Raw genomic sequence first — 138670 nt, 5'->3', positions numbered from 1 at the left:
GTAGTGCAAACTAAAGATTGATTCGATAAATATCTCGTTGGTTTTGAAGATCTTTGAGTCAATCTCAAACAATTCCCGTGTTTACTCGACTTGGTTACGCTCTAACTTGTATCATACAACCATATTATTCAGATTCAGTACTAATTTTAGCAGTTCATCACAAGATTCATAACATCTGTGTGCGTATTATTCATATCCTGTACTACTTTTAGCAGTTCTGAAATCGAGGTGGATGCACTTTGATCTAATTGTTGATTTTTTTTTACATTCACAATTTACATTTTATGATATATTTTTAAAAATCACTATTCCAGTTTTTTTCAACAATTTTTGTAATTCATTAAAAAAATCGTCAGTCTCTTTTTTGGATAGATGTTCCAAATAGAAATTTAATGGTATAATTTTAATCTTTTTCTCTCTCTATTATGAGATTTTAGATTTGAACTAGTCTATTGAAGAAAAGTATTTACCTTTTTATTAATTAATTTTGACTAATATTCAAATTCAAATTCTTACGAACTCGATAATAATTAATATCAATTAAACTACAGATCACTACCTAAATAATTGAATACTTTTTTCTATATAAAAAATTGAATACTTCAATTTGCTATAAGTTGACTCTAGAGATTGTTTCGAAAATTGAAGAGCTAAGTACGTAATTTTATAAATATACCTTGATTTTAAGATGAACTGGTGACATAAGATTGCATGCTACAGCTTAACTGGGCATGCGCAGTCCCTCGATAATCACATTAATTGCGATTAATTTATGTGAACTTAATTCACAATACAGAATTGTAATTTTTTTTATTTTATAATGCGGCATGCAGCGTTATAATTACTTAAATATATTTAATTGTAATTAAAATACCATTAATTGGTTATTTTTACACAATCAATGAAATAGTCACAATTATACATCTCAAGATTGTTTTGAATGATTCAATTGCAACTTGAGAAGCTAAACTTCAATAACTTATCAATCGAAAATTCCAATAGTCAATTTTTGAGATTCCTACCTATCCTATTGTACAACCTCCTCATTTTTCAAAATGTCAGCCTTAGAATCTCATCCGAATATTGACCAAATTCTAAAATGAAGATGTTAAATTAATCGAAGGCTCAATAGATCATGTGAGCTACAACTCATTCCTTTACACTCATCAGAAATTATGTTGATAAACTCTCATTAAACACAATGGATATATTGCCGGTGTGGAGAATCGAATTCTAGACCTCAACAATTATCACATAGTCGCATTACCATTAGAAATATTGGTGGGTGTAATTAATTATAAATTGATAAGAATGTGACAACCCCATATACTTATGAGAGTGTTTAGGTTCAACCATGAACTAATAACTAGAACTAGTTAATAGGTGGTTGAACATTTACACTTATAAACTCATTTATATCTGTTCTCATAAGCAATGTGAAATTATCTTTAACACTCCCCCTTCAAGTACAACCGGGACTGTACATCCGATTGTCACTTGAAATTGACTCCCCCTGAAATTGAAATTTTTTGATTTAACAAGCAGCGGCAACACCGGACCGGGCCGCTGGGAATGAACATCTAGACGGACAACCAGCAAATTAAGAATCCGGGCCAGACCCACTAAATCTTTTGATTTAATACGCAGCGACAACACCGGACCGGACCGCTAGGACTGGACATCCAGACGGACAACCGGCAAATTAAAAATCCGAGCCAGACCCGCTCTGATACCAAATTAGAAATATTGGTGGGAGTAAGTAATTATAAATTGGTGAGAATGTGACAATCCCACATACTTATGAGAGTGTTTAGGTTCAACCATTACCTAATAACTAGAACTAGTTAATAGGTGGTTAAACCTTTACACTTATAAACTCATTTATATTTGGGAGATTTACATATTTACCTAAAATAAAATAATATTTATAAAGTTTACCTCAACACGGAAAACTTATGAAAAATACATCACGATTCTAACCTTTTTATATTTTTACTCCCCGTGTCTAAAAGCTTATGAATTTACTCTGACATATAACACATACAATCTGACACATCTCTCCTTTTCTCTTTCTCTTTTCCTTTTCTCTCTTTCTTTATTCTCTGACACATCCTTCAACTAGCATGCACAAATTACTAAAAAAATTGACATTCTTTTTTATTTGCTCAAACATTTAATTTTCTTCATTCTTTTGATCTTTTCATTCTTTAATTAATTGCAAATGTGCAGATTTCAGTTACTAATAAATTTGACCTTTTTTTAATTGTCCAAAAATTTAATTTTTTCGTTCATATGTTTTTTATTCTTTTAAATTAATTATAAATATAATCATTTTAATTAAAATATCAAACTTTTCTATAAATTTTATAATATATGTTACTATTTACTTAATAATTTATGTTAATTTCAGCTTGCAATTAATTAAAAAAATGATTATTTTAGTTTCTGATTTAAAAATATGTAAAAAAAAAGATCAGTAAAAAACAATTTTTTCATAATATTATCATAAAAGCAGCAGTGACATTATCATCTCGGTATCATAATGTTTCTGTAAAAAATTATTTTTCGTACGTTATCATACTATTATCATTAACTTTGTCATACTATTATCATAACCTATTTTTATAAAAATTATCATTAACATTATCATAATATACTTTATCAGAACAGTATCATAAAATATTATCATAATATTATCATGACGTACTTTATCATAGGCCTAATGCCTTAAAAAACCCCGACCTTTTAGCCCCTTTTCAATCATACCCTGACGTTGAAAATTTGTCAATTTTACCCTATTTTGCATTTTTGTGTTTCAATTGTACCCTAAAATATTAAATTAATGCCTTTTTTATTTGAATTTTTTTTAAAACATTCTCCATGTCTAATATATATTAATTGCATGTTATTAAAATTTATTTAAATTTAGTTAAATTAATTAGAAATTTAAAGTAGTGTTAATTTGATTATGGTTTTTAATTAGTTTTTAAAAATAAAGGACTTATTTGTACTTTTTTGAATGCAAAAGAATTTAATTTCATCTTTATACTTAGTTAATTGAATGATTTCATCATTTAAGTAAAAAAATTAACAAAAATTAAAAAATTGGGGTACAATTGAAAACGGAAAATTCAAAAGTGGGTAAAATTGACAAATTTGCAACGTCAGGGTAGAATTGAAAAAAAAATTAAAGGTGAGGGATTTTTGAGTGATTAGGCCCTTTATCATAACTATATCGTAACCTTTTATCATAACCTTATCATACTATCATAATATTATCATAATATACTTTATCATGACAGTATCAAAAAATATTATCATAGCATTATCATGACGTACTTTATCATAACTATATCATAATCTTATCATACTATTATCATAACCTTATCATAAAACTTACTATACTATTATCATAACCGTATAATATTATGATACTGATATGATAATATTATGATACAAATATGCTAACGTTAATGATACCGATATGATAATCAAGTATTTTTTTTGCCAAAAAATCATTTTTCTCTACAGTGTTATGATACTGATATGATAATGTCATAGTGATACCGATATGATAATCAGACGATGTTTTCTGCAGAAAAACGTTTTTTTATGCAGAAAATTAATTTTTCATTATAAAATCGTTTTTATGCAAATTTTGAGATCTGAAACTGAAAAGATTAAAGAGCAATTTTTATAGATCTGAGAATTAAAATAAATCATAATAATCACCACGATCTAAGAAAAAAACGCAAAAATTAAATATTGAAGAACGGGCGGATTGACGGTGGCGTGATGGCGGATCGACGATGGTGTCATGGCAGAACAACGACGGATCGATGAAGTACGGAGGCTGATCCATGAAGGACGGAGGCGGAGCGATAACGAAGAAAAAAAAAGAAACGAGGAGGAAGAAAAAAATGGAGAAGAAGAAAAATGGAGAAGAAGAAGAAGAAGAAGAAGAAGAAGAAGAAGAAGAAGAAAAGAGAGAGAGAAGAGAAACAAGGAGAGAGAAAAAAGATACAGGTGTAGAGTAAAAAAGAAATATTTAGAGTAAAAAATAACAAAAATAAGTATTATTACAATAAAAAAGGATCTTAGAGTAAAAAAAATAAAAGTGCTGAAAAGATGATGTATTTTTTCTATCTTTTCCTTATTGAAGTAAAACTCACTATTATTTTAGAAAATAGAGTGTTTTTCCTAATTTTCTCTTTATATTTGTCCTTCTAAGAAACGTGGGATTATCTTTAACATTACCGATTAGCAACTTTCTGATTGACAACATTACATGATATTGATTATTCACGAGAGTGTATACATTCGCAATCAGTCACAAAACCAACCAAAAACAAATGAAGAGCCGAGAGAGGAGGAAATGGCCGATGACCGGTGTCTAAAGTACGATGGTGAAGTGAGATGATTAAAAATATTTATATTAAAATAAAAAGACAACCAAAAATAACCGACGATTTCCGCCCTTCTCACAATAATAGAAAAATATAACACTAGACATGAGAAGTAGATGGATATAAATATATATTAATACATGTATAGCACAGAATTTGTAATAATGTTGGGTAGTGAAGGGAAGCAAAATGTGGTCCAAAATGTGTTTAATTAACGTGGGATTCACGATACTTGCATATGAAGCACTCACTCATCAGTAGAAAACTAAAAATTAAATACCTAAAGCTTACGTATATGCATTTTTTATGCCATGCCTCTCCACGCCCCTCTTCTCATATCTTTCTGCCATTAATTTCTTGACTCGCACCTTCCATCCTCAACCCTAATTTCCCAATTATGATTGAATATGCAACGTTAATGTTAGGATTAACGAGCTAACACCATTATTAGAAAATTTCGTATTTACCGACATATAACGATAGAGTAGATTAACAGAGTTTACGACAAAATAAAGACAACCAAATTTTTTATATTTCCAGCGGATCCAATATTAAAAATTACGGCGGAATCTAATCAATGGTTAGCGGAGACACGTGTATGTGACTAGTTACTATTTTTTTGAAGGAATTATATATGGATTAGGCGGTCGCTAATCCATCAACTACTGGCTAGTGTTTATTTTTTTTCTTCTTATATAAATTGGAGGTCTAATGGATCGTATGAGCTACACAATAGAAGTAGCTCATTCTCTTATATTTATTATAAAGGTAATAAATCCTCATCTAATCATATGAATACGAAGATGTGGAGGTTCGAACTCGAAACCTCTCCCTCGAATAAGAATATCAATTATGTCACTTCCTAATTGGTGGTTAATGACTACTTTAAACTACTTGATTTAGGAGAGTTGAGCTTAACTCAACCTAAAATGTACAAGATATATATTCAGATTCCAAAAAACTTATCCTTGAAAGGACACTTTCTTGATCAAATCATTAGCCTTGAGATAATTAATAATAAAGTTCATATTCATGCATAATTTTATTCCCTCCACTAAATTAACAAATTCATATTTGTTTTATGTGGTCACTTCAACAAATTAAAGGTCATGCCACATAGGCAAATTAAAACAAAACAAAAATTAGAGCAAGTCAATGTTATAAACAACATATTTAAGCCACTTTGCTGAGATGGAGTTGTTGTGGGGTGCTATTAACTAATTTAATTATAGAAAAATTAAACATTAATAAAGGATGGGTTTGTCATTAGGTTGAGCTTAAACAAACTTATCCTAGAATTGCACATGCCCATGGTGAATGAATTTGCCCACAAATATAAATGAACAGCTCTGATCCATCCATTCAAAACCTTCCCAGCTAATATACACTTGATTTTGTATGTATGTGTTAGATAAAACAAAACAAATAAGTAAATTAATAAATTGAAATATCCAAAATAATTCAGCACATACTAATCAATTTCATTTTTTTTTTGGAAAAGTGAATTTAAATGTCCAAAAATTATAGTGAATTCATCAAATATGTTATGAATAAAAACATTAATAGTTTGACCCAATCGATTTATATCCAAACAATAAATACAAAAGATAAATGCTATAACTGATAAAAATAAAATATATTGTAATTAACTAACTTATTTAATGATGAAGAAGTTCATAAGTGGAGAAAAATATTATTTCTAATTTTATCAAAGTTGATATGTTGTTATTGATTTTGTTATTATTATAAAGAAAAAGTTATAGACTCTTTCTTTAAATATAGATTAGTTTATCATGAAAATAACTTAAAATGTATTTCTTTTATTAAATTACACAATTCATCCTTTTTATTTGCTTATTCAACGTAATTGATTTGAAATGTTAAATGGTTAGACCAAATTGTCAACATTTTGTATTCAGGATATATGCATATTCAATTTTACTATAATTGTAGATATATAATTTAATTTTGACATTTTTTATTTAATAGTCCAATATTCAGTTTTTAAATTAACACCGATTATTTGATTGTCAATTTTTTTTTAAAAAAATATGATAAACCAACTATGACCTTTGATCTATTCACAAGGTGGTATTTTTATTAATTTTTTCAGCTTCCATGATTTTCATTTGTAAATTATAATTACTGGCTAGAAAAAGAAACCCAGAAACATTTGGACACTTGTCGCCGTCCCATTGGCTATTCCAACAAAGTTGCTTAGAGCATAAATTTGTTTCATCCACCTAACCATTGTCTTAGCTAGATTCCGATGACTTTGTTTGATAGCACCACCATCAATTAATTAAGTTTGTCTAAATAATTAAACTAAGCAGCAGATAATGTTAACTATAATGACATAATTAATCATGTTTTGTGGTTTGTTTAATGTTAAAATAATCAAAAAGTGTATTTAGGTATTTGTATATTTTAATGAGTTAACTTGTATTGGTGGGAAGTCATGAGAAGATAATATTTTCTGATCTACCCGTCGAAAGAGTTTGCTGGAGGCCTACGTATTTTCATTTCTTTGTGGTTAGCTTATACTAAAAAGTTATGGAGCAATGCTTATTAAATAATATCTTTTTTTATGGTATTCTTTTTCTTTTTAAAAAAAATATTGAAGAATTGGATATCGTGATTTAATCGGTGCCACCTACCTTTCAAAACGATCTTAATATAAAACATTTGAGTCGACTCTGATACCATTTATAACAGTCTAGATTCAATTGGTAAAATTATTATTATATTAGATATTGATAACATTATAATTATATAGCATACACAATGCAATGTTAAAATAAAATGCTAATGCAATGCTATGTTCAATATTAAATTTTACATGTGCTATATATTATGATAAATTTAGCATCTAATTACAACATAAGCTAAATTCTTAGCATCAAATCAAAATTTATTATTTTCTACTATTAATTCCATTTTGCATTATTTATTTATATTTTGTTCTTGTAGTTTTTCATTTTAAGTTTCATGCGTTTTTTTATTTTTTATGATCTTGATTGAGTAATTTTTTTAATAATAGATCACATGCCAATAGATTAAAATAATTTACTTTTATATTGTCCATTGATTTTCTTATTATTATTGCAAATGAACTCGTTATTATATCAAATAGAAAATAAAACTAATATCAAAATTATAAAAAAATTAATAAATAATTACCATAGTAAGTAATTATAACACCTCCTTTTAACATTTTGCGTTATAGATAAAATTAAAAAAATATGCTAAATATAACATTTATTATTCTTTCATGCTAAAATTAGCATGAAAAATAGCACTGTGTTATGGATACTCTCATTAATATTAAATATGACATATGCTATATTAAGAGTCAAATTTAGCATCGAATATAGCATACGCCGAATTTGACACTAATTATAGCATTGCATTAGAGTTAAAATTTAATTTATTGCTAATTTTTAAATTATCATTCTATTATTTGGGATTGCACTGGATACTTTAAATCTCATTTTCAGTGAAATGAAAGCCAAATAAGACTACTTGCTTGAGGTTTTTCATACTATTGAATATAAAGATTCTAATTGTTGAAGATAGACTCCCTTCCTACAAGCTCTTCTATTTAAATTGGAAAATAAATTAAAAAGGATATAGTGAATGGGAGTAAAAACAAAAGGGAGGATATTTTTTTTCGGTTGCCATCCAATTTCTAGGACTTCTTTCTAACTAATTCGGATTCGACCCGCGTCACGCACCTGGCATGGAGGGTGAGTCTGCCAACGGAAATTTTATGCATTCACAAGACTCGAACCCGAGATTTTACTTATCACTTTGAACTAACCCCATTGGTAAAAGGGAGAATAATTTGTACAAGAATGATTCCTCTTTTTATGCAATTGTTCGTCTTTTACACTTAATTTTCATTTTTTTGTGTAATTTTCTTATCCAACTTTATGCATGTGGGTCTACTTTGGAATACAAATTGCATATCTATATGGGTAATAAAGCTAAACCAGTATTATGATTAAGGGATGAATTTTTTTTTTTGATAATTGCGGAGGGGGAGCGCTTGCGGAAGGATTTGAACCCACGACCTTGGCATTTGTTGCCCAGTGTTTATACCATTTGAGCTACAGCTCGTTGGTATTAAGGGATGAATTAATTCCAAGTAAAGAAAAAAAAGTTTCTTATTATTTGAATTAACTGAATCATGAGCTTGAAGATCCTACAATTCAGAAATAGAAATTATACTCTATTGAATATACTCACAACTGTTGGGTTAGATATTTTTGCACTATTTTTTTTTATAAAATAGTTATCGAATTATAAAAAAAATTAAAATACAGTTACTAGACTATAGTTTTTTACGAAACAATTACCAAATTATAAAAATATATATAACAATGGCCGAATGATACTTTTTTTTATAAAATAGTTATTCAACTATAATTATTTTATAAAATGATTACATTACTGGATAGTTGTATATTTTCGTTCACATCAACCAACTGATAATTATTTTATAAAAAAAATTATAATTTAATAATTATTTTATAAAAAAATTATAATTTGATAATTATTTTATAATAAAAATATCATGTGAAAATTATTTTATAATATTTTATAATTTTATAACCGTTTTATAAAAAATTATAGCTCAATAATTGCAAAAATATTTAACCCCACGTCTATCAAATAAATAAGAAAATATATCCCACCCATCCCATAATAATGGGTTACTTTCCTTGATTTGTCCTCATTTTTTCAAAAAAAAAGGTAATTCATCTATTGATTTTATATCTCATGTTTATTTATTTTGTATTGGCATTGACAGGATATTTAATCTTTTAAGTTTCTAAAAAGATGGGGTTTTAAAGAAAAATAGAATTAAAGTGAAACATGTACTATTGATTTGGAGTATTACATGAAAACACAACATTTCAAATACAGAAGTTACATTTTCTTAGTCTATATAAATTTAACGAGCAAAAGATTAACTCGGTTTTTAAACTTTTAATTTAGATTAAATAGCTCAATGTCAGTTGTCTTGATCAATTAAATCTTCAAAGTCTCTAAAATTATATCAATAACCTATTAAAGTAACAAACTAGTGCGTGATGCACAAAACGTATATATTGGAAGGGGTTGCTTAATTTGATTTTAAAAATTTTAGAAATCCGATTGAGCAAAGTAGTTGAAAGTGAATAATTTGACCCCAAATACTACTTTAGAAATCAGATTGGTCCTTTACTCTAAAATTACTAAAAGTAAATTAATGTGACTCAAGTCTAGTCGTTCTTCTTTGATTTCTTCTTCTTTCTTTAGTTTCTCCATTAAAATTTTAATCTGCCACCTAATTCTTGTTTTTTACTTGTTTAATATTATATTTATTTTGATTCAATAAATATAGATTTTATATCTTTTGCTGATTTTTTTTTCTACGTATGCCACATTCTTTAATGGAAGTTTTAATATTAAATTTGGGTTAATTGCAAATGCATACACGAACTTTACCCTAATTTGCAATTACAACATAAACTTTGAAACTTGGCAATGTCAGTAACCAACTTTCATTTTTTGGCAAATTGGTACATCGACCAATCACGTAATGACACATGGCGGTATATTACAATGTCCACGTTAGTGTTTTTCGTGTTTGGTGTATCGATTTGCCAAAAGTGTAAAGTTGGTTATTAACATTGTCAAGTTTCAAAATTTATGTTATAATTGCAAATTAGGGTAAAGTACGTGTATAAATTTGCAATTAACCCTATTAAATTTTATTATTAAAGGAGGAATGAAGCATGTTAATTTTTTATATAAGAAACCATAAAAAAGAAAAGTAGAAAGAACGATAGCAAACAAAAGAAAAGTTATTGAGTGAAGTTAATTAATGGTGACTTGGAGTAGTTGCACCAGACATTTACATGTTCTTAAATGGTTTGATGGACAGCTAAAGTACTTAAAACAACAATTTGTTTATTATAAATCCATAAGTTTTTTATTTTATTTTTTATATATATAGAGAGGTAGTTGGCAAATTAGTTAAAAAAAAATACTATAGAATTTGAAATTAATAAGGACAAAACACCTTATACTCATTCATCAGAAACATGTAGAATATTCATCAAAATGTAAGACTGGATCTGTTTGATTGCGCAATGAACATCAGTTGTTTATGCGCAGTAAGATAATAATTATCTAATAACTATGTTTATTTGTCTCCATAGCTTCAGGCTTCAGCATTAAAAAAGATGAAGCTAAAATGCTAAGTTTAGTTGGCATGTTCTTGCCATAAAACAAAGAGTATTTGGCTAAAACTCTTAATTTTTTGTTTTACATTTTAGCTAGATGCAAAACTCATGATGTAGATAGTATGGTTTGTGTATTTTTAGATAAATGGAAAAAATAAATCAATTATGGTGATTTGAGTGTGCTTACATTGTGGACGATCCGTGAGTCCATCTCAATGAATAACAAATTAAGATTTTTGGCCGAATTTCATCATTTAGATTTTCGAAACAAGATTTTTAATTTTAGAATATTTTGCTATATTTATAAAGGTTAGTCTTTTTTTAATACCGAGCCTTTGCAGGTTTTATTAGTTATAGCCAAATTTTTCAAAATCGTCAGGATTAGCTCTTTTTGGGATATTCAGAACATTTTCTAGCCATTTAAACTAATCTTGCATGTTATAACTTAAAGTTAAATTCAAAAAATGGCTACAAATGGTTCTAAATATCCCAAAATGGACCAATCTTACCGATTTTGAAAGGTTTGGCTACAACTGATAAAACTAACAAAAGTTTGATATTAAAAAAGGATTACCCCTATTTGTAATTGTTTTTTATTTTACAGAATAGTAACTTTAACTTTTAAAAAATTTAGAGCTTCAATATAGATAGTTAGCCTTCTATCCAATGAATACATGCTTTTGATTTATTACAATTTGCGAAAGATTGCTCCGTTTATTAATTATACCAATTTTGATGTTTTTAAAAATCAATGGATAGGTATATATGTTCCTGGTAATCTTTTGATTCAACAAATTATAAAATTTTACGGCTGAAAATCATATAATTTAAACAATTTATTTTTTTAATTGTAATTTTTGCTGCTTCCAAAAACATTAATGTACATTGAATTATTATTTTAATATAAGTAGCAAAATAGCTACAATGACTAATTCTTATGTTGCATCATCTATATTAATTTGCTGAACCGATGATGTGGTAGTACTAACTGTGGAAAAATCAGTCAATTTTCATGATAGATGAACATTATTTTGCCTTTTTGGCTACCATTTATTACATATAGGTCTTCTTCTGTTTTGCGCATGAAATTTCATTTGAATTCCAGCATTAGTTCATATAATTCCAGCTGCAATTGATGGAATTTCAGTTACAGTTGATGCTGAATGCTGGATTTCTAATGAAATTCCATGCTCAAAGCAGAAAAAGACCTATATGTAATACCATTTCAATACTTTTATGGGAAGTGACCTTAAATTAAAGAGCAAATTACTTTAAGTTTTCCGAAGTAACTATAATTAACAGTGTGGTATCTTTTATTTCAAAAGTCTATTTAATAGTCACTCCGTTTCATTTCTGTTAACTATTAGACTCCTCCGTTAATTTTGACATTTACTTTTAAACGATTTGGTATCCTATCCTTAATTTTGTGAACGGTTTAGTCTCTCACTTGTAATTTTATTAAACAATTTGATATCTCACTTTTAAACGATTTGGTTCTTCAGTTTTAGTTTCATTAAGCGATTTAGTCCCTCAAATTAACGGAAGGGTATTTTAGTTAACCGAATTACAATTGAGAAACTATTAAGTAGACTTTTAAAACATGAGATATCAAGCTGTAAATTATAATATATCTTAAAAACCTGAATGTAATTTACTCTAAATTAAATTGCAGAAAATATAAGTACATTAGTTGTGTCCACAACACCTATTCTTTAAAGAAAAAACAAATTACAAATTCTGAAGATCCCTCATAATTAGGTGCTCAATGCTACATGTTTGGTTTGTCATTCATTGGTTGGTCAAGTCTGTTCCACATGCCCAATCCTTTGTTTAAAAACCAAAAGTTTAAATAGAGACAAAGTGATGTATGTGTGCAAAGATGCACTCATCATTCTCATATTGTTATTAAGGTCCAAAATAGAGGAAGGCAATAAAGAATATAGATGTGCAAAAAGAAAAAGGAAAAAAAGGGGCAAAAGCAACATTGGAGAAACATGGCCTCATGTGTCTTTAACCTATCTATTACTTGCTCACCATCAACAAATTATTATAGTTTGCGTAAAAGTCGAACCAACCCGAATAACTGAATTAAACCGACAAATTTAATTTGGTCGATAATATATAAATATTTAATCTTTTAGTTCATTTCGGTTTTGAATATAAATTTTTTCGGTTGAATTTAATGTAAACCGCACTAAAACAACATAAATGTACCGAAAAATTACTAAGTCAACTAGGGTCAACTCGATCCAACTTCGAAAATATATATAGAATTTAGTTCAATTCGGTTTGGTTTGAACTGATGCGCATTCCTATATAGGGGTATGAAAATAGTATTTATGTTCGATTCGGAAATGAAAATATCAAAACATGTCGTTTTTTTAGAAACTAAAAGTCAAACCGTATTTTGGAATAAAATTCGGTTTTGTTTAGCTTTTGGTTTTACCAAAATAAAAAAAAAGATTTTTTTTTTCTAAATCTAAAGATAAAAAAAAATTAATGCTAAAAATTTAAAAGTGCTATATTTAATTATCAAATATAAGTCAAATTATTCATATAAAAAAGTATTAAGTCAAATTATAACGTATTATACATTTTAAAAGTGAAGAAAATAGTGTTATTTTTAAAATAATGATATGACTAAAAGAAACATAATATTTTAATAGTTTGTTTTTTTTTTAAAAAATCTAAAATTTAAAACCGAACCAAAATCAAACTTATAGAAAATAGTATTATTTAATAGTTTGTTTTTTTTTAAGATTTTCTAAAATTTAAAACCAAACCAAAGCCGAACCAAAATCAAACTCATAGAAAATAGTATTATTTTAATAGTTTGTTTTTTAAGTTTTTCTAAAATTTAAAACCAAACCAAAACCGAACTTATAAAAAGATTTCTAATTTATACAATTCGAGCTGCTCATTTTTTTGGTTTTTTAGTTAATTCGGTTGGGTGTATACCCTACTCCTACATATTATATATCTAGGGTTTGTATAGGCAATAGCCATGTGCTTCTACATAAAAATAATAAAACTGCACTATTGGAAGAGCTTTGCTAATTAGAATGATTTTATGAAAACAACTGAAAAGCTAAATTATAAGGTTCTTTGGAATCTCTTTATCTAATGGCTATTTGTTTTTCCTTCCTTAGAACAGTTACTCAGTACAAGTGTCATTGGCTCTAGGTGGTACCTTCAGATGACTGCAAACTAATACCACTCAATGGGAGATTCCTTAGAACTGTTACTAAACTTTTAAATTATAAAATCGTCCGATTTCAATGTTATTCTGTGAAAATTGTGAAAGTTTCGAGTTTTTTCCACCCGCAACATTCATCTGATTATATGAAAATTTATCATCAAGTGATCGTATAGTATGCAACTAGTTTCATTGCATAACTCGCACGGACTATTGAGCCTTCCATTTATTAAAAAAAAATTATATAACGAGATTCTATGAAGAAATTAGTTATTTAATTTGATATAAAAGCTCTATAATTTTATCTTTAACGACCCTGTAAAATGGATATATATTTATTTATGCTTTAAATCTAATAATTAATTATCGCATGAAAATGTATTAGAGATGTATTGAAGTTTAAACGAATTGATCATTGGACATTCCATATACTATTATATACTGGCCTTTACTTTTAGGTTTTAAATTCATTTATTCCTTTTAATTTTTTGCTTAATTAATCCATGAGGCGCTCTATAAATGGCTTTAAACACATCTCAAAAGACACCTGGCTGATGTTCAACAGAAGCCAAATAATATGGAATTGATGTGTTCTTTTATATTGGTTTTGCCAGAAACATTTAGAGTTTAAATAAGTCCATAATAGACATCCATTGCGAACCTCATTTAGACACTACTATTCATTAATTCAATTCAGAATCAATCCCCCAACTCTATAATATATAAAGAAATTCAAATATTAGACTCCAAACTTTAAATAACATATTTCTATTTTAAGAACAAATGCATGAACCATTTTTATTTTTTTTAGTTTGACCATAAGATGTCTTGAACGGATTCCAACTATATATGAAACGGTACCTTTAACATTTAGTTTAAAATCACTACAATTTTTTCATTTTAAGAAATTAAAGTTCAGTCACTGAATTGAACAAAATAAAACTTTACTATAAAAGATCAATGACTTCCAAATTGAAATAAAATAAATTAAAAAAATTTAAAGTTCCCCTAAAAACATTAATATTGTAGTTACAAAAAGGTCTATCTTTAGTTTGAAATTAATTCACCCAAGAAAGTGAAAAGGAATAAAATTACATGTGGGTGTTTGAGAAAATCACATGATCAATCAAAATAAAGGTTTTAGGTTCTTTTATATCACTTTCATGGAAGAATATCCAATTCCTAACATGAACCCTAATTTACTTGACAGGTAAGCCAAAGAAATCTGAGCTGGCATGTTTTGATTGGCTTTACATTGATAAAAAAACATTTGTGAATGGACCGCACGAATTGGAAGGTGGTGAGTTTATTCTGTTTGAACTTGTAGATCTGACTCAGACGATAACTTTCTTTTATTAACCACATAATAAAGTCTATACTTAATCAATTAATTAAATAATTGATTATTTAATTCTCATATTATAAGAAATAACTCTAATTAAAACCTTACTTTATGATAATATATATAGCATAGTGCATTCATATGCTAGCTATACTCTAATCTTTGTATTATGTTCTCTTTTCCTTCACCAAAATTATTAAATATGGAAGAAGAACAGTTTCCAAAAATGGAAAGCTTGGTGTACAAGGAATTAAAGTATTTTTCTGATCCAGTCATTTGGAATTCAGTAATCGGTCATCACGAGAGTATTCATCGCGAAAATTGCCCGAAATCGCCATCAACGTCTCCCGAAAGACGGTTTTCGAGCTCCGATTCGTGTTCTTCAGCTGAAGATCAAGCTTCAGGTACTAGTAATTTGATGAATAATAATATTCCTGGATTTGTTGATCACGATACTCTTTCCAAACAAAACCATGCAAGTTCCTTATTCCTTTCAGGCTTGAATAGTTATATTCCTGTAAATTTCTTAGAATCTTTTCCAAAAATAAACCAAGTTTCAAATATTCATCATCAACCGTCTGATAATTCTCCATCAGAATTTCCAAATTTGACTTTGTTTTTACAAGATCCTACCATATTATTAGATCCATCATCCAAACCAAATCTTGATTCAATCAGTACCGATTTTTCAATGCCTCATCTTAAAAAACTTAATCAAAACTTGACAAACACTCCACAGAAATTAGGGTTTAATGAATACACCTGGCTTAGCGCCACCAAGACACAACCCATGAAATACACAGGGAGAAAACCGGCCGGCAGCGTGTCGGCGGTGTCACCGGGAAAGCTGTTCAGAGGAGTGAGACAAAGGCATTGGGGAAAATGGGTGGCAGAAATAAGATTACCAAGGAACAGAACTAGGGTTTGGTTGGGAACATTTGATACAGCAGAAGAAGCTGCTATAGCTTATGATACAGCAGCTTATATGTTACGTGGGGATTACGCAAACTTGAATTTTCCAGATCTTAAACATGAATTGAAGGCGAATTCGTTGAATGGATCAACAGCAGCACTTCTTGAAGCAAAATTACAAGCAATTTCACAAGCTCAGAGTCAGAAAAACAATCTTGATCCATCAATATCATCATCATCATCATCAACAACAAAAAATGTAAAGCTTGAAAAAGGAACAAATTTAGGTCAAAACCCTTCAAGAAAAGTTGACCACCATCATCATGATCATCATATCGAAACTGTGGAAGCAACTAATCATGTGGATGCTGTTCAGTTGAGCAGAATGCCATCTTTGGATATGGACATGATTTGGGATGCTTTATTAGTCTCTGATTCATGAGTTAATAGATACACATGTTTTCATTTTTTTAAGGTAAAATGCATATTTAGGTTTCTGTATTTGTCGACTTTTTGACATTGAATCCATGCACTTTTATTTACTAGCATTGAGTAAATTTTTAATTTTGTAGATATTAGGTTCCTCTGTTGACGTAGAAATTAAATGTTTTACTTCATGCTTAGTGCAACATGGGATAAGTTTTTTAATTTTTTTTCTTTTAACTTTATTATTTAGTCTATGTATTTTTTTGTTGACATTAAATTTTGCAATTGTTTTTTTTTTTTGACAGAATGATTTAATGTTTGTAAAATTAGAAGTATAAAAATTTAATGTTGGCAAATAAAGATGTAAGAATTTAATGTAAAAAATAAGAAAAGTGCATAGATCCAAAATTGTGTTATGTTTTCTTTTTGTCAAGAGCCAATGTCACGACCCATTTTCATGAATCGCGACCGGCGCTAGGGTATGGGTAATGTAGTACCGAAACCCGTAGCTAGCCTCCCATATAAATCATAAACACATAAACCTGCAGAAAACCAATGCTCGGGGGCAACCGAGACTTCAGCCTAAACTAGCAGTTATAATAATCATCAATTAATATAATCATGCTTATTCAATTCTGATTATAAAATAGGTTTATCGTAAACCGATATAAATAATAAAACATGCCAAAACAATATAACCAGTCGAACCAATCCGACAAAATAAATAATAATAACAAGGACGTCTAGATTACTACTGCGGTCTAAGAATAAAACAGTTTTACAATTTTATTAAGATAAAAGGAACCTCCGAGGAAAAGTAAATGCGGAGATCACCAGACTCTCTCAGATAATAACCCTGGGGAAAATTGGGAAAACAACGGGGTCAGATATACTGAGATGAGTTCATACCACTATCTACATTTATTAAGTGGAAAACCTTTAAAACGTTTAAAACATTTAATAACGATATTACGGATAATAGTTGGAACCCTAATCCACAATTCTAAATAATAATCATAATCCAATAGGTCTGGTCCCGAGAGCTGAGCTACACCGAGTTACCACTGACCACACTTATACCAGAGTCCCGAGAGCTGAGCTACACCGAGTTACTCTACCTGGTCCCGAGAGCTATGCTCACACCGAGTTACCACATTTCCATAAATACCTTTCCCAGATCAATACCGGTGCGCACGCAGTCCTAATGATGCCCATTAGGTAGCACGTTCCAACTAAGAGCCATAATATAAAAACAGTTCGAAATATACGTACAGTATATATATTTAATATTAAAATAACAATTTACTTAATAAAGCGGTAAATAGTAAATATAAACTCACTGCTTGCTAATCCACGTGAAATACCGGCAAGCAACTAACTCTGGTTCGCCTCAGAAGCACGAACAGTAGACGAGTCTAGACAAATAAAATAATTATTAAAATCAGACCCTAACTCTAGAGAGTACTAGACACCACACAAGACTAGCACAAATAATCACGTAGTATTTAAACAATCCAAAATAACACAAATATATCCAAAAGGTAATAAAGCCCAAATAATATAAGTCTATTGAGTTCCCGCTTAAATCCAATTTATAAATATTATTTAATAACTTTAAATAATAAATAATTTACAAATAGTGGGTTTGCCGAGTTACCAAATAACTACCAAGCTAACCTCACTTGTCGGATGACCCAAGTCTAATCCGACTCAAAACGTTTACCAAATATAAACCCGAGTTTATATTTATAAAACAATTTAACAAAATAATAATCCAATTTAAAAGCGGAACTCAATAACTTCAATTTCAAGTAACTCAAGTTACAACCCCAAAAACTTAATCATATAAGTCAAATAAAGTTCAGGGACCAATTTGTACTTTAACCAATTAGGGACCAAATTGTACTTTTGCCAATTAGGGGCTAAATTGCACTTTAGCCAATTTGATTTCCAAAAATCAAATTAATTACTTTTATTTTATAATTAAAACCAACAATAAAGTTAATAACCAAAAATCCACTTAATTAAGTTATAAAATAAGTTTAGGGGCTAAATTGTAATTTAGCCAACTTTTGACAAAACGACATTTGAAACAATTATAATTACCCGAGTAATTATATTAACTTAATTTATAAATATCTATCATTTCCACTATTTAATTTATATACAAAATAAAACCCAAGTTATTAGTTAAAGTTTAACCTTAAGGATTAAGTTGATTAAAGTTAAAGTCTTTGGTGATTAAAGTGAATATTTGTCCATCTTTCTCATTTCAAAAAGAAACTCAGCCCGCCACCCCTGTATTTGCAATTCACATTCTTAAGTTTCTGAAACCAAAACCCTCTATCAATTCTCACCAAACCAAGCAATCTAATAGCCAAAAAAAAACCAAACCAAAACAACACAACACCATTGCTACATACCCATAATCAATTAACAAGGAGAACAAACACCAAAGTTATTGCCGAACCCAACCTTTAATCATGAACATGAAGAACAAAATGATAACTCCATGAAATCAAAAACTAACAATCACCCAAGAGATCTATAAGCCAAACAAACCAAATCCATGGCAAAAGGGAGACAAAACTGGTTCGGTAGAAATCAAAAGCCAAAACAGAATTGCACGGAAACCTTCAAGGAAACTCAACCACGGCCATAATTTAAATGATGGAACAAATACAAAACAAAAGCTATAACTATTTAACACTAATCATGCCAAGGGATTCAACATGAATGAAGCAAAAACAAAGCCAAAAGAGAAAGGAAAAGGTTCGGCAGAAACAGCAAACTGAAACAAGAAATTATAAAGCTTTAAAACGTAAACCGTACGGCGATTGAAACGAGGTCGACGGCGTACCGTTCAGCGAAAATGAGGTAGGGAAACGTAGGTACGTGAGTCTAGATCGTCTGGAATCGAACGGTTCTGATTTCGATCTAGAAACGAGCAAGAACGAACCAAATTACGCAATGACGTTCAAAAACGAAATCTGGAAATCAAAGAATTAAGAACACTTACTGAACAGCAACTTTGGAGGATGATTACGGATTCGATACTCAGCGAAATGACAAGCGGAAAACGGCTAGGGTTTCAGTGATGAGTGGTGAATATTTTCTGTTTAGAAGTCGACTTAAAAAGACGAATGGAAACGGGTCGAAAACGAGTGCGAACAGGGCCGGGCGAAGGGGTCAAGGGTCTGCTGCCATTCCCGAACGGAAAGGCCAAAATTTGGCCTGATCCCGTTCGGGAAAGGCCTGGTCCCGAACGGGACCAGTGCAAATTTTGCACAGTCCCGTACGGGACAGGCCCAGTCCCGTACGGGACCATACGGGATTTCATCAGGTCTCTTACGAGACCTGGTTTATCCCCTTGGTTCAACCATTTGGTTGAACCAAGACCCAAAGGAGAATATATTTTTTTTTAAAAACCGAACCGAGGATGAATCGAACCACAATAAATTTACGAAACTTCGAATACCCCATAAAATACATCCGGAACCACGTCGGAAATAAAAAAAATAAATTTAAAATTTTACGGGATATTACATTCTCCCCAACTAATTAAAAATTCGTCCTCGAATTTAACACGACAAGTAAATCACAACAGAACAACACGTAGCACAAGCAAAACTACACAAGTCACAGAAAATCAAGATATCGTACCTCACGGAAAAAGAAAAGGATAGCGATTCCGCATATCCAACTCGGTCTCCCAAGTACACTCCTCTACAGAATGATTGCGCCAGAGAACCTTGACCATCGGAATCTCCTTGTTCCGCAATTTACGCACCTGCGTATCAACAATCTCAACTGGCTGTTCCTCATAGGACAGCTCCTGGTCAATCTCAACACTCTGAGGCACAATCACGTGCGAAGGATCAGAAATGCACTTTCTCAACATAGAAACGTGAAACACAGGATGTACTAACGACATGTCTGGCGGTAGAACCAGACGATAAGCCACAGCTCCAATCCGTTCCGAAATCTCATAAGGACCAATATACCTCGGTGCTAACTTTCCCTTGACGCCAAAACGAACCACGCCTTTCATAGGCGAAACCCGAAGAAATACGAAATCACCAACCTGGAACTCAATGTCTTTCCTTTTCGGATCAGCATAACTCTTATGCCGACTAAAAGCAGTCTCTAACCTCCGCTTAATCAACGGTACCTTCTCAGAGGTAATCTGAATAATCTCCGCTCCCGAGAGTTTACGCTCTCCGACCTCCTCCCAACAGATAGGAGATCTACACTTGCGCCCGTACAAAGCCTCATACGGCGCCATCTCGATACTCGCATGATAACTGTTGTTATAGGAAAACTCAATCAACGGCAAATGAGTATCCCAGCTACCCTGAAAATCGAGAACACACATCCTGAGCATATCCTCCAACGTCTGAATAGTCCTCTCAGACTGACCGTCAGTCTGAGGATGAAAAGCTGTACTGAAATCCAACCGAGAACCCAAGGATTCCTGTAACGCCTTCCAAAACCTCGAAGTAAACACAGAACCTCTGTCTGAAACAATAGAAACCGGTACACCATGCAAACTGACAATCCTGTCGATGTACAACTGAGCCAACCTCGAAGCAGCATACGAAACCTTAATCGGAAGGAAATGAGCTGACTTGGTCATACGGTCAACTATCACCCAGATGGAGTCGTATCCCTGTCGAGTACGTGGTAACCCAACCACAAAATCCATAGCAATCCGCTCCCACTTCCATTCTGGAATAGGTAGTGGCTGCAGATAGCCAAAAGGTCTCTGATGCTCCAGCTTCACCTGCTGGCACGTCAGACACTTAGAAACATACTCAGCGACATCCTTCTTCATCCCGCTCCACCAGTAGGTACCCTTAAGATCATGGTACATCTTAGTAGAACCCGGATGAACACTATAAGCAGACTTGTGCGCTTCTTCCAGAATCTGGTCCCTCAAACCATCTGAATCCGGAACACACAGTCTCGAACCATGTCTCAGAACACCATCCACAAAAGTAAACTCAGAATTTCCATCCTGCTGAACTTCCTCAATAATCCGTTTCAATTGTGGATCCTCAGCTTGTAAAGCTTTGATCCGATCAATCAAAACGGGTTGCACTTGCAACTGTGCTAACAAACAACCAGTCTGAGGAATCTGAAACTCATAGCCTGAAGCTATCAAACTGTGCCACTCTCTAACCATGGGTCTACGCCCAATCTCAGAAATATGAGCCAAGCTGCCCGAAGACTTGCGACTCAACGCATCGGCTACCACATTAGCCTTACCAGGATGGTACTGGATAGTACAGTCGTAGTCTTTCAGTAACTCTAACCACCTCCTCTGTCTCAAGTTCAACTCTCTCTGATCAAAGATATATTTCAGACTCTTGTGATCAGTGAAAATCTCACAAGTAGCACCATACAAATAATGTCTCCAAATTTTCAGCGCAAAAACCACAGCTGCCAACTCTAAATCATGAGTAGGGTAATTCACCTCATGCTTCTTCAACTGTCTGGAAGCATAGGCAATCACCTGTCCATGTTGCATCAGAACGCAACCCAAACCAATCCGAGACGCATCACAATACACTGTGAAACCATCAATGCCAGAAGGCAATGCCAAAACCGGAGCTGTAGTCAAAATCTCCTTGAGCTTCTCAAAGCTCGCCTCGCACTTGTCAGTCCACTCAAACTTGACACCCTTCTGTGTCAGTTTAGTCAAAGGTGCAGATATTCTGGAGAAATCTTGCACGAACCGACGATAGTAGCCAGCTAAACCCAGAAAACTTCGGATCTCGGTAACTGACCTTGGCCTTTGCCAATCCATGACCGCCTCAATCTTCTTCGGATCAACCTTGATCCCATCTTTCGACACCACGTGTCCTAGAAAGGTAACCTGATCCAACCAGAACTCACATTTTGAGAACTTAGCATACAACTGATGCTCACGCAACGTCTGTAGTATGGTCCTCAAATGGTAAGCATGCTCCTCCTCACTCCGAGAATAGATCAAGATGTCATCAATGAAGACGATCACAAATTGATCCAAAAACGGCTTGAACACTCTGTTCATCATATCCATAAACGCTGCTGGTGCGTTCGTCAGACCGAAGGACATAACCAGAAACTCAAAATGCCCATAACGAGTCCGGAAAGCAGTCTTAGGCACATCTGCATCACGGATCCGTAGCTGATGATACCCAGACCTCAAATCAATCTTGGAAAAACACTTCGCACCCTGCAACTGGTCAAACAAATCATCGATGCGAGGAAGAGGATATCTGTTCTTGACAGTAACCTTGTTCAACTGTCTGTAGTCGATACAGAGTCGAAAGGAACCGTCTTTCTTCTTCACAAACAGAACTGGAGCACCCCACGGAGAAGTACTCGGTCTGATGAACCCGCCATCCAACAACTCTTGTAACTGGTCCTTCAACTCTTTCAGCTCTGCAGGAGCCATCCGATACGGCGGTATCGAAATCGGAGCTGTACCAGAAACCACATCAATGCAAAACTCAATATCACGATCAGGTGGTAATCCAGGCAATTCCTCTGGAAACACATCAGTGAACTCATTCACTATCGGCACACTATGCATATCACTACCATCAGCCTCCAAATCACGAACCACAGCAAGAAAACCCTGGCAACCCTTGCCTAACATCCGCTTCGCCTTGATGGCGGAAATCAGATTCTTAGGTGTCTCTGCCTTCTCTCCCTGAAAGGAAAAAGGTAGACCACCTGGAATCCTGAACTCGACTGACTTCTCTCGACAGTCAATAGAAGCATAATGGCGTGACAACCAGTCCATCCCCAAGATAACATCAAAAGAAAGAACGTCAAGTACAATCAAATCAGCATATAATTCTCTACCCTGAATAACCACCGGACACGAAGGATAAACAACGTCCACTACTACACCTTCAGACATAGGTGTAGACACAGCTAGAGGTTCATTCAAAACAGATGGTGCTCTACCCAATTTCCCAGCAAAACAAGTAGAAACAAACGAATGGGTCGCACCCGCATCAAATAATACCAAAGCATCGGTAAAAGAAATCGGAATGGTACCTTGCACCACCGCATTTGATGCACGCGCATCCTGAGGAGTAAGTGCGAACACTCTGGCCTGACCCTGCGGCTGCTGCTGCGAACTCTGTCCGGTACCATAACCGTTGGAACCTCTACCGCCGTTACCACGGCCACCAAAACCTCTGCCACCAGAACCACGGCCCCGCTGGCCACCAAAAGATGCTGCAGGTTGAGAGTACCCTACAGACTGTGTAAACGCAGGTCTCTGCTGCTGATAAGATGACTGCGCCACACTGGAGTTAGACATCTGCTGCCCAGATGTCGGACACTCCCTAGAAAAATGACCCGGCTGGCCACAAGTAAAACAACCTCCAGGAGCTAACTGACACTGACCATAGTGCCTGCGTCTGCAATTCTGGCAGAACGGAATGTTCGATCCACCACTGTACCCGCGTCCTGAACCACGGTTACTCCCACTGCTACTGGAACTGTACGGAGCACTCCTGGCACTATGCCTCCCTTTGTTGTGAGTCCGACGACTCCCCCTGTTGGCCTGAGAAGAGCCACTGTAGTAGTTCCCACTACCATGCTGTACTGGGGCCTGCTGCCCCCCACTAGGAACGTCACTCTTTCCCTTCTGATTCTGGAAAGGGTCAGAGATCGTCCCAAACTGAACCATCGAATTCTCCATCCGCCGCGCACTATCCACTAACCGGGCAAACTCCATGTTTGTCCCTATCAGTAAAGGAAGAAACTCCGAGCCTAAACCCCTAACATAACGGTCGTTCACTCGCTCTTGATCACCCTGAAGATCTGTAGCAAACCGCCCCAAACGTACAAACTCGGTAGTGTAGTCTGTCACTGATCTATCCCCCTTCTTCAAAGTGAGCAGCTTTTCTCTGAAACTCTCAGTAACAGAGAAGGGTAGATAATAACCTCTGAACCTGGTCACAAAATCGGCCCAAGGTAAAGTATCCATAACCGGCCTGATGTTATCGCGATACCAATCCTTGGCTGGACCCTTCAGTGACATTTCCACAAGCATCACTGATTGACGATCAGACGCTTGAATCCTCTGACTGTTGTACTCAAATTCCTCCAAAAAGTCAAGAGCATCCCCAGTACCATCAAAAGAAGTCGGATTCAACTTCAAGTAGGTCATCACCAACTCTCTGTCTGTTGGAACATGACCGACACCAGCAATTCCACCAATACCAGCTACCGCACCAACCTGAGGTTGCTGTTGCTGCGCTAACTGACCCAGTATATTACACTGATTCTGCAGTAGAGCCTGATTGTTCTGCATCTCGACAACGCCAGCCAAGAAAGTAGTGAAGTCGAACGCTTGCAAATTTGGTGCTTGCTGCACCCCTGGTGCCTGCTGCACATTTGGTGCCTGAACACCTGCCGCACCGCGCCCTCTAGCTCCACCTCTACCAGCACCAGCTCCTCTGCCTCTACCAGCACCTCTACCTCTGCCAGCACCTCCACCTCGACCACGTCCAGCATTAGCCTGAACAGGTGGTGGGTTCTGATCGACTTCCATAGAAATCGCATCATCAGCCACAGCTTCTTGCTCTGCCGCAGCACGAGCACGAGTACGAATAACGTTGTCCATACCCTAAGATTGAACAACAACAATTTAAATAACACATATTTCATACCCAAGTATGAACAAAACAAGCAACATATAGGATTTCCCAAGAAATCAACAGTAATAAAATGTTCACCCAAGTGAAATAGCATTAACAATTAAAAGCATCAAATCAACAAATAATGACTGACTCGACGCAATCCTATTGGTGTAGGCAGAATGTTTTGAAAATCAAAAGATGACGTTTTTAAAGACATGACAGAATCCTATATCCGCAGTAGTTCCTAAGACACAACCAAACTTAACAGAGTAAACACATAGCAAGCAATGGCCTTGGTTTGAAACCAAAGCTCTGATACCAAGTTTGTCACGACCCATTTTCATGAATCGCGACCGGCGCTAGGGTATGGGTAATGTAGTACCGAAACCCGTAGCTAGCCTCCCATATAAATCATAAACACATAAACCTGCAGAAAACCAATGCTCGGGGGCAACCGAGACTTCAGCCTAAACTAGCAGTTATAATAATCATCAATTAATATAATCATGCTTATTCAATTCTGATTATAAAATAGGTTTATCGTAAACCGATATAAATAATAAAACATGCCAAAACAATATAACCAGTCGAACCAATCCGACAAAATAAATAATAATAACAAGGACGTCTAGATTACTACTGCGGTCTAAGAATAAAACAGTTTTACAATTTTATTAAGATAAAAGGAACCTCCGAGGAAAAGTAAATGCGGAGATCACCAGACTCTCTCAGATAATAACCCTGGGGAAAATTGGGAAAACAACGGGGTCAGATATACTGAGATGAGTTCATACCACTATCTACATTTATTAAGTGGAAAACCTTTAAAACGTTTAAAACATTTAATAACGATATTACGGATAATAGTTGGAACCCTAATCCACAATTCTAAATAATAATCATAATCCAATAGGTCTGGTCCCGAGAGCTGAGCTACACCGAGTTACCACTGACCACACTTATACCAGAGTCCCGAGAGCTGAGCTACACCGAGTTACTCTACCTGGTCCCGAGAGCTATGCTCACACCGAGTTACCACATTTCCATAAATACCTTTCCCAGATCAATACCGGTGCGCACGCAGTCCTAATGATGCCCATTAGGTAGCACGTTCCAACTAAGAGCCATAATATAAAAACAGTTCGAAATATACGTACAGTATATATATTTAATATTAAAATAACAATTTACTTAATAAAGCGGTAAATAGTAAATATAAACTCACTGCTTGCTAATCCACGTGAAATACCGGCAAGCAACTAACTCTGGTTCGCCTCAGAAGCACGAACAGTAGACGAGTCTAGACAAATAAAATAATTATTAAAATCAGACCCTAACTCTAGAGAGTACTAGACACCACACAAGACTAGCACAAATAATCACGTAGTATTTAAACAATCCAAAATAACACAAATATATCCAAAAGGTAATAAAGCCCAAATAATATAAGTCTATTGAGTTCCCGCTTAAATCCAATTTATAAATATTATTTAATAACTTTAAATAATAAATAATTTACAAATAGTGGGTTTGCCGAGTTACCAAATAACTACCAAGCTAACCTCACTTGTCGGATGACCCAAGTCTAATCCGACTCAAAACGTTTACCAAATATAAACCCGAGTTTATATTTATAAAACAATTTAACAAAATAATAATCCAATTTAAAAGCGGAACTCAATAACTTCAATTTCAAGTAACTCAAGTTACAACCCCAAAAACTTAATCATATAAGTCAAATAAAGTTCAGGGACCAATTTGTACTTTAACCAATTAGGGACCAAATTGTACTTTTGCCAATTAGGGGCTAAATTGCACTTTAGCCAATTTGATTTCCAAAAATCAAATTAATTACTTTTATTTTATAATTAAAACCAACAATAAAGTTAATAACCAAAAATCCACTTAATTAAGTTATAAAATAAGTTTAGGGGCTAAATTGTAATTTAGCCAACTTTTGACAAAACGACATTTGAAACAATTATAATTACCCGAGTAATTATATTAACTTAATTTATAAATATCTATCATTTCCACTATTTAATTTATATACAAAATAAAACCCAAGTTATTAGTTAAAGTTTAACCTTAAGGATTAAGTTGATTAAAGTTAAAGTCTTTGGTGATTAAAGTGAATATTTGTCCATCTTTCTCATTTCAAAAAGAAACTCAGCCCGCCACCCCTGTATTTGCAATTCACATTCTTAAGTTTCTGAAACCAAAACCCTCTATCAATTCTCACCAAACCAAGCAATCTAATAGCCAAAAAAAAACCAAACCAAAACAACACAACACCATTGCTACATACCCATAATCAATTAACAAGGAGAACAAACACCAAAGTTATTGCCGAACCCAACCTTTAATCATGAACATGAAGAACAAAATGATAACTCCATGAAATCAAAAACTAACAATCACCCAAGAGATCTATAAGCCAAACAAACCAAATCCATGGCAAAAGGGAGACAAAACTGGTTCGGTAGAAATCAAAAGCCAAAACAGAATTGCACGGAAACCTTCAAGGAAACTCAACCACGGCCATAATTTAAATGATGGAACAAATACAAAACAAAAGCTATAACTATTTAACACTAATCATGCCAAGGGATTCAACATGAATGAAGCAAAAACAAAGCCAAAAGAGAAAGGAAAAGGTTCGGCAGAAACAGCAAACTGAAACAAGAAATTATAAAGCTTTAAAACGTAAACCGTACGGCGATTGAAACGAGGTCGACGGCGTACCGTTCAGCGAAAATGAGGTAGGGAAACGTAGGTACGTGAGTCTAGATCGTCTGGAATCGAACGGTTCTGATTTCGATCTAGAAACGAGCAAGAACGAACCAAATTACGCAATGACGTTCAAAAACGAAATCTGGAAATCAAAGAATTAAGAACACTTACTGAACAGCAACTTTGGAGGATGATTACGGATTCGATACTCAGCGAAATGACAAGCGGAAAACGGCTAGGGTTTCAGTGATGAGTGGTGAATATTTTCTGTTTAGAAGTCGACTTAAAAAGACGAATGGAAACGGGTCGAAAACGAGTGCGAACAGGGCCGGGCGAAGGGGTCAAGGGTCTGCTGCCATTCCCGAACGGAAAGGCCAAAATTTGGCCTGATCCCGTTCGGGAAAGGCCTGGTCCCGAACGGGACCAGTGCAAATTTTGCACAGTCCCGTACGGGACAGGCCCAGTCCCGTACGGGACCATACGGGATTTCATCAGGTCTCTTACGAGACCTGGTTTATCCCCTTGGTTCAACCATTTGGTTGAACCAAGACCCAAAGGAGAATATATTTTTTTTTAAAAACCGAACCGAGGATGAATCGAACCACAATAAATTTACGAAACTTCGAATACCCCATAAAATACATCCGGAACCACGTCGGAAATAAAAAAAATAAATTTAAAATTTTACGGGATATTACAGCCAAAGATCATGTTGTAGATACAATTCATGACTTCTCCCCCCTCTTAATAGCATTTAGTACAGTAATTATATTTTCTTAATTTTTAAATTATGATTAAGAGATTAATTTCAGATTTTTATTCAGTATGTAAGACAAATAATGCCTCCACACATTTATGTTATTTAATATATTTCGTTTTGGGTTTTCTGATGGTGAATAGCTTTCAGTGACATTTGAGGTCTATAAGCAAGATTAAGGAATCATGACTTTATTAATTATAAGTATATTTTTCTTTTTTGACTTCATTTTATTGGATTTTTATATAAGTAGCTAGCAGCCATTGCTAAATTTATAAATTAAAAAAAAAAGTGGGGAAGGGTCATTTTCCATAAATAAAGTCAAAAGGGCCAACAAAAAAATATTATTAATATTGGTTGCTGTGAGCCAAGAGATTTTGAAGTGACTGCTAATGGTGTTGTTTTTTTACGGCCTAATTACTCAAAAACCCCCCACCTTTCACTTTGTTTTCGTTTATACCCTGACCTAGGAAAAATGTCATAAATACTACTGACCTTGTCATTATGTTTCGCCCGTACCCTCGAGGTATTAAATTGATCTCTTTTCATTTGAAAAAGAGTTTAAAATAATCCTTCATTTTTAGCATATATTCTAATTACACGTCAATGTTATTAATTATACAAAAACACCTTCTTCTTTAAAAAATTCAACTAATAATAATAATTTAATTTATATTAATTATCAATAATTTGTTAAAAATAAAAAACCGTAAATTTTTTTACATCAGACTAATTAATTTCAACATAATACCGTACTTTAATTTTAAAATCTATTTTCAATTTTTTTAAAAAAAAAATTAAAAAAAATAGCTCCTCCTCCATGGGAGGAGGAGCTTCTCCTTCCTTCCATGGAGGAAGGAGCTCGCAGCTCCTTCCTCCATGAGGAAGGAGGACGCTGCTCCTTCCTCATGGAGGAAGGAGCTCGCAGCTCCTTCCTCCATGAGGAAGGAGCACGCTGCTCCTTCCTCCATGTGAGGAAGGAGCAGATCTGCTCCTTCCTCACATGGAGGAAGAAGCAGATCTGCTCCTTCCTCCATGTGAGGAAGGAGCAGTGCGAGCTCCTTCCTCACATGGAGGAAGGAGCTTATTTTCGTAAAAATAAAAAAAAAATGAAAAAAATAATATTAGCGGTTTTTTTAAATAGGAGTACGGTAATAAATAGGACTTAATAAAACTATATTATTTTATTTATTTATTTTATTTAAATTAAAAAATTAATTAATTTTGGGATTTATTTGAACGTTTTTAAAGATGAAGTATTAGTTTGTACATTTTTTAATAGAAAAAGGTATAAAATAACCCTTAAATTTAGTTGTTTTTAAGAAATCATCTTTTTTTTGAAATTTGGGGTACGGGCGAAACATAATGACAAGGTCAGTAGTATTTATGACATTTTTCCTAGGTCAGGGTATAAACGAAAACAAAGTGAAAGGTGGGGGGTTTTTGAGTAATTAAGCCTTTTTTTACTGGTCTAGAACAAGATTTTGTTTAAACCAAAAATAACCGATTAAATTGATATAACTTGAATGAATTTAGTTTAAATTCTTATAAATTTGATTTCAAATTATTTTATTTTAATTAGTGTTAGAGATAATAAAACTAGAATCGGAGGTTCGTATAATAATTTTAATTTTTGGGTTTATTGATTATTACATATGGTATTAGAGTTTTTTTTTCTTCAAAATCAGTATTTTAAAATTTGGACAGGTGACAAAATTGGTATGATTAATAATTTAAGGTTTAATTGGTTGAACCAAATAAAAATAAAAATTGTTGTAGTTTTCAATATATTTTCATATATATAACTCTCTTAATATTATAAATACAATTAGATCTTTTATATATAATTTTCAAAAAAAATGAAAAAGATAAACAAAACTTGTACCACTTTACAAAAAAATAGCTGATTTTTACAGTTCAATTGTTTGCCAGTACAGACAATTTTTTCCAATTCATTTTGGTTGCACCTATTTTTTAATTTTTAAATACAATTGTACGAGTTAAGCTGACTGATCCTATTTTAAGACCGTTCTTGAAATGTATAGTATTTTAGAATGAAATTCCACTTCTCGTCAATAAAAAATACATTTAATTAATTAAATATTTGACTATAATGATTAGAGTCCCAACTCAAATTTTAAATTAATTTGATAAATTATTTATAAATTATATTTTACTTATTTTTTGTTTTAGATCTCATCATGGCTAAACCTCATTATGATTCGGGTTTCCACAAACATAGAAGTAATTCAAGTGACATTGACTCTTTCAAGTTTAAATACGGCTTAAGCCAATTCATATTAATTATTTATTTGTTTAAGTCTGGCCATCAATTAAATTTATACCAATTCGGGACAATTTAAAACTGAAATTAAAAATTAGTCATAAAAATAAATTTAATATAAGTTGAGTTTGGGTTAGATTTGATATACATGTCAAGTCATGAATAGACATCCAGCCCCTTTAACACGTATAAAACAATAAAACTCAAGAAAATAAATTCAAAAGATTAAAAAAAAAAGATAATCTGTCAGACAACCGTGAGACCACCCCAGCCAGCAAGCTGCCTAAGAACGATCCTCTACAGCCTTGATGGTCACAAGGACCACCTCAGCCGTTAATCACGCTCTGATCCCACGGTCATGATTCATCAACCAGAGTTAGGTTCCTGTCTCCTTAGTGCTAAGGATACAGAAGTACGAGCCTATAGAACAGATCCTGTTCAAGTAAGGTCGTGACCGCAAGTTCTCTACTCTTCACTAATAAACGCCTTTAAATCTTCTTTCGGTACCGATGTGGGCTTTTGTGCACTAACGTTTTATTATTCCTCAAAAGACAAAAACTTGATACTTGTATAACAAAAACCTTCTGAATTCAAATTATATATCAAATCATTGTAATTTCTTAATAAAATTAAAATAAATGGATCTGAATATTCATTAGTTAACGTTTAGCATGAGCTAAAATATATTATCAATAGGAAATTATAACTTCTAACTATTAATTTTTATGTACTGTTAGAAATAATTTACTTACCTTTTGATTTTTTAGTTATTGTTTTTCGTCCTCCGTTAAATGAGGATATAATCAAAAAAATTAATTCATAAAAATAAAACTTAATTTAAATCCTTAATTTGTTTAATGAAATAATTTGAAATTATAAAAATTATATTCATGATGACAATTTTTATAAGTAATTTATCAATTTAAATAAAGAAAGAAATTATTATAATATTTTCAAAAGCAATCAATTTAATCGGTATTTAAGTATAAAAAAATATTTAAAAATTAACAATAAAAAAGTACATATAATAAAATCAAAATTATGAACTAAAGTAATTTTATAATAAATTAAAAATAAATAAAATTAAAATAAATTATTTAATGAATTATATTGAAAGTGAAATAAACAAATTCATCATAATTTCTCCTCACTACAAAACAGTCAGAAAGTTGGCCAAAACTTCTACCATTCCAGCCCATAACTACCTACTTTTCACATCAAGATGAACTAAAAGCTGGAAAAAAAAAAAAAGTTCAACACGAAAACATCGAAAAAGGATCGATTAATCCGAATACTTGCAGCCGTAATCTAGAAAATGCCTACAATAAACATAAACATTTAAAGCAAAAAAAGAAAAAAAATTCCTACTGCTTGATAGAAACTTCACTGTCCTTCAGGTATTTTCACTTTCTCAGACTCAACTAAAGTATTCTCCAAGTTGTTATCTCCTACATTGCCAACTTTTTCAGAATCCTGATCTCCGTTTTTCCGTTCTTTATTAGACGAATCAGACCCTTCCGCCTTCGCTAATGAGTCCATGCTCATGTAATCAGCAAGAAGACTCAGAGATGTTGGTGCATTATCAAGATTCTTATCTGTAGTAGATTTATCTTCACCTTCAGAATCAGTTTCACCAGAACTAGATTCGTTTTCTGGAGTCTGAAGAGAATCTTCTCCTTCAATTTCATCAGTTTTCACATCAGCATCTACCATATCAGAATCTTGTTCAGGTAACCATTGCTGCAATGGGATCGCGTTGCTAACAACTCGCTCGGTTTTCAAGTTTTCCCTGTAAACCTCCATTTCGATTCTGTATCTCTCTTTATCTTTGACAGCTTTCTCCTGATAGACCTGATATTACACAAAGTGCACGAAAATAGAAACATTTTAAATGGGGAACAGTTTCAGAGACCTTTTCAGAAATGGAAATGAAACGCCAAAATGTACGACTCAACAAGTTTCCATACAGGTTAGTTTTGAATGAAAATGTACATTACTTACAGCTTTATCAGGGTCTAATAGATTCATCCACAGATCACCAATCATCTTACTAATTTCTCTGTCCTTTCCGGGGTAAAGAGGCTTCAGTCGCGCGTGTTGCTCAGCAAAGAAGAAATTGTAGCCGCTTCGGTTGGGTTTTGGATGAGCAGGATCCCTTCTTTTTATCTCATTTTTCTTTCTGCGTCGACGGCGTTGAGTACCCGGCACAGGACGAGCATTGGCAGTGATATTGTTGGCAGGAACATTATATTGTGGCAGAAAATGGCCTGATTGGATCATCTGTGGTGCCTGATAGAGTACACCTTTGAGCTTCTCTGTCCCTATAGTGACTGTAACAAGATATCCACTCTCAAATTTGCCATCAATCACACCTATCACTTGAGAAGTCTCTGATGAAGCAACTTTTGCTGTAGTCATAACAAAAGAATCAGAGCCAGAAAAGATCAGAGTTATTTGCAAAAGTTATTTGCTATAATAAGTGAAATGTTGGGATTCCTTTTGCATTTCTTAAAAGTTGTGCTTAAATCGCTAAAACAACGAAAGTTTGAGCATTTTTTTTGCAAGTAACCCGTAAAGATTAGTACTAGCAAATCTGCAAATGGAAATATAAGGTTGAGGGGAAAAAAATGAGACCTCCACATAGCTCTGCAGTGTTTGTCCCTTGTTGCTGGGCTGTAGCTGCCTGATATTCAGGTGATGGCTGCACAGTTACTTGTGCTGGAAGCTTCGCTGCCAGCGGGCTCTGCACTGTAACTATAGAAAAGACTTATCATGTCAAAAATCCAAATGGACATATGCAGAACTTTTCGAGTCCTATATATTAGCATTTTGTTACTGTTTTCAGATAAACTTCTGAAACTCGGAAGAGTTATATTTGTAACCTTCTCTTGTGAAAAATCTTGTTTCGTTGTTTTGTATTTCAGCGTTTTCATTTCTGTGCAACATAGCATATATGTTATGAAGTAGGTAGAATTTTAGTGCACTCACCGGATGAGCCAGGCGCCCAGCCCCGTGCTTGAAAAAAGTATAGCTGTTCATAGTGGTGAAGCAAGGAACTGTAGTACTTGCGTAGCACGAAAGACGCGTTAGTTGCAGTGGAAGGAAAGTTAAAAATGGCAGTCACTTCCTTCCATCTTCGCTCTTTAATAATCTGCAACTCCAATCAAACAATTGAAATTAGTTGAGTAGTTATAGTATAAACAACAGTTGCATCTCTGCAGACAGTAAATTATGCACTATGCAGCATGTTCTAGGAGGGGATAGAGCAGAAGGCTCTCAAAAAGCAGAGTTATCAAACAAAAGTCATAATCAATCATGGATTTTGTGTTGCAACAAACAATAACGCTGAAACAGAAAATACTAAAAATGGAAAACGGGCGAAATGATATTTTTTTATGAGAATATGTTAGAAAAATAGAAGTTTTCAGGTGTCCAATGGGTATATGGAAACTAGAAATGAAACGTCAAAACGTATGATTCGACAAGTTTTCGTGCAACATAGAAGAACTAAACGCACCCACTCGTAAATGAATGGAATAGTATCAAGCATCAAGAGGAATGATAGACGAAACTTTGAACCAAACACACCTACTTATACAAAGATCACAGCATTAAATGATTAAAGAAAAGAAAATTCAACTAGTGAAAGTTTTATAATACCTTCTCAAGACCACCGCGGGATGTTACCTCGACAAAGAGCCGATGAAGGTCTAACTCCCTACCTCCTATAATGGGGATCCTAGCATCAGAAAGCATAATAAGTTAGAATGTCACACAAGTTAAAACACCACAAAGACATTTATGATTTTTGATATAAAAGGCCATTGTAGGAGAGTATTCTCTTTATGATCTCCTCTGCTAGAATAATAGATGAGTTTTCACCAAGAAACATTTAGCATTTAGTGTTGTATATTGTCTTAAGTTTAAAGTTAAGAATCAAATTCTACAGCAACCCCACTATCATCAAGAAGAAAATGCCAATTTAAGATGAAAAAACAACAAACTCATACTAATAAAGGAAGCTTTCTAATTTTGAAATTAGCTAAAAAACTCAATTCATATATAGCAACAATCTTATGAACAACATAGCATTTAACAAGCGAGTTCAGCCAAGTCCAAAAACAGCAACAAACAAGATACACTACAAACAGTAAGTTCAGTATTCAGATTTCAGACCCAAAAATCATGATATTTATTCAAAAACTTCAATAACATAACGAAGCTTACATAAACTTGGTTCTCATAGTCTCATGAAGCTCCTTCAAAGTAGACATAAAAAGCTTAGGATTGGATGCAACTTCCTCATATCTAGCCTTAGGTAAAGGATACTGAACATAGTTCATCACTGGTTCTACTTGTTTCATATGCACTACTGGACTCTGCTTGGCACAAGAAGTTGATGCCATTGCCTACTCCTTTTCACCAACCATCTCAAAAACCTCGCTATTATCACTGCACTACACAAATAAAATATGCAAGTACATCAACATTAAATATTCAAAATGGAAATAAAAGATTTTAGAATCAAGAAAACAAATAAAACTTGCAGATAAACAGGTAGAACTCGAACCCATCAAATATAAATAAACATAAGTTCAAGATAAGACATTTCTTTAATGGAGATTGGATAGTACACAAACTTAACAAAAAGGGCCAAAAATTTACAGTACATACTGACAAAAATACCCAAAAAAGTTGTAGATATTAAAATTATGAGACAATAACAGTTGAGAAAAAGATTAAAACTTTACTATCATTATATAACATCATTAAAAACTTGATGTTCATCAACAACAACCTCAGTTAATGTAATAAAACCCTTAAAAATTCTAAAAACGAATTCATCAAAAAATGAAAAAAAACTAAAAAACTTGGAAAAATTAAATGAAATTTCAATGTCCAAGAAACAGAAGAGATTTGGACCTATCAAAATCAAAAAAATGACAGCTTTTAGACTATAGAAATAAACACTCAGATGCTAAAAAAAGTGTCTATTTTCTCTTAGTTTACAGGCCTATACAATGCCATTTTTGCAGCTCTGACATTCTAAAGATTTTCTGACAATTATAGGGTCACTCCAAATATCAAATATTTGTACTATAAAATAAAATAAACCCCATTTTTTTAATGCAAGTCATCAAATTTTGTTTCATCTTATTATGATATATCTGACACTGTCATGGCTTTTTGGAGGTCCAAAAATGTCCATTAATGGAGAAATAATATAAAGGAAGAAATTTTTATGTACCTTGAATTTTCAAATCATAAATTTCTTTAATGGAAGACAATTAAAAAAAACAAACAAATGCAAACTGTTTGATTAATTTTTACTATTATAAACCAAAACCAACCATTTCATTAATGTGAATAAAATATGTAATTAGTGTATTAATCTTTGTTGTTATTTATATTTGTTTAATGGAAACCCAGATGCAGAAATGAGAGATACAAGAGCTTAAAATAAGCAAAAATAGAGTATTAAATTATTTAAAATGAATGGATGGATTAAAAATAAATTAAAGGACTTACCTTGAATGAGATCGAGAGAATTGAAATGAGAATATAGAAGCAGTTTTAAGAATAAGATTAAGGTTAAACAACTCTTATTAATAAACAACAAATATATACATAACGAAGAATAAGTATTTAAATGATTCACTTAATTTAATTTCTCTATCTTTGTATTTGATAATTCTTGTATGGTGATGAAAAATAGTAGTGAAATAAAAAAAACTAGCTTAAAATACATAACACTACAAAAAAAGTACATTTTCATCCACATTATATTGTGTTTTTATGCCTAAATGTTGAAGGGTAGTATTGTAATTTAATGAGAAATGAGTGTGCCCAAATGAAATGAACTAAAATTGGAAGATAGTAATAAATATGATATTAACTAAATTATTAAAATATTTATGAGATAAACAATGAATAATTTTATGTTCTTATCAAGAAAGAAAATTAAATCTCGATTAAATGCTAATGGAGATGGTTGTGGGTATAATTAAGGAAGTGGGTGAAAAATGGAGGTTTTGATTTTGAAGTTGGAGATGAATAATTACCCTAAAACGTGGCCTATTGACTTCCCGGTTGAAACGGCATTATCTTAATTTTTTTACTAATTACATTTACATTAAAGTGATAAGAACCTCAAAAAAAAAAATTGATGATAATAGTAAATAAAAACAATAGGGTAAAAATAAAAATAAATATGAAAAGGTGAGAAAATGAGATATATGTGCCGTAACACAAGCTTTCTTAATTTGTAATTAAGGTATATGATTTTAACACTTTAGAATAAGTCCCACAAATCCCATAATTATCTCTATCTTATTTTAGTATATTCTATGATTGTAAACCCTTATTATATGTATGCTTAATTATTAATGAATGAATCAATTAATTAATCATTATCAATACCAAACATTAACCAACTTTTTCTTACTTTTTTTAATGGACTATAGGAATATTAATGGTTCTCAAATATTCCTATTTATAGCAATTGATATACCAAATTATTTATGATATAATTCATAAAATTATATTTATATTATAGTAATTCATTGATGATTATAAAGTTCTGGATTTGTGATATTGATGATTATAATATATCTACTGTTTTATTCAATACAATCACGTTTTTTTCTTAGAGATAAGTATTCAATTTAAGATTCTTTATCCCTTTGTTTAAAAAAGGTGAAGCCTTTTTATCTAGAAAGGGCTCTTGTTAGATTTTTTTAACAAAACAATTTGGCGAATAATGAAAATTTCAAGGTTTGAATGAAGCATTACTTGATGATATTAAAATCAAATAAATTTTGGGTTTGAAGAAAATGAATTTGCATTTTTTGACTTTAGAATTAATAATACATTTTAATGAAAGAATTCGCAAAAAGCTCAATATTTAGATGAAATGAAATATGTGTGGTACAGGAAAATGGGCATATAAGAAATAGAGGAACCAATAAATTATTGGGCTGTCAACACAGTTACCCTAAAGGCTAATCCTCTGAAAAAACCTCCACCTTTTAGCCCCTTTTCGTTTGCACCCCGACGTTGTAAAATCTCCAATTTTACCCAAATTCACACCTTTCGTTTTCAATTCCACCCTTAAGCATTAAATCAACCTTTTTTCACTTGAAAAAGGTCCAAATCAATACTTAATATTTAAGCATATATACTAAATAGAGCTTAATGTTATATTTAAATAAAAGAATATTCTTTTCACAAATTAAAAAAACTTAATAATAAATTTTTATTGAATTCAATAAATATTATTATTTTGTACAAATTCAAATCCGATTTTATTCGACCTCTCTAATTTATTTGATATTATAATTAATTTTTTTTTAATGTATCATTAAAAAAATTAATTTAATTAACTAAATAATTAATAAAAATACTACATCCGTGTATTCCGACCCACTCTCGGTCGGCCGCCGTCGTCCTCCGCGTATTCCGACCCACCCCGGGTCAGCCGCCGTCGTCCTCCGCGTCTTCCTCCCATGGAAGCCGACCTCCTCGTCTTCCATGGGAGGAAGACGAGCTGGTTTGTCTTCCTCCCAAGGAAGACAAACCAGCAGCTGGTCGTCTTCCTTCTATGGAAGACGACCAGCAGCTGGTTGTCTTCCTTCCATGGAAGACGACCAGATCTGGTCGTCTTCCATGGAAGGAAGATGACCCAGGTCGTCTTCCTAAGGAGGAAGACGACCAGATCTGGTCGTCTTCCTCCTTAGGAAGACGACCAGCTCGTCTTCCTTGGGAGGAAGACGAGCTTGTCTTCCTCCCATGGAAGACGAGCTGTTCGTCTTCCATGGGAGGAAGACGAGCTGGTCTCGTCTTCCTCCAATGGAAGACGACCAGCTCTGGTTCGTCTTCCATGGAAGACGAACCAGAGCTGGTTCGGTTTGCCGGAGGACAAAAAAAAATTTTAAAAAAATTAAACTAAAAACGATATAAAATATAATTTAATTAGTTTAAATTTATTTTCAAAATAAAAGCAGCAAGTTTTAAATAAAAAGGTTTGTATAATATTTAAAATTAATTTTTAAAATTTTAGAAAGATGGTTTTTTTTGTTTTAATTATAATATTAGGGACTATTTTGAATATTTATTAAAATATGAAGTATTGGAAAAAAGATCAATTTAATGCTTGAGGGTGTAATTGAAAGTAAAAGTTGTGTATTTCAATAATTGAGGGTGGAATTGAAAACGAAAGGTGTGGATTTGGGTAAAATTGGTGATTTTGCAACGTGAGGGTGCAAACGAAAAGGGACTGAAAGGTGGAGGTTTTTTCAGGGGATTAGCCTACCCTAAAAGAGCATCTTTCTATTATTTTTACCTCACACAATAAAATTATGTAGAAATCACTCAAAACGAACAAATATTTTACACTACTCACCCTTAACCCAAAATAAGATGAATTTATAACAATATGGCAATTGTGACCCTACACATATCGACATCTTATTAGTTCTACAAATTTACAATTTGTTACACATAATCTTCTACGCTCAAATAACAAGTTCGTTTTGGCTGACTACCGACGGTTCAGCCACCGGCAGTCCATCGGAGATCCAGCAATGGTCCAGCCTAATGCCGATCAATTCGAGTAAGTCAACATTTAAAATAATTAAATAAAACAATATTTTGTTCATACAGAGTGTTGAATCCATAACCTCTAAATAACTCACTACATACTCTATAAGTTATATAAATCAAATATGGTCTATATTGATAATTCAGTTTATAATTATCCCAAAGAAAATCAACTATATTCATTTTTATATTTTTAGAGTGCATGAAAAGAAAATGTAAAAATGTATCAATTCAATTTATTTATTTAGTTTATTCAATATTTTATCTTAACTTTAACATTTTTATTGTAAATTAATTCACGTATGTTTGTTATGCGCTCTGAATATATTAAAGTGAATGTCATTAGCCTTATTTCGAAGAATAATAAACTAAATTATTAAAATAAATTAAGTTTGATTCATATAAACTCATTCCATAAACTTAGTGATCATAGGGTAGTGAGATAAAAGATGAGAAAAATGTGCGCTTGCCTTAGGAGGCCCATGATAATCATATATGTCCCATTTATTAACCGATGATATAAATATAATGATAAAAGGTGCAAATCAGTCCTCGAATTTTTTTATCATATAACATTTAGACCCTAAAATAAATTTTAAATCAATAAACTTTTAAAGTAGAAGAAAATTGATTATATAAATTTATTAACTAATAGAGACTACAAACATTAATTTTCATTAGTTATGCGTTTTTTAAAAATTAAAAATTAAAAACAACCGAATAATTATTCCGTCAGCCAAATTTAGAGAAACAGAATAATAAAACAGCTAGCTTCAATAATTAAAAAAACCATTAAAAAAAGAGCTAATCATATTTTTTATTCAACTGTAATCTAGCAATTGTTTGCAGGAGAAATTAACCTATCAGATGTACTTATTTGAACTTTTTTAGAACATGGGAATAGTCTCAGGTACCTACAGTGTTAATAGTTCATAAAAATGCACTTTTATGCAAAATGCAATTTCTCTGCTCCAATGCCATTCCTCCAATACGATCTGAAATCTCTGATTTAACATTCTGCACATAGATTTGGAGAAGCCGAGATAAATTGGTATGACATTGCTAGCTTAGTAATTCATATAGCAACTATTTAATTGCTTCTATGCACTTCCAAAGACACACTTCGGCACCGCCTTTTCTTCGACATTATCTGAAAATATAGAAGTTTTTCATCAGGAAAACAAATTAACTTGCATTACAAGCAACATCAACAATCATAGGAGGGCATCTTTGCATATTAAATGAATCATTGCTATACCTTGAATGATTGAGGGGGCAATGAGACCCGGCGAATAACATTTCCGCTTTCTGTCGTTTGACGTATTTCTTGAAGCTGACTCACAATATTCTCCAAAAGTTGCAGCTGAATGTTTTCTTTTTCCCTATGGTCCATTGAAATATTTAGCTTCTCTCTACCTTCTTGTATGATCCTTAACTTTTCTCTTAGCCACCCAACTTCATTGTCAATTTTGAACCTCTCATAATCAACTGCAGACATGGAGTTTCTCCTGAGATCAGAAAGCAATGGCTTTTTTTGCAAGAAACCTCTAGGTGGTAATCCACTAGTTATTTCGGAGCAGCTTCTGCTGATGTACTGCTCTGTTTTTGACCTACTCAGAACCGGACTATTACATGATCTCGGCATGTCTAAGCAAATATTTTCTGATTGTTTTCTACTTCCAACTTCATCACATGTATTTGATTTATTATCAACCATATGAATATCATGCACACATGAATCCATATTATTGGTTTCATCACAAGTACGGTTGAAGTACGATGACCCTCGGCTTGTATCGATGACATCAGTTTGCTGCTGTACTTCCTCAACAAGAGCAGCCAATTTCTTCTCTTGCAAAGAAAATCCTTCTGCAGTCGGTTCCTTAGTCACCTCTAGAAATTTCGCCTCTCTTGCTTGAGGAACCGGCATTTTTTCCGGCAATAACAGCTTAATTTTCTCATCCCCGTCATTGATCTCTTCATTGCCACTTGACAAATGCTGTTGATATTTGTTTGTAGTTATTTGTTTCAAGGAATGAACTTTATCAAACTCTGGAATTGACATCTCTTTCCCCAAGGCAAAACTGTGAGATTGTGATTCCATGGACAAAACTTCATATTCAGCAGATCTATTTGCATTTCCTGTCGAATCTGTCTCGCAATCAGGATCCAATTGATCACTGCCAAAAATCATTTGCCTATAAGCTTCATTTTCCTTCTCCAAGAAGTGTTTTTCCTTTTCCCTTCTTAGTAGGATCTCTTTAAGAATGTTCATTTCTTCAAAGTCGTAAGCAGACTTTTCTTCTATCATCCTCTGGTACTGCCTAGCTTCCATTTCTATCGATGCTTTCTCCTCTTGTAGACGCAGTATCATTGCCATGGCCTCATCTGCAGCACTAGCAGCGGCATTCTGCTCTTTCTCAAGCTCTATATACAAAGCAGAACGCGCTGCTTGCTCTTCCTCTAATGCATGTTCTAGGACTCTAATTGTATTCTTTTCATCATTACCGTCTGAAAGCTTCCCTTGGAGATTAAAGTCCAAATGCTCAACATGCGATCCGTCCTTCCCTGTCGGTTTCTTGTCTTTCGTACATTCATTTGATTCAGAACAAGTAGACTGTCTTCCTAGAAAATCCATGTCCATTGAGAAGTCCCTGCTATCTAAAATCACAATGATGCACGTTACAGGCAATATTCTGAAAAAGTATATATTCTTTATCAAATTCAAGTCAAACACTCAGGATTCAAATTCAAATCTAATATACCATCACCTAAGAACGTAAAATACAGGGAAAACAAATGATTTGACATATTAAAGCACGTAGAGTACTGCATTACAGAGTTGCGATGCACTATCTCTATTTGTCAAAATAATTTTGCAAAGTTATTTGAGTTAATCATATGTTTCTTACATTGGAACTTCTGCAAGCATCTGAATATATTTGAAATGTTCAATATATGGACCTCTTCATCGACATTTAAAGAAAAACATAATATGGAAACTAATTAAAACCATCCAAAACTATCCAAAAACACAATGCACACTAATAAGTAATAATAGATTCATCTCATAAAAAATTGATAATATGACAAGTCACAACCACAAGAATTAACTAGTACCACTGTACCTTCATTACTCTCGTTTGCCGTCTTATTAACGCTGGAAGGAGATCGAGGAAGAGCTTGTGTATCAGACTGAAAAGAATCAAATGAAACACCAGAAGAAAACCTTCCATTATCAGCAGCGCCTTTCTTACGACGCCTAATAGCATTTCTCACCTTCTGATGCCAAATCCCCTTCCCCTTAGCATCAAAATTCTCCTCTTTCACGAGACTCCTTTCACTCACCCTCTCCTGAAATGAGCTAGATGATGCTACATCATTCAATCCACCAAATGCATACTCACAATTTTTATCAGATTCGGGATTTAAGTTTTTGTCCCATATCGAATCAAACGGGAACTTGTTCTTAACAGAGAATTGCACAGATGATAACTTCTCAGATGGACAATTTACCAACACTCTTTGCCAGCATTTTCCACTATTAGGATCACCAAACAGTCCATTACAAGGGCATGGCAGAGACAATCGAAACAACCCCAGAAATTTCGAGACGAAAAACGCAAGAGTTGATGCACATAGAACAAGAAATACAATTGCAAGATCAAGAAATGCACCCACTAGACCAACAAATGTCCATGATTTCACCTCATGACAAGGCATTTTCTCAGAAAATAATTTCAACAGTCCAATTGACTAAGCAAAACAAAACCAGCTCCTGTTAAAAATAAGATTAAACATATCAGAATGAATAAAAATATTAAATTTAACTTCATTGCATTGAACCAATGAGTAATAGCTCAAACGGTATCAGCAAACTGATAGGTCGTGAGTTCAATTTATCCGACAAACGCTCCACTCGCCGGTTATCAATAAAAGAAATTCATTGCATTGAACAATTAAAACAAATTATAGCTTGATTGCCAAAAGAATGCAAAAATTTACACTAAACTTGAAACTTAGTCAATACACTAACTTCATTTTCCTTCATTTTCTAAGGCAACCAAACAGATAAATTATAACAACTCGGATTAAACTTCAAGAAAATAAGAAACTTACAAATTATCATAGACTCGCGAGTTTGCTACTGAGTGAACTCAGTTACCAGTAATGAAACAAAACTCTAACATCAACTGCTTAAACTAAGAAGTTTCAAAGAAATGGACAAATTTTTCTCTCTTTGGCTTGTTTTTTAAAATACTGTAATTCAAACGTTTGTACTCCAATTCCCAAGGTTAATGCGACGTCGTTAATGTGATCCCATTGAATATTCAGCGCTTTTAAGGATTGGGATCGACACGCGCATTTTATCTGATTGTTTTTCTTTTGTATTATTGGTTCGTGTTTGTCAAGCGCTTTGTGAGAGTGGGAGTAGCTATCAATTTGTTTTTGCTGCGGGCTTAATTAATTGAGAGATTAGCTGGGGAATCTGGTAGTTAATGCGTAATTATGTGAAATACTGCAAATTAACGACGTTATTTTACCGTTATCTAAAGTCATTCAATTTTTAATTTTGATGGACAAGATTTTGGATCTCTTTCAGACAAAAATTATTGCACACAACCGTTGCGCCATGTCATTCGTGCAACAAACCAATTGTGCGTTAGCCATGTGGAAAATTGAATGATAAAAAAAATAAATAATAATTAAAAGATTCCTTATCGCAAATGCTCATTGGCTTGATGTATAAATGACGTGGCGCAACGGTTGCATGGGATAAACACTCCTCTTTCAGATGGCTTTGATCGCAATGAGCAATTGTTAGTAGATTATTTTTGTTTTTTAAAATTATCTTCATTTTTTTTTTCAATCTGCCTTTTCAGTTTTCACCATTAAATAATTAATCCATTCTTTTCTTTAATTTCTCTCTTCCAATTTTTAAGTTTCATGACTGATATATAAATTTTGGACAATTTAAATAATAAAATATGGTCAAATTTAAAGAATTATTTGGTTATCTAAAAAAAATAATCTTATATTTATTATTTCCTCCGTCTCAAAATATTAGGTCGTTTGGATAAACATAAAAATTTAAAATAAATAATTAATTTTTTATATTAGAATATAAAATTATTATTCAATTTAGGGATAAGTATACATATTTATTAGAAATGAATTAAATCTTTAATGTTTTACTAAATACTAGTATAAAATATGGTGTATCAAATAGACGGGGGGTGAAATTAATAAAAAAAATCATGAAACTTTTGTAAAAAGGAAGATAGAATAAACAAAATTAAATGCATTAACTCAAATCTATATAGTCATGTGAAAAATCAAATTAATTTTTTTATAAAAATTAAAATATCAATCACATATTCTCAAAAAAAAGAGAAAAAAAAAATCAATCCCACTATTCCCTAATTGACAAAATGAAGACCAACTACATTCCAGTCTACGCTTGGAATGAAATGAAAGACCAACTACATCTCACAAATCCTTAACTTTCTTTACCAATAATTATACGCTTCCTTCAAGCAGCAAAGGACCACTCCGCCACCGCCTTTTCTTGGACATGACCTGAAAAGTTCAAGATATAAGTATTTTGATGTAGAAAATCAAAATTGTCCAGTTTTTTTTGACAAATTATCATAGATTCACGACTTTATCAAAATTAAATCAATTGACATCCTAATCTGGAATTGTCAAAATTAAGAACGTGATGTCTAATTCCAAATTAGGTGTAAAATGACTTAATTTTGACAAATAATGGGTTTATTTGTCAAAAAATACAAACTTAAACAGTTCTGATTTTTGTGTCAAGTTCATGGGCTAAAATAAAATTTTACTAAAATTTGGAAGCAAAAGTGAAATAAATAAGATGCGTACGTTAGAAGAAATCGGCGGCAATGAAGCGCGGCGGGCGGCTTTTCCCGGCTCCGTCAACTGGCGAATATCTTTCAGGTGACTGGTAATATCTTCCAATATTTGCAGCTGAGTATTCTCTCTCTCCTTATTCCCTTTACAAATCTTAATCTTCTCTCTTCCTTCTTGAACAGTTCTCAGTCTCTCCCTCAGCCAACTAATCTCACTCCCAATTTTAAACCGCTCCGAATCAAACGCCGACATCGATTTCCTCCGCATATCCGGCCGTAATCCGCCGTGCACGGATGTCGATCTGGTTCTCGAACTCGAACTCGGAATCGGCGGTAATCCGACGCTAGACTGACTGATTAATTTCGTCGGTAACTGCTTCGGCACGGTAGATTGATCATCAATTACATGAACATCATGAATCGAATCATCTTGATCTTGATTCGAATTCGAATTCTCCGGTGAAGAACTCGACGGCGATTCAATTAACTTCAACGTCGCGCTCGACGGTATAATCTCCTCATCGGAATATTCCGGTACAACATCGTCGCCGTTAATCGAAGCTTGCTTCGATTTTCCCGCCTTATAATCTTCGTCGCTAAAATTACAGTAACCGTACGTGTTCATATACGCCTCCTCGTTTCCGATGAGCATTTGCCGATAAGCTTCGACTTCCTTCTCCAAATAATATTTTTCTCGTTCTCTTCTGATTAAAATCTCTTTCAAAATATTCATTTCTTCAGCGTCGTAAGCGTATTTTTCTTCGATCATTCTCTGGCTTTGCATTGCTTCCATTTCTAACGACGCTTTTTCTTCTTGGAGGCGCTGGATCATCGCCATTGCCTCGTCGGCCGCCGTGGAGGCGGCGGTTCTCTCTTTTTCGAGTTCTATATACAGGACGGCTCGAGCGGCGTGTTCTTCTTCTAGTGCTAGTTCGAGAAGCTTGATCGTATTTCTTGAATTTCCGTGTAATTCTGAATTGTTTTCTTGATCTGTAATATCGTTTTCGTCGACTGATTCGTATAATTCGAAACCTTGTGAAATTTTTCTCTTTGATCCGATGTCCACCATTGAATTACCTTCGTTTCCATCTGAAATGAATAATTAGAGACTGTAATTATGCATATGAAATCATCAAAACCAATCATATATCGACCGCGAAATTTGTTGGAGTTCTACATTTACATCAAATAATATCAAAAGTATTGGTTTGAGAATGCGGAATGTCTAATGTTTTTTCATTCGGTGAAGGAATTGAATTGTTATGCGCGGAATGCACGAGACGTACTTCGAAAGAAGCCATCTCTTACCGAGCTAGATTATTCAAAATAACGAGAGCGATTTTGAAGTTGCAAGTCAATTTTTAATAAATTGTCTGTGTTTTAAAAGCTTCTAATTTCCGGACGATTGGAAACTTCTATAAAATTTTGAAATTTAATTTGTATAACATATTTTTGTAAAACTATAGTCATTTTATGTTTTTGGTTTTAAAATTTTCTTTTTCTGACCTGCATTTGGTCGTAATTTAATAATTAAAAAAAACTGAATATTGCATGCATAAGACATAACAAATGCACTTTTTCACATGAAATGCACGAATTAATATGTCAAATTAAGATTAAGATTTTCAAGCAACTAAGGGAAAAATATTACCTCTACAATTATTAAGATCCTGAGGATCAGATTGTGGAGATCCATCAGATGACCATATAGATTTAAACGACAAAGCGTGCAATAACTTTCTGTTATCGACAACGCCTTTTTTCCGACGTCTGAGGTTATTTTTTGATCTATGGCGGGGAAGACTTTTCCATTTAAATTCGAATTTCGGTTCTTTACCATGCCGAGAGCTGATTGCACCCATCACAAAACCGTGTTCTTTCATCTTAACCAAATCGTCGAGATCCGTACTATTTAATTCCACAATCTTTCCTGAAGATGTTGAGATACACGACGAGGACGACTCACCTTCGGATCCAACTCCGGCAATTTTAGCAATGTTACTCTTACATTTCCATTGCGAACGATTTCCGATTGAATCGAAAGGGAACTTGGCATTGACCGATGATTGAATGGACGAAATTTTGCGTAAAGGATAATCAATAAATTGTCTTTGCAAGCAGTTATTATCGGAATCAGGAATCGCGAAAAATCCCGTGCAAGGACACGGTAAGTGCAATCCAAACACGGCAAGAAATTTCGAGGCGAAATAAGCAAGAGTTGATGCACATAGAAGAAGAAATGTAATTGAAAGATCAAGAAATGCTCCTACTAAACCACTAAATGTCCATCTACGAATTGCAAGGCACGGCATTTTTTATTTGTTACTGTTTGATTGATTCAAGAGAATTAAACAAATGCTGTAATTCAGTTTTTATTTTGGTTATGTTATGAGATAGAGTGAAAATTTAAGGAATTAAAGTAAAAATTTATAAGTTTTGATTAGATTTGGGTAGTGAATTTGTCTAGTTAGTATCTGTCATCTCAACTCAACCTCTAGTTTTGGATGGTTTAAAATGGACTGACAATCCACAATTCTTGGAGAAAAGTAGGGAAAATATTGTTTCTTGTTAAAAGTTATATTTAATTATTAAGAAGAGAAAAAAGAAACTATGCATAAAGTTCTACAAATGTGACTGAATATATATTTTATTATAAATTTTTCAGATTTTGAGAATGTTTGTCATGAAACAGAAATTTCAAATGATTTGCAATCTAAATACATAACTATTAAATGAAATTAACTTAGTAAATGTATTTAAATTGATTAAAAAAAAAGGAATGGAGCCAAAAGCATAAATTACTATAAGCCAAATCGGTAATTTTTTATTTGTAGGATGGTCAAATTATTATTAATTTAAAACATTAAGAAATTTGTTTAAAGTATTAGGAACTTGTGCTTTATATTATTACAATGTTTTATCTTGAGGTCATGAGATGCCTAGAGATGATCATTGAGTCGAGTATCCGTCCAGGCCTGGCCGATTGGATCAGGTTTGGACAATTTTTTTTTATCGATTTTGATATATGTCTAAAATTATTTTAAATTCGCTTATTTAGAATGGGGTTATATTTTTATATAGGTTTGAAAAAAATAATAGAAAGCCACATAAATATAGTATACAGAGCGAGTTTTAATAGAAAACACTAGTCTTCAATTGACTCCAAATCAAACTTTAACTTATATTTTAAAAAATTAAATTTAATTAAATTGGACTCAAATTCGCTCTATGAATATGAATAGGATATTCCAGGGCCAGGCCTTGTCTAAGTGCATTCGTCAGGTAAGTACAGAAACTGCGTTGGAGGTTGTAAAAATAGAGGCCTCACTGATTTATGATCCATAACTTGCTTCTTGCCAGGCATTTCAGGTTCCTGAAATTCAAGAACTGAAATGGCCTGCAATTGTTTCTTTTAAAAACTGAACCGGTAACGTCAAAAAGAACATAAATATTCAATGTCGTATCTAGTAAATATTTATGATATATGTATACAGTGTACTCAATGTGTGTGCAATATCCCACCGATATATCATAAATGATATGCATAAATGAAATGAATCGCTTCTGCTCCAAAAATATTAGATTGTGAATCTGTTGTCCATAATTTTTTTTTTGAGTGTTCGAGTTTTTTTATGGCATAAAACAATCAAAATTATGAGTCTTGCTTATTGATACATTTAGTTGGAGTTACTAAGCTGTAGACTCGAGTCCCGTTAGTGACAATCGGTTTATAGTTCAACGTATATAAAATTTTCAAGATAAATTTATATATTTGAAATTTAAAGTTGAAAAATGAATATAAGTAATGAAAGAAAGAATAAGAATACTAAAGTCTTGGAAACTGTCTTGTTTCCTCTAGTCACGGCCAACTGATTTTGTTTTATAAGTCCAAGTCAAGAATAGCTATTGTTAACACATTTTTTACAGTTCCAAAATTTAACTTACTTGATTAACCTTATCAATCAACTTCTCAACCATAAGTAAATTCACTAATTAGAAACCTCACAAATTCATTCAAAACATATTGTCATATAAAAAAGAATCTATACCTTTCTTATAAATTTAAAGGTGCATATTAACTTAATTTAAAATTATCAAAAAAACTTAATTTAAATTAAACTATTTAATACATCTCGAAAAAGGTAAAAAAACATCGTCTACGTCTTTTTTAATATTTGAAATCCTATATTGAAAAATATAGTTGTCAAATAGTCAATTTTTAAACCTAATCAAAAGTGTCTACAACCTTAATTTCCACCAAATCAATAGTAGATAAGTGAGGTAGGAAGTGAGAAAAAAAGAAATTTTTAAATGTGTGCTTGGAGATGTTGTAGTTGTTGTTGAAGAAAGTGCTTAAAGCTTACTATGTGGAAAATAATGAAATCGTCATTTTGATTAAATTTCCATTGAATTTCAACAACACTTTGACATTCTTCAATTTTATAGTATATATATAATTTATAATTTAGATGGTATAAGCGTTAGACAATAATCTGCTAAATTGATTACTGCTAAAGTGTGGGTTGAATTTCTCTTACAAGCGGTCTTCTTTCATTAATTATGAAAACAAATATACTCTCTACATTGACAACATCAAGAAAAACAATTATATTATCTATCTTTAATAAAGATGTGTACATTTTAGTTTGTATAAAAATTTGAAAATAATAGTTAAATTAAGGCCAAACCTTCAAAAAATACCAAACCTTTACGATTTTTGTCAGTTATGACCAAACCTTTCAAAATTTGCAAACATAAATCTATTTTGACAAATTATGTTCTTTTTATAGTCAAATTCGAATCAAACTGATTTTCTCGCCAACATTACAACCACGTATATAAGATTTATTTACAATTAAATATCAAACATTTGTGTGTTGTGTCATAATAAAAGATTTAATCACAATATAAAAAAACCAAACTGATTCAAAAATGGCTATAAAAGAAGCAAAATTTGCCAAAACGGATTATAGTTGCAAAATTTGAAAGATTTGGTCATAACTGACAAAAATGGTAAAAGTTTGGTATTTTTTTAGAGTTTGCCTTAAATTAATTATTTTCAACTAACTTCTCATTTTATCTTTAATTTGTTTGAATACAAAACATTCTGAACATCATTAATTAGCGCTTACGGGAGGATTTGAACTCACGACCTGACAGTTTCCTGCTCAACACTTATATAAAAGATTTATGTTTGATCTTTAAAGATTCACGACGGAATTATAACATAAAATACTACTATAACAAAATTCTATAGTTGTAGTTTGTCACAAATCCTTAATAGAACTTTATGACAAAAAAATTGTCATAAACTAAAAATTATTTTTCAGAATCTAGAAAGAGGTATCGTCAATTTTTTTCTCATAATCAATACACTTAATCTCTCAAATTAAACCAATATTGATCTTATTCCTATTCCAATTCCCTTCTCTCCAAAGTCTTTCAAAATTCAAATTTATGGCACTTGTAGCCATAATTAAATTCAATAATGTATAGTCTAAATTTTAAGATTCAAAATTGAATCCAATATATAACATTTAGCAACCCAAAGAGTTAAAAAAAAAATTGGTTATCTTTTCCCTCCATCCATAAGAAAAAGTTGAATTCATGCAAATCCCCAAATGGAAAAGGACTCAACAATGAAGTAATGAACATTTATCATTTGCCACTAAAAATCAATACCAAATGGGACAAAACTAATAAATAAGTATCAAACAAAATTAGGCTACCCACAACACCCACCTCAAAACTAACTGCCATGTATATCTCTATGTATTAAACAATACCATCAACAAAAAATTAATTCATGTCAATCCAAACCACAACAATTCCCTTATTTAGGTTGTTTTAATATTTTATTTTGAGGAGATATCTTGCCTAAATTGAGTCTCTCACCTGGTATTTCAACGTCGGTTCAACCGATTCGACAATGAACTATAAATTGGTTTGAAAAAAACATGATTCAATCTCTTAGAAACTATTTTTCATTCACTTTATAATCAACTTTACATACTTAACCTACTTAGTGATAGGGTTATTGTAATTCAATTTGAGAGTCCCATATTTAATTCTCCATCCTTTAATTAAAATAAAAAAAGGTAAAAAAATGAGCGGATGTAAATGATTTTTATTTTGGAGAGTTAAAGATAAGATAATTAAAATAATTATAAAAAAATATAAAACCAGTCAATCTTTTAAAAAGTATGCTTTTCTAAAAAAAATTAGTATCTTATAAGTAACGTTTTTCATTTTATACGCTCTTGTCAAAAATATCTCAAAGATATAATTATATGATATGGATCTATAATTTATTTTTTATAGATAAAAATAAAATGTAAAAAATAATTTAAAATAAGAGCAAATTACTATAAAACCATTCATATTTGACATAATTCACACTTTAGTCCCTCATGTTTTAAAACTAAACTATGTGGCCCCTCACTTTTGCTTCCGTCAACATTTTAGTCCCTCCATTTATTTTTAGTGTTAGTCAACGAAGTCAAGAGACTTATGGGTAAATTAATTATCAAATCTGAGGTACTAAATCGTTGACAAAAACAAAAATAAGGGGTGAAATAGTTGAAAAAAATAAAAGTGAGGGACCATATAGTTTTATTGACTTCGTTGACTAGCATCCAAAATGGATGGAAGGATTAAGTCGTTGACACAACCAAAAGTGAGGGGTTATATAGTTCAATTTTCAAAAAAGAGGGACTTAACTGTGAATTATGTCAAATGTGAGGGGTGTCATAGTAATTTGCTCTAAAATAAAGAATTGGGCCACTTCTCTTATGACAGCTGTGCCAAAAATTGACTTTTGAACAATACCTATCCTTAGCAATTATACCTCAGATTGAGCTCAACTGATCCACACCTATTTTACCTTGATGGATTTCTGATTAAATGATTTGATCATCAACATTTTGCTGATTACACAGTATTTCAATTTTTTCTTAATTATGAATAAAACATGTTTAAACATGTTTTAATTTGATGCAATAAGTAATTATCTTTTAAGTTTTTTTTTTTGCTCTTAATCAAACATTAATTATGTAATTGCATTTGTGCTTTCAGTCAATCATAAAGCACTATATAAAGTAATCAGTAAGAGATAAAATGCTGTTGATCCAATTTAAGAGTTTCAATTTTTATTACTACTATATATTTCAAGTATTTTTTTTATCAATATATTTCAAGTATTTATTTGGCATTATTTGAAGAGATTCTAATTTAATTCCATGCTAATTATGAACTAGAACGAGCCGTGCTAGTTATCAAAACATCAAAATAGCAAACCAGCAAATTAATAGAGATGTACTTTCAATTTAGACGTTACATTAAATCGATTATAAGATAATATATTTTTTTGATAATTAGACAAATTTTATTTAGACTATGTTCATCGTGGACCACCACATAAATAAATTTACAGTTTAGGAGGAGTAATTTTTTTATGAGAAACCTTTCTAAATTTTGTTTTTGAAAATATATAACTTTTAAAATATTGTAGTTTTTTTTAACTACTAGTTCCGCATTACGTGCTATGCACGTGGCTCGTAACGTAACTCGTCAATAAACATATTAGTAAATTTATTATAATTATATCAATTTTTTATTTATACTTAATATTAAATTAGTTAAGAATTTTTGTAAAAGTAAATATAATATATTCGGTTATTAAATTTTTTTCCATACTTAATTTATTCTTCTTTTGGTTTTATAATAACCATAATTAATTAATATTATATTGACCAAATACAGTAGTTTAATTTTGTAGTTCAATCAAACTAAAAGATATGTATTCCTACTAATTTGGAGACAATTTAGTTATTTTTTACATACTAAAAACTAAATTGGAGATAATTTAGCTACCTATTCTAATTAGGACTTTAATTACAATAGTGTTAATTAAATAACTAGTTAATTAATGACTATAAAACTTTTATTTAATAGTGAACTGAAAAGGATTATTCAGTAAATTTGCCTGTCCCCCATCCGTGCTTTTATATATAGTAATTAATATTAAATTAATTAAGAATTTCTGTAAAAGTAAATATAATATATTCGGTTATTAAATTTTTTTCCATACTTAATTTATTCTTCTTTTGGTTTTATAATAACCATAATTAATTAATATTATATTGACCAAATACAGTATTTTAATTTTGTAGTTCAATCAAACTAAAAGATATGTATTCCTACTAATTTGGAGATAATTTAGTTATTTTTTACATACTAAAAACTAAATTGGAGATAATTAGCTACCTATTCTAATTAGGACTTTAATTATAATAGTGATTAATTAAATAACTAATTAATTAATGACTATAAAACCTTTATTTAATAGTGAACTGAAAAGGATTATTCAGTAAATTTGGCTGTCCCCAATCCGTGCTTTTATATATAGTAATTAATATTAAATTAATTAAGAATTTTTGTAAAAGTAAATATAATATATTCGGTTATTAAATTTTTTTCCGTACTTAATTTATTCTTCTTTTGGTTTTATAATAACCATAATTAATTAATATTATATTGACCAAATACAATATTTTAATTTTGTAGTTCAATCAAACTAAAAGATATGTATTCCTACTAATTTGGAAACAATTTAGTTATTTTTTACATACTAAAAACTAAATTGAAGATAATTTAGCTACCTATTCTAATTAGAACTTTAATTACAATAGTGATTACTTAAATAACTAATTAATTAATGACTATAAAACCTTTATTTAATAGTGAACTGGAAAGAATTATTCAGTAAATTTGCCTGTCCCCCCCACCCCATCCGTGCTTTTATATATAGTATAGATATAAATATAGATAACCGCTCAAAAGAGAGTTTTAGTAATCTAATACTTCCTCCATATTTTGTTAGTTGCCCCTTTAACATAAATTGCTCATATTAAAGAAATAATTCCTTTATCTCAAATTACAAATATTAAATATCTAATATAATTTTATTTATCAAGTCTATTCGTAAAGACTTTAACTTTATAAATATAATTATAAAAGACATTTTAAAAATTCTAAAACATCATCTATTTATGATAAATAAATTTGTTTATATGAATAATTAAAAAATCAAGAGAGTATCTATTTATGTGCAAGACAAAAATATATAATATTCATAATTGACTTTCTCTCATCTCTCTAAACTCTCTCTTTCTTTTCAGAAAGTCTAGCCGTAACAAGAGGGAGGTGATTTTGGCCATTATTTGGTTCAAACTCACCTCCCTACCTTCTTGTTTTCTCTTCAAATCTCGTATTTAATTTATTTTGCGTCAATAATCACAGATCTGTGATCTGTTGGTATTTTTCTTTCTTCCTTTATGGAGGTTTTGTCTTCCTTAGTGGAGTTCTGCCTCCTAATTTTTACGGGTTTTGCTATTTCCTTGATGGAATTATCTACAGAGCGTAGATCTGAAGTGTTATCAGTAGAAATCTTATTTCTAATATTCTCTCAATCGGACTCATTCAAAGACCAAAGAGTCGATTTGTGGTTTAAAATAACCTTCGAGTGGAGCGGACGGATCGCAGAGTTGCATATTCAAAGAACTCCGTCAATGCGATTGAAGAAATCAGATATGATTTTCTGTTATTTTACTGATGTTCTATTATTGTACCTCTCGAATGTATTGATATATTCAATATTTGATCAAGTTGTATTTTTATTTCTCTATTAATGAAATTTTTCATTATTCTAAAAAAAAGAGTATCTATTTATAAAAAAAAAAAGCAAATAAATTCACACGTGATAGCAATTTTGTGTATGAGATAGAATCTAAGTAGGTTAGTTGTTAGTTACTCCCTCCATTTTTTTAGTTGTCCATTTAGCAAAAATTGTACATATTAAGAAAGTGGGGTTTTTGTCTTAAATTATGAGAATAAATACTCATATAATCCTATTATGTAATAAATACTTTTCTAAATTGAGTCATATATAGAGTCATTTATTAGGTGAGGGATAAATTTGGAAGATACTAGCTAATGTTATCTTAAATTCCTAAAAAGACAACTATTGATGGAAAACACATTTGACTAAAGTGACAACTAAAAAAAATGGAGGGAGTAATAGTTTTAAAAACGGTCTTTAAATCGGCCTAATAATTAATTGTATGAGACTCGAAACTGAAATTTCAAAAATAAATTTGAAAATACGTAGCCACTCGGTCTAGGTCTCGCTGGCATAGGGGATAGTGATTAACCCTATCATCCTATACAAATTGACTTAAATTTGAAATCCTACAAATCTTGAAAAAAAAATCAATTTCAACTTGAATTTAATTCTGTGATACCATTAATGTTGATTTGCTGACAATGTTAATAAGGTGGGGACTGTTGTCCTATCAGATTATATTTGCTGAATAAAAAAGTGAGGCTCATCTCATCTCATCTCATCATCAACTTCTTATGGGACTTGTTTCCATTAAAGAAGTGATCACATTTTCATAACCATATCCCATTCATTTCACTTTCTTCTATATTTAATGCAATCCACCTAACCCATCCCAACCTTCAACTTCCTTTTACATTAATATTCTTCATCTTACCAAATTGATATCTACTCCCTCTGTTGTTTTACTATATTTTATTTTAAGAAAATTATTAATTTCAATTTCAATTTATTCTTTTTATCAATAAAAAAATATAATTTTTTTGAGATAATTTTTTGTTTTATCATTATCAATTGTCTTCTGATAACAACCTCGTCTTTTATATTTGCATATAAATACTCGTTCTTATAGAATTTTTAGATGATTTCAACAAGTTAAGACAAAATCAACATTTCCTTAATAAGTACTCCCTCCGTTCTAATAGAGTTGTCCACTTTACCTTTATCACATATTTTAAGAAAAAACAATTATTATTTATAGGTTTTATAAAATTTTCCTAACTTTTTTTGTTATACCCCTATTTAATATAGGGTCCACTTGTAATTTATTTTCAATTTACTCATTAGTGGATTTAAATAGGGGTAATAAAGGAAAATGGAGTATAAAAATTAGTTACTTTTTGAAAGTGGACAAGAATTTTGGGACAAAAAAATTTCTCAAAGTGGACAACTCTATTGGGACGGAGGGAGTATAATTTTAACTAAATGGATAAAAAAAAATAAAAGGTAGTATTTTTTTCCTTAAAAATATAGATATATAATATTAAGATGACATGTATATTTTTATTAATTGTAATAGAATGTATTTACAGAAACAAAAGTCACTAAAAACACAATTCCTTCCATCTCAAAGAGCTGTTCTTTAGGTTCAAAACTCTTGTCCATTTTTAATAAATGACAATTTTTAAAATTAATTTTTTATATTATCCTTCACTAAAATTCACTAATAAAAAGTAATGACTATTTTAAGTAAAAGTATATTAAGAAAATTAGAAAAGAACAGTAAAAATTTACAGCATTAAATATTAATAGTGTTTTATTAAACTTTGTGATAATTAAAAAAATGGCCAGCTCTATATAGTAAAATGTAAGATATATAAAATAAAAAATAGAACTTCTAAAATGAGAATTTTAATAGTGAAAAAGATAATCGTATGTTGACAGTATTTTCTACAATTTTTCAGCTGACAAACTATTCCTAACTATTGCTAGATTCCGAGTTCAAATCCTCCTACAAATGTTTCCTTTCTCTAAAGATTAAAAAACTCAAACCGGACCGCCCTTCAGCGAAAGAGATTAGGGACTATAAACTTGCTCATGAATCAGACTATGATATACATCTAAACTCATGAACTTATGTTAATAAAGTAATTTGTAAACTACCGGCAACATAGTTAATCTTTTAAAAAAATCAACCCTTCAACAAGCTGAATAGTACCACCCAGAAAAATCCTACACCTGAAAATTCCAAAAAATCATAGACTCTTCTGTTTACTACGCGTTTGAAGAGGTCATCAAATTTCAGGAATATTTCAGAACGTATACAACTTTTACAAGACTAGTAAAAAAAGTTTATCAGCAACTTACTGTTTCAGAAACTTCTTTTCTGATGACGAACGGCGACGGCGACGGCGATGGTGATGTGTTGTGTGTATGTATAATGTGGGCTAGTTAAGTAGGACCCTTGTTGGCTGTTCGACAGAAATACAATTCAAATCATGAAACCTAACTACGTTGAATTAATAGCACTCACATTCTCAAAAAGGCACCAATATTTCACATATATACACACACCCCTTCATCAGAACACGTACCTTTTCATTTTTTGACTTCTTCCATCTTCTAAATTTAATGCATTTCTTCTAGTTCTTCATTCTTATCTGAATTCCAATCTTTACAGCCGGGCACCGCCATGAAGCAGCTTAACCGCCTCTGCATCATCTTACCAGCTGACAGCTTGGGTGAACTTGCATCATATGACCTCAACCACCGCCGCCATCGCGGTCACCGTAAACCGAAACTCCCTCCTTCACCCATCAAAGAACAGAGGAAAACACACAAGAAGTTCCACAGCAGCGGTTGTGGAACTCGAGTTCTTGATTTTCTTGGCGATTCGTTACACCGATTGTATGACTCAAAATGGTTTAACTGTTATCACCGCCGAAGACCCGGAGAACAACAGTCTAGTTGTGTGTTTCAGGATTCGGAAGGAATACAGATATCTGAGAAAGTTGGTGGGGATAATCCGAGGATTTTCAGTTATGCTGAGATTTATATTGGTAGTAACGGTTTTAGTGAAGATGAGGTTCTTGGAAGTGGAGGTTTCGGCAAGGTTTATAGAGCAGTTTTACCTAGTGATGCTTCTGTAGTTGCTGTCAAATGCTTGGCTGAGAAAGGGGAGCAGTTTGAGAAAACTTTCGAAGCTGAATTGGTTGCGGTGGCTAATCTTCGACACAGGAATCTCGTCCGGTTACGAGGTTGGTGTGTTCATGAAGACCAGTTGTTTCTGGTTTATGACTATATGCCTAATCTTAGCCTTGACAGGGTGCTTTTTAGACGGCCAGAAAACCTGACAGCCGACCCTCTTAACTGGGATAGGAGAAAGAATATAATTGGAGGCCTTGCAGCCGCTCTTCATTATCTCCATGAACAGTTAGAGACTCAAATTATTCACCGAGATGTGAAGACGAGTAACGTGATGCTTGACACTCACTACAATGCGCGGCTTGGTGATTTTGGCCTGGCGCGATGGCTTGAACATGAACTTGAGTACCCAACCAGGACGCCTTCGGTGAGAAACCACCAGTTTCGTTTAGCAGATTCGACTAGAATCGGTGGGACAATTGGTTATTTGCCACCTGAGAGTTTCCAAAAAAGAAGTTTTGCTACCGCAAAATCTGATGTTTTCAGCTTTGGGATTGTTGTGTTGGAGGTGGTGTCTGGAAGACGGGCGCTTGATCTTACGTACCCAGATGATCAAATCATTTTGCTCGACTGGGTCAGGAGGCTATCAGATGATGGGAAGCTCTTACAAGCAGGGGATAATAGGCTCCAATATGGGTCTTATACACACTCTGATATGGAAAAGCTTATTCATCTCGGACTTCTCTGCACGCTTCACAATCCACAATTTCGGCCTAACATGAAATGGATTGTAGAAGCAACTTCAGGCAACATGTCAGGAAAATTGCCACCTCTTCCGTCATTTCGGTCACATCCTCGTTACATCTCGTTATCGTCCTCATCTGAAACTAGCACAAGCAACACCAGCACCAGCAGGTCCACTACCTCCACACCTAGCTCAAACACAACCACCGTATCCATCACTTCAACAATTTTTGTCACAGCCATTGGAGAAACTATTTATGCAACGGCAGAATTCGGAAACAATGATTTTAATTCTTCTGACAGCAGAAGTCAACGACGAAACACTCACTTCATGGTTGAAACTCCCAGGGAAATATCCTACAAGGAAATCATTTCTGCTACAAACAATTTCTCCGACTCTCATAGGGTAGCAGAAGTCGACTTCGGAACTGCATACTACGGAATCCTTGAAGATGGCCACCAAGTCCTGGTGAAGAGACTTGGCATGACAAAATGCCCTGCTATCCGAACCCGATTTTCATCTGAACTCCAAAATTTAGCCAGGCTCCGACATCGGAATCTAGTACAGCTTCGTGGATGGTGCACCGAGCAAGGAGAAATGCTTGTGGTTTATGACTATTCAGCAAGCCGCCTCCTAAGTAACCTCCTTTTCCATCACGACAACAGAATCGGTCACTCGATCCTGAAATGGCGTCACAGATACAACATTGTAAAATCACTTGCTTCTGCCATTCTTTATCTTCATGAGGAATGGGAAGAACAAGTTATCCACAGAAATATTACTTCTTCCTCTGTCATTCTCGATCCAGACATGAACCCGAGACTCGGTAATTTCGCCCTTGCAGAATTTTTGACAAGAAATGATCATGCCCACAAAGCAACAAATCAAGGAACTAAATCAGTTCGTGGGATTTTCGGTTACATGTCACCAGAATACATAGAAAATGGTGAAGCAACCACAATGGCTGATGTTTATAGTTTTGGTGTGGTATTGCTTGAGGTGGTCACAGGACATATGGCAGTGGACTTCCGCCGACCAGAGGTGCTATTGGTCGATAGAGTTCAAGAATTCGAGGCAAAGAAAAGACCATTAGAGGAACTGGTTGATATAAGGTTGAACTGTGAGTATGATCTTAAGGAATTAATGAGACTTCTCAAACTGGGAATTGCATGCACTAGGTCCAACCCAGAATTTAGACCAAACATGAGGCAGACCATAAGCATACTCGACGGAAACGACCAATTCTTCAAGAGAATAGAGCAGAAAACGGAAAGTAGAGAAGAATGGAAACATAAGAATGCCTCTTCTTTGTCATTGATAAAGAGAATTCAAGCTCTAGGAATACAATGAGTAACACTACTGCACAACAGTGACAAATAGATAAAGGACTGCGAGGTTCTGGCACAGTTAAGAGTTCTTTTGTTCTTTTCTTTTTTTGTTTATTGGCAGTTGTATACTATCTAATGTAGATGCTTTCTTCTGTAATAGATTTTCATGTTTTGAGATGCATCTCTCGCGAAAATGTAGAAAAGCTTTAGTTAACTCTAAGAAGAACATTACTCGATTTAAAATTTAAAAAAAAAACACTTTCTCTTCAAACATACTCCTTGCATGTGATTCTTCCAACATTAAGAGGCAGAACATAATCAATAATGAAAAAAAGACGAAAACGATTTATCTCCTCGTTAATTAAGGAAATGAAAAGATATCATAAGAGATCGAGATTAAGCAGAAGATGACTATAACTATTATCATTTGAAACGAAAAATCTTAGAGCACAGGTCGACAAAAGTAGCAACATATCTGAATGAGAGACTTAAAATTTTCAGGTACTTACATGTATCTTTTAATATAACCTCATTCTCTCTCTTGTGCTGTCTACTACTTGATTTAACTTTCAGTTTCTTCATCAGAATCAATCCCGACCCAGTTTATTAAAGCAAACAGGAACTCCCTGAAGCTGACCTTCCCATTCTTGTCCCAGTCCAATTCTTCTGCATTTATTTATAGAAATCACCAACAAGCTGATTAAAATGTAGCTTAAACTATAGGACAAGAAAAATTAATAAGCATGTGAAGAAGATTCATACGGAATCGAGACTTGGAGATACGCGCAGGTGATTTCTCCCCAGGAGAATCATCATTCAGTGCTTTGAGCACATCTTTCTTGTTCAGTTTGCCATCACCATTCTTATCAAGAAATAAGAATGCTTCTATTATAGTGTCAAAAGTGGCCTCAAGCTCCGGTGAAGAGGTCCTTGATGTCTGAAACAAATCCTCATGCCGTCAAATATATTTGATATGAATCTGATTTGTCAAATTCTTGAAAATCATAAAATTAGATGAAAATGAAGCTTACTGCGGATACACTGTGAGCAGACGATGGAGATTCAACTAGAAGATAAATGAGACACAGAAGAACAATGAACTCGTTGAATTGTATCCCCTGGCTTCCATCAATGTCACATGAATGAAAAAGATCCTCAACCTCCTGATCTTTTAGCTTAATTTGCAGTTTCTGTAAGCATCTCTTCAGCTCCTCACGGTCAATAGCACCATTTGCATCTTCGTCTGCAAAATAGAGCTGCAGAGAGTAAATGCACACTGTCATGAGGTTAGAGAAAACAAACCTAGTTGAATTGAAACTCACCATACTGTTCAAACACGCCACGAATGTCCTTCAATCCCTCTTTGATCTGAGGAAATCTCAAGATAATACTGTTAATGGATTTAAAATTCGTATTCTTAGCCGAATTTCTCTTGAACTCGATCATCTTCTTTTCAAGCTTTGCATCCAACCTCTTATATTTGTTTTGCGATCCACAATTGAAGAGCATGGCTCCTATTTTCGATGACAAGGACTTCAGAGGGCAAGATTGAGATGTGCCTTAAAAGCGACATAAGTGTAAATCAAACTGCAGGCGCAACACAGACAGACAGTTTCGGTATAGTTACACAGTCCTACAGCATTCTAAATGTTCTACAGTTAGTATCGACATATATGTTAAACATAAGACAGTTGAAATATCTACATTTCGAGTTTCTTCCTATCATTCGGAAAGAGTGTTGATTAATCAACCCACTGTAAGCTACCAAGAACCTCAACTATTACGTCTACTCCAGAATTAACATATAACTCAACTCAACCTAATATCAAACGGCAAAAGATTCTCAAAAGTGATGTAGAATAATCCTTAAAATCTAACTTGTAACTACAATTTTTCAATCCTTAGAAAAGCTAAGAGAAGGAAACTGAAGTTAAATGCCACAAAAACTAATACGAAAAATCTCACTGAACTCCTTTTGATTAATTCTCTTGTCTACCAACGAGCAATAGCTCAAATGGTATAAGCGGTAAGCAACATTCTGCTAGGTCGTGCGTCCAATTCCTCCCGCAAACGCTCCACTCCCCAGTTATCAAAAAAAAAAAATCTCTTGTCTAGCCAGATACAGATAACTATTAGGTTTTAACAGTCTATCAGTAAGATAATGTAGCAGTAGAGTTTTAATAGCAGTTTAATAACAAGGAATGGGAAAACAAAACAATGGGAAAATACAAACAGAACTTAACAAAATTGTACAGGAACCTTAATCCAGCTTGAAGTTATACACTAAGCAGTAAGCACTAACAATAGATAGTAAGTACCAACCAGCTATAGCTCGAATAATATAAACATCGGACAGCATTCCGCTAAGATCGTGAGTTCAATTCCTCCCACAAGCGTTGCGTTAATTCACATTTATTTAAAATTAATCTTTCGCATATTGAATTTTTAAACCAAAAAGCTAGAATAAAGCATACTATAAATTATACAGAATTATAAGATAAACTGTGGTGAAGAAAGAAATACCCAGTGAATGTTTCATAGCTGTTTAATGAGAGAAATAAAGCACCAAACTTCTTCTTGTTCCAAGAAACTTAAAAAGGCAAATGGAAATGGAAGATTTTAGTATTTAAAATTTAAATATCCATAAAGCAAAAAAAGGTGCCAACATTGAAGCACAAATTTAGGTTCTTTAAAGTGGAGATGTCATTATGGCATTTGAAAATAACTAACTAAATTTTTTCTCTCTCTATCCAATATTTAAAGAGTTATCTACATTATTAAATTCATCAACTATAAAGTTTTTTACATATAAATTCACCAGCTATATATAATTTCATAAAATTAATCAATGTTACAATAGCCGGTTTTGGTAGATCGATGAAATGACTAAAAATATTATATAAATTAATATCATTCACACATCAAAACACACTATTCTCCAGATTTTGTCGATGTATGAATTTATTAAAAAAGATATTTGTAAAACGTGATTAAATTGTAACAATTTATATATTTATAATGTAAGTAACTCGTATTTATTTTTATATTACTATAATCACTATTAGGGTGAGCATTCGGTTCGGTTTTGGTTGGTTCAGTCGAAACTAAACCGACAACTCCTTAACCGAATTCACCGTTCGACCTAATAGACAAAAACCGAACCGATTGCATGTGAAATTTTAACCAAAAATCGAATTGACCGAACAAGAGAGGAAAATATTTCTTAACAAAACCGACCAAATAGGTCGGTTAATTCAGTCGGTCCGGTTAAAACCGACAAAAATTATGAGGAAAATTAAAAATATTCAAAAAATCAAAGTTTTAATTAATTCGATAAATGTGGATAATTTAAAATTCAAACCAAACTGATAACCGAAAATACGAATTTTTTTATATAAAAATTGAACTGGCCGAATTAACCATTTTAACCATACCGAACCAACCAAAATTTATCAGTTCCGTCGATTAATTCGGCCGGGCAGTTTTTTTCTCATCCCTGATCACTATCTAGTGTCCTTAAATTAAATATGGAAAGGTAAAGAATAAAGCTTTTTGGCTTTGTACCAGAGTTTAGAATCTACTCATTTAGGTAACATGTGCAATTGTCAAAAGATTTCAAGCTATTAGATTCTTTATGTGATTCTTGATGGGATTTTTTTAAAGTTTTACTATTCATCTTTTTTCATCAAACACTACTGCAGTCTCATCCCAAGGATAAAAATGCAAACTAAATAGTGCGCTAGTCTTTTTGCAGAATCAGGGTCAAATTGCAGGTTTTTATGATAAAAGATATCATCTTTAACTTGAAAAGATCCGAACCTATACAGACCAATAATGATACAGTTGATTTCAGGATAAGATAAGAGATGAATCAGCTAAAAAAAGGGAAAAAGTAACCCGAATGGAGATACGATACAGTTTCTCTTTCTGTTTCCGGGACGGAAATGGAGATGCCTTTCCGTTCACGCTATATTACTCATCATCCATTCTACTTCTTGCCGCATGTTGCCTTCCATAGGCAATGGATCGCCATTGCCGAATATAGGCCTTGATCGTTTCTTAATTGAAGCATGTGAACCAATCCCGATTGGAGAAACAGGGCTGCTGGTTGAAGTCAAGCAGCTTTCAATGGAGCAATCGCCAATTCGAGCTGGCAAATTTGATGTATTTCGGTTCTCTAAAGCTACAGCAAGTTCAGATAATGAAGGCATTTTCAAGTTATCAAATGCTCCGAATCCCTGACATTCACTCGAAACCTTGATTGCGAGTTCGGATAGTTCTTCTCTTGCAGCTTCAAGCCCAGCAGAAGCAGCAGCCTGATCATTCAAAGCTTTACAAGCTTTCTCGAGAATTGATTGTAGGTATTTTCCCTGTGCTTCAATACGAAGTTGGAGACGACGCTGCACCTGCTTCAGTGTCATTGCTAAATTAGCAGTACTCTGCTTGAATTAAATAAACAATTCCGCAAACTAAAACTACAAATTAAAATTAAAATTTGCATTTCTTTTCATCGGTACTGAAATCAGCAAAAGTAGAAACTCTCTAGTAATTAATTAAAAGAAGATTCCATTATAACGGGATTCACATAAAATAATACTTTGCGACTTCCATATCTAAAAAAAAATAATGACTGCCTGGATAATTTGGCGTTATCTTGTTTCGAGCATAGTTATGTTCCACTCAGCAACACATGCATATGCTCAACTGCTAATAAAAGCCAACAGATTGCAAAAGCCGCCTTTTATTTACTAAAGGAAAGCAACACTAACCTCCAGCTGTTCATGCAGTCGTCTTTGTACTTCCATCTGTACACGCAAAGCCTCAGTAACCTGGAAACCACTGTTTGGAAGATAAAAACAACAATCTCAGAAAACACAAACACAGAGCGCGTGTTAGAGAGAAAAAGGGTACATATGACATACTCATTTACATCTTGTGTAATCACTCTAGACGATGTCGATGTAGATGAACCAGTATCTTGACTTTCTGCAACAGAAGCTAAAATCCAACTACACATCATCGATCTAAGCATTTCAGAATATGCGAATTTTAATAGGAAACAGTTCACATTTGGCCAATTTTGTATAATAAATGACACGTGATTTAGTTAATCTCTCTATATCAAACATACTAGGCACCCAGCTTTACCCTCCCAGCCCCATTATACCATTAATACCACCCCAAGACCGTTTCTAATCGCCTAGAAAGAACTTTCTATTCTAAAGTATGTAATCAAGTTCATATCGATTTAAAACGATAAAGGCTAATACCATCTTTGGAGTTATCATTTGATTCTTTGCAAGCTTGCCTTCCCAACCTGTATTTCTGCATGTATAAACATCAAGGAAAAGATATGAAAACCAAAGGAAATTTAACTTTTGAGAATAAATGCATTGAAGTGATATTTGTTTCAACATACCTGTAGGTGAGACTTCAAGTGATAAAGAGTGAGCCCCTTTACCCCCATTGTTCTCATTATCGTCTTCGGTGTTGCTTCTGCACCACAAATCAAGACAAACCACATTAATTTTGAACTCTAGAACACAGATTTTAAAATGTGGGCTAATGAAAACTGGTTTTGGAATATCAGATGTCCATATCCCAGACATGGTCTATAAAGAAACCAGCCAAGATGGTGTAGGAGCATAATTCATACGCTTGTAAGTTTAACTTTACATAGATTCAAGTCAACTTTTTTCCACTTAGAACTAGACATAGATTCAAGTCAACTTTTTCCACTTAGAACTAAATTAAGATTTGTAGTAGAAGGAAGTAAATCAATGGAAAATTTGAGAACATGTAGAAATAGAATGCGCTTGTAAAATCAATTACGTTGATAATATACATATTCCCAATACACATAGATCACAAAACCTTCATGTTTACTCTTCTATACAATATACATTCCAAATCCTAAAGCAGAAATCTTTTTTCAATGAGAGAAAAAACAGAAAATATTCCACAAAGGCAAAGACAAAGTTCAATAGTACATTTAATTTGTCCCTTTACTTGTCTTTTCCAGCAATAAAATAAGCTTAACAAGCACACAACAACAATAAGCACACTACATAAAGGAACAAACAATGGTGAGTCAGTCAATGAAGAACAACCAAAAATATTGCAGATAAAACTTCTTATAATGTTAAATATCATATCCAATTAAGAAGAGAATTATACTACAACAACGAGGTCATCTTCCTCAACTAGACAGAAAATCAAACACCGTCATGACGAATTAATTTATAACATTATCAACAACAATGACACAACACTAGTGAAAATTTCCAGTGGTAAAGATTGAACAAATATACATACAAAAGCTCTCTACCTTAATCACTCAAATCATCAACTACTAAAGCAGTCATCAACAAAATCATTAACTACTCACTCTAGTAGTCACCCAAAAAAGGAAAAATAACACAGTTAATTTAAGGATTAAATGCAAATAATATCATAAACTTTAGAGCGTTTTACAATTACAAAACAAACTTTAAAACTTGACAAAATCCGTCATCAACTTTCATATTTTGGTAAATTAGAACACCGAGCTATTTTTTGTTTTCTCAACCACTTAATTAAAGGGTTAAATAAGATAACAAACTTTAGCGTGTTCTGCAATTACAAAACAGACTTTAAAACTTGGCAAAATCCACCATCAACTTTCATATTTTGGTAAATTAGAACACCAAGCTATTTTCCATTTTTTCAACCCTTAAGTGAACACCACACTATTCCAGCAGCAACACGAACAAAAAATAGCTCAGTGTTCCGATTTTGCAAGTTTTAAAGTTCGTAAAATTACAAAACACTCTAAATATAAAAAGAATATTGCAATTAAACCCTTAATTAAAAGAACACACATTTTCAGCACCTCATTAATACAAAACGAATACAGAAAAAACACAGCATTTGTTAACTTAAAGTAAAATAAAATTGTAATTAATTAAGAGATAGAGCAAGATAAATAAATAAAAAAAACGCAACTGTCAGGGCCACCAAGTTGAGTAACAGCGTCAATAAATCTCTCATGGAGCTCCGCCGTCCACCGGAGCCGTGGCTTGGGATCCGTAGTAAGAACCAAGCAGGCATCTCCGGGCAAGTTTGTCCCGTCTAGTGACCCTTGAAAGTCCCCATCCAACGGCAACGAATGTATCGCCGAGTACATTCCGTCAATGTGCGGCGAAGATCCGAATGGGAGGCGGGTCGAGGCCGGTGGAGCCCCGCGGAAACAGAGTGGGGTGGGGAAGAGAGAGAGAGTAGGGGGGGTGTGTTTTAAGACATGCAGAGGTTAAGAGAGACAGCGATGGAGGTGATGTGTTTTTCTCTGTGTTTTGTCTCTGTCTTTCTTTTTTCTTTTACTTTTTCATACCTGTATTTATTTCTTTTTTCACTTTGGTACACTTTTTTTTTCAAAGGTTTAATTTTGGATCTTTCCAAATAAAAAATTATCTCGTTTTCTTTTTACTTTTAGTGGTATAATTAAAATATAAACAAATAAAATAAAAAATAAAAATGTCCAATTATTCGTTTGAATGAATATATTCACAATTTTAAATTGTAATCAAACCAAATGTTACTATTAATTAAAACCAACTAAATTGATTAAAATATTTATTTATATTAATAAAATCAATCGATTAATTTGTTTTGGTCAGATTTTTACTTACTCCTAATGAAAACAAAACATTATTGTTTTGCATAGAGAGTATATGTTCGATTTAAACCGAATCTAAATTTTGATTTACTTAAATTAAATTAAATTCACAATGACGATATAAAATTAAGTTATTATGAAAATTTCTTAGATATTTAAAAAGTGGAGTTGATGATATAAAAGAAACTATTTATTTTCAATACGTATAGAATATAAAAATTTAGTATAGTAGTAATAGTTTTCAAGTGTTAAAAATTTAGTTAGAAAAGTTATGTAACCCAGATTAAATTAATCAAATTAATACTAATGGTATCAATCAAGTATTATTTGGGCTATATAACACAAATCATACAGGTTGTCATCCTAATTTTATATTCATACTCCATTTCATACATAAAATTATTGAAACTAAGTCAATTACTTATCATATTTTAAATATATAATTTTATTAAAATTCTTGATTTGACTAAATTTGACACAAATTAATCAAGAAATTTTAATATTTTGAGACTAATGATCTGTCTATATAATACTAATAAGTTAATTTTATTTAAATAAAATAAGAATGATGAGTTCACATTCTTTGACTCATGTCTAGTGGGTGGATAAGGGAGGGGACAGACAAGGCCAGTCCAAAGGCATAGGAGGCCACTCAAACCAAACCAAGTCGGCCGGTTTGACCCCACTTTTTGTACAACTCAGTTGCTAATCATGCTTGCCAGTCATTTTGCTCTATTTTAATTTAATTAACTCAACAAATTAACTACGGTTAGGCCACCACTTTTGGTTCAACCGGTTCCATTGTGAGTTCAGTTGATTGAATACATTATACACAGGGGCGGACCTAGGAAGAGTTTATGGTGGGCAGTTGACCACCTTATTATTTCGAATCTTTGAAAAATATAAATATATACGTTAGTAGTATAGTTTTTCGGCCTTAAAATTTATAGCACTGACCACCTTAAATTTTTAAATTTTTCCTTCTTATAAATCTTTAGTATAATCTTACCCACCTTATAATAAATTTCTGGGTCCGCCACTGATTATACATAAAGATTAAATTTTATTTATAGTTTATCATCTAGGCAAACATCGATTTAATCGTCAGTTTAACTTGGATCAACTGATTTAATAAGACGTCCTTTTATTTTAAGTGAAGTCCGAAGGTTCAAATTGTATTTATATATACATATATTTAAAATATACTCCCTCCGTCCCAATAGAGTTGTCCACTTTGAGAATTTTTTTTGTCCCAAAACTCTTGTCCACTTTCAAAAAGTAACTAACTTTACACTTAATTTTCCTACATTACCCCTATTTAAAGTCCACTAATAAAAGTAAATTGCAAGTGGACCCTACATTAAATAGGGGTATGACAAGAAAAGTAAGGAAAATTTTTCAAAAACTATAAACAATGATTGCTTTTCTTAAACTATGTGATAAAGGCAAAGTGGACAACTCTATTGGGACGGAGGGAGTATTTTTTATTAAAAAAGTATCTAGCTAGATCGGTATTAGTCTAGACGTTGAATGCATAAAAGTGACATTTTACATAACATCTTGTGTACCTATACCATATAACAAATTAAAAGAAATTTTACATACGTCAATGAACATAATTGAGAAACTCTTGACCTTACAAAATTTCCCAAATTTAGTGAATTGTTTGTGAGAGTTGCATTGCTTATAGTTGTTGACAAGACCCTTTTTGACTTTGTTTTGTGCTTTAAATGTGCAAACCAATTGGTTTGGTTGCATGCTAGTTTCTTTCTTGTTACTGACAATGAGCCTTTATGGGTTAAATCAATACTGTAATAAGCTTAACCCGCCAAAAGGTACGATATTCTTTGTCTGCACTGTTTTAGATTCAATATATCTTCAGAGAAGGGTATACATGTCCACCATATTTTATTTTATTTTTTGTTGTTAAAAGACAATTATCTTATTGATATAAAATCACGAGTCTCAAATCTATCCGCTGTATCGGATTAGATAATTACAGTTGAAAAGAATATTCCGACTGTATAAAATGTCACCCTAAAACGTCGATTACATCAACTCGAAAAGAACTAAATTCGTACTTGGATCCAATCAAACGGGTACATAGCCTTATAAATTTTAAAAAATTACAACAAGAAATTAAAGATATATTACAAATCTATAACACAAGTCAAGCTGCAAAAAAAAATTAAATCAGTAAATAAATCTATATGAAAATGTAAAAATTCATTTGTCTTGAACGACCCATTTGTTACGGGCACCATTAAGCGATCTACAACTTTACATATCTCGTAAAAAATTATATTTAGAGAAAACATAACCCATATAGAGTATATAAACTAAAAACTAGTTAAAAAAATAACAATAGAACTGAACATACAAAAAAAAACTATTTATTTTATTACTTGATAGAAAGATTTAGAGATCGGGAGGTGATTTTTAGCCCAAAACCACATCCCACTATAAAATAATGGAAAAGAAAAGTTAGGGTTTGTTGAGAAGAAGAGGTAGAGGAGGGAGATAGAATATTCACATGTTGATAAGTTGATATCCACCATATTTTAACCGAAGATCAAATTAGCCTTCCATATATTAAAATGCGCTAAAACGTATTTAATAGCTTTGAAAACATTTCAAATTTTTTTTTTTTATAAATGGTCAGTTTAACTTATTTAGGATCTAGCGTGCACCAATGAACTTGAAATAGTTTAGATATGTCTTTAATAAAGAATCGAGTTCGAATTGAACTACTCGAGTTGATTATTTAATCAAAATTTTGGCATTAAAATACTCTATCGGATAAGCCTACGAGCCTAATTAAGCTTTACTATTTTTTAAAATTCTTTATAATTATATATATTTGTAATAAAAAATCTATTTGTATATAAGTTTAATTTGTAAATATTTATACGGATAATTGAGTTAGGTCGATCTTGAGTTTCAATTATTCTATTGAGTTTAAGTTCGAGCTTCTAAAGTAAAATTTGGTCGAGTTTGAAATTCTAAATTTTAAAATTAAGTCGACCTCAAACTAAATTTTGTTTCACATAAATTTTAATAGGATACATTGCTAATTACAAGTGACACTAATGTCCCTTAATACAGATAAAATTTTCGAGGCTTCAATATGCGGTCTCTTGCACAAGTAATAAAGTGAGTTCAAGGAGTCTCATAATTGGTTTGCATGATATCTGCTTTGATGCTTAAATTTGTAGGATGTTTTGATAAGCAAAATGAATGTAAGTTGGTATTTAAGTTTCATATGTAAATAACATATTTGGAATGTTTTATACATTAAAAACGTATTTGAACAATTTTACATAAAATTTGTATATTTGGACCACGAGTTAAACATTATGAGCGTATTTGAACTATATTATATTCAAGTCGCCACATCAGATTCTACATAAGTAAGAATTGAAGATTGTTGTTAAAGTGTTAAAAAGAAATATGTATTTATATTGTTTTTAATAACTTTAAGTGTGTTTCCACAACTTTTGTAAATATGGAAAGCTAATTTGATTCCCGTGACAAACATGAAGGCATATTTGCTTGCTTTCTCATATATCTTCATTTATAACCTTCAATTTGGAACAATTAATAAATTTGTGATTTAAAAAATAATAAACTTATCATTTTTGGATGGCTTAATCACTAAAACCCCCCACCTTTTAGCCCCTTTTCAGTTGCATCCTGACGTTGCAATTTTGTCAGCTGCACCCTAATTCGCACTTTTAGGTTTCAATTCCACCTTTAAAATCAAATTGGACTCCTTTTCATTTGGAAAAAATTCATAAAAACTCTTATAGAGTACTCATTTGAACTCTTTTTCACACAAAATGTTAAAAATGGATAACTTATATTAACTTCTTTCAAATGGAGAAGAGATCAATTTAGTACTTAAGGGTTGGAATTGAAAACCAAAGGTGCGAATTAGGGTGCAACTCACAAAATTGAAATATCAGGGTGCATTTGAAAAAGGGCTAAAGATGGAGTTTTTTTTGGTGATTAAGCCTTTTTGGATCATGTATCCTCTTTGATTGCCAAAACTAACGCCAAAGTGACGTCAAATTATGGTGCAACTGACTTAAACCGGTAAGCTGATTTTTCTTTTTTAAAAAGTGCAAGTTTTGTTATCATAAAATTTTGTTGGTTTTAGATTATTTGTTTGTGTTTTGATTATTTTACTTTCAGTTAGGGATGAACACTCGATCGGTTTGGTTAAACTTAAATTGAATTAGCTGATTGATCGAATGCCAAACCGATATGATCAAATATGAAATTCTAATCAACACTGACCTACAAAATAAAAAAGAAATATATATTAAAACCGAATCTAATTGAATAAGTCGGTACTTTGGTAGGTTTGGTTGAAATCGGCAAATGTACTAAATTAAAAAAATAAATTTAATTTTTTCAATCGATCTGGTTAATTTTGATAACCAAGCTGATTTTGTTGAGCTCATCCCAAGCGATAATCAAAAACTAATTTTATTCATTGAGCCAAGTTGACCGAATATATTTATAAGCCAACCAAATCTAAACTTAAAAAAAAAGTATATAATAAAAATTTACAATTCTATAAAATAAAGAATTACTAGTATTTCATATAAAATTACAATTCTATAAAATAAAGAATTATTGAAAATTACAATTCTTTAAAATTGAAACTAAAATAAAGAATTACTATTTCATATAAAATAATTAGTATTCTTATCAATATAAAAATATATAATATGAATATCATCACCCTCCTATTAAAATATCTCACTTTAAAATAATACATCTACATCAAAACTATTATTAATTAAAAAGGGTTTGAATTTAAAGTAGATTTAGTAGTTCATAAATTTATAATGCAAAGTTTGAAAAATAAATAAAATAATGCTATTGTGAGATAGTATAAAGAAACTCGTATGTTTAATTCCAAAAACTTTGGGTTCTATAAGTTTAATTGAAATTTTAAAAGTTTGAATCCAAGAATATGGAAATGGGGTGTGGATGTGGGTTGTTATGTCCATTTCTTAATTGCCCTATGCCACCAACCAGCTGAGGTGATGAATAATTCAGTCAGCAAATGATAAAGAGAAAAATAATGCCGTTTTTTTATTCAAACGGTTGACTTATTTATTTTTAGTTTTAACAACACTTTTTTAACACATTCAAAGCACTATGTTAATTTTAAAAAAAAAAAACACTATGTTAAAAAACACTATATTAAATATATGACATATTTTTATTGATGTAGACATCGAATATATATCATAAAGTTTACATCTTCCATTGTCGATACAAAGCACAAATATATCAAAATTTTATATTTGTTTAAAATGAAACAAAAATTGATATCTAAAATTGTTAAATAAAAGTTAATATTATAATAGCTGCTAACACAAATTTCTTTGCAAAAATAAATGAACAAATATTAATTTAATAAAACTAAATTAAAATACAAAAAATATAGTATTTTTATGACACTATATGTATAGAAATTTAATATTTATATGTTCTCCTTCGTAATTTATAGATTAATGATTTATGAAGTTTGTCTTGAATTTTTGTAATTCAATTTGATGAAGAAGATAGTAAAATCATAAAAAATGATGAACATGTCATATGAAAATTTATATGCTAAAAAAATTATTTGGTATCCTACGTACAAAGTTTATTTGATATTTTGTTTGTAATATTCGTACAACTTAATACTTTTTTTGGAAAGTATAAGCACTCCTATTTGGAACTGAAAATGCATTTATAGGCACATTTTGGTATATGAAAATAATTATTTTTAATTAGTTCAATGCAAATATTTTTTTATTTAATTAAAAAATAATTTATCTTATCAAAATTGTTTATTTAGTATTAATTAGGCTTTATTTAAAAATTAATTTTTGATTTACTATATAAATTTGAAAGTCCAATAATATATACTCAATTTATTTTTACATATCTTTTGTATGTTACATCGGAAATATATCATAAAACTTATACCCTCCCTCGTCGTTACAAGGAAATATATATGAAAAGATTAATGTGATTTAAATTATCAAAAAAATAAAAATTTAATTTGGATATTGATAGAATTAGAGATTTATATTTTAATTATAAAATAATATATATTTTATTATTTTTATTGTAATTAACAATAATTAAATCATTTTGACTATGACTAATATGAGTGTAGAAATCGATATTTAATCAATTTAACAACTCAGTTAAATATTAATATTTCAAACTACATATATGCCAACCACATAGCTAGATAGTTTAGTATGATGATAGATTAAAAAGCTAATAATTAGTAAGTGGATTAATTAATTTGATTTCATAATATATTTTGAATTTTGGACCCTCTTCTCTCCACCATCACTCTTTAGAATGGGACATTTGTGAAGGAGGATACTCTCATGTTCTTTATCAAAGCCCTCATTTTTTATTTTAATTATATATTATTCTCTTACATGGTGACTTTGCTTGAAAATTTAGAAAGATGTAGTTTTCTTAAGGTTATAAAGCCAGCAATTCAAGTCAACCCATCAATGGGAAAGGACCACAATTTTTAAAATCATAGACCGCCTCAATCCCCACCAAATCAAGGACATTATTGATGATTATTTTAATGAGAAAAGGGTCAGATACACCCCTAATATTTAGTCTATAGATCAAATAGACCCCAACATTCGGAAAGGTGCAATTGAACCCGTCACGTTTTGAAAACGTTTCAATTTACCCTTTCGACGCTAACACTGTTTTCGCTTGCCTTATCTTTTTGCCAGCATGTATTAGGAGTGTAATCGAGTTGAGTCGAGTCGAAACACTGCCAATCTCGAGCTCAACTCTAAAATACGAAGCTCGAAACTCGACTCGAACTCGATCGAGTTTTATTTTAGAAGCTCGAACTCGATAAAATAATTGAGACTCGAACTCGACTCAACTCGATTATCTATTTAAATATTTAAAAATTATATTTTAATATTAAAATAAAGGTATTATTATATTATATAAATATAAAGGGTAAAAAGGTAAATTTACCAAAACTCGATTAGGCTCGCAAGCTCATCGCGAGTCAAGTATTTTGCAGCTTGAACTCGACTCGATAATTAACTAGAGTAGCTCGAACTCGAGCTCGACTCGATATGAGTCGAGTCGATTTCGAGTATTTTTCGAATCAATCCCGAGTAGCTCGCGAGTTAGTTCGACTCGGTTACACCCCTAGCGTGTATGCTTGCATGCTGATATAGATTTATTTCTCTGGCCAAACGACTGCTGACATGGAATTAAACCCATAAATTAATTGATACATGTTTAAAGCAAAAGCTATCCGGAAATAACATATTTTTCTTATTGTAGTAATTTAATTGTCCATCCAATGCGGATTAAACAAACAAATTTATACCAACAACAACATATCTATTGCCCTTACAAACTAAGAGACAACCATCAAAAATCTAAACTTAATTCTCGGTTCAAATTATTACTAGTCTAGCAGTTTTCAACTAATGATTCACATTTTTTTAAAAAAAAAATTATTTATATACCAATAAAATGTAACTCAAATAATTTATTTTTTCAGTTTTCAGTTTATTTTGATATAAACATTTTCTTAATAATAATTGTCTGATTAAATTTTTCAATCTGTATGAAAAATTAGAATTATAAAATATGCTTAACGACGTTATTCTCTAAACATCTTTCATTCTCGTTTCCCTTTTATGGTGAAAATGAATAATTATAATATCATAAGTAATATCTATTTTAGAATTGTCATTTTTTAAAGTTTTTTTTCCGATTATATAGAGGTCTCTCAGGTACTCTGTACTTTTTTCAATTTGGTTGGACAACTCCGCCGCTAGCATAATTGCCATACTAGAAAGTTTTCGATTAAGCAAATGAATAAACAGGTAACGGTTAAAACATTTTAGAAATTGTTAAAAGGATGTGCTTCTGTGATTTTAATTTGAATTGTTTATACTTGTTACCGTTCGTTTAATAAAATTACTCTTTTTTTATCTTATTCAAATTTGTTAAACGAATGTGTAATTGAATGATTCATATAGTGGCCATTGAATCCATACCTGATATTGGTTCTCATGGAAACGACTAATTATCTTCAGGAAATTGTCATTTTTTGGTTAAATATTTATATATTGTTATCGCGGGAAAAAAATTGAAGTACCCCATTCGGAAATGGTGGCCAATAGAAGAGAAGCACGCCAATAAACGACATGTCGACTCTGTCAAGCTTATCCAACGACAAGTCGTTCTCTCTGCGAAAGCTGAACAAGGGTTTAAGAACTCTGTCAACAGAAACCTCCAGGCCCAAAAAAAAATGAACACTCACCTCTCAATTTCTCGAAAGCTTTGCTTTCTCTTCCATGGAACTAAAGGTAAACACATTAAAAAGTCTCTATAAAAAAATTACAATTTTTTAAAATTTTATTTTATTTAAATCTTAAATTTTCCTGTGGCAGTGATTTCATATGAATCCAAAATTTATCCAGTTCGTGCCTTTTATTCCACTGACATTGTGGGTGATAAACCAATCCTGGTAATTTCCTGTGAGTTATTGATGGATTTGTTGTAATTTCTGTGTGCTGTGTTTGATTTTTCATTTTCTATGTATTTTGTTACTGAATTGTATCAGGTAAGGGATTTTATTCATTCCGCATTGTACCATCCAATTCATGGATATTTTTCGCAAAGGTCGAAGTCCGTTGGTGTTCTTGAGAACACCATAAAGTTTAATCAGCTTCAAGGTTCTTACTTTTTAAGCTTGATTTTGCATTTTGTTAATCTTAAATTAGTTGGAATTGTATTTTCTTGTGATTCCGCGACGCGGTTTATTTGGAAGTAATGCTGAAGTTAAATATATTTGATTAGTGATGTGTCTTGTTCCTTATGAACCGGGCAAGAAGCGGTAGTTTGACTTTTGGTTTAGGATTGACGTTTTAGAGACGGTTTATTTGATCTGATTTGCGGTTCTGTTGCTAGACGGTCAAATTAATAAAAGTCTAGCTAAATATATAAGAGCTCAATGGACTTGCATTGCTTAAACGAGTTTTATTTTTTGATAATATGTAGGAGATACACTTTTTGTTGGATGAGTAATTCATCTGGCTGTTCTTTTGCGTAAACTGCCTATTTTGTTGTGAATTGTTCGGTATTGTGTTTGTACTATGATAAAAAAAGTGTTATTACCTGCTAAATTTGTATGCCTGAAAAGATTTTTGGCTATATCACAGCTTACTAGTTCTTTTGTAGCTGTATTGGAACTTATTGCTTCTTTTGTGTGTTTTAGGCAGAAAATCTTATATAAGCCACTTGGATAAAATCTACAAGCAGAGTGATATATCATGGTTTACTCCAGTGGAGCTCTTTAAGGTAATTCTCTCTCTCTCCACTTGATTTCCATAATTAGAGCCTTCAATTTTACGTATAAGTTACAGAAAATTGAGGCTCGAGCTTTCATTTTTGTATTTTTTGGTTTATATAGAAAGCAAACACTCTCTTGTGGGGATGTAATCTTACTGCTGAGTGCTTTTGAAAATTCTCTTCATGAGGCCTTTCTGTATAGTATCTAGCTCTTGGTATCTCTTATACTCCTAGTAGCAGTCCGCATACCTTTTCAATATTCTTGTTTTGCTTGGTCTGGTGTTTGATCGTTTGGAATTACAGAACATGACTTTAGCATATACTGTCATTTTTAATCAGGAAGTTGTATATAATGCATGCTGGTGACACTATGACAGCAAATGATGTATTTACAAATTAAATATATAAAAAGGAGGTTTTGTTCTTATTGCCTTTGTTTAGTTTGCTTTTCAGCTCTTTGACGTTATTCATGTCTTCTTCCTTGTAGCCTTGGTATGCTCACGGCATTGCTGAAGCCATAATGCGTACGGCCAACCTTTCCATTCCACTAAAAGTAAGCACCATCTTTCTCAATCAACCAATTGGCGTATCAGCTATGGCTCTACTTTTCATGCCTGAATCTAAAATTCTCAATTGATTTATAAATCATGCAAGCCAATCATTTACATGAAATCATTTATGTTTATCCATTTGGACATGGTGTATAACTCGAGTCTGAAAATTGATTCTGCTGCTATACATTGACACTCAGATATATGAAATTGGCGGTGGATCTGGAACTTGTGCGAAGGGCATAATGGATTACATATTGTTGAATGCACCTTCAAGAGTGTACAACAGTATGACTTACACGTATGTGCACTATGATCTCTTTTAACTACCAAAAATAATTGAGACTTCAAATATATATAAAAAAGGAAGCTGTTGCATGTGCATGTGTGCGATATCCATCCAATTTAGATGGTTTCTTGGAAGCACGGCGATTTATTGCATATCTGGATTTGCAGGTTAACCAGTATGTTCTACTCTTAGCTTGTCTTTCAATTGGTGCAGCTCAGTGGAAATCAGTCCATCACTTGCTGAAATACAGAAAGAAACAGTTGGAGAAATTCGTAGTCACTTGTCAAAATTTAGAGTTGAATGCCGTGATGCAGCTGATAAGAGTGGATGGGGTATGACTCCATAAATTTTGGACCTGTATTTTTTTCCTCATTAATGCTGATGCAATAATTAAAGTCACCTTGCATACTCAAAAACCAAACTGGGATGGAACTAAAAGAACTGTAGGCCCATCTTGTTATTAAATTGTTCAAACTCATTGGACGTGTTTAACAATAATACCTATGGCTTCTCTTCTGGAACCCCTTTAACTGTGACAATATCAAGTACAGATTGGCTAAGTACCACATCACCCATAAAGTTTGAGGGTTTTTTAAAGTGGCTTCTAGAGATATTATACTTCATACTTCATATCATACTAATTCTATGAAGTTGACAACTTTATAATATGCACAAGTAGAGAACTGGTTTATTCTATTTTCTTCACATTATCATTGCTCTTTTAAGGCGTGCCTTGCGGATAAAAGTATGAGCACGAGATCATCTGCTTCTCAGTTACATGTTTTATTCCTTATGATTATCAAATGTTCTAAAAGTAAGAATTCAAACTTCTTGGCTTTTCTAACAGGGGAGGGGGAGCAACAGCCATGTTGGGTAATTATGCTTGAGGTATGTTCTTTCTTCCATTATTAGAACTCTAGGTAGAGATCATGATTGATATTCTTCTATTGCTTCCAACCCATTCGACGTATGGTAAATCATGCCATAAAACTGTGGATAATGAAGGAGTACAGCAACACCTAAGATATTCCATTTCATTTTTTGCAGGTTCTTGATAATCTTCCTCACGACCTTGTCTATTCTGAAAATCAAGTTTTGCCATGGAAGGAAGTATGGGTTGAAAAGCAAGATGATAGGTATGAAGCAGCGCTAGTGTAAAATCAGCTTTCCCCATTTCTTTCTTGTTCGTAGGGAATTGCTTTTATTTATACCTTTTTACACCAGGATTATAAACCCATTGGAGGATTACTGATAAATTCTTGTTAAGAACTTATCTATCATGCGTTACTGACTAGTTTTGACTTCCTCATAGTATATGTCTTGCTGGAAAATCGAGTGAGATATTGTTTGCAATGCATCAGTATTACCAGTGTCATCATTGTGCGACCTTCACCTAATTTTTAAGAAGTAACCTTTCAGTTTCATATGCATGTGCTGTGCATTCTTACATCTTATCTTATCTTATATCTACTTAAAATGTTAAACCTCCTGTGCGAAATTTCTGCTATATTGCTGGCTAATTTTTCTTACCTACGGCAAGTTGTGGTGCTTATTGCTTAATTAATCATCTTTGTTAAAGTTCCTACCCGTCTCTTGAACTATTTAATTCTAGTTGATGGAGTAACTCAGAAGGTTTCCATAGTCTCCTACTTTATGAAATTTTCGTTGTATATGTCTATCGTTGGACAAGTTGCATGCGAGCCTTGATTAGTATGGTGTTACACATTTCCAGGAAAACACTCTCTGAATTGTACAAGCCGCTGCAAGACCCATTAATTAAGCGTTGTCTGGAGATCACTGAATTAAGCAGTGATAAATCAATATCAACAGCAAGAAGTGTTTGGTCTAAGGTCTTCCCAAAACCCCGAAGACGTTGGTTACCAACAGGTTGCTTGGTAAGGAAGAAATGTCTCTTGTTGCTTTTATATAACCGTACATCTCGTACTAATACTTCCTTGGTCATGCAGAATTTACTAGAAGTGTTGCATGGAGCATTACCAAAGATGTCATTGATTGCTTCAGACTTTAGTTACCTTCCTGATGTAAGCATACCTGGGGAGAGTGCTCCTTTGGTTTCAACTAAGGTAATTATATCACCATTATAATTGCTTTGTTGTTGTTTATATCACATCTTTTTTTACCAAACAAATTACGGACATAGGATTCTAAAGTGGTTTAAATCTCTAAACAGAAGCGATTTAAAATAGATTTTAAATCGATGGATGTTCAAAGTTTGATGTTAATCTAGCCCTCTTGTCTGGACATCAGATGCTTATAGTATCAGGTGTACAGAATGTGTAAAATTTGGATTAATAATCTTAACAGCGTATGCTTGGCTGGATCAGGGTTAATATTTATTGGTAATTATAGGCATTTTACAGAAGGGTTATCATCGTTTTATTTGTTATATTTTGGTAACTGAACTTTCATTTTTATACCAATGTTTACTAACGCAATTCATGTCAAATATTGCATATGTAGCAACTAAAATTTATATGGTTATCCAACGTGATAGACACGTAAGTAATTTTTGGCCTTAATAGATCATTACAAATCAGAACAGTAATGCTTACAAGATCATTACGAATCAACTTCAAAGAACAAAAGGAGTTTTTTCAATTGAAAGAAATTGGATTTTTCTTTTCTCTATCCGACTATTGCAAGCATGCTGCAGATAAATCAATGATATTAATTTTTTTTCCACAGAAAGATGGCCGAAGCTCTGATTACAAAACCTATCTGGAAGCAAAGGTGTTTTCTCTCTTACGATCACACATTTTCGATTCTTTTAATATCAGTTAATTTGTACTCATCTTTTAAGCATACTGATTATAGGGCGATGCTGATATATTTTTCCCTACGGATTTCTTGCTTTTGGAACAAATGGACCATTACTGTTCTGGGTGGCTGAAACCGCAGGGAGACGAACCTTCTAAACTTGGGAAGAAGAGACGAACACTTGCAGTAAGTTCTTTCTAACAGCGTAGTATTGTTTTTGCCTCGGGTCTTATAATTTGTTTCATTTAAAAGAGACGAGCCATTTTAAGTAAAATCATTCTCACATCTTATATAGCTTGACACGTCATCATTCATGGAAGAATTCGGTTTGCCCACAAAGACAAGAACCAAGGACGGATACAATCCACTTCTCGACGATTTCAAAAACACTAAAATTTATATTAGTGTTCCTACACACAACATAAAGTAGAGAATCTACAGAAAGAATGCACATTTCCGCAACTTAAAATTCCCAAGCGAGGATGCATCAGATTGGGAGAATCTCCGAGGTGCTAACATAGAGCACCGGTCAAGTCGCCGAAGAGAGGTATGCTATAGAAATAAAGAAATACAGATAATATGCACATTATTTGAAGGACAATAGCAGTTTATTTGTTACTGATGGAAATTTAAATTTCTATCATGGAATTTTTTGAACCATGTAACAAAAACCATAGAAAAGAAAATGAGAGGCAGCTAAAAGGGTTGTTGTTGAATCCAATTTTCAGTATCAATGAAAGACATGCTAGTTAACAAATTTAAGGTTTGCTGACTCAGTTTCTTCGCCCATCTCACTCTCTTTGTTGTGTCAGCTCCAGGTCCATAGTTACCATACTCTGCAAATGTTATCTGCTCCCTGTGCATTTATACAACCACCATTATAAACATGAGTGAGCTTTTAATATTTAAGAATTGAGAACTGTCCATTTATTGAATGAAACGCGGAAATAAACCGATCACTCAAAAATATTGATGCTTTTTATGGTTATTTTATTTTTACCATAAGAAATTTCCTATAAATCTATGCTATATATAAAAGCACGGATGGGGGACAGGCAAATTTACCGAATAATCCTTTTCAATTTACTACTAAATGAAGGTTTTATAGTCATTAACTAATTAGTTATTTAATTAATCACTATTGTAATTAAAGTCCTAATTAGAATAGGTAGCTAAATTATCTCCAATTTAATTGTTAGTATGTAAAAAATAACTAAATTGTCTCCAAATTAGTAGGAATACATATCTTTTAGTTTGATTGAACTACACAATTAAAATACTGTATTTGAGAATATATTATATTTATTTTTACTATTAATTATAAATAAAAAATTGATATAATTATAATAAATTTACTAATATATCCATTGAGGAGTTACATTACGAGCCACGTGCATAGCACGTAATGCGAAATTAGTATATTAAAAATACTCCTTTTCTTCACTAATTTTTGGCAATAATGTATTTCTGGATCCCTGCACTTGTCTTGTTTATCATTGGATATGTACTTTTATTCATCAACGTTAAGTTCTTTCATTTTGATATTATAGACATTGAGTCCATCATTCACAAAAAGTTTGTGTCAATTTCAGACCGGAAAAAAAAAATCAAATTTATGGACTTAATAGAAACTAAATTTTAAGAAACGTGAAGTACATACACTTCATTTTTGTGATGGAGGGACTTAATATATACTAAAATACAAAGTGCATGGACTCAACATTGACAACTAAAATTATAATGGTTCAATGTGAAAAATTGATAAGGGCAGGGACTCGATTGTGTTTTGCCCTAATTTTTACCAAACTACCTCTTCTATTTACATTGGTTAAATGCTTGCTTAAATAATTGCAAATAACATAAAAAAATTGAAGGGACTTACTCATGGTCAAAAAAATTCCAAGCATCCCATCCTTGAGGATGGATAATATTGGAAAAGTTTGATTGATAGAATAGAACCCTTGAAAAACCTCTCCATGGTCTTCCTAAATAGGATACACCTTTCCCAAACACATTGCACCCTTTGAACACAAAACCATTTGCATCATTTAGGTTAGTCCTTCCTTGTGCAGTTATATACCCATCTCCTATTGCTTGTATGGCACAGCCCTGCAAATAAACATAAAATAAATAAATTACCCACCTATTGATTCGGTAAAAGGAAGTGAGGAAGAGCGTATTTTTGCAAATAGTTTGCCGAAAATAGATATTATTATAAAAAGCCGTAAAAGATAAGTGTTCAAGCCTGGCGAAATTATCATGTTTATATTTACATATACTAAAGAAATTGAATCTAAAAAATAAGTACCTCGTAAATAGATTGGCCACTACCAAAGATGAAATCAACAGCACCCTGAATGGTGCATTTTTTGAAGTAATGTCTACCTTGATCATCCCACAATGTATCTTGTACTCCGGCAAAACCGCATCGATAAAATGCTGACTTATCTCCGGTGATCATGGCCGCAACTGCCGGAACTCTGGGGTTGTTTCTGTTAAATAAATTGTATGAATTCTGTTCAACAAAATACGAAAATGTTAGGAATACAAAGATCTAGCTAGGAATTTTTTTTTGAGTTGATTGGGTCGGACGGGTCAAGAATATCAATGATCTTACCACAAATCTAATGCTTTTGACTATAATATTATCTGCCAAAGACGTGAAAGTAGGGCTTTGGGCAGTTGAATCATGATCATCCCAAATAATTTGAGTTCTTCTTTTTGCTTCTCCTTTTAGTATTATGTATGGCTTGTCATATGGGATCTTCACCTTCTCCCTATTTCAAACATTTAGCTAAATCAAAATCTTAATATAAAAAATGTAACACAGACAACATTTCCCGATGGGCAGAAAATCCGTAACAATGTTAACAATGCCGGCGAATAAGAGATTTAACGACGGATTTGGGCAACTAGTAAGGCATATCAAAATTTTACCAATGATTTTAGCAACGGATCAACCGAAACATGGCGCGCGTTATGTGCCAAAAGTGTAAAGGATGTAATTACCGACAGATTTAAAAGAGAGATAATGTTGAATGGCGGTCGTAAATGTCTGCCTATCCTACCTTTCGTTCCGCCTCTGACCCGACACTAATGCATCTATAGAATAAAAACTTGAAAAATAAAATGAAAAAATATATACCTATAAATACCAGCCTTGATGTAGATGCATACCCAATGTTTATTATTTGATGGAACAAAATCTATAGCAGACTGTATAGTAGAAAAATTGGCATGCCCTGATTTATCAACATAAAATGACACAAACCCCAATTTCTTATCATTTCTATACCATTTTCCATTTGCTAACTGAGTGGTGCTTAGCAATAATAAAACTAAGTACAAAAATGAACTCCATTGAACCATTTTCTTCATGCCTAAATTAAACAGAGAAATGGTAAAGTAATTTAAAAGAAACAATAAATGAAAATTTGTAATGGAGAAGAGAAAAAAATGGAATGATATATTGTTTAGGTAGTAATAATTAATTCTTGAATGTCAAGCAAAAAAACTCTTCAGATTTTTTTATGAAGTCTACTACTAGTGTACTTTTAAATGATTCAGAATCAAATCTAAGCAAATCGTGTGAGATTATATTATGAAAATTTTTATTTCTTGACATTATAGGATTGATTTATTTTCTTTTGTGAATATATATTTCTCTTTTCTTTTGTAATTTTATTTGGGTACTTGGGTGCTAAGATTTTGTACATAATTATTTCTGAAATAATAAGGAAAGAAAAATGTCAAATGATGGAACATCTTTTTGGAAATATGTTTCTTTACTTGTAAGAAAATAATACCATCTTTCTAAAAAATAAATAAAATTCAAATAAGTAAAGTTTTCTAATAATAAAGATCAACGAGTATCATTTGTGACAAATAAATAGATTTATGTGTGTTCCAAAAATATCTATAAACCATACTATAAAGATGAATTTTTTTTAATTATTATCAGCCGTGTTGAATGAACAATTGTATTTAACATACTATCTGTGATTGAAATATCGATGTGTAAATTAATATTTTATTTAATGACTAGAATCAGCTACATATTGACTTCATTATCATTGACGAGTCTTTGAACGAGTCTTGTGTCTTGTAAATCAACTCTTTTTCACTTCCACAAAGAGAGACGAAATAATTTCCAAAAAATGGGACAAAAACTTTTTTTAAAGAAAGATATTATAAAAAATTTATGATAATTAATTAAAATAAAATTTCTTCCATTCCATTCAAATGGATAACAATATTTATGCATATATTTTAAAATAATTAATTAAATATAATAAAATATTATTTTTATTCTACTTTTGTCAAATTATAAACTTTTTGCTAATAATGAATAAACAAATTTACTTGAACTACATAAATTATCAATTATCAATTAGAATGAGACTTAAAAACAATTATCAATTAGAATGAGGCGTAAAAACAATTATCAACTACAATGAAACATTCTAAAACTTATCAATTGAATGAGACAAATAAAGCGTTACTAAAGATAAAAATATTTTTATTTCAATTTTAACAAAAAATGATAATAAAAATAATAAAATATAAAATACAAATTAAAATTTTGTCTAACTACCATTAATAAAAAAAAGACCAAACATTTCATGAAAATTTTACAAAAATCCATACCTTTCAATTTTATCCAATTTGTCCTGAAACGTATGATTTCATTTCAATTTTATCCAATTATATAATTTTGCTCATGTGGTGCCTACGTGGTGCTGATGTGACATGCCACATATCACACCACATAAGTAAAATTGTATAGTTGGAAAAAATTCAAACGAAATCATACGTTTCAAGATAAATTGGATAAAAGTGAAAGATTTGGACTTTTATAAAACTTTCATGGAACGTTTTAACCTTTTTTTGATCATTTGGCATAAAAAAATGTCAAAATTGCTAATAAGAGCTAAGGATGTAACCGAGCCAAGCCAAATTCGAGTATATTATACAAGCTTGAGCTTAAGAAGAAGAGCTAAATAAAAATAAAAACGATTATTAGAAAATAAGCACATTTGCTGTATTTTAGCAAAATTAGCTATAAAAGCTTGTTTAGGCTAGAGAACACACTAGCCTCAATAATTAATATTCAAGCACAATTTGAATAGCTCAAGCTCAAGCTCAAGGTCTACTCAAATTGTTGAACTAATCTCACAAATAGACCAACTAGTTTATAAAACTACAAAAAACCGTAAGACATTTTATAAGGGTGATTTAGATTTCTTTCGTCAATTATGATTACGGAATGATATTATCCCTCTACGATTATGGAGCGTACTCCATCTTCCAAGACTATTTACCCTTCGGACTTGCTACATAACTACAGAATTGTTAATTTTAAGATATTTAAAAAAGAAATTACGCAGGAGAAATAGGTAGACTCGCCCGAACGAAAAATGATATATAATAGAGTGATATATGGAATGACAATAATTAATGTAAAAACTACCACAAAATTAATCCAACTCAAAAACAGAATGATTCTTAATAAAGAAACAGAATTTAGCTGCAAACAACACTTGAAAAAAGAAACCTTCTTTTAAAATCAATATTTGATAGGTGCAATAACGTCTAGCTGAGCACCAAGCTTCTCCTCTGCACTCTTCTCGGCTTTAATCCTTAGCTTTGTCAATTGCTTCTTCCTCTCATAGGCCACTTGAGACCTCTCTTTTCTCTTTGCCTCAAGTTCCTACACAAAATCACAACAGTTAAATATTTTGTATGAACATTTACGATTTGATCGTTTTCCTACTCATATGCCAAGTGAGAATGAAGAAACTCATTCAGCGTGGAGCAGCCGTGCAGAAATGAATATCCAAAAGGGAAATAATTATACTATTACAGCGTGGACATGCACAGACATCATAGCTGCTACAAAATGAAACTATAACAAGATAGACGCAGACACACAAGGAAAGCTAAATAAACATATACATAGTATTATTGACAAGAGCTCAGAACTCATGAAAACTAGCACATTATAAATGGTCCCATGCAATTTTGTCTTCGGAAAAATAAAATAAAGAACTTATCAAATTTAATCACCAAAATGTGCTCTATAAGAGATACCAGAATTCACACAAGCGATTAAATTCAGACGTGAATTATATAATATATCATGTTATAAAAAACACACAAAATACAAGATTGTTAGAATATTTGTATGTATAATTGGTGAATAATGTGGAAGGTTAAAGAAAGCCAAAAAAAGTTAAGCCCCATACCTTGATGGTCTCATAATGGTTCCATCCGACCTCAGAAGATAGTCTGCCCAACAAACAGTATTTGTGTCCCGCTTGAAGCCTCAATACCCTAAGTTTAACAAAATCCAGCAATAACAAACATCAATAACTATCAACAGAAAACCAAAGATTGAATTTCATGGAAGTACTCAAAAGTAATACACTCACTTGAGAGCATCAGGGATAACCATTCTCTTGATTTTATCATATGGAGGTGGAACACCCTCATACACCTTCAATCGAGCAAGAGCAGCCTCTCCCCGCTTGGTCTTGTGGGGAATCATCCTTCAAAACAAAACCGAAATCATAACAAATTCAGGATACTGAAAAAGGACAACAAATGAAAAGAAGAACAAAAATTTTACATTTTAGAAATACACATCTCTCTTGCTCAAACATATAGCAACATAACATTCAAATTTACAAAAATATAGCCTATCGTGTACTTAGTCCAATAAGCAACATGGAAAATAGCAAGAAACTAAGCATCTTCCACTGACTATACAGGTCTAAAAATTGTCACTGAAGTATCTTATCGATAATAAGTATTACATTTTTATGTAAATAAAGCAAAACTCATTCATGAATTACCTAATCTTCGCCATTACAAAAAAATCCACCATCTTAACTATACTACTAAATCACTTCTAGAGTTCATTCATTCTATCCAAACTTCAAAATCGTCAGAACTCAAATTACATTCGGATATTTCAGTTGTTTCTCCACAAACCAACACCAGCGAATATAACTCGATCCACGGATAAAACAAGACATTATGCACATCTTTTAAACACATACTGATTCACCACAGAACATTCAACACCTATCTATTACTACTAACCCTAATCAAATCTTAACCAACAACAACAAAACAAAACAAAACTCATCTTAACCTAAACAAAATCAACTCACCAACCACACTAGCATATGTAAAATACTTTAATCTGAGAAAAAGAAAAATCTAAAATCATACCCACGGATAGTGCGCCACAAGATCTTAGCAGGAGCACGGAAATGAATAGGGCCATGAGAAGGCTTAGTATTCATACGCTTCCGCAAGAATCTCAAGTACTTCATCTTCTGCCTAACCAAACCACCGGAGAGGCAAATCTCCTCGCACCGGACCACCACAACCTTCTGGCCATTCAAAAGCTCCTTAGCTATGATCGACGATAGCCGACCGAGCATGTGGTGCCTTGCGTCCACGACTATTCGCTTAGCGCAAATTCCTGAGCCTGACACCATTGTTGGTTCTTAGTCTTGTTCTGCTAGCGGCTGGCTGATGATATAGAGAAATGGGAGAGATTAGGGTTTTGGTGAGGTCGGTTTGTGAGGGTTTATATGGGTTATTGGTTAGGGTTTTGGGCTTTATGTTTTATGGTTTTTGTTGGTTTGGACTTCAATCTCTTCTTTAGTTGGATGGGCCTTCGAGAAAGTAATTCTCTACTTTTATTAGTAGGGTTTATTTTTCTAATTTTTTACTCCGTAATTAAAATTGAAGAAATTACACCTTATACCATAAAACTACAAAATAATTACATATGTACAATACTTAATTTGTATTTAATTTTTAACTTTTCAATATTACAATTATACAATTTTTTCTTTTTTATTTACACAAACATGGTATGAAATAAGTAACTATTTTCATCGTGCTTTAAGGTGTGAAGCCTAGGGATGAGCAACGGTCGGTTCGGTCATCGAACCGCCCAAAAATTAAAAACCGTTCGGTTTTTTAAAATTTCGGTCACCGAACCGTATTAACCAAATTATATTAAAACCGTATTAACCAAGCCGAAATATTACGGTTCGGTTCGGTTCGGTCGAAAACCGTAATATTTTTTGTATGGTTTTTAGAAAGAAAAAAAAACAGTTTTTTAAAAAATAAATAAAAAAATGGAAAAATTTAACCTAGAGAATACATGTGCTTTAAATTAAATCTATATTTATCGTTTTTTATTATAAAATTATAAAATTAAACAAATTTAATATATAAATGTGTGTATATGAAAGTTTAAAACAACGTAATTTTCAAATACGGTCGGTTCGGTTATTACGGTTATTTTTTTGTAAAAACCGTAAACCGAACCGAATAGTCAAAATTTTAAAAATACGGACCGTAATCGAACCATATTTTCAAATTATATTTCGGTTTGATTAATTCGGTTCGGTTCGGTTCGATTATTCGGTTTTGACCGTTTAATGTTCACCCCTAGTGAAGCCCAGAAACTTTTCTCACAAAAATTGGAATAGTAATTTCTATTGGATTGTTAACAGCCGCCACCCGTTAACTTCGTATGCTCTCCTTCTTTCCTGTCGCATTTCTCATTCCACCACCGTTACTATGCTATTTTACCGTTTTTGCCGGTTTATCTTCTTTTCGTCACCGTTGAAGCTTCCATTTTTCGAGATAAAAAAATCTGGGTTTTGGTTTAGAGGGATGATGAAGAAGAGGATTGGTGAGAGATTTGTGAAAGATTATATTTTTATTTAAGCAGGATTGATAAATTGGGTTTAGATGGTGAAAGAGTAATAATAAGCAAAAGATTATGCAGAAGAAGAATTGCTTCATCAATCTCGTTGGATGAAACACAGCTCTATCATTGCCAGAAGAAAAAACAAAGATTTAGCACAAAAGGAATTGTGATCATCATTAAGAATTTGGGTTTTTGCAATCAACCCATATTTATTAGAAAGCAATAAAAGATTAGTTTAATTCACAATTATAATATCCAATTGTCTAAATATTTACAGAATTAAGTATTTAAAACATAGGAGATTAATAATATTATTTTTTGCAATTTGATAAATAAGATGAGAATTTGGTTGCGTAATCTGAAATTTGGGATTTAGGAGATAAACAGTTTTATTTTCTTTTATTTCTAAAATAAACATCTATACATTTGTAAATATTGTTTACAAATATTATAATTTTGTAATTAAGTTTAGAAGGATAGTATTTGTTGTAAAGTGAAACTTCTGGTTGTATATTTGGAAATATTTTAAATATTTTCTCTATTCGTGTAAAAAACTAACATCTTTTGATGGAAAATTGCTTGGTGTTTTTTATTGTAAAAAATATAATAGTTCTTATATTAAAATGATATCATTAAAAATTTGTATTCAAATTGTAATATATATTAAAGTTCGTGATTTTTAGAGCAATTAGGTTTAAGGTAACATATCTGATGAATTTATAAATAAATTAGGCTTAAAAGCTCTTTGACATTAGGTTAAATTTCTTTGACTTTTAAAAGTCAATTATTTCTCACTATGACTTCTTTGATCAATTAATTGTGTCGTCTCTTTTTGGATCGGATCCATTTTTAGAAAGTCTCCGGAAACACCTGCTTATCCCGATAGTTCATAATATTATGATTCCTATTTCATATCGTATATAGTTTAAGTATGATTTTTTGTTCATCTTCTAAACGGTTTAGAAGTCTTCAAGATAATTCAAGAACTCTTTAAATTCATGAGTTGTCATATAAGGTGTGTCCCTAGTTAGATAAGACATGCATCCGAATTATATTGGTTATTCAGAGTGATACTCTTTCGAACCATATAAGACTCGATTTTAATAGACGAATCTTAAGGGGTTTGCCTTCGGTAGGCAAATCCTTAGGAAATTGGTTGTTCATTTGATCATTAAATTAATCTACTACACTAGATAGGATTCAAATGCATAGGCCTAGTATTGCATCGATAAGTTAGATTTTCATCAATAATTAATAAAAATAAGATACAAATAGTATTTTATATTAGTTTTTACGAGATATTATATCAGATTTGAAGTAATTTTTCATAAAATTTTAACCTATTCGGCTGTACCAAATATTAGGCTCTCGACCAATATCTCAAGAGACAATAGTGAATTTTTAAACTTGTTACATGCAAAAAATTACCAACGGAGAGGCCCTTTTACTATAGAAAACCCAGATGGAAAAGATGCATGGAATGGAAGCAAACTTGTTATCTTTTTCTCACACTAATATGAAATAGTGTTGTCTCCTATACATTTTTAAGCATAACAAGTATAATTAGGTTTATTTATAAACAAATACTAAAATAAAATTGTGATTTTTTTTTAATCAGACAAAATCATCATAAATTAATTAGCTTACAATATGCATTTTCTAGTTTACATAACAATTGGGAGCAAGGATGATCATCTCTAATAACCAAAAAATGCTTCCATTCTCATAATTAATGCCCCTACCTCTTCATAATTACAAAATAATATTACAGTAGATGTCCACAAGAATCACAATGTTGTGAACTTTATTTTAAAGAAACTCTATCATTTTCAGATCTTATAATTTAGCCATCCCCCATTTATAGATTTTGTAAGTATGTGCAACCCATTATGCTCCACACCCTTTATTGCAAATGCAAAGTCTCGAGTCTCGTTGACCCCTTAGAGAGACCAAAGTCTAAGCATATAATAGACGAATGATTATTATAACCTCATCAGTTTATGTTCAAATTATTGTAGTTATTTTTAGTTTTAAAAAATATTTATTTTTTATTGGATGTTATATTATACATTTAAAATCCCTTTTAAAGGTGGTTTCAATAAAAAAAATATTAGCAAAAAATGATAATTTATCAAAATCTTTTTGAAAAACAATAATTCATACGATAAATACATGAAGTAATACAGTTAACCATATAATATAGACTTAATGGCAAAAAAAAACCAAACCTTTACGAGTTGTTGCAATTATATCCAAACCTTTTAATTTTTGCAATAATATCCAAATTGTACTTTTTATGTGAATTTTTTTTGAGTTTTTTGCCATTTTTTGAGACGTTTACTATATTATCATACATCAAAACATAATAATAGCCTAATATCTTAATTGAAAACAACAAGTTTATCCATCAATTTGACTATTATTGCTACAAAAAATGCAATTTGGATATTATTGCAATAAAAAAAATGCAATTTGGATATTATTGCAAAAATTAAAAGGTTTGGATATAATTGCAACAAATCGTAAAGGTTTGGGTTTTTTTTACCATTAGGCCTATAATATATGACAAGAATATAAACAATTACAAATAAAATTACAATACCAACGGGGTTGGTTCAAGTGCTAAGCGGTTTTATACCACTTAAGCAAGATTTTGGGTTCGAATCTTGTGAATGCAGAAAATCACGGATGGCAGACTCACCTATCATTCCAGATGCGCGACGCTGGTCGGATTCAGATTAGTTAGGGCGAAGTCCTGGATAACGGATGGGTAACCAATAAAAAAATTAGAGAAAAACACTTCATTTTTTTTGAATAATAGTAATTTTTTATTCTAACATGTATATGTCTCTTTTTTTATCAGATTTCTCTCTTTCCTCCCTCCCTGCCTCCCTCCCTCCTTCTCCCTCCCTCCCTCCTTCTTCATCTTCATTTTCTTCTTCCTCTTCATTTATTATTCTTCTTCTTTATCACTCTGTCACCGTTCCTTTAACGATTTGCCATCTCTCCCGCCTCGTCTTCACTCCACTGTCGATTTGCCGTTCTTCCATATTTAATTTTAGCAATTTTTTCTTAACTCATGGTGATTATTACGATTTATTTTAACTATCAAATCTAAAAAAATTGTTCTTGAATTTTTCAGTTTAAGATCTAAAAATCTGCATAACAAAACGATTTTCTGCACAAAACAGCACCCGATTATCATATCGGTATCATTATGACATTATTATATCAGTATCATAACACTGTAGAGAAAAACAATTTTCTGTCAAGAAAAGTGCTTAATTATAATTTTGGTATCATTAATGTTTGTAGGTCTGTATGATAATAATTATATCAATATCATAACATTATACTATTATGATAATAGTGTGATACACTTGTGATAATAGTGTGATACAGTTATTATAACAGATAAGCAACACTATGATAATAGTATATGATATATTTTATGGTAATAATATGATACCGTTTGATAATAATATGATAAGGTTATTATGATAAAATGTTATGATATAGCTATGATAAAGTACGTTATGATAATATACTGTTATAATAAAATACGTCATGATAATGTTATGATAATATTTTATGATACTATTTATATAATGATAATGTTGTGATAATGTTTATAACAACATGTTATGATAATAATATGATAATGTTAAAGATAATAGTATGATAAAGTACAAAAAATAATTTTTGCTGAAAAATTATGATACTAAGACGATAACGTCACTGACAGTTATATTATAATAGAGTAAAATCATTATTATTTTAATATTCAGAGTAAAAACATAAATCTGGAAAAAATATGAAATATTTTTTTTGTAACTTTTCTTTAAAAAGTGTAATTATTTTTATTTTTTAGGTAAATATATAAATCTCCCAAAAAATACATTAAAAGGCGTGAGGTGATTCCGGGACTGATCAAATTTTGCAAAGAGATTGGTTATCGTCGGAAAATAATATTTGTCCGTCTTTCTATCAATTCAATTAAAAAACATTAAAATTGCAATATACACTTTCTATTAATTTTTAAAAGTTAATAAAAAATATCAAAACTAGATTTGATAATTTTTTATAAATGATTGTCAATTTAATCTTAATTATAGCATACATATCACGATACAATAGAAAGGTAAATTTATGCAATTTTACAACTAAGATATGGAAATTTTCTTTGATCTGTAAAAACTTTTATGTAATTTATGCATCACAATGCATAATTAAAGTAACTTGATAAAGAAATGGTATGGTCAAATCTTATGAACTAATCCAATACTTAAAAAGATAAATAGAAAAAGAAGGTGAATGAACCATTTGAGGAATCGAAAATGAGTCAAGGGCGGACCTACAAGCATATGGCAACAATGGCTGGGTGCAGCCTAATACAACCAAATCTTGAGTCCTGACATGTCAACTTTAGCCCAACAAGGTACGGGACTCGTTGACTTTGCACTACATCATCATTATTATTTCAATCATATATATTTCAATTCAAATCATTGTATTTCAATCAAAAAATATAAACATGCACGTCTACTTGTGTAAATATTATAATTCAATTTCAAAATTTCAAGTTCAATTTCTCTAATTGTTAGAAGGATTAATCCGACTTTTAAACTTGTGTTTCAGAGTTAAATAGACTTGTTTTAATTTTTTTAATCAACTAGATCTCAAGTTTGTGTTTCTAAATCAAATAAGTTTTTTTTAACTTTTTCATCAATTAGATCTCTATATTATTAATGTCTCTGGATCAAATAAGCCATGTGTTTTTATTCCGAAAGACAAGTTTTGAGATCTAATTTTAAAAATCACTCAATTAACCTCGAGAGCCGAATTGACCCATTGCTCATAGATAAATATTAGGTTAAATTGAATTAATCTATCTATTTTAGTTATAAATTTGGTTAAAATTAGTTTTCGCTAGTTTAATTAGTTTTGTCGGTTCTTTTAAAATTTCTTTCATTTATGTTAATAAATTTAAAATTTAATTAATTAATTCTTTTTAATGGTTTTCAACCAATTTAACAGAATTAACTAATTAATTTGATCGATTCAATAATTTAGTCGATTTGATTAGAGAAATAAAATATTTTAATAATTTTTTTTTGGTGATGAGGGAACCCCTGGCGGAGTCCGACCACCCTTTAAGGCGGAGCCCGACCACCTGGATAAACCCTTGGGGAGGCTAGTTTCGACATCCCACTGCCCGAACCCCCCACTTAATATAGGCTTTTAACAACTCATCCACAAATGCTTCTAATAAGTCCCATTTGTGGGATATGGAATTTGAACTTTGATTCTTTTAAGGGCTTTTTACCCAATATATTGAAAATTGGCCCAAGTTTACTTTTATACAGTCCAAAGTCAAAGTTTACATTTCATACCATCCAAAATTAAAATTGTAACCTAATTTTTTTAAATTCTTACTTTTCTACTGTTTCTTCTTTTTCTCTTGAATTTTGGCGGCTCCTTCTTCTTCTCTATGAGTCCAGCAGAGTTTCTCTACGTTCTTATTCCTTCGCTTCCGCCGTTCCGCTTCCGCCATTCCGCCTCCGCCGTTCCGTTTTTGCTGTTCCATCTCCGTCGTTTCGCCTCCGTCGTTCCACCTTTGTCGCCGCGCCATCTTTCTTTTCTCTTTTTGATTTTAGATCTGAAATTTTTTGTTCTTTATGTTTTCATTTTCAGATCTGTAATTTGTTTATCTTTTACTGTTTATTCACCATTAAACATGTATAAAGAGTATTTTTAAAGAATTTCATACTTATTTCATGATATGTAGAATAATTTTGTGATTTTATGTAGTAAAATTCTGTTAACTCTGCATTTTTTTGTATTTTGTTGTATTTCTGCGTTTTTTTATTCTGCAGAACGATTTGTAGATGATGATTGATTGCTGAATTACTGTAATGTTACAGTGTTGTTGATTTTATGTTGATATTATGTCGATATCAACTAATTTTTTTTATTTTAACATTAACAAACAAGATAATATTGTCTATGAAATAAATGCCTTCTGTAAGTTTGCGGAATAGATGTTTATTTGAAAAGCAGCAGGATGGAATGTGGAGTGCACATATTTGTTTGAATGATTGATCTCTTTGTGTTTTTTTCTCGATAAACGTTCTGAAATTCCCTACATAAACATATGTTATTGGTATTCAGCCATTTTTATATAACTTTCATTTTCTAGAGTGTTATTTTATTAGAATATACTAAATTCATTTCGGCATTTTTGAAATTTGGTTGATTTTTTTTCTCCTTATATTATGTTCTACGTACAAACTTTATTATAAAATCAATGTTAAATTTTATTGATGTACAATTATTTAAGCTATATTAACAACGCAAAATCGACTCGATGTCAACCTAAAATCAACCTAAAATTAACATGCACATATCCTTAAAATTAATTGAAGATCATCACAAAATCAACATAAAATCAACATGTGTATACTATTTGTCATTAAAATTAATCAAATATCAACTCAAAATCAACACAAAATCAATATAAAATCAACATGTGTACATTATTTATTGTTGACATTTTTGTCAGTTTTAATATCAACACAATATCAACATAATATCAACAACATTTAATAAACTGGATAGTATTAATTTTGTAAATCTTTTTTAACACTAATTTTTATTTTAATATTTATTTACCTTTATTTTTGCTAATAATTAATCAAAATTTATTATTTATCATATATTTTATTTTTTATATATATCAATATAAAATCAACATTAAATTAATCAAAGATTAATAAATTATTTTTTCAATCTAAAATACCAACACAAAATCAACAAAATATCAACATAAATTAAAATTTGTAATATTATAATAATTCAGAATCATTATTTATATTTTTTACCTATACCAAAATCAACAGCATGTCAACAATATATCAACATACGATCAACATTGTAACATTACAATAATTTAATATCATTATTGTCTTCTTCACCGATGCTAAAATCAACAAAATATCAACCGAAAATCAACACCATATCAACATTGTAACATTACAATAATGCAACATCATCATATGTCTTCTTCCCCGATGCTACCATATCATTATCTAGTCTCAATTTAATTTAATTTAATTTTTTTAGTTTATTTTACAGACAATGTTATCTTAGTTGTCAATGTAAAAATAAAAAAAAATCAGTTGATATCAACATAAAGTCAACAAAACTGTAATATTACAATAATTCAGCAATCAATAATCATCAATAAATCGTTCTGCAGAATAAAAAAAACGCAGAAACACAAGAAAAATGCAGAAATAACAGAATTTTATTCCATAAAATCACAAAATTATTCTACATTACATGAAATGAGTATTAGATTCTTTAAAGATAATCTTTATACATGTTTGATGGTGAAAACAACAGTAAAAATAAGCAAATTATAGATCTGAAAATGAAAAAAAAAGAATTAAAAACTTCAGATCTGAAATCAAAATGATAAAAGAAAGATGGTGGAACGGCGGAGGCAAAACGACGGAGGAAAAACGGCAAAAATGAAACGGCGGAGGCGGATTGGTGCGAAGAACAAATCTGAAATTTGTGTGAAAGATGAATTGAAAGAGAAAGAAGAGAGAAATTTGAGGAGAGAGAAAATAATTGTAATTATGAAGATTTGTGTTATTAGGGTTCTATTTATATGGATGGTATAAAAGTAATAATTTCTCCCTTGCATGGTAGTTTTGAAACGTCAAATATGTGTTGGTATAAAAGTAAATCAAATATGAATGTTGGTTATTTGAGTAAGAAGCCCTTCTTTTAAGTTCTATGTTTATTGTCCACATTTGTGACCAATTGAGCCAATCCATGGTGGGGTTTAATAAATTTAATTTTGATTGAAATTGACAATTTGCTCAATATAGTCCATAAAGCATCTTTGATCTTCATCTTCCCCACATGCATATAGAGATTGGACGTGGCTTCATAAAAGTCAATTTGCTGTACTATTTTGTTGCTATGGTATCCTTCATTAATTCTTGAAAGGGAAATAGTCAACCCTAAAACTAACAAACAATCTTCAAGAGACCCAAAATTTAATTTGGATATTTTCAATTAATTTTCCTCAGACATTTTCGAAAAGGATAAAGCTGTGTAAATGTAAGGTACCTCAAGGCATGCACTAAGCAAATGGGGATAAAATCATTTAATTAATTATTTGTTTCTAAAAATAACTGCACCAACAGTATCAAAATACTTCCTAATTCCAATCATGGTTATAGATCGAATCTGAAATAATCCGCGGCTTTAATAGGATGATCGATTGTTAACCAAAAATTATTGCTTCGATTCGGGGTGTGTATTGATTGGTACGGCTTGATTTGAAATCAGATAACATCGGCCAAAACCGAGCAAATTAAAATTTGTTAAATGTTCAAATCGAACTAAACCGCAATACAAGTACATAATGATACTGAAATGAAACTATTTGATAGGCTCGGTCTTTTTAACTGCAATGTAAGGTGCAGACCAGAGCGATGAAGAATTGAAGTCTCAAAATACTTAGTACCTCAATTTTTCTTGGTTCCTCAATAGGGGCGTGAGATGCATATATTTAGGGTGCATTTTTTTGAGTTATTTGCTTGTTAACAGGATTTTCAGACTATTTACTCATGCAAAATTAGAATACAACACACACCAGCTAACAACAACAAAATTATTAGCATTTTAAATTATCATGATTTCGGGTTCGAGTCTTCACATCGCCACATTATCTGGTTAGATAGAGAGTTTATCATCACTATTGTGAATTAGAGAAAAAGAGTTGGTCTAGTTATGTAGCTCATACAACTGAGTGCAGTGGCGGAACCATGACTCCAACTTAGGAGGGTCGAGATTTTTACATCCGGCTATTTAAAAAAAATCAAACAGCTGTAATATACTCCAAATATATAAATTTGTAGTGGTAGAAACCGCCCCCAATAGAAAAAACCCAAAAAATTTGTTTTTTTTTTTCAAAAAATTCCGGCGAGGAGGATCGGCCGACCCTCCTCGACCCTCCCTAGTTCCGCCACGGACTGAGTGAACCTCCAATCTATGAAAAAAATGAATGCAGTATGAATATGTTTGACATATGTTTCTAGACTCTAGTGTTTTCAACGATAAGTATGGAAAAAATTATATATCCATCTTTCTAAATTGTATTCTTTATTTTTGTGTTTTACATGTATAATTTTCATAAGTTAATCATATCGGGTACTAAACTTTCAGAATTATTATGTTATTTTATTTTAGTCGTGAAACTTTGATTTATTTTTAGACACTAAACTTTTATTACAAGAAACATGAAGTTGTATATGTGACAATCGAATCTAACATCAATAATGAGTAAATTTTCACAGTCATTAAATTTCTTATATTATTTTATTTTGTTGGGAGAAAAAAAATTATTGCTGACGTAACAAGATCCAATAGCCACATATACTAAATTTGACTGGAATCATACTGCTTGTAATATTAAAATTCTGTAAATCAAATTAACTTTTAAAAAACAAAATGAAATATTAACAAAAAAAGTTTAGTGACTCTGAAAATTTAAAACACCTCGCATATCAAATATCAATTAAATAATATTTTAATTTTAAAACTATATATAGATTAAAATTGCCGAAATAAAGTTTTAGTTAGATTCATAATAAATACAATGATGATCGAACAATGAGCTAGACTAATTTGCCACATGCTAATGAACTACAATTCGTTAATTACAAGAAAGGTTTATTCAGTAAAATAGAAACAGATTATGAGTAAAAGAAGAATATGCAGAATTATATGTTTACGTGGTTTATATATAATACTACTACCTACACTATCAAACAAACTAATTTTAGTATTGGTTTCTAAAGCAAAAATAAGGAATCCAATAGAAGCAAAGTACTGAAAAAATCCATATAGGGATTAATGAAAAAACAAACAAAATAAATTTGCATAACAGCTCAGCTTTTTTGTCTATTTCATATTACTATCACATGCTGCTGTTTGCATGAATGAAACTGAATATTTCTTGAACTGAGCTCGCTATTTCTTCTGCTGTAAATCTACATTCACTTGCTATCTGCACACAATTTAGCATTTCAATTCAATATCTAACCAAGATTTCATGCATATATACACACACACCAAGGGTTAAATATATTAATTATTACCTTGACATTGAATGAATAGAGAACAGTTTGTTCGATGGTAGTGATGTTGGTATGAAGTATATTAAGCTGCAAATCTTCCAAAGCTGCAATGGTTTTAATAAGTTGAGCTGGCCTTCTCCTTGAAAGAATCTTGATCATAGCATCAAACCCTAAAACCTTTACTTCAACATCAGCTAAGAAGGATTTGCTCTCAGCCGTTTCTTCGCGTAGTCCCGTTTCGAACTCCATTAGTTTCATTTCGTCGTTCGGAAGTTGTAATGGCGGAAAGAATGGCGATTCATCGGGTTGTTGCATTGTCACGGTTGAATCTCCGATCGGTTTTGTAGCTACCGCCGCCTCTCCGTAGATTCTTCTCCTCTTTTGAGATTCTAAACATTGTAGTAGTTGCTCCAATTCTCTCACAAACTCAATTGCTCCACCTATAATAGATGCTTGATCTCCCTGAAAATTAAAATTAGTCCACGCATAAATTTCGGTTAGATGTTTTTACGATCACTGAACTATATCTTTTTTTACATTCATTGTCGTTTGTTTTTTATATTTTGGTAATCCAACTTTCAATTTCTCAACAAATGAAGGTTACTCTTCCAAATTATACGAGTTTACGCTTATGTGGTCGAAAGAAAATTATACGACACTCAACTTCTTCGTAGCTACATAAGCAACCCTCCTATTTGAAAAATCAAAGTTGACTTATTAAAATATATAAAAAAATAATGGTGATCGAATTTTAAAAAAATTTAACCCTCCGTTTTAAATTTTTGATGAAGAAAATAAAATTTATACATACCCTTTGTACATAAGAGCCCGGCATGAGAGACCTCAAGACTCGAAGATGTTCATTCATTTGTTTCCTCCGATTTCTCTCAACCGCAATATGAGTCATTCTTTGGCTCTCTACTTCCTCACTCGTCTTAATACTTCTCGGTCTCTTCCTCTTGTTCTTCACTTCCGGTACCGGAATATTCTTGTTTTCGACATTTTCTTGATTTTGCACCGATGCGTTATCGTCGGAAAACCTAACTTCTTCTTGTTCCATCAGAGACTGCTCCTCTTTCTTATCATTCAAAACCGGAAACTTCAAGAAATAAACCGGATCGATACCGGTTTCTTGATCCTCATTAATCTTAGTTTGATTTAACGCTAATTTCGGGCCGAAATCTGCGAACTGCATAACATCTGCAAAGCTTAATTTATCGAGAGGAGAAGAAGAATTACAAAATGTAGAAGATGGTATAATTTGTTGGTGCTGATTTGGATTATTGAGCTGGTGTTCTTGTTCTTGTTGCTGATATAAAGAGTAATCTAGACCGTTAAAAGCTGCCTGCAAAAATAAGTTGAGCTCAGACCAATATAGCATGATTGTGAAATGATAAATATGTAGATATATAATAATTATTATAAGGTTTGAGCTGAAAATATATATACCGAGTAGTGCTCTTCTTTATCCATTGCTATATATATGGGAAATGGAGATGGCTAAATATGTCAAAAACCCTAAGTAAAATTGCTTAATTCATGCAAGGACAAACCCTAGTGAAATGATGGGTCCTCCTCCTGAAAAAACAAAGAAAAAAAATTACCCGATTAAACTTACAGCTATACAGTAAATGAAAAAATTGGTAGTAGTCATAGGTTTTGAAGCAAATATTACAAATTTTAAGACTAATTTTTTTGGTAATCGGTTTTTGCTGATTTTTGCATACATCGCAAATTTTCAAGTAAAAATCAGCAAAATTGATTGTCGTGTATGCATTTTAAGCAAACACCTATTGACACTCATAATTTTTTTTCATTTGAAATAGAATTAAAGTTTAATAATCATTAAAATGATAATTTAGTAACTCTAAAAATCAATGACCCTTAGATTATGAGTTAAAAATGCAAAGTAAATAAAAGAAAAGAGAAAGAAAAAAACGTGTAGGGCAATGAAATGGAAGTTGCATGGGAGTTAGGGGAAAACAGATAGAGCCAACAAGAATCTGAGTGAAGAAATAGAAAGAGAAAAAAATGGTGCAGTAAGACAAATTTTAGAAAGAAGAAAATGTTAAAAAGGATGAAATTGCAAAAAAGAAAAGATTAGAGAGAAAGACAGAAGGATGGGGTACCAACCGAAACTGAAAATTATTGTTGAAAAGAGAGATGGTGGGTTATGTCTTTATATATGAAGTATAACATAGGCAACAAGACATGGGTTTGACTCGAGAAAGAGATGAGATTAGAGAAAAATACTTTTTTTTTATAATTTAAACACTTAATTTCAAAATTAGAATTGGTTATAGATAGAAACCTATCTTTTTAATGATTTAAACACGACTTATAAAAAATGATAACTAATAGTCTAATATATTTTTGAAAATTAATATCTTAGCAATTTTTTCATCGCCAAAACGATACGATTTTTGAAAGTTTTTAATAAATAAGACGTCAGATAATGATGTTGGACTTCAAAATGACAATGTAATTTTTTGTTTTCTTTTAAAGATGTGTGTAATTTGGTAAAGAGTTCTCCCGACTTAAGTGGGAATATTGCAGATTCAAACTATATTTTATACATACAACTATTTAAAATTTAGAATTAAAATTTTATCTCTCGCAAAATCCCTACATGTCGAGTGAGGATTAATCTGGATGTGAAAAATTTAAAAGTACCTTGGGATTCATTTAGAACACCTCGCATTTATAACTAAAATAATATTGTGAATTGTTAAATTTTACTATCATACTTAAATTGCTAGACATATATATTAAAAGAATTTATTTGCATATAACCTTAAAATTAAAAGCAACATAAAATTTGTCGTGATACAGATCTAATTGAGTTTATATAGCAACCGAGTATTTTCACGTCATATTTTTTTTACATTAATAATAAATAATAAATTATTTCATTTCTTGGTGTTAGAGGAAAATTGTATCTTTATGATTTGGCACGATTTTTTTTTTTTTTTTTTTTTCCAAATATTTGGCACGATTTAGTTGTACATGAGATAATTGAAGTGTATAAATTAAAATAAATTAAAGTTCTGTGATGAAAATGAAACAATAAAAAATTTAGTAAACCAAAAAATTTAAATCGAAGGAGCCTTGTAGATAATTATGGTAGACCTCAAAGTTTCACCTCTGATTTAAATATTAATGTATGTCACAGGCAAACAACGCTCTTACCATACTTTTACCACCACTTTTCATGAACCTAATTAATTAGATCGATCCATTTGATCATTTTCATTGTTTGAAAATTTAGATTATTTCACATTTGTATACATGTGACATTCCTGCTAATTGGTAACCTTTTCTCACGTGACAATTTTGATATTGATTTAAAGTAAAGGCTTCCAGAAATTAATTATAAGTATTTATATATGCTACAAAAATGGACATGTTCCTTTAATTAATAACTTCTTCTCATATATATATATATATATATATATATATATATATATATATATATATATATATATATATATATATATATATATATATATATATATATATATATATATATATATATATATATATATATATATATATATATATATATATATATACATATATATATATATTATTTTTATATGAGCTTGGATCCAGTTGAATCCATCTTTTATCTAGCTGGTTTTTGAGTTGATATTGATGTATATATTTTGTTTGCTCCGAATTTATAAGCAGCTAAGAATAAATATAAATTTTAAAAAAATTAACTTATCTAGATAGTAAAATAAGTTAATTTATGAAAAAACATATATCACTTGCTGTATTAAATTCAATGGAAAATCTCTATATTTTCAGTACTTTTAGTTTTCTTTTTTTTTTGATCTGATCATGAGGTGTCCTGAACGGGTTCCAACTATGAAACGGCACCTTTAAGCCTTCCACATTCAGACTAATCCCCACTCGAGCCGGGTAGGTCCCTTGCGGGAGGCAAAGCTCTGGCCCCAAATTTTAAACGGCTGCATACATGAGTACGGTTCGAACCCGCGACCTCACATATATATAACATTAATTATTTAAGTAATAAATAACTGTCTATAATTTGAGATAAAAATGAAAATATTGTCTACTAATTTGGAATGGAGAAAGCATTTTGTAGGACATTATATATTTATGTAATATGGATATATATATATATATAATTATTAAATTGATGAAAAATATATATGTTTAACTGTCTATACTTGTATCTGATATATAACGTTTTTCATAAGAGTTAATTAGTAGTTTATTATAACAAAATTGTATAATATCAAGAAATTATTTCAAATGGTTAAGTTAATACAATTTAATAATCAATGTATTTTAAATTTATTTATGATTGGTTGGTAATTTTTATTACTCATATAATAATGTGAGATATGTAACAATCATATGCATCAACCTTTACTTGTACAATTAAATGGAATTTTTAGTTATTTGTACATTCAAATATAAATTATTTCAAGAGAGTTTAAATGACAAAATTAATATCCTTAATATTTAGTAAATCGATTTTAAAATTGCGGAAAACACGCGACAATTTTTGTTAACATCAAGTTACTCAGAAGAAGACTCGTATTTTATCCGTAAAGAATACAACAAAATTAAAAAATGTTCATGGCAATCATTTGTATTCATAAGTCGTACGAGAAAATAAAATCCGATGTTAATATTCAAATCTAGAATTGTAAAATTGAAGATCACATGATGCAAGTGAGTTTCACCTCCATATGCCTATCACCAAATTTACTTTAGGTAGTTTTAAAGAACATAAACACCTTTTGATGATAAGAAAAAACAAAAAGCAACAAGGACCCTGAGCTGAGCTTATATATCATGATCAATTAACTCATATTTAACTATTTTAATCGACTAACAACAATAATTCTATTTTTAAATAACTAAAAATTGATACTCTATTTTAAGCCGGCTAAAAAAAATATTAATCATCCCAGTCCACAAATTTGTTCATTTGATAATTTTATAGAGTATCATTACTAATTAATTAAAATAACTAAGTGTCAATTAATTAATCCGGACCAATTAACTCATATTTAGTTTTTTTACTGATTAACAACAGTATATTCCAATTTTAAATCGCTAAAAATTGATACTCTATTTTAAGTTGGCTCAAAAAAAAATCATCCCAGTCCACGAATTTGTTCATTTGATAATTTTACAGAGTATTATTATTAATTAATTAAAATACCTAAGTGTCAATTAATTAATCCTGACACAAATTCATAACGAGAATGACCCTTTGTTCGAAAAAGAAACAGCTACAATTGTCCTTGATGAAAGAAATGCAGAGAAAATGGAACTAGCAAAAGAATCAGAAAGGAAAAGACTGTCGATGAGAACATTCGAAAAACACAGTTATGATAACAAATTGAAATGTATAATCACTACTAAATTAACATCTACAAACTCCAATTTTATGTAAATCAAAGTACCTAATAAAGTTGTTCCCCTCAACAAGGGTGGCTGCAGATTGGCTCAAACTGGACTTCCGCTGGATCGTTACTATCCAGCAACTGAAGTCGTTGCTGAAGCACAGTTCACTTTTTTTCACCCAAGCGAAAAGCGCCCGAATTATAAATTCCATAATCACGAGGAATACTCAAAAGGCTGAGGTGGTTGGGGTTCCTCATCAACAGCCATTGTTGATGCTGACCCCTGCTGTGGTGCAGCTGAACCACCAGCCGGTGACGGTGTTGATGAAGGTGCATCTGTAAGGGAAAGCACTTCTGGTTCAGATGGTTGCAAGTCTTTCAGAAGGACAAACCCTGAAGGTGCTGACTTAATAGGTTCATATCTGCTATCTTCCTTGAATTTAATAAACTTCTCCTGGCCCGGTACAACTCTAGCCGGGTTAGTCAAAATCTCAAATGAAGGTTCGGGCTCTGCTTTTTTCTCAGGCTGGCCATCAACCTACAAACAGATGCAACCAACAGTAAGCAACAAAGAGTGCGCCAAACAAATGGTCATTGTGGTATACAGTACAGATACAAACAAATGGCCATTGCGGTATACAGTACAGAAACAAACAAATGGTCATTGCGGTCCTTGAACTTGTGTATCAAGGTAAATAACACTTGGTCATTTTACTCAGTTAAGGACAATACTTTCTATTTTTAGGTCAATTAACCTCCAAATTGGGTAATCGCAGCCCCTGAACGCGTTCAATTTGGGAGAGAATAAAAATAGAGTGTTGTACTAAACTGATTAAAATGGCCAAGTGTGAGTTAGTTGATCCTGACACACAAGTTCAGAGACCGCAATAACCCTATGCTCATAGAGAAACCACGGTAAGTGATAATACCTGCATAGAATCTCCATCCTTTTCACCAGTCGGTTTCTCTTTTCCCATATTATTTGCAGCAGATGAAGACTCTGCCCCAGCTGCTGCCTTCTCTGCATTAGCTTTCTGTTCTGCATCTTTCTTGGCTCTAGTTTTGGCCTTCGCCGATGTTGACAGAACTGCAGTAGGAAGCTTCACAGCAGATGCGGTGGTGGGCACTGTAGTTGGCTTTGGATACTCGAATAGAGATGGTTTTGCATTTGATATGAACTCGAATTTTGGAACATTCAAGTCATAATTAAGCCCAATTAAAGCTGTGGGTGAGAATGCTAAGCTTATGAAGTAAATGAGAGGATACCAGTACCAAAACTGGCTAAAAACGGCTAGTCCGACAACCGCAGTCACTTTATCGTGCTTAGACTTGGAAAGCAATTTAATTGTCACATTCCTTCCACCAGCGTCAATTATTCCCGAAGCAAGGATGGCTCCCATCTTGCTCATGGTATCTTCATGCTTATCAAGGATTATCTTTTCCAATTGTCGCCTAAAACAAGAAGAAAACAACATTAACTTTCTGTAAACTAGGGTAATTTCATGTGCTTTAATCTTGCTAGTGTTTTTAAGTAAAACATAATACAAACTGCAAAAAAAAAAAAAAACTACCTGAATGTTCCAACACGAGAATCACAAGCCTCGTTCATTTGCACCATAACCATAGCCATTGCAATAAGGGCACCTTGACGAACAAAATCAACGACATCTGATGTTAAAGGTTCTAGCAATGATATAGCCTCACTCAAGCCAGTGCCTGCACAGGAAATGCCAACGGCAAGAGCTGCTCCATAACGTACATGTGGGTTGTAGGATTCTGACAACAGAGAGACAATTCGTGGAGTCTGCAGTAGGATTGCGCAGTGAGATTTATCACAATTCACAAGAAAATTGTTGAACAGAAAACATAAAGCAGAGTATGAATATTGATAACATAGAAGGTGAAACCTGAAAAGCAACAGATAATTAACAATGAAACAGCTGTAACTAATCCTAGGCAAGGACTCCCATGAACCAGTAATGCAGTATCATAATAAACCAAGATTAGCAAATATATGATGATGGCTCACAACAGGAAGATGGAAGAGACAAGAGCCTACCTGCTCTGGGTCATTGTACAGAACAAATCCAAGTGCAAGAACAGCAGTCCTCCTGACGTCATCACTGACATCTGAAACAGCAAAGTGCAGCAACTGGCGGATGGCCTTATTGTTTGCAGTTCCCCTGTAGGCCAATGCTAATGCATACATACCACCATAACGAAGTATAGGATCCTGATCCCGAGTCATCTGCTCAATCAGTGTGTCTGCTTCCTCTTCTCTTCCATAGACAGTCAATGCTATCCCCAATGCCAGTCCCCTGCAGCACAAAACGAAAATTTAGAAAAACAAAGCTTAGAGCTGAGCTGAACGCTGAGCAGGATGTACAGAATGAGAAAACCCAAAGTTACCTAATAATCTTCTCATGCTGTGTTTCATGAGCATAAGTAAGCATCTCACTGGCTTTTTCACTTGCAGTTCCAACCATAAGTAATCCCATACTAATACCAGCAGCTTCACCGGCGACAGCACTATCAGTATATAAAGCACTTTTGATGTCATCGTAGATATCTTCATCAGCAGTTCCTAAAGCTGCCAAACCGAGACCTAGGCATGCACCATGTTGAATAACCTGCATAAAAAAGACTCCAATATGTGAATCCCAGAAACGTCAACATCCTCATGGATTAAAACAGTTGACTGGGAAAGTAAGTATACCTCTACATTCGTGCTGCGTAAGCTGTCACGGAGGAATTTTTTGATGCCCTCACCATGGTTTGCATGGATGAGACCCAGAGCATAAAGAGCACCACCTTCTGAGTATGGACTACCTCCACCAGTTCCACCCTGGGGCAAATAAGGTCTCATTAATGATCTTCCCTGCTGTAAGTGACCCCTGTGGATGACACCAAGGCCTGCTGTAGCACTAAATTTGGCCCAATTAGTGGCTCTGCTCAACCAATCCTGATAGAGGATCCACAATAAAAGAATTTAAGTCAACCTAACAAACAAATAGACCCGACAGATAGAAATGCAAAAATAATTTGAGATGAAAATAAGAAGATGATCAAGATCCACTTGTTACCAGATTGTCCCTGAGGAATGTATCTACGGTTGTTCCAGCATGCATAATTGCATTAGCGTAAATAGTAGCACTGTGACAAACACTATTCCTCATTTCAACAGACTGTTTGATTGTCTTCAAAATAAGAAGATCCGATCTACAAGCAAAACACATTCATTATTTCAAGTATATTCCCAAGAGAGACAACAAATTATTTTATGCATCCCAATAGGTTTTGCAATTCAAAGAATTCGCAACACTGACAAAGAAACATATCCCTTACTTGTTATGACTGTATAGAAATTGCAGAGTCAACTTAATTGATGTCTCGCCAGACAAAATTCCCTTGATTTTTGTCAAATTCTCAGCATACATTGCTTCCTTTGGATCTGTTTCATGAACAGCACTTGAAGCTGAAGTTCCTTCAGTCATTTGAACATCCTCCACAGAAGTATTTTCATTTTGAGGGGGGTCTGGATTGGAAGATTTCGGCTGTACTGACTCCAAATTAGAAGGCTTTGGAGCTGGGAGGCGATCTATGACATTTAACAGAAAAGCCTGGTGCTCATTCTCGACGAGATCAAAAGCTATTTGAAATGCATTCAAAACATCATTCTTATTTTCCGAACGTAGAAGTTTTTCAAAGATGCTTGCTACACGCTCAGGCTCGCCCAAGAACATGAGACATTGGCAAATGTTCAAATAATCTGGAGAAGGCGATGTTTCATAAACATTGACAAGAAGATGGAAAACCTACATTATAACCAAAATATTATACATTGAAATTGTCATAATACTCCATGCAGTACATGGCCCAAGAAATATAACTAGACAATAAACCGCTTATGGTCGGCATATAACCTCCTTACCTCACGTCGATATTCTCTACTATTGACAAAAGCATTGGACACATTGATGCAATAAGACAATGTTGACTGAACATTAGGACTCTCTATTATTGCTTGCTTAAGTTTATCCAATCTTCTACATTCAATAGCCATTCCAATAGCTTGTTGGGTTTTGCCTTCCTCAATGCACCTATATAAAGGAATGGTAAGAAACTAAAAACTATTGAAGAAAATAAAAGTAAGAATAAATTATAAAAACAATTGGCTTTGACATACTTATCCAGCATTCTCTCCACAATTTCCTCAAGCCTGGGGTCCACATTTGTAGACACGACATTTGATTCAGCTGCTTTTGTCTTACGTGCAGCATACTCATTTATAGCCTTAGCTGAGAGCAGGAACAAAGACAGTAAAATAGAGTCAAGTTGAGAAAAACAGGTAAGCATCATCAATCATTAATATACTTAGATGCTCAATATTTCTAGAATCTACTAAATAGACTAATCAACTGAAAGTAGATGATATGCCCCATCAAACTAATAATTACTGTTCACTTTTAATAAGGTAAATGTAACCCAATATATTTTAACTTGTGTTCCATGATCAAAGAAATCGCAAGCTGGTGAATATGCTTACCACGAAGAGTATGAACATAGTCTGAGTCTTCAGTAACATCAAAAAGACGACCAGCTCCAAGAGCATATGACAGGGAATCATCTAGGTCACCTAGATAACAGAAAACCTATGGAGAGAAGGCACATATAAGGACTAAAATTGATGACATTACATGTCTAAGATCAGTGAAATAATTAAAGCAACTAAATTTTGACACAGATAAAAGCAGTTCATTTAAGCTGTATCTGACCTTTGAAACAACCAAAGCAGCAAGTTGTCTCTGGTCCTGATCAAACTGCTCATCTTCGTACATACTCTCACTGAACAAAAAAGAACAAGTGTTCATATTCAAAGAATACAATTTATTCAACCGTAAAGCGCATTAATTTACACAACCTAGCTATCAAGCCAAATAAACACAGGTGGAAATTCTCATCATCGAGAATCAGGTGAGTCTGGAAACAGAGAAAGAATAAGAAAACTGTAAAAACAATACATGAACTTCCTCGTCAACAACTAATCTAAAATTATTGAAAGAATTAAGACAACAGGAAAAACAAACAATTCATCACATATACAATGCCCACCGGCGCCTATATCCTGAACAAAACAGATGGACATGGTTCGCAATTTCCGCCATCTATCACAAGCATCCAATGTACTTGCACAATTGAGTGAACAAAACAATACTGATTTAAAGCTGTACAATTTATCAGCATATGCAAGGTATTCCTAATCTATTAAAGCTAGTAATAGACAGATTAATATTAAATTTCTAAGTGCTCTTGAAAACCTAATTTAACACTAATCATGACAATTGAGTAGCCAGCGGAATGTGCTGATACAAATAAAATTGCAGCCCAATCAAAAACTAACCAAAATTTTCAACAACATAAAAATTGATTACTTCTGTTTCAGATTAAACCCTAACTTATCAGATCAAAATAAAGAAAAAACCCTAAACCTAAACAAAACCCTAATTGAAAGTACAAGTAAAGAATTTATACATTTGTGGGACACTTGTAGAGATCTCAGGCCAGAACTGATCCACGAATCGGTTCAGATTGTTAAGCGCGTGCTTTTTGAGTTGAGGAAGATCCTCATTAAGCATTGCTATTAAAGCTCCGGCGGAGCTCACCATCGTCGCCGTCGTCGCAGCCGCTGCAGCCATTTAGCTGGCGGGTTGTTATTATTGTGAATTAAAAGATAAAAAAACTGAGTGAACGGAGCGATTGTAACTCTGAAATTTTGAGTTCGGAAGGAAGAACAGGGAAAAGGGGTCGATTTTTGATGTATATATTTTTATAATATTAATTTTTTTATTTCAATTAGACTTACCGCACAAGTCAAGAAAATTCTCTAAAACCTAAGAATATTTTTTCTTTATTTTAAAATTACTTTTACTATCAATCTATCAAAGCAATTAATTTCAGCCTTGTTTAATTTTATTATAATAATTGTTGTATTTCTTTATTTTATTTAATAATAATTTGTCCTTTAATTGATAAAATGTCATTAATATAAATCAAAGGAACATAATTGTATACAAATAGAAGTCTTAACTTCAGCCAACAATTTGCTACTAATAAAAGAGGATTTTTTTAATTATGTTTGATTTATTGCATTATTATAATATTAATAAGACAAAATTATTTTATAAATTCAAATTTTTACGTCTATTATGAATAATGAGTAAAGTTTTTAATTTATACCATTATGTTTAGAATTGAAATGTATGTTGTATTTAACTTTAAACATTTACGTCTCACTTTTTAAATCTAAACATTTGCATCACTATCAATTGCGATTAAATTTTTAATAAAAGACACAACTTAAAAAACTATCTAGACAAAAATTAATTGTAATTGCAATTTGGTTGCAATTGGTAAAGAACGTGAAGTTTTAAAAATGGCATGCAAAGGTTTGAACACAATTACGGTAAGTCTTTTAATTGGAACATAATTGCAACATTTAAAAAATTAACTATAATTGATTAAGAATTCCGCCGCAGTGATTCCCGAAGCGATCTTCTTCAAGTTAAATTTTTAAAATTGTTTGATCTATTGAAAAATCATTACAACCATAGTTTTTATTTGATGGTTGTTTGACGGTTATCTAAATTTCGATTATAGTTTATTCACAAGTTTAGGTTACCAATTCATTCGGTTTCATTAGCATTTGATATGTATTGTTCTTTTTATATATATAATTAGGGAGGGGGGAGTGAGGTCCGAACATGAGACCTCTTATCAAGATGTTTGTGGCGATTATTGGTTTTTTCTTTGTCAAAATTAAATGTATTATATAATTCTAAGTTTCAAGATCAAAATTTTTATATTATAAAAATAATAAAAATCGCTTGTACCTTTAAATTTTCTATCTACTGGGAAAAGATAAAGAAAAAAGAAAGATTACATTGTATACATTTTCTAAAGAAAAAAATTTGTGAAAATACATTATCTTATGTCTTGCAAACCTTTTTTAAAAAAATTATGAAAATACATTTTTTTAATCTGTCAAAAACTTATGAAAAGATTTAAAAGAAAAATGAAAAGAGAATGTATTTTTATAAAAAAAATAATTAAAAATCAATATTCGTAAGAAATCCTAACAAAAGAATCAAGAAAAATTGTAAAAAAATAAAAAAATATCTAAAAATGCGCTCTTTCAAAAAAAAATTAATACTTAAAAAGTTTTCATTAAATATCTCAAAGTTTTCGCTTTATATATTTCTATATAAGAGATGTATCGGTAATGTATCTTTTGAGGTATTAAATATGTATAAAAGAAATAAACACATAAAATGTGGAACTATTTTTATTTGTTAGGTAACATTAAAATGTTTTGACTTGAAACATATTTTTAAAAATTAAGTGATTTTTAAGATAATTTACGGGTTAAGCCAAAAAAAAAATCACAATACAGTATTGTCCTAGTGTCAGTGGTACAATTATTGACCCAATAACTTAAATATGGGCTTTGCAATTGATCGTGAAGCTCACTCAAGCTAATGGGTTAGGCCCAAATTTAATATAAATCATTGACTCATTATCACATTTTTTATAGTAGCTTCTAGAAATAGATTAAATTTGTTATACGACGAGAGAAAACTACTTTAATGCACAGGAAACATTAGCACTAACAAATAGCTCATCTCAATATATGATCGAATAATGGTTCATTTCGGTATCTGAATTTATAATTTAAAATTAGATAATTTACCTTCAATTATTTGTGTAATTTAAAAATAATGTTCTTTATCTTCAAGTCAATAAAACACAATTTTTTCTATTTTTATGTCAATTAAAACCAAAATTAAATCATTCTGGTCTAGAGACCTATTAATGTTATATAAATTTATGTTCAATTGGTATAAAAGTATTTAAATATTGTCATTAATTAGTCAAAATAGTTGAGATGAATAAATCACAAGTTTAAGACCATATTAACCATTGTCAAAAAAAGGAGACCATATTAACCCTTTGTATTCTTGACTTTATTTATTTTTTCATGAACAGTCTGAAAAATTATTATGCAATTTGGTGTTTTAACACTTAGAGATAAATGGAATTTTTCGTATTTGAAAGTATTTTGTGTTTCATTTTTTAATACTTTACCTGTAAATTAATTAATGGTTTAAATTTCATGTATTATAACATAAAAGATTCAGTTATTTTTTTAAATGATACAAGTATGTAATGAATAGTTTAGACCAGATACTTTAGATTTGTTAAAAATCATGAATATTAATGATAAGGCGGTTTCTTTGCTATCAATGTATCTCTGTTTCACAATGCCAATAGGTGAAATATCATGATAATTTTTTTGAACCTTTTCTCTTTTTTCAGCTAGGTATACCAAGCAGCAGCTGCAACCTTCTTTTTTCATGGGAGGTGATTTTTGGTCTCCGTAGGCCAAAAATCACCTCCCCACCCTCCAAATATTCATATCCTTAGTTTTTTTAACATAGTTTTATATCTGTTTTTAGTCTTCTCTAGTTAATCTCTTGATCTTTTTTGGTCTAATTCTAGTTCGAGTTCTAGTTCAATAACTAGTTTGCGTAGTGGGTGTTTGGTTCAGCTTTTCGATGGAGCTTTTAGCTTTTGCTTTTCAAAAAACTCCATAAAAGTGTTTGGTGAGATTTTCTTAAGAGTTTTTTGGAGCTTTTTGAACCTCTAACAGCCGCTGTTTGAAAAACTCAATTTTGGAGTTTTTTGCCAACAGCTGATAGCTGTTTCAACATTTTTATTTATTTTGACAAAATTATCCCCATTATAATATACCATTTTTTTAATATATAAAATTATTTAAATTATTTTTAAATACTCTAATCATTTATAAATTATACAAAATTATTTTATTTATATTAAAACAACTATATTTTAATACTTTTTTTAAATAAATCATAAATTTATCAAAAAAATCTAAATAAATTTAAACTAAATATTGGCTTTTTATATACAAATAAATATTAATATTTTTATTAAATATTATATAAAATAATATATTTATAGTTTAATAAATAAAAACAAAAATTATGCCTTTTACGGTCATTTTACATATAAACAGCAACAATTAATCAAATCTCACCAAACACGTATGGTCTATCAGCTATCAGCTACCAGCCAACAACTATCAGCAACAGCTACCAGCTACCAGCTATAAGAAACATCTGAACCAAACAGGCCCTGTTAGATTAAATATAATCTAATCTAATTTAAGATTTGTATTTTTTCACTTATCGGAGTTGAGATGCTAGTTTTGTGGTTAAGAGAGCCGGATCTACGCAATCAAAGTTATCATCCTCATCAAAGATCCCCTCAGGCAGTTAAATCTCGGTGAACCGCCGGTTTTTCTACCCCTCAGTGGATGCTTATTTCAATTCAAAACGAGTATAGTTTATTTGATACCTCTCAATTGTTTGTTTTACTGGGTTATAAAATTTCAGTTGTTCTTCATGTATAATCTATCTATGTAATTTCTATATCTCGTATTTTTTTTCTTTGGGGAGTGTATTGTACGTTTTACCCAGTAAAAATGAAATCTTCATTTCTGTTATAAAAAAAAGGTAGGTATGAGTTATTTTTAGCAAAGATATACCTATTCTAATTGCTATTGCCTACTCGAGCCGTGTAGTTCCTTTGCGGGAAGTAAATTCTAGCTTTAAATTTTGTAACGCTGCATATATAAGTACAGTACAAACTCAAGACCTCACTTAAATTCGAAAAGCGACTTATCAATTCACCTGTATCTTAAATTTTTGTTTTTTTAATTCTCTGCTGTAATAAAAGAAAGTGCTTTTTTTTACTGAAAATGAGCATTAGTAATTTTTTTTAATGAATAGGAGCATTACAAAGTTGGTACTGTATCAATTACTACAATCCAAAAAATGATTTGTACCGTGCAATTAATAAAAACTTCAACACATCAAGACACAGTCGGAAAAATCAGGTATGCTATGATTGAACAATGGACCCATATGATTAAATTGTCACATTTTACAAAAGTTATGTAATGACCATATTTCATTTATGGATTTTGCATTTATCAAATTTCTGACTTTTAAGAAATAATTCATCTGATTAAAATGTCATAAAATCAATCAGCTAATGCAGAAATATTTTATAGGACCACAGGGTAAGTGTAGTACCATTGTTAAAGATAGATTATAAAAAACACATGTTAGTAATATCCAGAAAATTCTTGCATAAACTTTGTATATTACGTCATATCAAATTTTTTGGTAATATTATACTACTATATTAAATATATGTATATTTTATTTTTTGATAATTGAAGAGAATTTTTTTTAATTAACTAAATTATATTGTTGTCATTATTTTTAATGATGCGGTGAATTATTATTAGTTTTGACCATTTCTAAAAGAAAAAAATAACATCTTTGATATTTATAACGATTTAATTACGTTTGCAAAATTATGACTAAAAGGCCAAATTTTTCATTTTTGACATTTATAGTTCAAAAGCACTACCAAGTATCATTTCGCTCATTGAAAAAGAAAACTATAAATGACATTGTTTATTAAAACATTAAATTACACAGAGCAAAATTTAATAAAAATATAATATTAGGAGGAGTACTACATTTTAATTGCTATGCTTAAATTTTCTACAAACAGAAAATTAGAGATTTTAAATGTAAATAATTCTTAAAAATTCTCAATGTACACAATTTAATTTTCTCATTTTTACATAGATATTTTGATACCACATCATATCATATGTAGTTAGAGTCAATGAAATTTCATCACATGATTCAAATGGCAATAATTTAAATATTTAATAATGTGGTTAAATCTTAAAACAAATTGTGATGGTGGTGAACATAATTTATCTGAATAGTGAGTGTTTACAAAATAAAAGTCAAAACCCACAAAAGCAGGTGGATGGATAGTTTCTTGATTGTGGGTCTAATATTGGCAAACAAGGAATTGAATGTCCACTTACAAAATTGGTAAAAATTCTTCATTCCAAGATTTGTAGAAAAAAAAAACTTCATTGGAAATTGAAGATTCTTCAATTTTCAACTAATCTAGTTTTAACCACCATAATTACTTGCTTGACTAGATTGTCTCATGTAAATCTGAAAATGAAATCACAATATCACCATTTTTCACCCAAAAACATCATATTAACTCTGACCCATGATTCACCATTTTTTATCAGATTTTCCACTACTTCATCTCTCTTTCATTAATTGTTCAAAACTAATAAATCAAACCAAACCACATCTAACAGACAAACTGAATTCAGTTTGATTTAATTGTAAAATAATTTAAATCTTCAGTTTGTTTTGATTTAGGACACAAATAAAAAAAACCAACCCAATCAAGCATTTCAATTAGTTCGATTTAGAGAACGTTAGTTCCTTAAAAAGTCGAGTCCTGTGTTTTTTTTTTAAAAGAGTATAATGAATATCTTAAATTTTTATTCTTGTCAAGTTTCAGATATTGGATCGCGCCATTTTTAAATGTAAACATTCATCCTCATAATTTTATTTGTACATATTGTCACAAAAAATATTAACCGTGTCAATTTAGACTAAAAAAACTAATTTAGTGAGTTTATATCAACAAAGATAAAAGTATATAAACTAAATTAAGCTAAAATATAAAAATGAATACAAAATTTATCTCCATCGCAGTAACGCACTTCATTTCCCTAAAGAAGGGACCCGGTAATTTATAAAACTAAATTAGAGGTCTTCGATACCAAAAAGTAGACAAATATAGGGATGCAAATATACATTTTGCCAAAAAGAAAAGTAAATTCAAACACATTACACACCCCATTGGCAAACCAAAATAAGGATACCCTGCCCTGCCGCAACTACCACCACCAGCCAGGGCCATTGTTTCTCAGAAGCATATATAATAAGGTTAAACTTAAACCAACCAGTCGGCACCTTAAAGTTAATGAAAGCTAGATACATTGTCTCACACGGAACAAAAAACCAAAATTTACCAGTGAATATAACAGAAGATAAGACAAAACTTAGAAGAGAGGGAAATGGGTCAATCTTTATTTATTCCAAATACTTCCATTACTACAACTATTAACAGCAGAAGGGGGAGGAAAATACAGTACAAAAATAAAATCTAGAAAATTTCTGTACCTGAACCCTAACCCTAACCCTAACCCTAATTTTTAACTTACTACCCAATTTTCCCTTCCCCTCCGAGTCTAACATGTTAGACAAAGGAGGACTTTGATTTTGTATCTGTTGTGTAACTCTAACCCCTGTTATATGTTACAGAACATTAGTCCTACACAATTTTCACAATCCTACTTTTTTTACAGGTGGGTGGTGACGGAAAATGGAAATAACACCATCACCGTTAGACGAACTATAACTAAATTCCTGCTACTCCGAACCGGAAAAAAAACCCGAGGTTCAAGATCCATCGAGAATTTGCAGGGACTGTTAGTGTCTTCTAAGGATCCATTTTTTCCCATTCGTACCGTCCTGGGAGTGGCTTGTCTTTAACAGGGTCAAAGTTATACCTGCTCATAACAAAAACAAAAACATTAATATTGGCCAAGTAAAGGCAGTATTTCTCGATTTTTTCTGCAAGCAACTAATGGTATACAAGAAGCGTATTTACTTGTCGATAAATCGTCTCTGCTGCTGTTCTTCAGCGCCAGTAAAGAATTCATCCATTTCATGTGATGTCGGGATGTGCCTAGGCGTGGAGTTCTGTAATCTCCTGTTAGTTTCAGTTGCGCTGGGTCTAGTAGTTGAACCAGGGGTTCGTATGCTTTCTGGGTCCCTAATCAAACTACAAGGAGTTGATTCTCTAGTGCTCCTGTCAAAAAAAAAAACCAAAAAAAAACTAAGGAGTAGACACACAAGGTAAGCCAAGTATTTGACAATAAAATATAACATATGATGGCACACCTTTCATAGCCCATAGCTGTATTTTGCAGCAAGAATCACATTCACATGTAGTGAATAGTGTCTAAAAAATTTCAAAAATTTAAATGAAAATTCACAGGGAACTTGCATTGCTATTTTTCACTATGGTTGGATAGAAAACAACCCACATATATCTATCGCAAAGGCGTGAGGAGTCTAACAATCACAGAAAAACTACTTGCTAACACATAATACCACAAAAAGCAGTCAGATCATTTTTCATTTTAACCACAGTAGTACGAGGGGAAAAAGAGCGTTAATTATGCATCAAATGAAGATTATCTTTCACTTTGGCAAGCTTCCACAAAAAACATCCGTTCCTTCTCAAAAACAGAGGGAAAATACAGTGGCAACATAACAGAATTGCAGTCTACTACCATATCTACAGCACAAGCACATGATTAATTGCAAAAAAGAGCTTTCCTGTCAAAGTATCCCATGTTTGTACTCAAAAGAAACAGGAACCAACCAAATAAACAAACCCTAAAATAACCACGATTCAATCATATTAGTATTCAAAAGAAACCAAATAATTTATTATGTTAAAGAAAACACTCTTGCATCCAGTGGGGGGAAAATCATCAGAACCTGAATTTCTAGTTATTAAACAATGCAATGGCATTCCTCAACAGTTTCCGAACATAAAATGCACCAAAAGCAATTAAGGGATAAAATCATATTGCCGCCGACATGGAACAAGAGTAGAGGCTAATTAAAAGACTTAAACAAACATTTCCAATTGCAGAACTACTACATAAGCAAACAAAGAGCTCAAGCATACAAATCAAGGTGAATCAACCACAAAATTTCCAAGGAAGTGAAGATAAGTTCTGAACAAACAGCAAAATCAAACATTTTACTCAAGCAACTAAAAGAGAAAAAAAATGGTTGAAATTGCAGTTAGCTCAAGACCAACATCAATGATTTTATTCCACATCCGTAGAGTGAAAAAATCTCAGTCTAAAATGTGCATAGAGTTCAAACTAACTTCAATTCGCAACTTTCTCCAGAAAAAGAAAAACCCAAAAGCCAAAGGAAAAAAAATCACAATGAAAGACAAAAGGCAAAGCTTTCACTTTTATGAAGATGATAATTATGCAGAGAATTTTTAAATTGGTGTCAGAAAACTTTATTATAAACATAAATAGAATAAATTCACAAAGTGATGTGATCTTTCACAAAAACAAAGCCTAAACAAAAGAAAATTAAAAAGACAACTTATTCTTCCATTTTCTCAGCAAACAAACGCACCAAAAACAGAGTAATGATAAAACAAAACCCTAATCAAACAGAGACCCAGAAATTAAAATTGAAATTTAAAAATACCCACCTCTCTCTACCTTCAAAATCCAAAACATTTTCACCAAAAGAAGCCTCTTCAATGCCCTTATAATTATTATTATCATCAATATCACCCGCAGAATCGGGCGGGCTGACCCGGACTTTTGAGCTGGATTTAGAGGAATTAGAGCTGAAGTTACTGTTAAAATTAGGGTTAAGACCTATTTTACTACTATTGTGGCTATGGCCAGGCTTCTGGCGCTTAGTTACATGTACAAGAACAGGCGGTTTCTTGAGACGGCGGCTACGGAGCTGGAGATAACCGAAGGAGCTAGGCGGAGACGGCGGAAGAGACGAAGGAGGTGGCGGTGGAGGAGGAGGTTGGCGTTGTTGGCGCTGGAGAGCGAGGGTTTTGGCGCGGGTACGGACACCGAAAGAGAGGTCCATAACGGCAAGTTCGGATGTCGTTTTGGACTTCCTTATGTATCTACCCATTTGATCTAATGGTTTTAACTGGACATGGATTTTTAGAGAGAGAAAACAGGGGACTTTTAGAGAAAGAAAACAGGGTTTTTTAGAGAGAGAAAGAGGTGGTTTAAGCAGTTGGTGGTGGTTAGAGAGAGAAAGTAAAAGGAAAATGAGAGGGGCGGGTTTGTATTTTGTACTTGTGAAAAAGAAGATGGTTTCATTTTAATTTTTATTTTTATTAGGATGCGTCAGGACTCAGGGGGTCCTTACTGTACTTTGCTATTATTATTATTTCTTCTCCGCTTTCATTTTCTCCTCATTTCTCTTCTTTTTTGGTAAAATTCTTCCAAATGTTCCTCTATTTTACATTTTTTATTTAAATAGTCTTTGACACTATTTGATTTTAAATTTGTTTTTTTTTTGTAAAGCTATAGTTACATTAATTTCACCAAAGAATTAAAATCTGTATATGTAAATAAAAATTCGACTCGGTTTTGGTGATTTGATTGGGCTCAAACAATTAATTTTGCGTAATGTCAATGTTTAAAAGAAAAAAAATCGTTTTATTTTATCAAATACTGTACGCATGTGTATTTCATACATTCATAATTTATATATATAATTTTATTTACTCTATGTTGTCAAATAACATCAATTGAGAGGTATTTTTCTATTTAGTTGATTAAAGGATGTTGATATAACAATAAATTATAGCTCAAATAGTATAAAGGACGAACAAATTTATGTTAAAATTTTGGATTCAATATCTCTACAAGTACTCACTTTTTCCAAATAATATATTTAAAAGAAGATAGTATAGAAAGAAAATTAGATGTATAGAACTAGTATAATCAAAATGAATTATCAAGGACTAATTAAATACAAAATGTAAAGGATATGAATGTTAGCATGAACTGTTTCTTTTATTTATTAAAAGAACTTTTACCATTTGATGAAATTTTATTGGGTGTTTGATTTATTTTTCCATTACTATATTTTATTAATTATGTTTCTTTAAATGGGTTAATGTCTTTTCTTTTGAAAGATAAATACTAAATAATATCTTAGTATAGAAAGTTAGATAGTACCAAATACTACCGTAATTTCTAAAAATAATTATTGTGAAATAAGATATTTTATATTTACATTGATATCGTAATAAATAAACTTAATAAATGTACATACTATGTTCAGCTATCTAATTTTATACTAGTAAATTTTAAAATTTATTGTAGTTATATTTAATTTTCTTATATATAATTGGGAACAGGAGAGCGCTTGTGGAATAAATTGAACACACAAACTAGTGAATGCCGCTTAGTGTTTATACCATTGGAGCTACTATTATTTATTGGTAGTTATATTTGAATTTAATATCTAAATAAGATAAACCTGTCAATCAATAATTTAAACGTATGAAAATTGACATAAAATTTGTAAGATTTCATGATTGAGAAAATTTTGATTTAGAGTAATAGAAACTTGGAGGTGGCAATTTATAATTTATGAAACATTAAGGAGGAAAAAGTACTGAAAACTATTTTAGTAGAAGAAAAAGAAATTTTATGAAATTGATGTGATGATAATATTGGCGAGATAATGAGATTATCAACAACTGAAAAGGACGGCCCAGTCATTGGATTCCCTTTACAAGTGGCCAGGTGGAAAGTCGATTTTGATTTTGATTTAATTTTAATTAGTTTCTTACACGATAAGATAAATTAAAAAAACTTGGCAATCCCTGCCCATTCTCTACAGTATCTGTTTGACACGCGCCTTCATTCTACTCTTTTGTTGACAGCACTGCTCTTCTTCGTCGGAATTTATTTTCATAATTCATAAAATAAAATAAAAAACAGAGGCACCGCCACTTAAAACAATTTCAAATGGATATTCTTACAAGAATCTCTTTGGTTACATAATATTCCATAAAATTCTCTATAATTTATATATCTATACATAATTCTCTATATAATGAAAAAGTTTGATGATTTTTTTTAGTTTTTCTTAATATATATATATATATATATATATATATATATATATATATATATATATATATATATTAATATAAATTTTATTTTTATAATAAAAATCACAATTAACTCATATGAATTTATTTTGAAAAAGAACTCATGAATCAACCATAATTAATAAATTTTTAGTTTTGACCATTTTTTATATTTTATTTTTTGGAGACAAAAAGAGTATTATTAATCTAATATGTCAATGATTGATATTCCTTAAGTTTATAATAACTAGTATTTTCATTTTTTATTCTTTTTTTATTTATTTATGATGTTACGCTCTCATTCTATTTAAGATTGAACACATTTGTTCAAACTTCAAATTTAAATTTATTGGTAAATTAAGATTATGGTTGTTTTGTTGAAATATATTTAGAATAAAGCGTGTTGACGATAAAATTTATAAGAATGTTATTGGTGTTTGAAAATTCTTATATTTTGAATTTTATTGATTAACAGCGACTTTAAAATTCCATTTACGAACTTCTGTTTGTTTCGCGATTTTAAATGTAATTTATTTACAATGTAAATTAATTGTTTTGCAATTTTAATGTAATTTATTACGATGTTTTTCAATATACTTTAATCAAAACTACCTTTTGCTAAAAAGGATATTAACCTTGTTAACCAAATTTAATTTGTTCTTATACATAGTATCAAATTCAAGTTCATCCTTTACTCCTTTTTTGGAGTAAAATATTACTAGTAGCAAGGATTATTCTTATAAAATTGTTTTTAAATGCTGAATTTAAATTGGCTGTATTAAAAAAATACTCTAGTACATACTAAGAATTTCCAATGTAATTTGGGCGCAAATTTCTCTATCCCTGTTTTAATAATAATAATAATAATAATAATAATAATCAAGTTGTTTTTTTTATTCAAATGCTAAAACTCCTATCAATAATAGTAAAAATTACATAAATAAATAATTTCTCAATAAACTGAAATAAATATTTTAAAATAATGATAAAAACTATCTGATACATTTATTGAATAAGACTTTTACAACCATCAAAAGACTATCTAAAAACACAATAGTTCAAATATTAAAATTACGATTGTACAATTATTTGATTGTTGAAAGTTCAAACTTTTCAAGTTTCATCTTCAATATAGATCTAAAAGTTATCTTCAACCTTTTATATCCGTTGAAGTTTCATTTTTTTCCGATTTTTATCTTTAACAGAATTATAAAAAGATAGATTTTAACAACTTTGATTACCAAGAAAATTCAACAAAAACTATAACAAAACTTAATAAAATTATAGATCTAATAAAATTTATATATTAAAGATATAAAAAGACATAAATAAAATACCATAGAGATAAGTAATAATTTGGGCAAAGAGAAGATGATTTTTTGGTTAGATTAAAATCTCATCTTCAAATTGTTATTTGTTTAAGGTATTTACGAACATGGGGATAATTTTATAACCAATAGAAGAATGACAAACAATCGATTCAGTCAATCATCGATCGATTTATTTAAAATCATATTAATTAAATTATTTTATCTATGTAACTAATTTGTTTAATCTCTTTAATAAATTGGACCAAAAAAATTGAATTGACCAAATTGTTATCTATAGAATAAGTTAATCAGATTAACCCATTAAAATATCTTATTAATTTAGCTAATACTTTTTAAATTTTTTAACTATAACTAAAACAATTAAATTATTCAAAATTTTAATAATGTTTGATTATAATAATTTGATAAATTTAATTTAACCAGCTGTGCAGTTATATCTAAAAATAAGATGTTGCTAATATTATTTATTAGTTGAAATGCATTGAGCATAAAACCTAAATTCAAAAGCTCTTCTCTTAATTGTTGCCGCCTACCAAATAGTCCCTTATTTTCTTTGCTTTTTTTAAGGCCACCGCCGCTTAATATTTTAATTGGCGGTGCTTTGTTTTTTTCTCTCAATATCTCTTGTTTTCAGTTTATTCTTTTTGTGTTTTTATATTATTGTTCTTATATTTTTCCTATGGAGTTTATATTTCACTTTTTGAAAATTTTTGTGTTATTTTTAAGAATATTTGATTTTTTTTTTTGTAGATTTTATTATGTTGTACAGATCTGAATTATTATGGTGAAAATTAAATAAATCAGGTTGAAGTTGTCATAACTGCAAGTTCTGCTATTGATCAAGTGTTTTTTTAGATATAATGTTCAATTAACAATCAATTGCTAGAAGAAGACATTATGCCACATGGTCAATAATTTGTGATTTTTAATTTTATGGTTTTATCATCGGAAATTTTATTTTATTTATTCGTACAAAAAAAATTGCAGCCTTTAGTTGTTTATTTGTCTATTAATGTTTTGAATTTGTAAAATGTTTTTGGTGATGTAATAAAGTTCAATGTTTTTAAAAAAGGCATAAGATGTAATAAAGATCAATTTTTTTCTTTTTTGCATGGAAAAATGCTGGATAAAACAGTGGCATAAACAGAGATTGGGCAGTGTTAAAAAGTCTTCTGTCTCACTGTTTATTCAGTGTCCCCCTTTCCCTATGTATGTATACAAATCTTCTTTGTGACCTCAATGTAACCCTGCTGCCAGTATATGTAATGGGGAAGTCACTTAATTGTTAATAATGATAAATTTAAAAACAATGTTCAAAATATATTTTTTAGGATAAAGAACTAATTCAAAGAGTCATTTTTTATGAATAATTTAGAAAGTCATTATCAAAAGCGGACCTAAAAAAATGAAATATTATCTACAACGCAGGTGACATGACAAATAAAATCAATAAATATTACGAAAATACGTCAGCTTTGTGTATATCAGTGAAATATATTTATTTGTAAATATTATTAGCATGACGCGGTTATAGCTTTCATTTGCTATATAAGGCGTATCGTACGCGTCTATACCATCATTGTTTTATGAATATTTTAAAATAGGTAGTCATTTTTTTATTATGTCGTTTAAAAATTTAGAACAATTATACAACTATAAATTAAAACAAAAACACTTTAGTTAAGAACTATAGGTGAAAACTATTCATATTTTTTTAATCATAAACCGTATTTTTAGTTTCACCATACCTTCCATGATCACCTAAGACCTCATAGAAAAACACATTGGTTTGAAATATTTAAAAACATTGGGTGGTTTAATGCACTCTCAATCTTTTTCTTTTTCCATTCTCTGAATACAAGAATTTGTCAAATGCTATTTTTGGTCGATCTAAAATGCCCATTCTGTCAAATTTAACATATGGGATAAGAAAAATGAGGTCATTTGTGACAGTAGAATAGACCTTTCTTCACACTCTCACGTAGTTAGAGAGGCAGGCTAGGTCATTGAGATTGATCAAGTGATCTCACATTCTCGGAATTAATATTGATGCACTTTATATATTAGTTTCCACCTATACATGGCATGAATTCATTTTACAGCAAAACTTCATTTTTGTAACTTGGGCGTGAAAAAATCCAATAAAACTAAACTCGCAATTTTTTGATTAGAATATTTTTAAAATTGACTTTTCGAATCATTTTATTATTTATTTTCAATTTGTTCGTAATTTTTTGTCATCTCAGTTTCGAATGATATACTATGCTTCCGTAATTTCCGGCCACCTAAGTTGAGGGGTAAAACGGAAGAAAGAAAACGTCAATTTTTATAGTGCCTTATCAAAATTACAAATTTGATCTTCTATACCAAATGCGAGAGATAAAATGATGCTCTTATTTTGTGCCACTTCTTTGTGCACAACAAGAAGGAAGTAAATAAAACAAGTCGTTCAAATTTGTTCGTTAGTTTAATATACAAATTGAAGTTTCAATTATATTTATTAAAATAAAGGCCTAATACTTTAAAAGACTCCAACCTTATAACCCTTTTCGATCCTACCATGACGTTGAAAACTTGCCAATTTTATTCTATTTCGCATTTTATCATTTCAATTATACCTTGAAATATTAAAACTGACGTCTTTTTCATTTGAAAAAAAATAAAAAACATTTCTCAATATATAACATATATTAATTGTACATGTTTAAAATTTATTTAGATTTAGTTAAATTAATTAGGAATTTAAATTGGTTTTAATTTGATTATGGTTTTCAGTTAATTTTTTAAAAATAAAGGATTTATTTGTACTTTTTCTAGATGAAAATGAATTTAATTTTATATTTAAACATGTTTAAGTGAATGATTTTATAATTTAATAATAAAAAAATTGACAAAAATTAAAAAATTGGGATACAGTTGAAATGATAAAATGCGAAATAGGATAAAATTGATAAGTTTTTAACGTCAGGGTAGGATCAAAAAGGAGTTGTAAATTCGGAATTTTTTTAAGGCATTAGGCCTTAAATAAATCAAACTTGAATTTAGTAATGTTCGGTTTATTTACATTTAGCTCGATTATGGCTCACAAGCGGACACATATATAAGATTACGAACCAGTGAGCTGATTTGTATATGAATACAATTTAGAACTCGTGACTATAACTTATGTGTAATTAAAACTATATGATTTCAGAGTAATTAAACGGTTCTAATTCATGTTTGTTCATTGAGACAAATGAAGTAAATAAATATTCCATATTTTTTCAATAAAAAAGTTAAATTTTCAATTTTTTTCAAAGGTAGAATATCCATGTCAAATTAATAGACTTTAATTTCTTTTACATTTCAAATTATAATTTAGTTTTTATTTGATTAAAATTTAAAGATCAACAATCTTATTTACTTTCTAATATGCATATTTATCTTTAAATAATTTCATCGCTCCATATTTGAATATAATATAAAAAAATTATTATTAAAGCAAAATAAATTAGACTAGTTAGTTCATTAAATTATATCAATAAAAGTTTAGTCATCTTTATTGTATTTTATATGCTTAAAATAATAATTATTATTTTAAAAATAAATATTAAAATTAATTGTAACCGATTTAATTTAATTATAACATAAGGATGGAAGGGCTAATATTTTCTATAATCTTATTAGTTATTCCAAATTCCAATCCACGCCATCTAGAAGTTAGAACTCCGTATCGCATGAGACTTGAAATGCCACGGCGGCAGCCGCACCGAAGAAGCAAGCTGGGCCCACATACTCTATTTCATTTATCTTTTTTTTAATATTTGTTTTTCAGAAATCAAATAAAAAATATGAATGGATTAGTCGTTTTTTCCCTAAATAAGAGTAAGACAGAGAGAATCTAATTGGCCCCACATTGCAGGTAGGATACACATACACGCGCCAACCCTTACCAGCATAATTATATTCATTTATATGCTAGTATTAATTAAAAGTGCAAATTACGCTAAGGTCCTTAAGGTATACTATAATTAACAGTTTGGTACTTCTTATTTTAAAAGTTTATTTAATGATTTCTCAGTTTTAATTTCGTTAACTATTAGGCCCCTCTGTTAATTTCAACACTTACTTTCAAACGATTTGGTACATCAACTTTAATTTTATAAACGATTTGGTCCCTCACTTTTAATTTTATTAAACGATTTGTTCCCTCACTTTTAAACAATTTAGTATCCGAGTTTTAATCCGTTAAACGATTTGATCCCTCAAATTAACAGAAGGATCTCTCAGTTAACGGAATTAAAACTGAGAACCATTAAATAGACTTTTGAAATAAGGGGTACCAAACTGTTAATTATGATATATCTTAGGGCCTTTAAGTAATTTGCTCTAATTAAAAATATACTCTCATCTAAATTAAAAGACAATTAAAATAAATTTTAAAAAATTAATTAATTTGAGTTTAGGATTTTTTTCCCCTGAAATAGTCAGTATATTGATAGAACTAGCTAAATCATAAGCCATCGTATTAAAACATCGACTAACACATTGGATTGAATAACTAAAAGAGATCAGAAAACAAGTAACATCTTAATAAATTCTCTAAGTTATGTAATCCGAAACAATGACTGAATTCGCAACCTGTGAAACCTGAAGAGCATCTCCCCTAAAAATGACTCGATGCCCACCATATAAAAATGCGCAATAGCTAAAAATTATAAAATATCAGAATTTCACATATGTCTATAAGTAGCATGAACCGACTAATAACAAACTCATTTGAATCCCTAACCACCGCTACAATAAACCCAGTGTAGGAACTCGATACCTACAAATAAAGACACATAAATCTAGTAATAAAAAATACAAAAAATTTAAAATGTCTCATGCCTACAACAAATTGCACAGCTTTAATAGATTCTACATGATTAATATAAATAAAATAAATTTTAATTAAATGAACTTTTTCCTAATTTATTTGGCAAAACACATATTTGGGTCCTTGCACTATCATTTTTTTCCAACTTAAGTCCCTGAACTATAAAACATTTAAAATAAGTCTCTGCACTATCAAAAGTCTCTGATTTAAGTCCTTCTGTGTCATTCCGTTAGAGAGTGAGATACAAATGCAGGACTCTGAGATTGGTTGTAGTTAAAATTTATGAACTTAAAATTTTGAGTCCCTACACTATAATTTTTTTACCATTTGAGTCCTTGCACTATAAATCTAACTTAAATTTTTAATTACTCAAAATTAATTAATTCAAAATACATTAATTTAGTTAAATTAAAATAAATATTTTTAAAAATATGATATTTTAAAGATTGCGAGGTAGACGAACAATTTTTTAATATATTTAATTTTTTATAAAAATAAAAAAAATAATTGTATAAAATAAAAATTTATTTTTATTTAATTAAATTAATAAATTTTAAATAATTAAAATTTTAAATTAAAATGCAAAAAATTTATTGATGGTCAGAGATGATTCTAACTTTGGAAATGCTAAAAAAATTTAATAACATTAAAAAAGAAAAGAAAATAAAATAAAAATATTATTAATATTATTTAAATTATGTGATAGAAAGACTTAAAATTGATGTTTCTAATAGTGTAAGGACTCAATTTGGAAAAAAATGATAGTGCAGAGACCAAAATAGCATTTTTGATATGTAATTGTTAACGTCATCCACATTCCGTTAACTTGCGCAACGATAGGGATTTAAAATAGATGTTTTTGATAGTGTAGGGACTTAGTTTAAACGTTTTATAGTTTAGGGACTTAAGTTGGAAAAGAGTGATAGTGCAGGGACCCAAATATGTGTTTGGCCAATTTATCTATATCTATACTATATATAAAAGCACGGATGGGGGGGGGACAGGCAAATTTTCTGAATAACCCTTTTCAGTTTACTACTAAATAAAGGTTTTATAGTCATTAACTAATTAGTTATTTAATTAATCACTATTGTAATTAAAGTCCTACTTAGAATAGGTAGCTAAATTATCTCCAAAATTAAATTGTCTCCAAATTAGTAGGAATACCTATCTTTTAGTTTGATTGAACTACAAAATTAAAATACTGTATTTGGTTAATATATTATTATTTAAATTTTTATCTTATTATTTTTAAAGATAATATTATTTAATTATGATTATTATAAAACCAAAAAAAAAATTCAGTATGGAATAAAAATTTTAAACCGAATATTTTGTATTTACTTTTAAAAAAAATCTTAACTAATTTAATATTAATTATAAATAAAAAATTGATATAACTATAATAAATTTACTAATATATTCATTGAGGAGTTACGTTACAAGCTACGTGCATAGCACGTAATGCGAAACTAGTTTATCAAAATACACATAACATCTGCCTCATCTTTTTAACAGTTTTTGTTTTATAATCATAGATATATTATGGATAATACAAAATGTTAGTCCATTATAAATAATGAGGGCCTAAATTAATTAAGTTGTAGTTTTATTAATTGAAATCCATTTAGAATTATGAAATTTTCAAGTCAAATTCAAATAAAATTATTAGCACCTTAGTACCTATAGTGACTGTATAACATAAATTAAGATGGACATTTGGAGATATTCAATTTAGGTTTGGTGTGTCTTGCGAGATGATTAGAGCTTGTATTGACGTTTCTTAAAAGTGCTGGAAAGTTCTTTTTAGGGAAAAGGGTCAAAGACACCCCTAAAGTCAGGGGCTTATTTGACCCTTTTCCCTTCTTTTTATTCTAAGGAAGTAGAGGTGTTTTATCTTAGAGAAATCATTACGTAAATGCTTAATAATTCCCATATTAATGTTATGTTTGAAATTGACGTTGTAAATGGCAACGCAATAAATTATTCAAGGTTTGATTCAAACAAATTATAAACTTTAACGTTTTTTTACAGTTATAATACGAAATTTAAATTATATTACTATATAACACATGCTATCAATTTTTCTTATAATTTAAAACAGCGAACAATATTTCGATAAAAAATGCATGTATATATATGTCAAAATAATGTATATTTTAGTGTCAGCATCACATCGGCAGTTGTTTTTCAAAAAAAATAGCTTAGTATTCCAAATTGTAAAAAGAGTGGTAGTTTGTGTCTCACGAGATTTAAAGTTCGTATTGTAATTATAAAATATACTAGAGTTTATAATCAAATTTATAGTTAACCTTTTAGTTTCTTGGCTCATAATTATAAAATGCTTTTCTTCTCTAGTAGAGACTTATAAGTTTCGATTTGTAAAGCGACAAGCTAGCATCGTTGCTCATAACCTGGCTAAATAGCACGTTTTGATGCTAGTATTTCGGTTTGGTCTTCACTTCCAGATTTTTTGAGAGGTGCTATTATTTTGATGCTATTAGTGAATTGATTTTTATGATTTGCTTGAGAAAACATAAATCAAATACAACATGGAAGCAAATATTGTAATTCCAAATTTGGCATCAAATACTAGAACTTAGAAGTCCTTGAAAGTAGAATACACATTGAAGCACGAAATCACCAATTTAAGAAAATGAGCCGTCACGTTTTGTATAAATACTATTACAATTCAGTTCAAACTTTGATATTTCACAAAAAAAATACTTCAGTTTTTATCTTCAGAATTATTTTCTGGTTATTTAGCAACTAATATGAGCACGTTGGAGATATGATAATTATTTATAACACCGTTTGATAATTCCAAAAACGTCAACGTTACCGTGACCTAAGGTATATAATTTGCTTAATCTATAGTATTGTATATAGGATGGACCGACATTGCCGTGAAATTAAAGCAACACCTAAACTGTGTATGAAACATGTTGCTCAGCTTGTCTTCTTGCTAACGTTTTTTCACCACTGAAATTCTGCTGATGGTAAAATCCACACGACCAAATGCACATGATCTGAGAATTAAAATGAAAAAGTCCCATTAAATCTAATTAATTTAATACAATTTATCATATTGAAAAAATAGCCAGATTTTGCTTATTTTATTTGTAATCGGAAGATAATCATAATTAATTCAAATCCAAAACATTACCTTTGTAAGAAAATCAAGACAGTTTGAAGATTATTTTCGATGACTTGACATAGGACGAGCATTCTAAGCGAGAACATATGCTGAAGAAATTGTTTCGCTAAAATTAAACACCATAGCTCAATTATTTCCGATTACTTCCAAGGAATCAGGCTCAATATATTACTTTACCTTCTTATGTTTTTCAATGTAGATGCAACATTGATGTTAATATTAAGCTTATATTTTCAACATTTTGCCCGTTTTTAGATGTCGACAGGTTTCAAGATCGACTAATAATACGATAAATAGATTAATTGTAGACATCTGATCACTTAATAAAATAACAGCACGAGGCTATGTTACTGGCCAAAATTTAGAAACTCATAATTGTCAACAGCAAGTACTGTTTATAGACATAATTAACCAAAAACTATAATTTATATTCCCACACTGGTAAAAGCAAGTCCCAGAAAATGTCAATGCAGAAGGTTTTGATAGACAGATCTGATCAAAAGCTTATCAAGATATTTGCTACAAGATATCAAAAGTCGGGTACAGCCATTATTTGTGAGATTCCAAGACAAGTCGCAGCCACATGAACTAAAAATGTAACAAATGTGAAAACGGTAATGGTACAAATCGTTCCTGGCACAAAGATTAGCCTAAGGTTCTCCTCCGAGCTCCACTCGCAGGTTGTCATATGGATAAACTTTTGGCGCCTGATCAACAAATTCAGAAAATTTTCATGAGTCATCAAGGAAATCTATGTTAAACCGGACTAGCAAAGCCAGTATTTTCTTAAGCTCAAGCAAAAAACAGTAGAAGGTGCAGCATTATCGCCAATTAATTTGACAGAAATCATCAAAATATTAAACAGTGCAGTCCCTGGTATCATGTGAAGGAGATATATTAAACTCTGCACTTAGGGGCAGTCATAGATACAGCCTAATATAATAACGGTATACTTAAGCGGGTAATATGAGAACTTCACTTCTCGGATAAACCTGCGCCAGAATTTTCTTTCCAAAAACTTCTCACAAACATTCCACAATTTTTTTAAAAATTGAAGTCTTTCAAAGAAATTTCCATCACTAACAAATGTATACACTCAATACGTATAGAAAGTTAGATTCGAAATTTTGCAACTATATACATGTAATTTCTTAAGATAAGATTTTTTTTTTGGTAACACGAAATCATTTCATGTTGTATAACTAAAAAAAAAAAAGTAAAGCTTCTACTATATTTCAGGCATGTTATAGTAGATTTTAAAGCTTCCAGTGTACACAATTAAGATCTCAAGTCAATTTCGTCAAACAAAAATTGAAGATATAATTAAGTGACCTCTTCATCCAAATTGGAATGCTTATACTGTCCAAAGGTTTGGATGAAAATGTTTTAAAATCAAGGACCTTAATTGTATTAACTCGTTAAAGGACTTTTCTTGTGTTCCGGTGAAAAGCAAGGACAACTAGATGCACATAATATAATACGCACACAAAATTCGGCAATAATTTATGTTCTTGTGTTCCAACTTTTCACTCCAAGTAAAGCAAAACGTTTTCAGAGCCAGAATGTAAATAACATAAGCACATCATAAATGGTTTGAATTTCACTCTAAAGATAAGAAGTAGAGACAAAAAAATTATACTAGAACAAATACTTCTAACTGAACTTCTTACAACAATGACCGAGTGAATGGTGACATTTTCTAGCAAGAAGAGTAGTTGCCATTATCATGGATAAGCATATATATTCAGCAGGACATGCAACCCAAGGGATATCAAGTGGCATCATTGAAGTACATTAGCTTAATCATCATGAGCCCTAACACCAAATTAAACGTCTAACTTTAATAATTATCACTCAAAAGTTATCACCTACTTATAAGGAAAAACTATAAACAAACTTTAACGGGATATTTTATGGTTATTTTGTTTTTAGTCTACTTTGTCAATTTCACCATAGAAAGAAAATAATTATAATTCATCTAATCGTAACAAGTTAACAAAGCAATTATAGAAAAATAAAGTAACCGTAGAAGGCACCAATTTTAACAGTAGCTTAAATGCTTAAGGGCAATAACCGAGACGGTTTGCAGTCTGCAAACTCCCTGATGATCAACTCAAGAGACGTAACACTTGCAACATCATAAACTAGAAACAAAACTAACATTCATTCATTTTCCACATTAACAAACCTCTAATTTGATCAATTATGCAAAAATTACAACAAAAAACCATTCGACTTTTCACCAATCCGAACAAAGAACCAAATCTGAAAGTTAAGTTGGTATAGGATTAGCTTACAAAAGGTATCTTAGATGCTTTATCATTCCAGACAGCCAACAATCCAAGTGCACCAAAACAGCTTAAACCTCCACACAACCAAGCTAATGCCTCATACTGTAATGTTTATACCCAAAATAACAAACAAAATTACAAATTAAAATCCCCTAATTTTTTAAAAAAAGACAATTTAAAACTGATAATTGTCATTATAACTATATAATTACCTTCCCAACCGTATCGGCAATGCGATCAATACAAGGTTCAGGGAGATTAGTTCCGTTGTCCCAGGTTAATTCGTCATTTACTGAAAGCTGCAACATTATATTAACTGAAAAAGATTAATAAGGAAGAGTTTCATTTTATTTATTTTAGGGATTTGTAAAAATTTTGAAAAATTAAATTACGTACAGGTTTATCAGGGACGATGTGTCTGCCGACGGGAAGTCCCATGCCGGAGCGAAGGCGAAGGGACGAACCGATTGAACGGCCTACGACGCCGTTTCCTCCCATGATCCGTGACGCCACGTTGCTCAATCTACCTGCTGCCATTTTTTTACTGTAGTGTAATCTACCTTCTGTGTTCTTTCTAATGAGTTCGTCGTTGCGAGAGTTTTTGATTGGATCAGATGGGCCTGGACCAAGAAAAGATGGGCTTTTATGTGGTTCTTGTTGCTTGGAGAAATTATACTCTATACCTCATTTTGTGAAATTTTTACAAAAATATCCCTTTTATATCTAGTCTATCAATAAGTTACCAATAATCTACTAATAAACTATCAAAAAAAAGGATATTTTCGCAAAAATTTCAAAAAAGTAAGATATTTTTGAAAAGGTCCCTTCTTGCTTTATGAACGAGGGAGGGTGTTATTGTCCGAAGAGATTTTATATAAGGGTTAATTGCAAAAAAATATCCAACATTAGGGTTGTGTAAGAATCGAATCTGACCGAGAAACTGAATCGAACTGAACTAAAATTCGTTGTTTAGTTTAGTTATTTGTTAAAAATGGTTTGATTTGTTTTCTATTTAAAAAAAAGTCTGGTGTTCGGTTTGCACATTTTAAAAACTAAAAAACCAAACAAATCAAACTATAATATAAAAAAATACAAATAGAGGGATTATAATTACGTATCCAACTGAAAGATTATAAAAAGGATCTTCATGCAAACTATTAAGCATTAATTTGTACTCACTCAATTCATTCTCACACATAGTAAAAATATTTTAAATATATACATTTCCTTTGGGTTTTACTAAATACCGCCCCTAATTACTAGGTACCGCCCTTTATTTTTAGGGTTTTTTTAGATAAATACCAAAAAAAGATAAAATATTCTCAAGAATACTACCTCAACGTTTTTTTTTGAGAAATACAATCTGTACTTTTTTTTTGCAAAAATAACTTTTGTTATTCTCATAAATATCTTTTTTAATCTCAAGAATACGATTTTGGTTACCCAGCGGTATACCAACACTGTTGGTTAACCAAAAAAAAACTATTTCAAATTCAAACCTACATTTTTATTAAACTAGTTGAAAATTCTATTACAAACCCCTCCCCTTCATCACCGCAACAGCAACCGTCAAATAAAACCTAAATCGTCTTTTTTAAAATCTAAAATTATTGATTAACCATTTGTTAACCAACATGGTACTAAAAATAAGGTCATTGGTGTACCATTAGTACAACACTGGTTAACTAGCAATAAACATAAAATTCAGCAACTGTTTGCTAATGATTTTATCAATGATATATTCAAAATAAAAATACAGGTTACCTAACAGTTTACCCAATGTTAACTATTGGTTACCCAACATTTAAAAATATTACAATTCTCACAAACATTTCTTCAAACACCTAGAGTGCAACATGCTGTGCAACACAAAAAAATCGAACCACAAACATAAAATTCAGTAACTGTTTACTAACGATTTCATTAATGATTTATTCAAAATAAAATTACAAGTTATCTAACGGTTTACCCAATGTTAACTATTGGTTACCCCAACACCCAAAAATATTACAATTCTCACAAGCATTTCTTCAAACACCTAGAGTGTAACATGTTGTGCAACACAAAAAAACCGAACCACAATTACATCAACATCATCGTTCAGAAAACAAAAATAAGAAATGGATTAAAACAATACACAAAATATTGATTCGATTTAGAGTGCAACATGCTGTGCAACACAAAAAAATCGAACCACAATGTTTGCCTGCCTAAATCTAATTGCAGCAGCTCCTAACTTACAAGTTAACCAACGGTTTACCCAAAGTTAACCATTGGTTACCCAACACCCAAAAAATTACATACATCAAGAGATATTCTCATAAGCATTTCTTCAAACACTAAGAGTGCAGGCTGTGCAACACTAAAAAAATAGCATCTGCTCATTTCTAAATTTCAAAATCAAAGTAAATTGCTAAAATATCAAAACTAAAATCTCAAAAAAAAACTCCAAAAATTATACAAAAAGCCCCACAATTCCCTCTAACAAAAAAATTAAATACAGGTGTATGTGGCTTTTCACTCTCTTACTCGCCCCATCCATACTTCATCAACAGTTCTCCATTCTCGTCGTGATACCTGCAAAATTATTATCGGGCTTGTGTCGGAGGCGGGCTTACAACGGCGGCAGCGGTAGGCTTGGGATTTTCTGAAAACAGCGAGAAGGCGATCTTGAAGGTGGCTTCTTTAGTGGTTGTTGCTTGGCAGTGACGGCGGAGAGATTGCGTCGGAGATTGCAGCTTGGGTGATTATGTTAGGGTTGCAGTGGATGTTTCTATTTTTATTTGAAGAATAAAAGACAAGATGGCATTTATCAAAAACAGAAAGTATAAAAATCAAAAAAAGAAGAAGGAAAATGTAAATAGCTAAATGAAAACTTAACAGCGTACTATTCTAATTACTTTGGGTAATGAAGGTATTATGTCTAATTAACTCTTATTTTTACCTTTTTGCGCCCTTTTTTATGGGGACGTTTAGGGAGACGTTTTCGGAAGACGTCTCCCCCTCTGGGGAGATGTCAAATGAAAACGTCCCTATAATTTTTTTTTTAAAATATTTATCTTTTTTTTTGAAATATAAACAAAAATTATTTTTGACAATTAAACGAAATTTTGAAATTAAACGAAAAAAATTTAGAAATTAAATGAAAGACATTTTTGAAACTAAACAATTTTATTTTTAAACTAAACAAATTTTTTTTCTGAAATTAAACGAAAAACACTTTTCAAATTAAATGAAATTAATTTGTAATAAATTTTTAAAATTAAATAAAATTAAACGAGATTTTCAATATCCGTTCTTCGTGTTTAAATGTGAGTTGAGCGGATTTGAATATGAGTTTTAGAATTAAAAAAAAAAAACAGAAAAAGGGCAAAAATGTAAAGTTTAAGGGCGGTGCGTAGTAAAAGGGGACGATGTTTAGTAATTCAGTATCCTTTGAATATCTCTCATTTCTGTATTTAAAATATGATATAGTCAACTACTTCATCAATTTTATTCAATGAAATATATCAAACTCATTAATAATAAATGTAAGAAATGAAATAATATATTGCTTAGACAAATGTGATATTATTTTTTTACCAACGGAGGTTGGTCCAAGTGGTAAGCGATTTGATATCGCTTAAATAAAATCTCGGATTCGAGTCTTGTGAATGCAGAAAATCCTCACTGATAGACTCACCCATCATGTCAGGTGCGCAACACGGTCAGATCCATATTAGTCAGGGCGAACCTGAAAACCTGATGGGCTAACCAAAAAAAATGTGATACTATTTTTCTAAGATATAAAAAAGAAAAAAAAATGGGACGAAAGAGTACTGACTAATAAAATCAATTCTATAGCCAGTACTCAAAAGGTCACTATTTCCAGACTAATAATCCGCCATGACTCCTGACTTTACAGGTACCTTACAACAAACCCCATGATCTAAAAAAACGATCAGTAAACCCCTTGATCTTTGTGGCGGCGCTCGCTAAACCCCCTAAACCCCCTAAACTCCAAATATGACCAAAATATCTCTGGCGCCGTCTCTTTCAGTCAACTGTCATTCTTTAAAAAAAAATTGATGACAGCGCCACGTCAACAAAATACCTTAAAAAGTTCAAACACCAAAACACCCCTAATTTTAATATAGAAAAAAACAAAAAAACCGAGCAAACCTAATCTAGTTTAAAGCACTCGATTAAACCAACAACCGACTCAACCACCACCGCCACCCAACTACCGCCAGAAAATTTTCCGGTATTTTCCGGCGGTGGTCAGGTGGCAGGGTTGGTCGGGTGACGGTGGTTGGCGGTGGTGGATGGGTTGATTGAATGGTTTGGGTTAGATTGAGTTGGGTTGAATTATTATTTTTTATTTTTTTTAATTAAATTTAGGGGTATTTTAGGTGTTTTAATTTTTTATGATTTTTTGATGACGTGTCAGCTGACGTGGTGCCGTCAGATTTTTTTTTTTTGAATGTCAGTTGAGCAAAAAAGACGGCGCCAAGGGTATCTTCGTCCTAAAGGGGTTTACCGAACGCCGCCACAAAGATCGAAGGGTTTACTGATTGTTTTTTTAGATCAGGGGGTTTGTTGTAAGGTACCCCTAAAGTCAGGGGTCATGGCGGATTATTAGCCCTATTTCCACCAAAAATCTGAAATCATAATATTATCTTAAAAATTAATTTGTCAAAGAAATAAAAAAGAGGATATATCCAACGTCTCAGACATTCTATGTACCTTCTGTTAAAATCCTCACAAATCTAAACATGTAAAGTAGAAAGAAAAACAAAACCAGAGGAAATAATGGAAGTCACAAGGACTTCAAATCAAACGTAAAAATGGATTTCCATTTATTGTTTCTTGAGAAACTGTGAGCCTGAGAAATTTAAACTTATTTCCAGATTTTCACGCATTTATCATGACTGGCAGAGGCAACCAATCCTGCAAGCGGTGACTGCGCTAAGGCGGATATTACACACTCGTGAGCAGGAATTGTCATACACTTGTTCTCAACCATATTCCACAGTTCCAGCGACTTCATAGTCCACCAAAATTAATAAATAAAATCAGCATTAGCAAACTGAAGAAATGAAACATAACTCATTTCAAAAGCCACAACACTAGGAATGCTCACATTTCTACATGATA

At 31.4% G+C, this 138670-nt stretch overlaps 15 protein-coding genes and 1 non-coding gene across 27 annotated transcripts in view; 3 read left to right on the top strand and 13 right to left on the bottom strand.

The window, feature by feature from the left end:
- Positions 1 to 15336: 15336 nt before the first annotated feature.
- Positions 15337 to 16662, top strand: LOC126669450 (ethylene-responsive transcription factor ERF062). Its single transcript, XM_050362917.2, has one exon. It carries the CDS (start codon positions 15347 to 15349, stop codon positions 16529 to 16531), a length of 1185 nt encoding a protein of 394 aa, XP_050218874.1. The 5' UTR covers positions 15337 to 15346; the 3' UTR covers positions 16532 to 16662.
- A 14515-nt stretch (positions 16663 to 31177) lies between these two features.
- On the bottom strand, positions 31178 to 31389 carry LOC126670859 (small nucleolar RNA U3). Its single transcript, XR_007638853.1, has one exon. It is a non-coding gene; the product is annotated as a small nucleolar RNA U3 (small nucleolar RNA).
- Positions 31390 to 32020: 631 nt separating this feature from the next.
- LOC126670629 (high mobility group B protein 15) lies at positions 32021 to 36625 on the bottom strand. Of its 5 annotated transcripts, none has more exons than XM_050364398.2 (7): positions 36467 to 36625; positions 35165 to 35394; positions 34598 to 34676; positions 33926 to 34088; positions 33572 to 33691; positions 32939 to 33345; positions 32021 to 32788 (listed from the first exon to the last, which is right to left on the bottom strand). In XM_050364398.2, exons 2-7 carry the CDS (start codon positions 35341 to 35343, stop codon positions 32321 to 32323), a joined length of 1416 nt encoding a protein of 471 aa, XP_050220355.1. In that variant the 5' UTR covers positions 35344 to 35394; positions 36467 to 36625; the 3' UTR covers positions 32021 to 32320. The 5 variants fall into 5 exon arrangements, with proteins under 5 accessions (XP_050220355.1, XP_050220356.1, XP_050220358.1 ...); XM_050364399.2 differs by having other exon boundaries at positions 35165 to 35389; XM_050364401.2 differs by lacking the exon at positions 36467 to 36625 and adding an exon at positions 36186 to 36280.
- A 3702-nt stretch (positions 36626 to 40327) lies between these two features.
- LOC126670319 (uncharacterized) lies at positions 40328 to 43787 on the bottom strand. Its single transcript, XM_050364022.1, has 4 exons — positions 43655 to 43787; positions 42664 to 43313; positions 40794 to 42196; positions 40328 to 40685 (listed from the first exon to the last, which is right to left on the bottom strand). Exons 2-4 carry the CDS (start codon positions 43256 to 43258, stop codon positions 40626 to 40628), a joined length of 2058 nt encoding a protein of 685 aa, XP_050219979.1. The 5' UTR covers positions 43259 to 43313; positions 43655 to 43787; the 3' UTR covers positions 40328 to 40625.
- A 1035-nt stretch (positions 43788 to 44822) lies between these two features.
- On the bottom strand, positions 44823 to 47757 carry LOC126670773 (uncharacterized). The gene is made up of 3 exons (XM_050364594.2): positions 47063 to 47757; positions 45425 to 46500; positions 44823 to 45115 (listed from the first exon to the last, which is right to left on the bottom strand). Exons 1-3 carry the CDS (start codon positions 47721 to 47723, stop codon positions 45056 to 45058), a joined length of 1797 nt encoding a protein of 598 aa, XP_050220551.1. The 5' UTR covers positions 47724 to 47757; the 3' UTR covers positions 44823 to 45055.
- A 9687-nt stretch (positions 47758 to 57444) lies between these two features.
- On the top strand, positions 57445 to 60428 carry LOC126667565 (receptor like protein kinase S.2). Its single transcript, XM_050360553.2, has one exon. The coding sequence runs from the start codon at positions 57723 to 57725 to the stop codon at positions 60267 to 60269; it is 2547 nt and encodes an 848-aa protein (XP_050216510.1). The 5' UTR covers positions 57445 to 57722; the 3' UTR covers positions 60270 to 60428.
- Positions 60429 to 60643: 215 nt separating this feature from the next.
- Positions 60644 to 62966, bottom strand: LOC126667566 (probable calcium-binding protein CML22). 3 transcript variants are annotated; one of them, XM_050360557.2, is made up of 5 exons: positions 62771 to 62966; positions 61570 to 61834; positions 61279 to 61490; positions 61010 to 61184; positions 60644 to 60913 (listed from the first exon to the last, which is right to left on the bottom strand). In XM_050360557.2, exons 2-5 carry the CDS (start codon positions 61754 to 61756, stop codon positions 60810 to 60812), a joined length of 678 nt encoding a protein of 225 aa, XP_050216514.1. In that variant the 5' UTR covers positions 61757 to 61834; positions 62771 to 62966; the 3' UTR covers positions 60644 to 60809. The 3 variants fall into 3 exon arrangements, with proteins under 3 accessions (XP_050216514.1, XP_050216512.1, XP_050216513.1); XM_050360555.2 differs by having other exon boundaries at positions 61570 to 61806; XM_050360556.2 differs by having other exon boundaries at positions 61570 to 61761.
- Positions 62967 to 63992: 1026 nt separating this feature from the next.
- LOC126669272 (protein PHR1-LIKE 3) lies at positions 63993 to 67566 on the bottom strand. Of its 2 annotated transcripts, none has more exons than XM_050362695.2 (6): positions 67232 to 67566; positions 65667 to 65743; positions 65518 to 65572; positions 65170 to 65233; positions 65017 to 65086; positions 63993 to 64653 (listed from the first exon to the last, which is right to left on the bottom strand). In XM_050362695.2, the coding sequence occupies exons 1-6, from the start codon at positions 67410 to 67412 to the stop codon at positions 64210 to 64212; spliced, it is 891 nt and encodes a 296-aa protein (XP_050218652.1). In that variant the 5' UTR covers positions 67413 to 67566; the 3' UTR covers positions 63993 to 64209. The 2 variants fall into 2 exon arrangements, with proteins under 2 accessions (XP_050218652.1, XP_050218651.1); XM_050362694.2 differs by having other exon boundaries at positions 65170 to 65245; positions 67232 to 67565.
- Positions 67567 to 76066: 8500 nt separating this feature from the next.
- On the top strand, positions 76067 to 81648 carry LOC126670554 (uncharacterized). The gene is made up of 14 exons (XM_050364309.2): positions 76067 to 76288; positions 76373 to 76449; positions 76546 to 76657; positions 77200 to 77282; positions 77761 to 77826; positions 78025 to 78125; positions 78327 to 78445; positions 78961 to 79001; positions 79161 to 79249; positions 79846 to 80008; positions 80081 to 80197; positions 80820 to 80864; positions 80949 to 81077; positions 81187 to 81648. Exons 1-14 carry the CDS (start codon positions 76231 to 76233, stop codon positions 81319 to 81321), a joined length of 1335 nt encoding a protein of 444 aa, XP_050220266.1. The 5' UTR covers positions 76067 to 76230; the 3' UTR covers positions 81322 to 81648.
- On the bottom strand, positions 81588 to 84330 carry LOC126670556 (probable pectinesterase 29). Its single transcript, XM_050364310.2, has 5 exons — positions 84037 to 84330; positions 83509 to 83668; positions 83200 to 83406; positions 82774 to 83000; positions 81588 to 81747 (listed from the first exon to the last, which is right to left on the bottom strand). Exons 1-5 carry the CDS (start codon positions 84267 to 84269, stop codon positions 81588 to 81590), a joined length of 987 nt encoding a protein of 328 aa, XP_050220267.1. The 5' UTR covers positions 84270 to 84330.
- Positions 84331 to 86329: 1999 nt separating this feature from the next.
- On the bottom strand, positions 86330 to 88471 carry LOC126669522 (60S ribosomal protein L13a-4). The gene is made up of 4 exons (XM_050363011.2): positions 88128 to 88471; positions 87323 to 87439; positions 87137 to 87224; positions 86330 to 86601 (listed from the first exon to the last, which is right to left on the bottom strand). The coding sequence occupies exons 1-4, from the start codon at positions 88397 to 88399 to the stop codon at positions 86458 to 86460; spliced, it is 621 nt and encodes a 206-aa protein (XP_050218968.1). The 5' UTR covers positions 88400 to 88471; the 3' UTR covers positions 86330 to 86457.
- Positions 88472 to 99529: 11058 nt separating this feature from the next.
- Positions 99530 to 101907, bottom strand: LOC126666872 (transcription factor FAMA). Of its 3 annotated transcripts, XM_050359756.2 has the most exons (5): positions 101728 to 101907; positions 101238 to 101366; positions 100600 to 101133; positions 99810 to 100250; positions 99530 to 99718 (listed from the first exon to the last, which is right to left on the bottom strand). In XM_050359756.2, the coding sequence occupies exons 2-5, from the start codon at positions 101259 to 101261 to the stop codon at positions 99629 to 99631; spliced, it is 1089 nt and encodes a 362-aa protein (XP_050215713.1). In that variant the 5' UTR covers positions 101262 to 101366; positions 101728 to 101907; the 3' UTR covers positions 99530 to 99628. The 3 variants fall into 3 exon arrangements, with proteins under 3 accessions (XP_050215713.1, XP_050215712.1, XP_050215711.1); XM_050359755.2 differs by lacking the exon at positions 101728 to 101907 and having other exon boundaries at positions 101238 to 101637; XM_050359754.1 differs by lacking the exons at positions 101238 to 101366; positions 101728 to 101907 and having other exon boundaries at positions 100600 to 101169.
- A 3210-nt stretch (positions 101908 to 105117) lies between these two features.
- Positions 105118 to 110987, bottom strand: LOC126667608 (26S proteasome non-ATPase regulatory subunit 1 homolog A-like). Its single transcript, XM_050360615.1, has 13 exons — positions 110708 to 110987; positions 109951 to 110020; positions 109722 to 109827; positions 109362 to 109473; positions 109107 to 109275; positions 108521 to 108990; positions 108259 to 108394; positions 107892 to 108137; positions 107585 to 107805; positions 107235 to 107493; positions 106747 to 106979; positions 106105 to 106627; positions 105118 to 105713 (listed from the first exon to the last, which is right to left on the bottom strand). Exons 1-13 carry the CDS (start codon positions 110869 to 110871, stop codon positions 105390 to 105392), a joined length of 3033 nt encoding a protein of 1010 aa, XP_050216572.1. The 5' UTR covers positions 110872 to 110987; the 3' UTR covers positions 105118 to 105389.
- Positions 110988 to 117215: 6228 nt separating this feature from the next.
- Positions 117216 to 120087, bottom strand: LOC126669956 (cyclin-dependent kinase inhibitor 5). Its single transcript, XM_050363606.2, has 3 exons — positions 119468 to 120087; positions 117827 to 118027; positions 117216 to 117725 (listed from the first exon to the last, which is right to left on the bottom strand). The coding sequence occupies exons 1-3, from the start codon at positions 119911 to 119913 to the stop codon at positions 117656 to 117658; spliced, it is 717 nt and encodes a 238-aa protein (XP_050219563.1). The 5' UTR covers positions 119914 to 120087; the 3' UTR covers positions 117216 to 117655.
- Positions 120088 to 131650: 11563 nt separating this feature from the next.
- On the bottom strand, positions 131651 to 134112 carry LOC126666934 (NADH dehydrogenase [ubiquinone] 1 beta subcomplex subunit 8, mitochondrial). Its single transcript, XM_050359853.2, has 4 exons — positions 133931 to 134112; positions 133747 to 133833; positions 133541 to 133636; positions 131651 to 131950 (listed from the first exon to the last, which is right to left on the bottom strand). The coding sequence occupies exons 1-4, from the start codon at positions 134069 to 134071 to the stop codon at positions 131894 to 131896; spliced, it is 381 nt and encodes a 126-aa protein (XP_050215810.1). The 5' UTR covers positions 134072 to 134112; the 3' UTR covers positions 131651 to 131893.
- Positions 134113 to 138175: 4063 nt separating this feature from the next.
- LOC126669213 (transcriptional corepressor LEUNIG_HOMOLOG) overlaps positions 138176 to 138670 on the bottom strand; it is a 7049-nt gene continuing 6554 nt past the window's right edge. For all 3 annotated transcript variants that reach the window (XM_050362622.1, XM_050362621.1, XM_050362623.1), the window contains exon 18: positions 138176 to 138557. In XM_050362622.1, coding sequence (XP_050218579.1) covers positions 138414 to 138557 — 144 coding nt within the window. In that variant the 3' untranslated portion in view covers positions 138176 to 138413. The remainder of the gene's footprint in view (positions 138558 to 138670) is intronic.

The sequence above is a fragment of the Mercurialis annua genome, linkage group LG2, assembly GCF_937616625.2.
Source record: "Mercurialis annua linkage group LG2, ddMerAnnu1.2, whole genome shotgun sequence".
Taxonomy (NCBI): Eukaryota; Viridiplantae; Streptophyta; class Magnoliopsida; order Malpighiales; family Euphorbiaceae; genus Mercurialis; species Mercurialis annua.
Note: the sequence above shows the minus strand (reverse complement) of the source record. Positions and strands in the feature narration are given on the sequence as shown.

Excerpts from the sequence above, each read along its gene's own strand:
- LOC126669450 (XM_050362917.2), top strand. The coding sequence starts at position 15,347 with ATGTTCTCTTTTCCTTCACCAAAATTATTAAATATGGAAGAAGAACAG.
- LOC126670629 (XM_050364398.2), bottom strand. The coding sequence starts at position 35,343 with ATGGCATCAACTTCTTGTGCCAAGCAGAGTCCAGTAGTGCATATGAAA. Across the intron at positions 34,089-34,597 it reads CCCGCGGTGGTCTTGAGAAG|ATTATTAAAGAGCGAAGATG; the intron begins GTATTATAAAAC and ends TTGGAGTTGCAG. Across the intron at positions 32,789-32,938 it reads TATTAGACCCTGATAAAGCT|GTCTATCAGGAGAAAGCTGT; the intron begins GTAAGTAATGTA and ends GTGTAATATCAG.
- LOC126670319 (XM_050364022.1), bottom strand. The coding sequence starts at position 43,258 with ATGCCTTGTCATGAGGTGAAATCATGGACATTTGTTGGTCTAGTGGGT. Across the intron at positions 42,197-42,663 it reads GGCAAACGAGAGTAATGAAG|ATAGCAGGGACTTCTCAATG; the intron begins GTACAGTGGTAC and ends TTGTGATTTTAG. Across the intron at positions 40,686-40,793 it reads TGCCCCCTCAATCATTCAAG|ATAATGTCGAAGAAAAGGCG; the intron begins GTATAGCAATGA and ends CTATATTTTCAG.
- LOC126670773 (XM_050364594.2), bottom strand. The coding sequence starts at position 47,723 with ATGCCGTGCCTTGCAATTCGTAGATGGACATTTAGTGGTTTAGTAGGA. Across the intron at positions 46,501-47,062 it reads GGATCTTAATAATTGTAGAG|ATGGAAACGAAGGTAATTCA; the intron begins GTAATATTTTTC and ends TATTCATTTCAG. Across the intron at positions 45,116-45,424 it reads TGCCGCCGATTTCTTCTAAC|GTCATGTCCAAGAAAAGGCG; the intron begins GTACGCATCTTA and ends TGAACTTTTCAG.
- LOC126667565 (XM_050360553.2), top strand. The coding sequence starts at position 57,723 with ATGAAGCAGCTTAACCGCCTCTGCATCATCTTACCAGCTGACAGCTTG.
- LOC126667566 (XM_050360555.2), bottom strand. Across the intron at positions 61,491-61,569 it reads TGGCGTGTTTGAACAGTATG|ACGAAGATGCAAATGGTGCT; the intron begins GTGAGTTTCAAT and ends TCTATTTTGCAG. Across the intron at positions 61,185-61,278 it reads CTGCTCACAGTGTATCCGCA|ACATCAAGGACCTCTTCACC; the intron begins GTAAGCTTCATT and ends GATTTGTTTCAG.
- LOC126669272 (XM_050362694.2), bottom strand. The coding sequence starts at position 67,412 with ATGTACTCGGCGATACATTCGTTGCCGTTGGATGGGGACTTTCAAGGG. Across the intron at positions 65,087-65,169 it reads ATTACACAAGATGTAAATGA|TGGTTTCCAGGTTACTGAGG; the intron begins GTATGTCATATG and ends TCTTCCAAACAG. Across the intron at positions 64,654-65,016 it reads GACTGCATGAACAGCTGGAG|GTGCAGCGTCGTCTCCAACT; the intron begins GTTAGTGTTGCT and ends ACACTGAAGCAG.
- LOC126670554 (XM_050364309.2), top strand. The coding sequence starts at position 76,231 with ATGAACACTCACCTCTCAATTTCTCGAAAGCTTTGCTTTCTCTTCCAT. Across the intron at positions 77,283-77,760 it reads CTCCAGTGGAGCTCTTTAAG|CCTTGGTATGCTCACGGCAT; the intron begins GTAATTCTCTCT and ends TCTTCCTTGTAG. Across the intron at positions 80,865-80,948 it reads AAACCTATCTGGAAGCAAAG|GGCGATGCTGATATATTTTT; the intron begins GTGTTTTCTCTC and ends TACTGATTATAG.
- LOC126670556 (XM_050364310.2), bottom strand. The coding sequence starts at position 84,269 with ATGAAGAAAATGGTTCAATGGAGTTCATTTTTGTACTTAGTTTTATTA. Across the intron at positions 83,669-84,036 it reads ATCAAGGCTGGTATTTATAG|GGAGAAGGTGAAGATCCCAT; the intron begins GTATATATTTTT and ends TGTTTGAAATAG. Across the intron at positions 83,001-83,199 it reads GTGGCCAATCTATTTACGAG|GGCTGTGCCATACAAGCAAT; the intron begins GTACTTATTTTT and ends GTTTATTTGCAG.
- LOC126669522 (XM_050363011.2), bottom strand. The coding sequence starts at position 88,399 with ATGGTGTCAGGCTCAGGAATTTGCGCTAAGCGAATAGTCGTGGACGCA. Across the intron at positions 87,440-88,127 it reads TTGTGGCGCACTATCCGTGG|GATGATTCCCCACAAGACCA; the intron begins GTATGATTTTAG and ends TTTGTTTTGAAG. Across the intron at positions 86,602-87,136 it reads ACCATTATGAGACCATCAAG|GAACTTGAGGCAAAGAGAAA; the intron begins GTATGGGGCTTA and ends GATTTTGTGTAG.
- LOC126666872 (XM_050359754.1), bottom strand. The coding sequence starts at position 101,169 with ATGCTATATTGGTCTGAGCTCAACTTATTTTTGCAGGCAGCTTTTAAC. Across the intron at positions 100,251-100,599 it reads CGGGCTCTTATGTACAAAGG|GGAGATCAAGCATCTATTAT; the intron begins GTATGTATAAAT and ends TTTAATTTTCAG. Across the intron at positions 99,719-99,809 it reads TCTATTCATTCAATGTCAAG|ATAGCAAGTGAATGTAGATT; the intron begins GTAATAATTAAT and ends AATTGTGTGCAG.
- LOC126667608 (XM_050360615.1), bottom strand. The coding sequence starts at position 110,871 with ATGGCTGCAGCGGCTGCGACGACGGCGACGATGGTGAGCTCCGCCGGA. Across the intron at positions 109,474-109,721 it reads CTATGTTCATACTCTTCGTG|CTAAGGCTATAAATGAGTAT; the intron begins GTAAGCATATTC and ends TCCTGCTCTCAG. Across the intron at positions 107,806-107,891 it reads TACGCAGCACGAATGTAGAG|GTTATTCAACATGGTGCATG; the intron begins GTATACTTACTT and ends TTTTTTATGCAG.
- LOC126669956 (XM_050363606.2), bottom strand. The coding sequence starts at position 119,913 with ATGGGTAGATACATAAGGAAGTCCAAAACGACATCCGAACTTGCCGTT. Across the intron at positions 118,028-119,467 it reads GATTTTGAAGGTAGAGAGAG|GAGCACTAGAGAATCAACTC; the intron begins GTGGGTATTTTT and ends TTTTTTTGACAG. Across the intron at positions 117,726-117,826 it reads CAGAGACGATTTATCGACAA|GTATAACTTTGACCCTGTTA; the intron begins GTAAATACGCTT and ends TGTTATGAGCAG.
- LOC126666934 (XM_050359853.2), bottom strand. The coding sequence starts at position 134,071 with ATGGCAGCAGGTAGATTGAGCAACGTGGCGTCACGGATCATGGGAGGA. Across the intron at positions 133,637-133,746 it reads TTGCCGATACGGTTGGGAAG|TATGAGGCATTAGCTTGGTT; the intron begins GTAATTATATAG and ends TAAACATTACAG. Across the intron at positions 131,951-133,540 it reads AAGCATCTAAGATACCTTTT|GCGCCAAAAGTTTATCCATA; the intron begins GTAAGCTAATCC and ends TTTGTTGATCAG.